General features: G+C 39.9%; 2 protein-coding genes across 3 annotated transcripts; one reads left to right on the plus strand and one right to left on the minus strand.

The window, feature by feature from the left end:
- The first annotated feature begins 346 nt into the window (after window positions 1–346).
- Window positions 347–19767, plus strand: CPAP (centrosome assembly and centriole elongation protein). Of its 2 annotated transcripts, XM_080612884.1 has the most exons (19): window positions 347–361; window positions 918–1012; window positions 1436–1940; window positions 2986–3109; window positions 3892–4188; window positions 5336–5483; window positions 7020–7125; window positions 7441–9061; window positions 10848–10980; window positions 11819–11984; window positions 14682–14921; window positions 15592–15691; window positions 16248–16348; window positions 17021–17119; window positions 17226–17366; window positions 17479–17563; window positions 17679–17799; window positions 18400–18525; window positions 19640–19767. In XM_080612884.1, the coding sequence occupies exons 3-19, from the start codon at window positions 1518–1520 to the stop codon at window positions 19755–19757; spliced, it is 4149 nt and encodes a 1382-aa protein (XP_080469010.1). In that variant the 5' UTR covers window positions 347–361; window positions 918–1012; window positions 1436–1517; the 3' UTR covers window positions 19758–19767. The 2 variants fall into 2 exon arrangements, with proteins under 2 accessions (XP_080469010.1, XP_080469011.1); XM_080612885.1 differs by lacking the exons at window positions 347–361; window positions 19640–19767 and having other exon boundaries at window positions 809–1012; window positions 18400–18729.
- Window positions 19768–23520: 3753 nt separating this feature from the next.
- Window positions 23521–73086, minus strand: RNF17 (ring finger protein 17; the record flags this gene model as incomplete). The annotated part of the gene is made up of 34 exons (XM_080613565.1): window positions 23521–23619; window positions 24001–24190; window positions 25455–25650; window positions 26482–26755; window positions 28783–28890; window positions 33367–33492; window positions 34197–34277; window positions 35393–35512; window positions 36387–36550; window positions 37755–38062; window positions 38696–38811; window positions 39514–39604; window positions 40381–40499; window positions 41526–41676; window positions 42645–42866; window positions 45657–45774; window positions 46441–46561; window positions 48719–48834; window positions 49533–49686; window positions 50158–50296; window positions 51259–51449; window positions 52785–52950; window positions 53418–53607; window positions 54189–54347; window positions 58779–59053; window positions 61108–61184; window positions 62565–62736; window positions 63539–63639; window positions 66601–66681; window positions 68936–69026; window positions 70748–70803; window positions 71544–71602; window positions 72317–72408; window positions 73037–73086. 34 exons carry the CDS (start codon window positions 73084–73086, stop codon window positions 23521–23523), a joined length of 4773 nt encoding a protein of 1590 aa, XP_080469691.1.
- Window positions 73087–144179: the final 71093 nt, after the last annotated feature.

A 144179-nucleotide genomic window follows, 5' to 3' on the forward strand; every position in this document is an offset into this window, starting at 1 on the left:
GACAAGAACCCTCAGCTCCCAAAGAGACCATCAGCAGGGAGGACCCGGGAGCAGTCTCCACCTGCGGGCCGTGCCCAGGAGCGACGCCCAGGCCCAGCAGCCTGAAAATTCCCCGCCGCTGTTCCCGCCCCACACAGCCGGGCAGGACCGGGGCGGTGGCGACTCCGGACGCGGAGCTGTGCTGCTGACGCCCAGCAACGGCTATTTCGCCGCGGAGGCTCTCGGGAGCTGTAGTCCGAGCGCCGATGTACCGCCTTGCGGCTGTGCCGGAAGGTGGTGGCTCAGGACTACAAATCCCAGCTTGCTCAGCGCTGGGGCGGTGTTCAGCCTATGGCGCCGGGAGGCCGTGCGATGGCGGCAGGTTTGTAGTAGAAGAAGGAGGGTGCAGACAGCGCGGAGTCGGGTTGTTGTTTGAGGAGCGGCATTAGTGCCTCCGCCCCAGAGCCTGTGAGGGGCCGCGGATCGAAGCTGTCGCGGTGCGGGTGCTGTGGGACTGGGAGAGCGGCGGGCTCTGGCGGCGTCCTTGGGACATCGTCTGCGAGGGGTTTGCGGTGCCGTGCGCTGGGGCAGTGTCAGTGCTCGTGTCCGGGTCCGCGGGGGAAGGAGATCGCCGGGCCTGGCCTCTCGGCTGGGCTGAGGAACACGGCTGTGCTCCTCTGCCTGCCTTCGTCTCGCCTGGCCTTGCCGGCTCGGCTCCAGCCCTGCCAGCTGTTTCGGGAGGCGGTAAGGAGCTTCAGGGGAGCTTTTAACTGTCATCTGCCTCGAAAGGGTCTGCTAAAGGTGACAGAAAAAATCGCCCTGTGGGCTCGTTCGCCTGAGCAGGAATTTGTTCCTCGCTCGGAAACTTCTAGTGGCGTCTCGTAAACAGAAGTCAGTAGAAAAGCATTTTCCTAAGGATATTTTGCTGTTTCTCTTAGTCATAGTCACTGTTTCAAACAAGCCTTTTTACAGCGGGAAGAAGCTAACAGGCAGCATGGTTGTAGAGTTCCCATGAGAAACTGTTACGAAAATGGTAAGTGCTGCATTGAAATATGTGCATTAAAATGTTTGTATTTAGATGGACGTATTTGAAACTTGGCATTAATACGAAGGTTCTGTGCAGGAAGTCTCTCAGCTCCTCAAATCAGCTCTCTTTTTTTGTTTCAGGCATTTAAAAAAAATTCTGAATCCCTCTCAGTACTACTGAAGAGGGTATTATACTTTGTAGTATTTGAGATATTGAGTGCAGTTAATGTTAAGTCTAAAAGTTGGATTATGTTGATTTTCTGTATGGAAGGTGTTTGTTACTTGTCCAAATTGTTTCTGTTACCAACAAAAAAGTAGATTGTGACTTATTTTTGTAAATAAACTAGGTTGGTTATAAGAGAGTAAGTTTTTTTTGCTGGTAATCTGTTACTTGTAGATTCATTATTCTGTTCATCTGTTTAATTTTTAGGTGCTAAAAGTAGGTAACCATCCATACCAAATACCTGGGACTTTGAAGATGATATTCTGCTAACCCTACATAACATATTGTTATGTTAATGCTACACCAGCAAATAACTTGGGATACAGTTTACAAGATGCCAACTATTGAAGATCTGAGTAGTGAACAAAACTTCATTGCGCGTTGGATGTCTGATAGTTCCCGTGCTGGAGTCTTATTAGATCCTAGTTTTACTGGATTGAAAATCAGCAAAGAAAACTTGTTATCTGGACCTGAAAATATCACAGCTTTCCCTGCTGAAAGGTTGCATATTTCAGAGAGCTGTTCTGTAAGTGATGACTCCTTGTGTGAAGACTCTGTCAGCTCTTGTGCACGTCAGCAGTATACCACTGAAACATCTTCTCCAGCAGCAGCATGTAACACTGAAACTTTTAAACCAGACTTTGTCCATGGTGAAATGGATGGTCAGAATAAATCTGATCACAGCGATCCGCTCTTACAAAAGCTTGAACAGGTAAAAGGCTTGATTTCTTGATGTGTATCATTAAGATTTATTTTGTTCTTGCATATGATTTGTCATACCTGGAAGTAAGCAAACTCTCTGCAACATACAGAATATAGCTTAAAGAGCAGTCCTAAGTCCCAGTTATGCATGCATAAAAGTTGGTGTCCTCCCCACTGATGTGCAGTTACTGAAAGTCTACTTTCTGTTGTTTCCAGCTGCACAGGTTCCAGTTTAAAATGAAATTGCATTCAGTGGCAATGTGCTTGTTCTTAAAATCTTTTTACTTGCGAAGGTGCACACAGTTTTATGACAGGTGTGGTCCAATTGTTGGTCTGTGGAAGGATTTAAGTAGGGCTTCTGTCTCTCCTTTGAAGGAACTGGAAGCAGCACATATGTATGTGTTGGAGATAGAGATGGACACAGAGGCCCACCACCATTGTGGTTGGTAGGGTACAGAATGCCCTGGCCCTGCATAAGCCTTGAGACAGGGCCAGGGACTTTGCTACACAAGGAAATGAAGACTGGAGTACTGAATTTAATCAGTATTTTAGATTTTTTTTTTTTTTTTTTTTTTTTTTTCAGGCAGCTTCATGGGTCTTAATGTTCTCTGATGATCTTTTTCCTCCTCTCTTGGCCTTCTGTGTCAGTACTGTTCACTATGACTGAAATCTTGGAGACGGGGGGAAAAAGCCCCATTGTACTTTCTCTAAAGCTTTAATTATTATGAAGTATTTCACATTTGAATAAAACCACAGCTTCGTAGAAGTTAATGTTAAAAGAGCAGAATTTGAATACTTTTCCTATGCAGCAGAAATGAGTGTTCTTATTCCTGTTGTTTGCAGATTGGTCAATTAAAGACTGGTGGAACTGTTAACTGGACAAACTGGAAATAGCAGGTGTATTCATAGATAGGAAAATTCTTAATTTCCTTCATGTTACACTTATACTTACCTGGAACATGTTTAAAAAAGACCTGTTGTCTCCATGACACTAATCCTGTGGTACATTCTAAGTAAACTTAACCTGAATACATTTATATTTTTTGCTTGAAAAGCTGAAGGAATTGCAACAACAGAAACAGGAGCAGCTAAAGAAACAACAGATGGAGCAACTTCAAAGGCTAATGGAAGAGCAGCAGAAGTTACTTAGCATGGTATCTGGCCAGACAGCGATTCTTGGTAAGTTAAGAAAGAAACTGTATGACGTACTTTGAGTAAACTGAAGAATTTTCCAGTTAAAACCTGAAAGCATATTCAGTGTTTTTCACCTTAAGACTACTTGAGTTATCAAAAGATAAATGCTGCATTGGTCCAGTGCCTGAAAGTTAAGTGTAGAATGAAGACTGTCTTGTTTTTATAAAATGCCAGCTGTGATTGTAACTTGATCATATGTAACTTGATCATATGAAGAACATATTTCAAATATAAGTTACAGTGTGGAACAAACAGCTGCTTTCGTTTCTGATGAACTGTTTCTCACAATATTTTTGATTGCTTTAAGCTGTCAGTGTAGCCAAATTAAGTGTTCTCTCCTTGCATGTGCTCTCACAGCACAAATTTCTTCTGATGATGCACTGAAGGATCTGTATATAAAAACAAACACTTGTAACCTGTATTGGTTTTCCAGTCTCATTTGCTGTGTGCAACAGAAGGGGACAGTGCTGGACTGGGAAAAGCTTTGAGAGCTGAGCAGGGGTATTTTCTCCTGTTGGCAGTATAAATCCAACCTATCCTAAATGATTATTTTTCTTTCACTCTGCCTGCCTGAGAAAATGAACTTGGGGCTTAGTTTAGGAGAATAAAACCCCAGATTGCCTAATTGCTTATTCATGATCATTAAGATAAGGATGGAGCTGGGTGGTCAGTCTTGCCTTTCAGTGTGGTTTCTTTTCTCCTGTGGAACAGTGGTGGTGTAATACACATATAATGACACAGACTTTCTTTTTTCTATTAATTTCAAGGCTATCCTCTAATGGCTGAAAGTCAAAAGCTGAGACCTGGGCATTCAGTGGGCTCAACTACTTTACACCAGTTGCCATCATCTGGGTATCAGAACATCTTTGAAGATAGAGCTTATGCCCCAATTGGTTCTCCACATGCACAAACCAGTGATATTTTACTAAAGTTAAACAGCAAAGAATGCACCTCATCTTTGAAGAACAGCCCTTCAAGAGTGCCTGCCTGTGAGAAACAAGATCTGGGTGTGCCTATGAAAATGCAGAATTGTTTGAAAAATGAGGAAGACAAACACATTACTGGTTAGTCATTTATAGAAGATAACTTGGTGTGTGGTGGGTTATTTTTCCCAATGTAGTTACTGAAATTTTCTATTACTTATTGTGAAGATTTTATACAAGTGTTGGTTTACTTGATTTGTGGTTTGGTTTACTGACAGCTTACAGATCTCAGACTGCTCCTGCTGATGTCCATGTGGCTTTTATTAAAAGCAACATGAGGCAAAAATCAAGTTTTTCTGTCTGTATGAATTGCTTGTCTGTTTTAGGAAAAACTTAAAACCATTACTGCTAAAGCTTACATATGATAAAGACTGAAAATAGCAAATAATGACATATACTGGATAGCTGAATTGTTTAGGCTGAACTGTACACACATTTTCCTGAGGAAAATGAAAATAACAATCTATTCAGGGATGCAGACACCTCTATTGTGTGGATTAGTGACCGAACTGGAACTGGGAATCAAGATGAGTTTATGGGGTACCACCATATGACTAAAAATTCTTCGTATGTCAGGAGCAGTGCAAAGGGGTTCTTTCTTTCCTGCTCTTCTCAATTTTACCATTGGCACTGAATGATTAGTCTGCTGCTATGACTGGAAGAGTGGTTTTGGTTTGAATCTAGCAATTTAATAAGGTTAAACCTTATTAACCTGGAGAGATTATAGGGGAAAAGGTACGGCATTGCATTTCATTATACTTCATACCAGCTCTAAAACTTTTAATCAGAGGGCTTGGTTTAAGAGTATGTGAAAGAATAAATTGAACCTATTTTATACCTATATACATGGGAAACAAAAGCTTGGTAAGAGAGCTCTTCAGTATAGCAGACATCCAAATTTGTTCATTTATTTTATTTTTAAGCCATAAATTAAAAATACCAAAGAAGATGAACAATCAGAATGGGTTATTTAAGGTCTTTGGAAAAGTTTTAATGCATAATTTGAAGTGTCTTAAAAAAAAAAAAAAAAAAAAAAACAAAAAACCAACCTCAAATTCAAGTAAGAATTAATTTGGGCAAATTTTAGGACTATTTCATGTAGGAGTTCAGGCAGACTAAATTACCATAAAGCTCCCTCCTGGTTTTAATCTGACCTGAATGTTGCTTAAAGTGTGAGCTGAAAACTGATCTGTTAGTGGCAAGAAAAAAAAATCTATTAATTTCATAGGAAAAAACATGTGGTGTCCAGAACAAAAGAAAATGGAAATATTAATGGAGAGTGAAGATGATCACATTGATCCTTTATGTGTGGAAAGCGCGGATCTCTCTGAAAATTCAAGCAGAGGAAAACATTTGTGGACTAATACAGAGGAAAGGTAAATCAGACAATTCGTATGCAGCTTGTATCAAATAACTTGAGTTTGGTTGAGTTCTGAGTCCTGATTGAAAGGGTCTGATAGTCTCAATCTGTGTAGTTTTCTCAACCAGGAATTGCATTTCGCTAGGTACTGTGGGGACCTGTAGTAAGAGAGGCTATGGCTTGAAATTGATTATGCTGTGAAAGATGTACTGTTGTGTATTGGCTGAAGAGGTGTGTGCAGCCTAAGGTAATGGTAGTTTAGAAGCACAGTTTAATATATAAGCAGTTATAATTACTGTTCCCAATTTGATTTGTTACAACCTCCTTTCCACTGGTGAAAGTAGTAACACGAAGGAGGAGTGTAAGGCTGTGACTGTTTAGTTTGTTACCAGGACTTACATTTGTTTAAAAATCTGCCTATGGCTAAGAAGTATTAATAGTGCTTGTGGCAGAAGCCTTCTCATGTATTGATAGAAGCTTTGTTTATGGAGCTGATAGAGTAACAGTAGTGGTTGGCATTGTTTGAAACCTCTGCTGTGTCTGACAGGTCATTGCTAGAACAAAAAATACTTGTTCTAAGCTATGGTGGGTTGGGCCCAGCCAGAAACTAAGCACTCACTGAGCTGCCCACTCAGTCTGTCCCCCAGAGCAGAATTGGAGAGGGTATCTGAGGAGCCAACTTGAGGAAACTTGTGGGTTGAGATGAAAACAGTTTAATAAGGAAAGAGGGAGGGGAAGGACCCCAAGTGATGCATAAACAGTCACCCTCCACCTCCCACAAGCAGAGTGATGCTCATTTGGTCTCTGAGCAACAGCTACTTTGAGAAGACCAAGCCCCAGTTATTACTGCTGGACATGACATTATATTGCATGGAATGGCTCTTTGGTCAATCTGGGTCAGCTGTTCTGGCTGTGTCCCCTTTAAGTGTCTTGCCCACCCCCAGCCTACTTCTTGGGGGCAGGGAGCAGCACGAAAAACCAAAGCAAGCTTTGATGCCATGCAAGCAGTGTTCAGTAATACCTAAAACATTCATGTTTATTAACACAGCTGTAGTCACAAATCCAAACCACAGCACCATATGGATTGCTGTGAAGAAAGTTCACTCAGTCGCAGCCAGACCTGGTACTGCTGTGGAGGTGGAGGACTATCAAAGGCGGAGGTAAGGAACACAATCTCAGTAGCATCACTGAACTGAGTAGGTGATACTGTAGAAATTGGCAGTATGACTAAAATATGAGTGAAAGTTTGGTGATCTGGGCAGAAGAGTTATTGAGAAAAACAATGAAAGAAGAAAGAGCAAACCCTGCCTACAGTATCTTTTAGATATGTATATTAATGATATCAAGGATTTCATAAGATATTTCTTAAAAGATGAACAGCTAGTGTTACAATGCATTTCTCAGATTGGTCATTAAGTATCAAAGTATCTCATAATTTGTCATGTTTTATGTAATTACACCTTAGGTCTTTGAACAGCAGTGACTTTAAACACAGTAATTTTGCATAGAAATGTAAGACTTGCTTTTTCTCTACATATTTTCTTTACACTAGACCTATTAAAGCTGTGATTCAGGAGAAGAAACAGACATTTGAAGAATACTTGGAAGAACAGATACAACTAGAAGAGCAGCGTCTGGAGCAAACCCAGAAGTTACAGGTTAGTTACAGGTTGTTTTTTTTTTTTTTAAATCTTTATAGTGCTTTATATATTGTGCCAAGATCCTGCAGCTGCTTTAAAAATGTACAAGGAAGATTCTAGCATCAAAAGCTGACACCAAATGCAGTATTCACATTATTAAAATAAAACAATAAGGCCCAAATATTTCACTTGTTTAAGATGTCTTTAGAAACGTACTATACAAATTCCTACTCATATGTGGGGTTTATTTGAAGAAATCTTTAAACTGTATAAGGGGCTTTTTAACATTTGGTGTTTTACTTTTCCTCATCTTTACTTTTCCTTTTTCTTCAGGAGACAAATGGATCAGCCATTCACAAACCAGTGATCAAACGACCTTTCCTGAAAAGAGGAGAAGGATTAACAAGATTCACTAACGCCAAACCTAAAATTACAAAACCTGGAGAAAGTGCCCTAAAACTCCACCAGAAGTGTTCAGATGACGGAAATGTCATTAAATTGGACAGATCACAAATACAGAAGAAGACTCTGCCTCCTGGCAAAGAACTGGTTCCTGGGAACCCTGTTGCACCATGTAAAAAGTATAATCACCCCAATAAAGCCAAACATTGTCCTATTCCAAAGACCCTCGTACTCAGGAATCACAACAGAAAAAATACCTTGCCATTAGAAACAAGAATGCAACCAGGAAAAAATCATGATGTACAGATGAAAGATGTTTTCCCATCAGAAATGAACAACGAAATAGAAAATAAAGAGAATATAGTAGAATTTACTAAGTCTAACACCAGCAAGATCGGAAACAAATTACCTGGCACAGAAAAGCCTCAGTTGTCTTATGAGCTGTCAAGTGCCTTTTCTAATTCTAAATGTCCTGTAGGTAATCCTGTGAAAGATTCAGAACTGTCTTTTGAAGTTTCATTTCAGAATAAGCTGGAAAACTGGGAAAAGGAAAAAGAAAAAGAGAATCTAGAATTAGATGAATTTTTGTTTCTAGAACAAGCTGCAGATGAAATATCTTTCTCAAGTAATTCCTCATTTGTGCAGAGGATCTTGGATCAAGATCAGCAAACTTTAAAAGACCGCAGAATGTCTTCTACCCCTATCAAGGCAAAACAGCAGCAAGTCAAGGCACTGGCTGTTGAACTTGTAAATAAGATAAATAAAAAGGCAAATGGTATGACACAGGGAAATATGAATGATAGAGCACATATGCATACAGCCTCACATTCAGGAACAGCTCTTAGGATGAAGGATCCATTGAATAAAATGGATGGTGTGGTATTTTCAGCTTCTTCCATGGCTGCAGCTCCTGATTTAAAAAGTAATCAGTGGATTGTAAATGAAGATAAGGTTGAGGGCAGTGATAATACTACTATAGATTCAGAGAGTGAATTAGAGTCCACATTAAAGGATGAAAATGAAGATGCTCAGACATCCTTTATGAGCCATAGAGAAAGTGATCCAGAATTTTTTGATTATGGAGATTCTGTTACAGACCTCCGCAAAGAAAGCAAAAATGGAGATGCTGACCTTGGCATATCAGACAAAGATTGCACTGCACTGTCAAAGCAGATTAGAAAAGCTTCAGACCATCAGAGAAGCGTGTCTTGTATAAGCAGGAGTGAGTTTGAGTTTGATGATGAAAGAACATGGAGTGATCTTGATGAAAATTACGTTAACAGTGATTTACCTGAAAAATATACTAAAACACCTTTACATATGGACTTTTCCAGTAAGAACGATACAGTTGTCCCAGAGAAAGCAATAAAGAGAAAAGTTGCCTCAAAGAGAGGAGAAGAAATGTCCAAAGAGTCTGCATTGGACAGTGATTCAAATGGACCTCCTGTATCAAACCTCATGAAGAAACTCTTTCCTTCACTGAAACCGAAACAGAAGGCAGGACGTCATTCAGAGCATGAAATCAAATCAAATGTGGAACAGGAATCAGGAGGTGAGAGAACAGTAAGTGGTAGGAAATGTTGAAGACAACCTATTACAAGTTTTTCCTTCTAACACTTTAGCTGAAACCTGACATTACACCAAAGGGTATAAGTACAGGCTTCTACTGCAAGGAATGGCTCTATTCTCACTTTTCATCTCCTCTCCTGGTTGAGTGTCTGATGTCAGATCTAACAAATGTGCAGCTTGCAGAATGAGGATGAGCAGTGCAACCTGGGTTTTTTTTTTAAGGTGTTTTTCTTCCCCCTGGAGGCTAGTTTTCTGTCAGAGCAGCTTATTGAACTAACTTGATCTGGAGCTGCTTGATCACTGTTCCCAAATCAAGGGAAGTATCAAATGCATGCCAAAAATTAAGTGGTACCTCCCTTTCCACTACTGTGCATGTCTGCACTACAGTAGGGTAATGCTGTGCACTGTTAGGTTGGCTTATTCACCTTGTAAGGATGTGGCTGCTTTGTCCGTGTTTTCTGACATTAGTATAATATATAAAGAATTCATGTGGAATGTGGGAAATGTGGATTAATTTTCTGTCTTACTCAAGTTGATTTCAATTGTGGTTATATTCTGGGGAAGGACTGCCTCTAAAGGCTCCTGTTGAAGCTGTTGCATTTAAGTGAGATCATTAAAAATCAGTTGTTTGATGAAAGCATGATGGCATAGCCTAGCATTTAAATCTCTTATCTGTAAGGTGGTGAGATCTTGGTTTCATACTCCACTCCAGCAAATATTTAGGATTTTGGTTAGGTTTTTGAGAAGTTCATAACAAAGCTGCTACTTCTGCTTATTGTTTTGTGGAGAACTGATCTTGTAGGATTGTTTAAGGATGCCTGTTAGATGTTGTTTGTGGGAAGAGAGGTAGGGGTTTTTTACTGAGTCTCGAAGCATTTAAGGGTAAACGAGGTAACTGCCTACCTAGACTGCAGCATCAGTGTCTAGGCTTTTCTGTTGCATACTCAGAATCATAGAATCATAGAATAGTTAGGGTTGGAAAGGACCTTAAGATCATCTAGTTCCAACCCACCTGCCATGGGCAGGGACACCCCACACTAAACCATGTCACCCAAGGCCTCATCCAACCTGGCCTTGAACACTGCCAAGGATGGAGCATTCACAACCTCCCTGGGCAACCCATTCCAGTGCTTCGCCACCCTCTCAGTAAAGAATTTCTTCCTTAGATCCAATCTAAACTTTCCCTGTTTAAGTTTGAACCCGTTACCCCTTGTCATGTCACTACAGTCCCTGATGAATAGTGGACTATTAAAACCCTGAGAGTGTTAGATAGTGAATGAACAGGAAATGGCATGGCAAAAAAGCCCGCAAATCCTGTTGTTGGCCTCTGCAATTGATCACACAGTGATGATGAGTGTGAGCAGATTTTGTTGTGAATAAAACTTGGAAAAACTTAAAACCATGAACTTTCCTGTTTGATGCTTGGCCGTTATACCTTCATCTAATTTCTTTGGATTGACGTGAAGCCCTTCACATTCCATTTGCTAATATATATTTAGTTCTACAAAGATGATAGATGTATTCCGTATTTGAGGTATTTGAGTAAATAGCATCAAGTGCTTTGAAATGTCACTTCAGTGTTAGCTGAACAGTAGAAATGTTTCACAATACTAGCACTACCTCTAAAGTTGTACCACTTGATTTTTAAATTGATTTATTTTTTAATTTTTTTTTTTAACTGATGTGTAATAATGGTTTACTTCAGCCAATATGGATGGCTTTGATATGGATGCTGCTTTGATAACTTGTACCTGGCTGTTCTTTGGCAGGAAACACTGTCCCATCCCAGGTACTGAGAGAAAGACTCATCGAACTGGAAAATGAAATAGCGAGATTCAGAGCTGAAAACACAAGTCTGTCTAAACTCCGTGAAGAAAGAGAGCATGCCTTGGCAAATATCAGGTAATTGTTAATGGGAACAGTTCAGGCTAACATAGTATGTTCCAGACTATCCTAATGTCCAGTTAGCAACAGCACAGGTAGATAATCGGTGTGTATCAGTTACAGTGGAGATACAGGTCAAGAAACTTATTGTTGCTCTATGTATGTATTAAACTGTAATTATTACTCGCACACAAATGATAATAGTAAGAACCCCTTCTAGTTTAATATAATATCCTTAAAGGTTATACTTGGGACAGTTTGTATACTTTTGTTCTGAGTGGCAACATAGTCCTAAACTGGTCTTGTAAAACAGATCTTCATACTAACATGACTGATGCTCTTTCTTTAGATAAGATGTTTGTGTGTAAAAACAGACTATTTTCATTTGAACTGGGGGACATACAAGTAGCATACAGAGTAGAATAATTATCTCTGGTGACCTAAATGTGGCACACCTATTCCTACCAAAGTCACTTTCGTTTTGTTTGGAAAAAGCGCCATGTTTTTGGCTGATTTGTGACCTCCTGCTGTTAGCAGATTCTTTTTCCAAGGTACTTTTGGGGGAATAGTGTTCTACTGCTTTGAAAAATGCTGGAAGATTTTAGCCAAAGCTTTGTTGAGTTAGGATAACTTTTGTGACTAGAAGATATAAAAATAGAAATTGTTGGACTTCAAACACTAAGTGACAGTTCTGACTCCTTAAATATATAATACCATTTAAAGCTTCAGTCTTCCTTGGCGTAACATGCTGTATTAGAATCAATGACCACAAAATTCAGTGTCTTCATTTTCTTCCCTAAAATCCAGATGTGAAGTAGTTTTGGGCTAAAACATATACTTTGTTTCATAATTACAGGAAAGAAATTGCAGGCTTCCAACAGCAGAAAGCCCAAGAACTGGCTGAAATAGAAGAGTATAAAAAAAAGGAAATGAAAAAACTGCAAAAGGAGCGTAAAGTTTTTGAAAAATATATGACAGAAGCAAGAGCAATTCCAGATAAAAAAGAACGTGATGAAATCCAGGTATAAAAATATATTATTCTTCTAGTCTATGCAGAAATGTGTAAATTCATTTAAAGGCAGTCAAGAGCTAATTGTAACTTAATTGAAAGGTTGCAAGTGATTTAAAGAATCATAGAATCATAGAATAGCTAGGGTTGGAAAGGACCTTAAGATCATCTAGTTCCAACCCACCTGCCATGGGCAGGGACACCTCACACTAAAGCATGTCACCCAAGGCCTCATCCAACCTGGCCTTGAACACCGCCAAGGATGGAGCACTCACAACCTCCCTGGGCAACCCATTCCAGTGCCTCACCACCCTCTCAGTAAAGAATTTCTTCCTTATATCCAATGTGAACTTCCCCTGTTTAAGTTTGAACCCGTTACCCCTTGTCCTGTCACTACAGTCCCTGATGAACAGTCCATCCCCAGCATCCTTGTAGGTCCCCTTCAGATACTGGAAGGCTGCTATGAGGTCTCCACGCAGCCTTCTCTTCTCCAGGCTGAACAACCCCAACTTTCTCAGCCTGTCTCCATACGGGAGGTGCTCCAGTCCCCTGATCATCCTTGTGGCCCTCCTCTGGACTTGTTCCAACAGTTCCATGTCCTTTTTATGTTGAGCACACCAGAACTGCACACAATACTCCAAGTGAGGTCTCACAAGAGCAGAGTAGAGGGGCAGGATCACCTCCTTCAACCTGCTGGTCACGCTCCTCTTGATGCAGCCCAGGATACAGTTGGCTTTCTGGGCTGCGAGCGCACACTGAAGCCGGCTCATGTTCATTTTCTCATCAACCAACACCCCCAAGTGCTTCTCTGCAGAGCTGCTCTGAATCTCTTCTCTGCCCAACCTATAGCTGTGCCTGGGATTGCTCTGACCCAGGTGTAAGACCTTGCACTTGGCATGGTTAAACTTCCTGAGGTTGGCATCAGCCCACCTCACAAGTGTGTCGAGGTCCCTCTGGATGGCATCCCTTCCCTCCAGCGTATCAACCGAACCACACAGCTTGGTGTCATCGGCAAACTTGCTGAGGGCGCACTCAATCCCACTGTCCATGTCACTGACAAAGATGTTGAACAAGACTGGTCCCAACACCGATCCCTGAGGGACACCTCTCGTTACTGGTCTCCAGCCGGACATCGAGCCATTGACCACAACTCTTTGTGTGCGGCCATCCAGCCAGTTCTTTATCCACCGAGTGGTCCACCCATCAAATTGATGTCTCTCCAATTTAGAGACAAGGATGTCATGTGGGACAGTGTCGAACGCTTTGCACAAGTCCAGGTAGATGACATCAACTGCTCTGCCCCTGTCCATCAGTTCTGTAGCCCCATCATAGAATGCCACCAAATTGGTCAGGCAGGATTTCCCCTTAGTGAAGCCATGCTGGCTGTCACCAACCATCTTGTTTTTCATGTGCCTTAGCATGTCTTCCAGGAGAATCTGCTCCAGGATTTTGCCAGGCACAGAGGTGAGACTGACTGGTCTGTAATGCCCAGGGTCATCCATTTTCCCCTTCTTGAAAATGGGGGTTATATTTCCCTTTTTCCAGTCGTTGGGAACTTCACCTGACTGCCATGATTTTTGAAATATGATGGCCAGTGGCTTAGCAACTTCATTCGCCAGCTCCTTCAGGACCCATGGAGTTGTGTACATTTAGGTTTTTAAGATGGTCTCGAACCAGATCCTCTCCTACAGTGGGCCTAGGGTCTTCATTCTCACAGTCCCTGCGTCTGCCTTCCAAGAGTTGGGTGGTGTGGTCAGAGCCTTTGCCAGTGAAGTGAACTGTTAGTGGACATATTTGGTGGTGGACTTGGCAGGGCTGAGTTAACAGCGTCTTGATCACCTTAAGGTCTTTTCCAACCTAAATGATTCTGTGATTCTCTGGTTCTAATTGAAGAAGGGAACTACAGCCTTAGCAGTTTTGTTTGATGGCTTTAAGGCAAAACTCCCTGATGAGCAAATCTTTTTGTCATGTTTCCATTCTGAAAACTGCCCATTACTATGGTAGAATTATCTTCAACTTTGATATAAAATTACTGTAGTTAATATTAAGTTGTAAGTTTTTATTCATAGTAGTGGATCAAAATGCAAACTAGAACTGCACTTGAGTTTTATTCTGTCTATAAGTGTTGTACAGTAAATATAGTAATCTATGATTTAAGAAGTTACATTTTGTTATTACTTCTAGGTACTTCTAGGTATCAGAGATGTAAGAAACAGAATCTTTTTGTTCCTTCATTGTCAGGATATGTGGTATGACATGTACAGACAAGTCATATTAATTACCACACATGAATCTCCCTCCTCCTTCTCTGCAAATTTTCCTTATTTCAACAAATTGAAGTAGTATTTCCTAAACTGGTCAGGCAGATTCACATGTGTTATGTGATTGTGTCCTCCCTGCTTTCCTGCGCCAAGATTTTTGAAGAGTCCTCTCAGGGGTAGCCCTAAAGATTACATGTTTGTGTCTCAAGTGTATTTGTACTGGCCAATCTATGAAGTGCAAAGGATGTCAGGAGGACAATAAAGATGCTTCCTGTGACTGAAGTTTAGCTTATAAAGTTGATAGTCTGAAGTAAATAATATCTCTTTCAGGGAAGAGAACTTTTTCTACTTTTCACCCTTTGCCCCATTAAGCTGACATTTTTTTTCTTTTTTTTTGTGTGTGTCTTGTATTAAAAAAATGAAAATTTATAAACATGCATTTTTCTAAGGCTTTAAAACAGCAGATTGCAGAGTTACAGGAAGATTTAAAACGAAAAGAAGCAAAATGGTCAACCACCCATCGACGTCTGAAAGATCAAATAGAAGCTTTAGTAAATGAGAATATGGAGCTGAAAGAGGAAGTAAAAATTATGGAGAGGTTTCGTTTAGAAGCCTGGAAGAAAGTAGAAGCTGCTGGAAACAAGAAGAAAGTAGAAAATCTTGGGATAAATCTAAAAAGGGCAGAATCTGTAAGTTATTAATCTTGGTGTTTTAAATTCATCTGTGTGGATAATCTTGAGTTTTGGATCATAAACGTGCAATCCAGTAGCTACAACTTTGATGTTTACTTTTAATTAACTAATCTTGGAACTCCACTAGTGGTGACAGAAGCAGAATTTTGTTGCTGTCACATTCTCTCCAGATGCTAATGTTCACAATGTGCAGTGTCCATTCTGTTGAGGAACTCCTCTTAGAAATTCAAAATGATGCAATTATAAGAGAAAAATCATAGATGGGAATCTAACCTGTGAACATCTGCAGCTTAAGGACCAGCCAGGCAAGCCCAGCAGTTCACCACTGTCTAAAGCATTTAGATTTCGTATATATATATATATATATATATATATAACTATATACATATATATATGTACATATATATATATATATATAACACTTATTCTGGATTGCATGCACCAAATCAATGTTCTGCATTTGTCTCTAGTGAGGCAGCAGACAAGAGTTCGGTAGTATAGGTTGGGCTACATCACACAAGCCCTCTGTTGACCAAGTCTCAAAAATGTACAGTTTGTGAGGAAGGCTTCCAGTAAATTTTGTGTCACGTGGTGTACAAATTTTGTTGCTGTATGAACAGTTATGAAGAAATCTCACATTAGCCACAAATAATTTCCTTCCTTTTAGTGTCTTCCAAACAGAGGCCCAAAGAGCCAAACTGTATCTCCGCTTCTTCCAGTTCAGAAGTGCACCAAGATAAATGGCAAAAGTTATTCTCAGACAAAAGGTATGTTTGTGTATCAGAGAATTTAAAAGTCTTTAAAATAAAACTAATGTGGATTTTTGCTTGTACTAAAAAGAATGCATCATCACCTCAGAAGTAGGCAAGAGAATACTTGTAATGGACTTGAGAATCTGGGTAAATACCTTGCAGGGCAGGGTTCTGGAGAAAATGGTGATGAGACCATTCTCAGAGGAAAAATGCTTCTGGTCATGTTTGGTGGTCTGGAGCATACCAGAAGCTGTGTTCTGTAATCCCAAATGGCATTCATCATGTGTTGGGTGCCCTGGAGCTGAACTGCAGGTATGGTCTCATGAGGGTGAAGCAGAGGGGCAAATTACCCTCCCTTGACCTGCTGGTGATGCTCCTTTTAATGCAGCCCAGCATAGGGTTGGTTTCTGGGCTGCAAGTGCATACTGCTGGCTCATGCTGAGCTTGAATTCCTGTTTCTGCTGCACTTATGAAATGTAGGTGTCCTATACAGTTTCACCTTATATAGTAACACTTAAACTGTACCTTAATTTCACTGTACAAATTAACTGTATTATGTGTATCTGGGCAGGAAAGCTTTCTAGAACACCTGCATCAGGACCAGCTGCTAGCGACAGAAGTAACTCTGAGACAATGACAGCACCAGAAGATTCTTCTAGGACTTCAATGATAGTAAGTCCTGTATCTTGAGTTGTTTTTTAAGGGGGGGGGAAGCTTAAGATAATAGTTACTTGTACTTAAACGAGTATCTGGAGTGTGAGTGGTGAAGCTGTTGACTCACCTTACGTTCAACTGCAATTTTATTGTCGTACCAGAAAATGGTTGTGCTGTAGTCAGCGCTTTTTTATGTGTGTGTTTTACCTGTGTCTTGGAGTTGATCAGTCTTTGGCTGAGGAAATAAAAATCTTGCACTCCCTTGAATTTTGCAAAATATTTTACCTTTTGAGAGAGGAGAAAAAGATGGATGTTTGTATGTGCCATGCAGGACAACCATGCAAGAGTCTTGTGAATAGCTGAATTAATTCTTACATTAGTTGCTGCAGGTAGCATTCAGGCTTTATGAAACTTCATCAGTTGTTTCATACCTTGGCATGGGCAGCTTCAGGCAGATAAGCACCATGCTACAACACCCTACTGAATTCCACTTTAGTCCAGACTACAACGAACCAATTATTGCTGAGTCTGTCTTAGCACTTCAACTAACTAGGAGTTGCATGAAACCCAGATTGTGTTTATGCCTTCCTGATCATCCTTGTTCCTGAAATACCTGTCAGCTTAGGACAAAAAAGATGTTTAAAGACAAAGCTTGATTTGGAGTTCACGCTTAGATTGTTGTCATTTTAGGATGTTTCTCCTAATGAAGCTCATATGTCACTACCATTTGGACCTGCATATACAGACAGTGAAGAGATACAGAAAGAAACTGCTTATCCTGATGGAAAGGTAAAATGAGAGCTCAGCTATTTGAAATCCAGGAAGCTATCTGTTGTGAAAGATGTATGAGAACGTGCCTGTGATGGCTCAATACTGACCTTTATGTATTCACTAGGTTGAAAAGGTTTTGAAAAATGGCTGTCACCTCATATATTTCCCCAATGGAACATGGAAAAAAGTGGGTTCTGATGGGAAGACCGTAACTATAACCTTCTTCAATGGGGATGTGAAGCAGGTTATGCCTGATCAAACAGTGGTATGTACCCGAAATCTTCTGCATTTTTCTAGAAATACTGATTTACATGCATGTGTGCACACACGTACAAAATTTCTCACTAGTTACATTAAATCCAAAATGTTTTCTGCAGATTTATTATTATGCTGATGCTAAGACTACACATACTACATACTCCGACGGCTTAGAGGTCTTGCAGTTTTCAAATGGACAAATAGGTAAAGAAATCACTCTCAAAATTGCTGCCCATATATCTATCTATCTATATCAATGTGTGTGTGTACATACACACACATATCCATACCTGTATTTATGTCTCAAAATACATTTCAGAGAAGCATTATCCTGATGGCAAGAAAGAAATTACCTTCCCTGATCAAACTATTAAAAACTTATTTATGGATGGGCAGGAAGAAAGTATCTTCCCAGATGGTACCATTGTTCGCGTTCAGCGGTAAGCTTCACCTTTCAGGTACCCCCAGCCTGTAGATGGGGAAGGAACCACAGGGCTCACTACCACAGGCAGTATTTGTTTATGCCACAGGCATAAACAAGTTCACATATGAATATACAGTACTGTGAACATATATTTACTGCTAGAAATCTTGGGTTTTCTTTGGTAGCTTGGAGGAGGCACAAAGACAATGTGTGTATACTATCTCATTCCCTAACTTGAGAGATTTTCCCAATTTGTGCATAATTCTAATTCTAGAGAACATGCAAGAACCTAGCTCATGGAGCAAGCAGCTCTGATAGCTGATAACAGATAGCTTTAAAAGTTAATGTTTTGAGCACTTTCTTGGACTGTTGCAGCAATAAGATTTAGTGCAGAGAAAGTGCAGTTCTACTGCACAAATATTGCAAAACCAGGTTTTTTGAGTACCAACCAGCTGCTATGGTATTTAACAGGCTTTTTGGAAATACTCTTATTTCTTAAGTTCTTCCTTCATTTAGGTTTGCATATTTAATGTTTGTTCCAAAATAAACTTAAGCCTCTGTACAGTCCAATGTTATTAAAAAAACCCCCAAACTTGTATACATTTATTTAATGCAGAGATGGAAGCAAAACCATAGAGTTCAATAATGGCCAGAGAGAACTACACACAGCACAGTTCAAGAGACGGGAGTATCCAGATGGTACTGTCAAGACTGTGTACATAAATGGACAGCAGGAAACAAAGTATGTCTCTGGGAGAGTAAGAGTAAAGGACAAGGATGGTAATATTATCATGGACACCAAGTTGTAGGTAATGTTGAAATATTAGCATGGCAGCAAAAATAACGTACATTCCTGTAACCAGGAAGCAAACTCCTTTCAAGCTTGTTGTGTGTATATATTGTTTATAATTTTCCTGAAATAAATTTATTTTTTTGTGTTACTGTATCAGAGCTTCTTCTAATGTTTTTCCTATTTCTACTTTAAGAAGCAGTTTATTCTGTCATGTGTGGTTTAAAGGGTGGTTTTTTTCTTTTAAATGGGCTGTCAAAGAAAAATCACAAAACTGCTGTAAATTACCTTATTTTAGACATCTGAGAGAAAATTTCTCAATCCAAGGTAAAAAGCTGTGGTGTTGGAACCCTTGCTGTGGAAAAATACAGCAGGTGGCCAAGATTCTGGGTATCAGTTTGCTTACTGCTTGACTCATCACGGCTTTACTTTGCGAACGAAGATCCCACGCTTACTACAAGTGTGCTGATGCCTAAAAAGGCCAATGTGGGATAGGCAAATCTGCTTGCAAAAAGCACAGTGAAAGGTCTCCTTGGGTGGTATAGGCGGGGCGCAATTCTTTCTATGTTGTTTTTTCTCCTTGAGACTAATTCTGCCTGTGCTCTCAAAGGAGACAACAGCATTATGTACGGTGTGTCTCCAAGTCTCCCGATTGGAGGCCAAGGTGGACCACTGGTGGTAATCAATATGGCCAAGGCTGAGGTATTGTTTCAGGGAGTCCTTACATCTCTTCTTTGGGGCACTTCTCTTGCAGTAACCGGTGGCGAGTTCACCGTAAAACAGTCTTAGGGAGGCAGTGATCCTTCATCCTAGAGATGTGCCCTGCCCAGCGCAGCTGTGATTGCAGCAATAAGGCCTCAATACTGGTGACCCCTGCCTGTTCAAGGACAGTAACATTTGACACACAGTCAGTCAAATAGATGTTTAGAATTGTACGGAGGCAACGCTGATGGAAGCGTTCAAGGAGTCGCAGGTGATGGTGGTAGATAACCCGGAATTCAGACCCATATGAAAGAGTAGACAGTACAATGGCTCTATAGACACTAATCTTTCTACTTTTCTTCAGGTGTTTATTGCACCAGCCTCTTTTATGGAGTTTTCTGAAGGCTCTATACGCCTTTGCTATTCTGTTGTCTATTTCTTTGTCGACCGTGGCATCCGAGGAAATAATGCTTCCCAGATAGCTGAACTGACTTAAGCTCTGACTTGCCAATGGTAATGTGGGGATGATGATAGTCTTCTTGTGGTGTGGGTTGGTAGAGAACTTCTGTCTTCTTCAAGCTGCTGCCAGCCCAAAAAGCTCAGCCACCTCTGCAAAGCAAGATGTGTTAAGCACTGCAGAGCTGCTTCTGTGTGGGCAACAAGGGCAGCATCATTAGCAAAAAGCAGTTCACGGACAAGATGATTTAAGTTCTTCGTGTGGGCCTTCAGTCGCCTTAGATTGAATAGGCTCCCATTGGTAAGATATCTGATATAAATGCCGTTTTGTTCATTGAGGTTGTCGTGGTTTAAGCCCAGGCCGTAAATTAGAACCATGCAGTCTACTTCCCCCCACCCTTTCTTCCCCCCACTCCTGGAGGGATGGGAAGGAGAATTGAAAGAATGCAACTCCCACGGGTTAAGATAAGAACAGTTTAGTAACTAAGATATAACACAAATCACTACTGCTACCACCAATAATAATGATAAAGGAAATAACAAGGGAAGAGAATACACCCGCTCACTAACCGGTACCTCGCCCCCACCCCACCCAGTTCCAGCCCTTCCGTGTGACTCTCAGTTATGTCCTGGGCATGACGTGCTGTGGTATGGAATACCTCTTTGGCTAGTTTGGGTCAGGTGTCTTGTCCCTGCTTCCTCCCTGCTTCCCCTCCTACCTGGCAGAGCATGAGACTCACAAAGTCCTTGGTCAGTCTAAACATTCTGACCAGCAACTGAAAATACCGGTTTTATCAGTATTATCCCCAGGCCGAAAGTGAAAAACACAGCACTGCACCAGCTACTAAAAAGGAGAAAAAAATGACTGCTACTGCTAAAGCAGGACAGAGGTCTACCCTAGCCCTTTGGAGCATCATGCTGAAGAAGATTGTGAATAAAGTTGGTGTGAGAATGCACCCTTGTTTCACCCCATTGTTTTTTGGGAAGGGCTCAGAGAGTGCATCGCCATATCTGACTTGGCCTTGCTGATCCTCATGTGACAGAATAATCATTTTGAGGAACTTGGGGAGACAACCTAATCGTTCCAATATCAGCCACAGGCCTTTTCTGCTCACAGTGTCAAAAGCTTTGGTGAGGTCAATGAAAGTTACATAGAGTCCCTTATTCTGTTCTCTATACTTTTTTTCTTGCAGTTGTCTGAGAACAAATACCATGTCTGTGGTACTTCTATTAGCTCTAAAACCACACTGACTTTCAGCTAGAAGTTCTTCTGCGATAGCGGGTACTAATCTGTTCAAAAGTATTCTTGCAAGAATTTTTCCAGCAACGGAGAGCAGAGTTATACCTCGGTAGCTTGAGCAGTCTGACTTTACACCTTTTTTCTTATACAAAGTGATTGCGTCACGAAAATCTGATGGTAGTTTACCTTGTTCCCAACAGCGCACAACTAGCTTGTGAAATTTAGCATGAAGTGCTTGGCCTCCATGCTTCCAGATTTTGGGTGGGATTCTGTCGACCCCAGCTGCCTTGCCTATTTTCACCTGCTGTATAGCCTTAAGAGTCTCTCCCATGGTAGGGGCTATATCCAATTCATTTTTCACCAGATGTTGTAAAATGTGTTGGATTCCTTCGCCTTGGACTACACGGTTAGCACTAAAGAGTGTTTGAAAATGTTCAAACCAATGATTCAGGATGGAAATTTTATCTGTAAGAAGCGTTTGGCCATCTGCACTAAGAGTAAATAAATGGCAGTATTCCTCATGGTTGATTAAAGAAAAAGATGGGTGTCTTTTTTTTTTTTCATAAATGCAAATAAAAAACACATTTTGAAGATGAGCATATGACAGCTCTATAGGGTATTGCAACCCTGTACAGCACGTCTGCTTCATACTAGAGTATGTACTAGAGCTGTGAAATGGGCATTTGATCAATGGGTACAACTATCTGGAGGGAGGGTGTCAAGAGGATGGGGCCAGACTCTTCTTTGTGGTGCCAAGGGACAGTACAAGAGGCAATGGGTACAAACCTCTGATTGTGAGGGAAGACATATAGAATCATAGAATAGTTAGGGTTGGAAAGAACCTAAAGATCATCTAGTTCTAACCCCTCTGCCATGGGCAAGGAACACCTCCCACTAAACCATGTCACCCAAGGCCTCATCCAACCTGGCCTTGACCACCACCAGGGATGGAGCATTCACAACTTCCCTGGGCAACCCATTCCAGTGCCTCACCACCCTTACAGTAAAGAACTTCTTCCTTATATCCGATCTAAACTTCCCCTGTTTAAGTTTTAACCTGTTACCCCTTGTCCTATCACTACAGTCCCTAATGAATAGTCCATCCCCAGCATCCCTATAGCCCCTCTTCAGATACTGGAAGGCTGCTATGAGGACTCCACGCAGCCTTCTCTTCTCCAGGCTGAACAGCCCCAACTTTCTCAGCCTAGATATGCGTAAGTGTATGTGTGTATGGGCTCAAACTGAAACACAGGAGGTTCCCTCTGAACATCAAGAAACACATTTTCACTGTGTAGGTGACTGAGCATTCAAATTACTTGCCCTGAGAGGTTGTGGAGTCTTCACTGTGCATGTTTCTTTGATGATCCAGACAGAATTACCCATGAGGAGACTGAAAGGCGCTGAGCTTTAAACGTAAAGGATATATTACACTAGTACAACAAAGATGTGAGGTTTCTTTTTATACTATAGCAGTAAAGGAAAACAAGCTTTCAGATGCATGCTGAGCAAGCTCCTGTTTATTCCAACACTTTCAAATGCATGCTGCAGTTTCAGGCATAGGAAGGAGGTTCAAGGACACCCGAAACACTGATCTCATCATGACAGAAAACAAAGCCCCAATGCAAACATGTTCCAGAACAAAGATGATGACACTCCCCCACCCTAAACTGTTCACTATCTCAAAGTCATACTGGAGAAGTCTGTCACCAAATATGCCTGAAACATAAACAAGAGTTACATCACAGTAACAGAACTATCATCTTCCCTCAAAAACGTCTAACAAGACACTAGAACAAGTGTGCCCAGCAAAACTTTTAATCTATTTCTTTACAACTATACACCAATGGCATCTACTTTTAAGAAAAAGGGTATCACTGAACAATACTTAAGGCTCTAAGGTTGAAAGAAGTAACTGAGTTGTGAACAGCTTCAGTATTTCAAGATTTAGAACTGTTGGGAACATTAACTGCATCAATTAGAAAATGCTTATTGAATAGGAGGGAAAAAGGCTACTTAACAGAGCTGGCCAAGGAATTTGAAAATCTAAGTCTCAGTATTCACTGTAGACAACAAATACTGTAAAGCTTTTAATTAATTTTTCATTAATTCCATGTTTGTCTAGATGTATGGACATCCATGTGGTGGTACCCTGGATCTATTTGAGAACCACTGGCACTGGACATTGAGGTCAAATGCTGAAAATGAAGAGAAACAATTAATTTTGATTGTTTGGACAGAGTACACTGCCACACATCAACTTACCTTGCTCAGTTAGTTACTGGCAGCAAAAGCTCTTTCTGTTTTATTGCCTTAGGGCTTTTTTGTTTCAGTACCTCTTAGTTCTTAAAGCTACATTATGGGCTTCAGTAAGGGGTACATAAAGAAATTCTATTTTTTTAAACAGCTTTTTATTTTATCGAAAGAGTGGAAATGTAGACAGGTTTTTTTTAAACGAATTCTAATTATCAACATTACTGACAGTTCAGATGTCTGAACTCACACTTTTGCAATGGTATCAGTATGCAGTTCATATTTGCTGTACTTACACATCACTCATCCAAATCTGCAAGTCCCATTTCTATCAGTTTCATATGAACTAGATTTTTGTCATCTTCATACAAAGAAATGGTGACCTCTGGTGCAAGAGCCTGAAAACCAGAAGTTCACAAAGTACTGACAGTTAACATATTTGAATCTCCAGCTAATCAACAGCACAAGTTACTGTACTGTTTGTACTGTATTGGCTATACTCCCCACCTAAATGGAACTGTGAACATACAAAGAATATTTCTGGTTTTAAGTAAAGCAAACTGGTTTCAAGCCAACAGGAATGCTCAGAAACCTCTTGACTGCAGGATTAAGAGCACCACAGGATTTTCTTTCTTTGTCAGCATTCCTTCATGGTAAATGGTTCACAATTCCAAATTATGAGGTTTCACAGTAAAACAAGTAATTCAGAAATTAAGAGTGCTAGTGAGAATTTTAGGCTAAGCAAGAATTAGGAGGGGAAAAAAAGAAAGTGTTCTCACAACTATGGAAGCAGAGAGCTGTTTTCCTTCAATGCATTCTATCATAGCCCGCAAAGCTTCCATGCTCCATTCTGGGGAATAAGGAATTCTTTCCACGTTTCTGTCATATAAGGCAGGCTTAAATCCAGCCAACAGAGCTCGCACTGCCTGAACAGGATACTTCAGCAGGTGATAAGGTATGTGACGCAATCTAAAACAAAAATGGAATGTGTTTGCTTGCAACAATCCACCTGTGAAGCTAAACCACCAGTATAGACAAAGGGGTAGCTTAATGGTTCATGCAGTAGGTTTATGATGTAGAATCCGGGACTAGAGCCCCTGCTCTACAATAATATGCTGGTGTCAGAATGAAAAATTCACCAGGTGGGGCTAGGCCCTCTGAAGATGCTCAGCACAGCAAGAAGCAGGTCAGTATCACACAGACCCCACAGCCCACCAGGCACCCTGGCTCCCCATTACAATGCTCATGGAGGAGTCTCAGGTGCCTGACACAGATCTGAGCACAGGAATGCAAGAGTAAGGCACCACACTGCAGGCTTCAAACCTGGTGCATCTGGAAAATGACACCTTCTCTGTGGTCCAAAGTGCTTCATGCCCGGATATGCTTTAGACACACTGCTGGAAACAGGTACCTTAGTTCTATATTATCATCTTCACATTCTTCTGTCTATCTCAGACACAAGGGAATGGGGAAGCTGAGCAGGAAAGTGCAACCCTGAAATAAAACACTCTTTTGCATGACCCTATAGTCTGTGAAGCAGGGAATCTGTTAAAATCTCCATTTTGCCTCATCTTCAGCAAGGATCTGTAGGTTCCTCAATGAGCTCAAGAGCAAGTCAAGGTGATTAAGCAGTATATATAAAATTGGAAAGTGTTTCCAGACAGAAAGTTCAGACAAGCTTAAAGGACCCCCAAAGCCCGGGGTGTTTGAGACACTTAGCTGACATCTGTGTGTCAGCACCAGGCAGAACAGGGATTTGAACTTTCATTTTCCACACAAGCAGAGCCAGTTGTGCCCCACTCACACACACCCTTATCTTATTGCCCAGCTGTCTTCTGAGTGGACTGCAAGTTGCATAGGATCAGAGGATTTGTTTGTACACCTGGAAGGCTCAGTCCCTATTTTGTTTAAGCTTCTTGGGTGCAAAAGTAGATATAAACCTGAGCCTACCTTGCAGGTTATGTGACCTGCAAATGATGGATAAATCTGATATTATAATAGGCTTCTCAGAACAACCTGAGAAAGAACAGCAGGTGCACAACCCCATACCCTGCAGACAGAAATTATTTAAATAGCCAACCAACTTTCTCTCCAACTGAAATTTAATGCTAAATTATTACATCTGTAGTTATATAAAAATACAAAGTAATAAACATAAACCATATTTTATAATATAAATGTATACACATATACATACATAGATTTTACAAGCAATTTTTCCTTATGTATTTACCTGCTGCTTGGGACAACTGAAAAACTACCGTAGTCAACAAACTGAACCAGGATCTTAACAGGGTCAGATTTCATAACAGAGAGGAGCTTTCCTCTATACCATAAACCATCCTGGTATTCTACAAGGCAAGGCATTTCTGTAAAAAGAAAAAAAAAACCAACAACAATAAACCAACCACAAAACACCATAAAACATACTCACAGTGCAAAACAAACCGACAGAGCTTGAAACTCCATTTTACTTTGTGACCAAGTTTAAGTTTTTGCTTCTCTAATTCCTGCTACTATTTTGTTCTAGGTATTCTCCAATTCTCCCTGGACTCCACAATCATTAGTATGGAGTTTAAGTCAAGTGTCTCTACCTCACAGGGAAATTATGAGAATTAACAGAAAACTGCCTGGTAAAGATAGTGATCCAAACTGTTTAACATTTATACCTTTCAACTTCAACTCATTTGTATTTTTCAGTTAGTAAGCAGATTGATCTGTAAGAGAAGAGACAACAGTTTGGAAGAAACAAGGCAGATGCTGCCTGAAACTTCAACTGGAATTTTACTAGCTGGTAGAACACCAGGTAGTAGCAATAAGTGGTTTCTTCACAGAGTTTTAGACCCACATACTTCACATTATTTCAGGCACAACAACTGTGGACAAGAGAATGAAAGCCTATCTTTTCCCTAAATGGAAAAGAATTAAAGCGAAGTGATGCTCTTTAGGGTTACCTAATTTCTAGCTCTTGGTAACATGGTTTTCTGTACATAACTTGTGTCTTTTGAATATTTAATAGCAAGATTTTCAGTTACAGCTTCAATGACAGCCACCTTAAGGGAGAAGTTTCATTACTGCTGTACGCAATCTGAACTCAGTTAATCCACTTTAACACTGTCAGAAGTGTGAGCTCTTTCCACCATTTTCCAGTGGAGCAGAATGACAAAGAAGTCTCAATTTCATGAAAAGTAAAAAAAAAAAAAAAAAACAACCCATGAATATAGTCTATCTTATTACTATAATGTAGGGTTACTCCTTACTCTCCAGAAGTTTTAAAGATTCATAGAAATACAGAGTTATTCTTATTCTTAAAAAAGAATTCCAGGCTTTTTGCACACCCAAATGAAACAACAGTGAAAATAAATACACTAACATACCTGTTTGGAAGTGTGTTAAAAGAGGAAAAGAGTTCACACTTTTATTGCACCACTTCAGGGCTTCGTCAAGGCTCTCCAACCCCGAGTCACAGTTGGCATCTCCTCCTGCAGCAGGCTGCTTCATAAGGTTCTTTGAAGGATCAAAGCAAATATATACCTACCCAAATAAAAGGCTCTCATATTACAGGTTTTTCAGATGACTCAAAACCTTCAAATTTCATCTGTAGTCAAGGATTATTAGAAGATTACTGGTTCCCATCTTTATAAGGATCAGCACATCCCTGGTCCTCTTTCTTCTTCCCTCAATTTATGAATGATTTCATACTTACAGATATTTTTTCCAATAGCAGAAGACAGTCACAAATTATTAATGTCACATTTCAATATTAGAAAGTCACATTTCAATGTTAGAAAGTAAGAATGAAAGGCACACACATACTGGAGAACATGCCCATGTAAGATTTCACAGCTGCGTCTCATTAGGATTCCTCCCTCCTGCTACTTGGTAAATACTCTCACTTTGTAATATCAAAACAAAGATTAATGAAAAAAGAACTTTTGAAATGACATTTTGTTTAATATGCAAAGACATTCTGTTCACCTAATTTATAACTGGGTCATCAGTACAATGCTGTAGATTAGGAAAGGAAAGTTCAAACAACATGCATAGGCAAATTAAAATCTATACAACAGCTTCTAACTGAAATGCCTTTTTTACTTTTAAACAGAGCCATTTCAGAACATGATGATATTCTACTGGTAGACCAAACAAATTAAAGAGTAGGCTATTATTTTTTCTAAACTCAGCATTATAATTCGCTGGCCAGGAAGAAAACTGTCATTTTCTAATTTGTACACAATATAAAAAAAACAATATAAACTCCATCATGCAACTGCTACTTAAATCTACAGGAGTCCAAAGCAGCATCCAGTGTTCACAATTATATATCATGATCAAAAGTAAGAGTGATAGTAAGATTCATTTTTGTGCAAATAAATCACTTGCACAAAAGGAACCAGAAAAATATTCATTATAATGTTTCTCCTGTAGAAGAGGAAGCATGATACACAACTTAGAAAATTTTCTAAGATACCCAAACACTTCCATCTTGTATTTAGTCAAAATAGTTGTATGTTATAGAATCACAGAATCGTTCAGGTTGGAAAAGACCTTTAAGATCATGGAGTCCAACTGTTAACCCAGCACTGACAAGTCCACTGCTAAACTATGTCCCTTAAGCACCACATCTACAAGTCTTTTAAATACCTCCAGGGATGGTGACTCCACCACTTCCCTGGGCAGCCTGTTCCAATGCTTGACAAGCCTTTTGGTGAAGAAATTCTTCCTAATATCCAATCTAAACCTCTTCAGCATAACTTAAGGCCATTTCTTATTGTCCTATAGCTTGTAACTTGGGAGAAGAGACCGATATCTATCTCGTTACAATGTCCTTTCAGGTAATTGTAGTTTTATAGTACTTTGGTACTATAAAACCTGTTATTTGGTTTACAGATTTACCAAAACAATGAACACACACACACCCACACACACCCACACCCACCCACCCCCAAGAAACCATTAAGAGTGTGTTAGATTTTGTAACACCATCAGCTGCTCACCACTTCCTTCTCTCCTATTTCATAATTCAGCATTTAAAGTCCACACAGGAATCTTTTATCTGATCAATGAACATTACACGCTGCCTTTTGCTTAGGAAACTACTTAGAAGGAAGCCGTTTGTGGGTTTGCACAAAAATCAATGATCAATCATTGATCAAAGACAGTAAAATACAACTGTAGCAGCCAGAAAACGTTCACATTACTATATGTTCCAGTAATTCAGTTTTTGGACAAAAAGAGATATATTGTTATTGTTCCACCAAGTTAAAATCCAATGACCTGTCTGCTTACTATACAAGGTAAGTACCAACTTGCAGTATGCATAATTCTAAATATCCATTTTTTAGAGAAACAGCCAGTATTTCTTTTTCTGCCCCTGTCCAAAAGGATATTTCAAGTAAGAGTTTATTCAGCTAGCTGCTTTGCACAACCATCTGCATCAGTAACTCAGTAGCATTTTGCAACCTTACTAATACTTTTTGATGTCACCAGAATTGTTAGACATGATTTCCTTTTACCTGCATGATGTAATTGCAACATATGTAAGATCTTACAAAATGTACCTCCTTAGGGTTCACCAAGTGGGTAACTCTGACAGGGAAGGTACCTCCTGGAAGAGGTAGCGATGGTAACTTGTATGAAGGTGTAACAGCAACATCTTCAAGTAGCTCCTAAACCAAGATAACACTTTAATCAAGCATCACATTTAATAACAGAATGGAAACTAGCTTTGGTATGCTTATCAGTTCAAAGGAGTTACCTAATAATGTAAACAGTGTGCCCTTGACGCAAGAAATATTAATCAACATTTCCTTTCAATACTGATTATGTTTTTAAAAAAGCCTCAGTGAAAAGAAACCAGAACTAGTTAACACTTTTAAATATAGAAAGGACATATCTTTGAAATGACCCTAGTGTACTGACTTGCTACTGTGACTGTTGTTAATTCAAATATGCATTAAATATGGAATTCCCTTTAAAGGGAGAAAATTATTGAGAGAGAAAAACTAAAATAATCACAGCTAAGTGGCACAGATTAATCTGAATGCCATGCCCAATGTTTACTGCAGTTCACCAGAGCAAGTTATCCCTTAAGAGAAAGGCAAAGGATAATTAACCCCTTAGCCATCAAAATTACCACTCCTTCAAAAAGGTAACAGATTTTGTAAAGTACAGATACACATTGTTTCAGTACTGCAGCATGCTCCAGTGTGTCCTCTTCTAGAAACACGTATTTTTATAGTTTGAATTTTGTATGCCATTAACTCATTTGCTTCATGACAAAATAAACCTTAACGCATTAAATTATGCCTTTATAAGGATGCATAGCATGTAGGTTGGCTGGATTGTGGGTCAGGAATACAGCTCCTATTCTGGCTTGTACTTCAACCGTGCAGTACCATTTCTCTAAAATACTTTCTATTTTTACACATATACTTGGTGAACAATTTTTCCTATGGCTAGAACAAGAGAAGTGGAAGCAACCAGATATATGTAACTGCAAAATGAAACAGTAAATTCTGACCCCTTCATCCCCCTGCATGATCTGGTATAGAATACAGTACAAAAAAAATCATTACGTTCCTCAGACTTAAGAAGGAAAACACAGTGTTTCCACTGAAAATACGTACTCGTGAGATTAAGAAAAAAAAAATTCTTGATAAAGAGTAGTAAAGAAATGATGCCTAGCTACATCATAGATACATACGCACTAAATGCCAGATTCCTGCAAAACTATCAGGAACACTGTGACAGGCCACCTCATTATGACTGGGTTTAAACTGAACTTAAATTCCAGCTCATTCCCAACTGACCACTACGCATAGCTGAGCCAGGTATCTAAGCTAGCTCTCGCGCATGTCTTTGAAATAAAAACTGTATTTGCATTTTTGTTGTTACAGACTTTCCTTATTGTCAGATTGGCTACTGCTAGGTCTACCACACTTAGTCACAGACAGTCCAGTTGTAAATACTGATACTAAAAAGATGTTCTACCAAGCCATCTCTAGGAGTTACCTATTTCAAGCAGTTATCACTCATCCTTTCTGACTTTGCATCCATTGCTTAAAAACCTAAAAATGGCTAACATTCCTTATAACATTTTTAAAGCCACAGCAGAAATGATGTATTCTTAATATACAATTTACACATCACATAATGCCATATACTTAATAAGGCAACACAAGAGTGCTTCTCAGCAGGAAGCATTTAATCCAAACTAGGTAAATGGTTAGCTGCAGTGCAGTGTGTTATATTGTACTTCCTTCTCTACCACATGCAAAGCTTTGTTTATGAACGGCTATATGAGACCACCCTGTAGTGTGAGGCATTAAACACATCTTCAGGATGATGAAGACCAAACTGATAGCCTGGCAAGTCTCAGATTCTGTTTCCCCTGAAACACACAAGGTATCTTAGACTTTACTCTCATATTGACAAAAGGAAAGCAGAAAGGGCTTTCTATCTAGGTGTTTGCAGAATGCTTTTCCACTAGTCTTGTTGCAAACATCAGTGACAGAACAGGTCTTCCTGGTGTCAGGGATGGTGGGACATATGACCCATATGGCTGCCCTTCAATGCACGTCTACAGTCATCCGACAACCCTGTCCTTTATCCAGATAAATCCTGATAAATTCTTAACAAGGAAACATCAGCTTAGGATATCTGGTAGGTCTTTCAGTCATACAGATCCTTGGTTTTAGAGGAAATTAACTGCCTCTTTAAAAGTGAGGAATGGGAACAGGAGGAGTAAGCCTTCCTCCAAGCTGAAGTGCCAAACCACACAGCAATCTCTGCACTAGAATTTCCAATGATGCATGCAGTAGGGCAACACAAGATGCAGCATCTGCTCTCATCTACCATGAAAGCCCATGCAGAATCAAGAGGTGGAATTAGCCCTTTGTACACTGTTGTTTCTGCCTGAAGATTTGCCTCTCTGCCTGAAAAGACAATGATCCCTAAAATTGCTGCTGAACAGCTCCTGGTGATGCTGAAAGCATTCAGTTGACAAGTCAGTAACGTCAAAAATAGCTTCGCATGAAGTCTTTGCAGCATTGTCTGTTTTTGCAGATTATGAATTTAAAATCTGCAGACTTCAAGTACCTTACTGTAATGGGTCTGATATGCAATGCAGTTAGATAAATAAATAAAAAGTTGTCTGCAGAACGGATTTTTGAACTGATTTTGGTTTAGATGGTTGGAAATCATGTGTAGTCAACTGCTGTAGAAAAAATAAATCTAAAAACCTTTTAGTTTAGCTGTAGCTCAGAATGAAGAGATTAAAAACCTGTGTGTTAAATGAAGCAAGGTCACAGTCCCTCCATGCCTGATTCCACGAGCACAAGGCAGTACCTGACTACTCGGATATGACTCACAGTGTCAGAAACAAAAATAACCAACCAAACCCCATCTCCCAAAAAGCCAAATAAAAAAACCCCAAAAAACCCCACGGTATAATGGTCTTGTATATACAGGTAAGTATGCAAATATGTATGCTGTGTGTGTGCACACAAACACACATATGTACACATACACCCAGAATGAAATTCACTGCTGCAAGCTCACCACACTTGGGGTTCTGGTGTACTTCCCAGTGTCCTACTGCCTACCAGGGAATTTTCTGGCTAATGTCTAAGCTAGGATTGTTGTCATATGGTAACAAAGACCAGCTCCTAAACTCACCTGTGCAGCTTAACACAAGTGCATCTCAAAGAGAATACTAGACTCTGCAGCAAGACACAGGTATAGTAGGCTCTGCTTAAGCAGCTTATTACCACTACTAATAGAGATACAAGACTCACATAGTCCTTATCAGATTACTTACCTGAATTAAATGAAGCTATAAAATAATAAAATATATAATGGCTATACTATACATAATAATAGTATCCTTTAGTCAATGCAGCGTACCAGTTGGCTTCTGAAGATGGCTGCTTAACATCCACAGCTAAGTCCAGAGCTGATTATGTTTGAATGTTCTGACAGCTGCTTGCTTCCCCCCCTTCTGCTATTCCTGAGGTCCTGCTCCTGAAACCAGCTTGAGCTCCAGATGCCTTGTTCCTTTTACAGTCCACAACCAAACACCTTTGATCTTAATTTTCGTACAAATTGTTCTGAACCACTTATTCCTGGAATGTATCTGCTTAATGCTATTATTCCTTGTAGAAAGCATTCCAGGCTTTACAAATGTTTCTTGCTTACAACCTTCTTACATGGTTTTATTTTTGTTTTCCAAATTTCATTTTTATTTTAAGGGTACAACCTCAGTTTAAGATCCACATTTAGTTTGGTGAAAGTTCTGTGTCATATGGTGACTTTATGAAAATGCAGCAAGAGACATTTACAATTAGGTTTTCCACAGTTCTTAAGTTTTGATACACAGACAGATTTTTCTAACTGCATCTCAAGCCCACTGGGTACGTGCCAAGACTTATTTCAGCACTGATAGCAGCACACTCTGTACTGTAAAATGATTTTCTGAAGCAGAAACTCATGTTGGAAAGAAAAAGGCTTAAACAGAATTAAGAGAAAAGCACAAGTCCTTAGTAATTTAAATAAACCTGATCAAGGGTTTTTTCAAGGGGGAAAAAAAAATTACAGAGAAACTACTTTTTTTTTTTGTATGTGTGTTAAGACATTGAAGTTTGATGAAAATTTCAATCCTCCTCTAAAGAACACCAAATGGATGTCCCAGACACTTGGAATGAAAAACTTAGGTAACTCCCTTAGGTATTACTAAGTTTATGCTGGAATACTTGATTCACTTTTTATTCTTTATCACTTTTGAGTATCTCCATCCTTGGATATATTTCTATGATTAACTAATCCCTTCAAGTGATAAAAATATTACCCTATTCCTAACACAAGATGTAATGGGACTTTAAACAAAAATGCAAAAATCTTTCAGTAGGGAGTCCAAGAACATACTCTATGCTATTCCACACAATCTTGTAAACACATCGTATGTACACTTACGCTACAGAGCTGTGTACTCAGCCTTACTGCTGTTTACATCACAAATCTCTACAGAATTATAAAAAGAAACAACGAATCATCAAGGTCACCGCAAACAACTGAATAATCTTTTTAATGTCAGAACAGCAACAGCAAAAGACACACTAACATAAAACCACACAGATAAATCTCACCTGCTCTTTCATGTCCTGACAATCTTCAGTAACACAAAACTTCTGGTATGCCATGAAGGAAGAAAGCGACACTCCTCCAAAATAGAGGCTGATGGACAATTTGCCCCATGGGTTATCTGGTAATTCCTACTTACACAAGATAAAATAAAGATTATAACAGGAATAGCGTGACTGAGGTTACAGAAGTAGTGACCAGGAAATTCAAATCTCTCCTTCCTACATGCACCATACCCATTCATCGAAGATACAAAACCAGTAAGGATGGCTATTAACATGACACAAATGGGAATATATCTATTACTGGAATGGCAGCACTGACAACTCACTCCCAACAGTGAAACATTATCCAACATTTGCTCGCCCAGCAGTAAAACCTTCCCTTTTACAGCTTATCATTAGAAATTAAGCTATAGGAAATCATGGGGTTTCAGACAATACAGAGTATGTGTTTCTCTGTAGTGTTAATGTATTTATTTAAGCATGTCCATACTTAATTATGCTAAATGTTAATAACTTAAAATCAAATTTAGAAGAATTTATGTTACTGGTTGGTAGGCTGCTTGCAAGACTGACAACACATAATACAAACAAGGATTAAAAGATATTAATACTTCTAAAGGACACATTTAAGGCCTGAGAACTGTAATAAAGTAATTGGAGAAACAATTTTAGTTCTGAGGTTTTGTTTTGTCTAAGAAATATATTTACTGCTATACTACTTCACCTATTACTCCTAACGTAAGTTAAAAAAAGAAGAAAAAAATCCCAAAAACCTAGAGAGAACAAAAAACCTTGTTCCACATCTACCATCTATGAATAAATTGAGCTACCTGAACATGTATTTCAACCTCTTCATTTGTAAGTAGTCCTTGAAGGCAATCTACTGCATCCTGCTGCCAAAAATTTCCAATCTGTTTGGTGAAAAGCAAGAAGCCCCCACACATTAAGATGCTGTCAAGTAATACTCTTACCATTCTTAACACAGAGAGAGGAAAATACATGACCATCATTGAAAAACTTATTTGAAAACACACATCATTAGTTTTGTCTACAACAGTTTAAACATCATGTACTATCTGGTACACTAAAACTAACTGTGACAAAACTGAGCAGCAATTTTTAGGTCTTGAAGTGGCTTACAATGAGATGCTGCTTGCCAAATGTAACCTTTACTATATACATAACAACGTATGTGTGCACAATTACCTAAAGCATAACCCAAAGAGATAGAATTACCCCTGAAGATAAAACTTAACAAACAGAAAACACAGGATACTTTAAATATTTCTTTTATTCTCTGCAATATCTTGTCTGTTCCCCAACCTGTAGGCTTATAAGCCCACCTTTCTTAGTCTATCAGTTGAACAGTTTCCAGCAATAAAAAGGTTTTCTTTAAAATAAGTTTAAAAGGAAGCTAGTCATTTCACAGAATTGCAGACTGGTTGAGGTTGGAGAAGGGACCCACCAGGGGTCACCCAGTCCAACTTCCCTGCTCAAGCAGGGTCACCTACAGCATTTACTAAATGCACCATTCAAGCTTGAGTAAGATGTGATGATATGTGAAGATGTTCTTTACATACCAATTACTAACAACCTCCCCTAAAATAATTCACATATATTATTTAGACTAAGAGTTTCCCACACAGCTAAGTTCCGAATGATAGAAACACTTTTGCAGGACTTGTAGATTCACAATTTTCTGGCCATTTTGCATTAAATCCAGGCCTTACTTCTTGTTGCTGCCATTGTAAAATGAAATGCCACTTCAGAGTATCATCCTGCCAACTACTGCAGTGTCCTGTCTCACAAAGACTTAATTCCAGTGACAGCTGGAACGGTCACTTCATAAAGCAATCTAGAAGCTCCCGATAACTGGCTCCCTGGCTGACATGATCCTCACTAGATATTCTGTGAATCCTCATTGGCAAGAAAAAATACTAGGAACTAGTCTCAACCTTTATATGACTAAACAGTGTATTGATTTGAGTAACTACCTACTAAACCCTCTGAGTTTACCCTTACTTACTGGTATTGTCTTGTAGAGCTGACATGGTATGCAAAATGGAGGAATATCAGTATACAATGTAGTTGGATACAGATGGCACTGAGGAATCCTCTCTATCCAACCATGGTCTATGTACTGTACCTATATGAAAAGAAAAACTTTCCTGAAATAATTCCTGTTTTTTAAGTCAAGTTTTATAGGAGAAAGCAGTTATTTACAGCATTCACTTCTCTAGAGGAATAAAAAATGGTTTGCTAGTAAGCAGGTGATGTGACAAAATAGAAATGAAGGATTTTGGCAGGGGGGTTGGAACTAGATGATATTAAGGTCCTTTCCAACCCTAACTATTCTATGATTGTATGATTCTATGACTAAAAAACTGGTATGGCAGGTAAATTCAGTCTCTAAACTTGTCTGGCAAGATACCTTAACTGTTGTGTAATAACCTACAACAGTTTAAAACTGAAAGAACTAAAATATGTGTAAACTAGGATAGTATCAGACATGTGAACCTGCATTCAAAAAGCATGAGCAGACTCAAGAGTTTAGATAAATTTAACTCCTAGTTAGAAAAAGTAGCTCTATATTTGTGCAGCAAAAAGAATTAAAACCAGGCAGTCACTACTTTTTGGGTGGGGGGAAGCTAAACGTGTTTTCAAAGCCTTCCACATATGCTAACAACAAAAGGAAAAAACTAAAAGGGATTACTTCCAGGTGATCAAGGGTAGTTTTTAACTTAAGAACATTTATCATCACCACAAAAACTATGGGAAACAGTGTTACAACTGAAATAAGTAGATAGAATTCATCTTTAAACTAAATACAAAAACCATGACACTCATCACACTTGATGAGCAGAATGAGCATCTGGACAAGCAAGTCAGCTGCATGAAAGAAGGTGCGATCATAAATTTATTTCAGTCTTATTTGCCCTTTTTTCTAAAGATACATGTGCACATGTTTACCATGTTCATGCATACACAATTCCTCGCTTCCCCCATATACTTGAACTTACCTGGAGTTTACTGCCACAGAGTTCTACAATTTTACCTCGATACCACATGGTATCTGATCCTCTTACAACACAAGCTTCTCCCTTCTTCCAGCAGTAGGGTTCCAGAAGTCCAAGGCATTTGAATTTACTTTGTATTTCAGTCATCAGTTTACTTAGTTCAATTTCTGGGCAGTGGGGGGAGAATGAAAAAAAAAAAAATATTGTGCAACTTATTAGTGCAAACTGTTTCAGTCACTAAACCCAGTAGATTCAAATGAAGATGTATATGAACATAAAATGTATTTGCTGCTTAAAACGTATTTTCTAACATTGACAAAATATGTATGTTCAATGTCTAGCATATGCAAACAAGTTTCTACTTAAAACAAGCAGTAAACTGCACTTCCAATTGTGAAACCATTAGTAATTCTGGACTACAATTTCAGGGAGAAGAGGGGTCTGTAAGTTTTGCAACTGACACCTTGGCAGCACTAACACAAAAGCCTCTCCATGAACTAGACAAAAGATTCCCAGAGACAGTGGCAGGACATCATAGAAGAATACAAACCAAACACGTGTTCAGAAGACCCTCTTCTGCTGTAGGTCAGTCTACAGAAACAACTGCAAGAACAATACAAATTGGCAGATGGGGCTACTGTATTTTGAATGTCAGAGTTTTATGATATGAACTAATAGTTAAATGGACTTGTGGAGTTAACAAAAAAAAAAAAGTTCTCATATGTCAGATGAAAAATGTACCTTTTTCAACCAGTACAAACAGAAAAATATTGAGATACAGAATTTAACACAGCACAAATAAAGAGCCCAAGGAAACTGGGTACTTAGCTCACACTGAAGGAAAAAAACCAAACAACCCAGTAATATTTAAGAACCAGGCTAATTTCCAAGAATCTTTACGACTGCATCTTCATTACTCTTGTTAAAATGTATCACAATGTCAACATTATATATATAAAAAAAAAGCAAAACCAAACCAAAACCATTTGCTGCTTTACCCAATCCTGCCTAGAGAAGAAAGCCAAGTAACCCGCCCACCCAAGAGCTTAGGGTTTTTTGATTTCTTGGGAGACTGGAAAGAGAGGAGAGCTGGTTTTGTTGGCTTTAAGGACAGGGCACTGTCTTCTGGGGATCTGGGTTATCTGCTGGACCTCTCCCCACCGCTGCAGACCAAAGGGTGCACAGCCATGTACCCCTCACCTCCATGCCAAATGCCTTATCACCCCCCAACAGCAATACGCCCAACAGGAATCTTCCAGAACTGCGTTCTGATACAGGATACATGTACTAGAACACATATCTGGTATACTCTGATGTACCAAAGGTATCAGATTAAGAGACATGAATGTATTTTCTTCTATGCAATCTTACCAGATGATTTGGGTATTATATAAATAGTTCCATCATATCCAACAGAGCTTACTATAGCTTGAAAAATTTTTGTTTCAGGTATAACAGGGGATTTATATACTTCATCAATTCCTGAATGAAGCAATGAGTTGTATGTTTTGCATGGTATTTGTTCAAGCTTCGAAACAGTGATGCTTTTCTCTGAAGCAGGGCTGTTTCTTGCACATACAGTTTTGGAATCGCAGCTATCCAGTCGTGTGTTTTCTTGCTTCAAATGTACTTTAAGATGTTCCTTGGAGACTGAGCAAGCCACATCAGCTTTATCAGTTCTAGCAGATTCAAACAAATCATACCAACAAATTAACTGACACAGAACTTGAAAAGTGAAAAAGAATGAAATAATACAAGTGGATGCTGGAGAGGGACTCTTCATTAGAGACTGTAGTGACAGGACAAGGGGTAACCAGTTCAAACTTAAACAGGCGAAGTTTAGATTGGATATAAGGAGGAAGTTCTTTACTGTTAGGGTGGTAATGCACTGGAATGGGTTGCTCAAGGAAGTTGTAAATGCTCCATCCCTGGCTGTGTTCAAGGCCAGGCTGGACAAAGCCTCGAGTGGCATGGTTTAGTGTGAGGTGTCCCTGCCCATGGCAGGGGGGTTGGAACTAGATGATCTTAAGGTCTTTTCCAACCCAAACTATTCTATGATTCTATGACGCTAAAAAACATACAAAGATGGCAAATGCTTCTTAAAATACTATCAAACATCTCATCTACCAACCTGGAGAACAGAAACATGTAATGGATACAATTAATAGTGTTATACTCAAGTAAGTTCACTAAACATGGAATTCAGTTGCTAAACATTCTGTAGAAGACAATCCAAATTTTTGTTTTACTTATTAGCTTATCACAATGTGTCTATAGGAGTCTGAAAGAACATAAAAGAAAAGCATTCAAACCTTCTGTTTCTAGAAGCCAAACCCTTTTTAATAAGGTGTTCTGAAATATCAACCAATTCTCCTGTTTCATCCTTGCAAAGAATTTTCACAGGCAATGTACAAGCCCCATTAGTTTCCTGAAAAAAATGAGGACAACATACTACAATATGCATTTCGTCTAAACTACAGGTATATTTTTTATTTTATTGGTACTAACTGCAAATCGGGTGTCGCTGAACAACTGATGCTCACATCAGAAGACACAAAATTTACTTAATCCATGTCACAGTTCCCATCGTTTTACCAACTGTTCTAAAGATGACATTAAAAAAAGTAACAGAATAAAACCCTGCTTTTTCCCTTAGCTGTTTTATTAGAATGAGCTGCCATCAGACACCAAATAAATCAAACCTGCATAATAATAAATTTTTTTTAACCATTACAAGAAATCAGATAACCAATGATGTTTGTATACCATCGTATTCATTCTTTCAGTTTGAGGCTTAAAAACTAATATAGTAGCTGCTGAAATCACTCTCATCAAGAACACAGCATCTCTCTCTTCTGTCCACAGAAGCTCTCAGCATGCAGTGATCCCAAAGATATAAATATTATTCTTCAGTAACTAAATACATGTAAGACTGTTCTTTCCATACTGTGCAGCCAAACTGCTCTAATACTTCAGTGAACAACAAAAGCAGAAAAAGCATCTTTTCCTGCAAAGCAAACAGCAATCTATGCCAGTTCCACTCAATTTTTCGAACAGTGAAATATCTAGGGGGAAAAAAAAAAAAAAAAAGAAAAAATTACATCCTGACAGAAATCCTACAAATACAAACCTGTATAATAATTTTTACTTCTGCCCCAGTTAGGTAATAGGATAGACATTCACACACTGTTGCAGTCCACTGTGTGCTTCCACCTGTTGGTCTAACAGAGAACAAATTATAATCTCCATTAGTACATGAGAAATTGGCATCTCCGGAGCTTAACCACAAAGACTTCCCTTAACTGAGATCTGCATTTTTTGTGTTTTTAACTACCTGAAATGTCACGGAAAAGATGACAATCTCTGTTACAGTCAACAGTAAAAAGAAATGGTTACTCATCTCTGGATCTGACAGGAAGAACTGAAAAAACACAACTCCAAAACTTCAAAATGAGGACTGTGAGTTCCAGAAGTATACCTGCCTTAATAGAATGAAAGAAAATCCATACTTCATCTAGAAATTAGGCTTTTTACAGTCAGTCAGGGGATGGGTATCACAAACATGGTTAGTTTTCCTTCACCAGTACAGAAGGCACACAAACTAATGCATGGGAGAATATCCCAGTTCTCTTTTCTACAGTCTAAGAAAGTCCTGTTCATTTTCATGAGATCTGATTCATCTCAAATTCAAAGCCAAGGAAAAAAGCATCCAGTGAAACAAGAAAAATCTTTACCACTGGCCCAGGATTTTATAATTAATCCTATGAATATTCTTTCTATTTGTAGCATGACTTCTGCTTTACTGGTATGTAGCATAACCCTTAGAAAAAAAACTTCAACCTTTTATTAAATTAATCACAGCCACCATCTTATTTCTTCTTTATTAAAAAAGCAAACTACTTAGATAATCTCAGATAATCAGTGCTAACACAGGAAAATACTAAGTTATGTCATTATTTGTTTCTAATACTGCTACTCAGTATAAGAGAAAAGCTACCTTATATCTGCCAAGGAACATTCAATTGCTAATGTCCTAATTATCTTCATACTTTCCTCAAGTTTTCTTAGACAGTGGATATCGACTGTTTTTTCAGCTCCAGAATCGTAAAGCATTACCTGTTTCAGACAAGAAACACAATGAAACAGAAAAAAGCCCCTCTTAGAGCTATCTGCAGCAGTGGTAAATTGAAGCATGCCTGAACAGGTAAACAAAATTCAAATATTACCAGCATTCAACGAATGGCCTTTACACTGAAGTCCTTCATCACACAACACAAATAACCACCACAGTGTACTGAGAGGACAAAACACACAAATATGCTCAAACGACAACAACTTTACAGATGCTCTTACTTGAATAAGAAAATTTATTTTCCTGTGCTTCAGTTATGCACAGTTCATATCTGTAGACCTAGGAACACTGAAATAGCTCCCCTCCACCAACTGCTTTTTAGTCTGACACAGTTCAGTAGCTCTTTGAGGGCTCTTAGCCTTAAAAAGCAGATGAGGCAAAGCAGAAATATAAAAAGTCCCATTTCTGCTTCCTACATTTGAGGTAAGTAGTTGTGATCTACTCCCAAAATGCCTCTTCTGATGCTCCTTTTTCTTTCCAAATGAGTGCAACAAAATGCATGTTTAAAGCAGTACTGTGTGAAAAGTGACTGTGGAAAGTGTTAAACCTAAGCGCACAGTGCATCACCATCTGTTTGGGGCCCAAGCAACAGTCTGACTACATGTGTTCCTGTAGTGGTGCACTCGGTTCAACTGGCTCCATCTTCTAGCAAGTATCATTAAGTCTGAATTCATGACAACCCTCAGGTTTATACAGCTTCTGGAACCTAAGCTAAACTGTTAGGTTACAGCATGGGAATCTGCACCATGCTTCAAAGTGTAGCGTAAACATACACAAAATCAACCTCATGAGCCTTCCCTTCCTCAGCTCCCAGATTCTCTCCTAAAGGCATGCAACAGTACCTTATTTGCAGCAACACACAATGTAACTTAAACCCTTGGTAAAAGCAAAAGGCTCTGAGAAAATATTAACACGGAAATAAGAAGTAAGGATTTGACATTATTTTAATCAATGAAAGCTTACAAACTTTAGAAATCCAACTTTGAACCCTGTTATGATACAAGGTTTACCTCTGCACTTGTTTCAGAGACAATCCTGCTTATTTGACCTCTTTGCCACTGTTTCAAATCATGTACATAAACAGCACAGTGCATTCCACTTTCCCACTTCACGACTTGGGGCTGGAATTCTTTGTAGATAGCAGCCATTTTCTCCTGTAAACTAACATTCAAAAAAACTACTTTTCTAGTGGTATAATTTTATCCAGTGAATAAATGGTTTATTTAGTCAATCACTGTTCAACTAGCATACAGTGAAGTTTTATTAACTGTTTAGTATTTTATTGCAGTTTTTCTTCATGACATGTTAGAAAAACATTAAATGGAGCTTCAAGACACATGCAATCTGATTAAAATTCTGTAAAGCTATCATGTTTTCTTAAACAATGGATTTAATCTGAGTGATCCTGACTGTTCTATATAGCGCTATTTGAAAGATGCACTATTTTCTCTCAACAGCTTGAAAAGTATCATGACACTAAACGAGTGTCATGACAAATTCAATGGGACTTTAGGTAGCTACAAGCAAGAAAGTAAAAAAATAAAATAAACTAGAAGAGGTATGAAGTAAGCAATTTGCACTAAGCAATGACATTTTAATTTCACTATCTTCAAACCCTATTACTTAAAGGTTACCTAAATATTTACCAAAGGAAGGCTGATACACTATGTCTAGAAATTGCCTTCAAACTTTCCTAGCAGCATATTAGAATTGTGTGGAAAGAAATACTTGACTGGAATTCTATGACTTAGTGTTGTGGTTTAAGCCCATTAATACCAGTATTATTTAACAAGATTTCTAATGAAGGAATGGGGAGGAGAAAGAAAGCAGAGAGACTTAATTATTTTGGATAGTGCTGCATTTATCAGGCCCCAATACTTACTACATTTAAGCTGATTTGAAATAGGAGTCAGATCATTTATTTAATTTGAAATCACATGTATTTAATAAACCACAACATAGTGCCCATCTGTCTTTTGTTCCTATACTTTGCTCAATGAAGCCATATAAAGTCAACAGCATTTAAGAGTACCCCGTACCAAATGCAACCCTAATCAGAGTTTGTTCTAGCTATACTTCACCAGTTTGTAATTCAAATGCCTTGAGAAAAGTTCTTTGAATTTTAGTACCTTTTCAGTATACGTTCTGATGACAGCCATTGTATAAAAATTTTACTAGGAGACACAACATGACTAATTCTCACTTGTAGCTGTTTATTACAAAGTAATCTGACATCTGCTTCATCCATGGATTCCATGTCTATGGGATTTAAAGCTTCTAAGGTTTTAGGAATTTCTTCTATAGGAACATTCCATATTTCATTAGGCCCAACAGCAGTACGTTCAACATACCTGTAAAAAACATAAAATACTTAGAACGGAAAGTTTAAACACATTTTAAACAAAGTGAAAAAAGACCTCAATAATCCCACTTCAACATGACAGGAATCATTCAACATTAAGAGGGCTGAATGAAGAGTAACTCAGAAAAACATTCCCTCTCCCCCCAGCAAAAGACAAAATCAGTTCTAAATGCTATTTCTGAAACACTCATGGTAGTAACATTTTTATTCTTCTTCAGAAAGTATCCTTGCAGATTCTACTATCAGATGAAAGCACTATGCAATATGGCCCATCAGCAGAAAAGCAAGCCTGACACATACGGGCTGCTGAACATTAACATCTGTGTCTGGCTTAAAAGAATTAATAATATCATGCTTCTGGAAAGCAGTGTTGCCTCTGAGTAAAAGCTGCAACATTCAACTTCTGTGATGTGTAAATATACCTTTCGGAAATAAAGAATATTAACTTTAGTTAAACACAGAACTGTTGGAACAAGTCCAGAGGAGGGCCATGAGGATGATCACCCTGCTCTTGCAGCGGGGTTGGACTAGATGATCTTTTGAGGTCCCTTCCAACCCTTGGGATTCTGTGATTCTGTCATCAGGGGGCTGGAGCACCTCCCATATGAAGACAGGCTGAGAAAGTTGGGGCTGTTCAGCCTGGAGAAGGCAAGGCTGCATAGAGACATCATAGCAGCCTTCCAGTATCTGAAGGGGGCCTATAAGGAATGCTGGGGAGAGACTCTTCATTAGGGACTGTAGCGATAGGACAAGGGGTAATGGGTTTAAACTTGAACAGGAGAAGTTCAGGTTAGATATAAGGAAGAAGTTCTTTACTGTGAGGGTGGTGAGGCACTGGAACACCTGCGAATGCTCTAACCCTGAAGTGTTCAAGGTCAGGCTGGAGAGAGCCTTAACTACCTGATCTACTAGAAGGTGTCTCTACCCGTAGCAGATGATTGGAACTAGATGATCTTAAGGTCCTTTCCAACCCAAACCATTTTATGATTTTATGATTTATCTCTCTAGCATTCCCTGAGAAAACAAATGCAATGCAACTGGTCTAACAGCTAAGCAGAGTACTGACTAAAGCATAGTTGTGGTATTATCTTGATGAAAATGTGTTGAAGTGTGTGAACTGGACAGAATAAATCCCAGCAGCAACCAAGAGTTGGCTGGTACGTACTTTGAGCCACAGCCCAGCTTAGTACAAGTCTCTGTGAATTTTGACAACTGGAGATGCCAGAGACTGCAGCTTGCAAAAGCACCTGTTTATACAGAAGAACTGGTTTCTTGTAAAAATCAACGACTAAAGGAAACAGCAAGCCTCAGTTTAACTGCTGGCCATTTCTGGGCCTCTGGAAGAAACTTCTTCCAGTTTTCAGAGATCTATCACCGGTCTTTTCCTTCCATAAAAGAAACAAACTGCTTTGCCTTAGAGAAAATTCCACAGTGCCAAAGTATTGAATCATCCACTACATACTGCTACAAAATTATTTATGTGAACCTTCCTGATGCAGGTATTTGGGAAGTGATGGTTAAAACAGCTAATTCGCAGAACCAGGAAAGAAACGAACACCATAGCTCGTAAAAGCACGCATCTTGCCGACAACTAGTCTAAACTATGAAAAGGACAGAGGTGATCAGCCAGTGAGAGCTCTTCCAAGTGAAACACATTACGTCTTACTACCACCCCTCTAGTAAGTCCAGTATAGCATTATCATTGCAAATACATCAGAAAAAACTAATTAATTTAGAATGAACTTCAGACTCCAAGGTTTCTTCCTGGAATTCTGTATGGCCTACTTCCTATGCCAATGTAAGAGTAAGGTTACTGACATTTGCTTGTCAGCAAGTCAGCTTCAATGGAGCATTGTGCCCTCCTGCTTGTATTGTCTTGTACTAGTTTGTTACTTAAGTTTGCACTTGTTTGCAGACCACAAGCAGACATCTAAGTATAGTTGCAACACAACAGAATATCCTAGTGACAGTAACAATCAACATTTCAATTTAAATAAAGTTGCTTAACTTTACAAAAATCTTAGTTAAAATTAAAGCCAGTAAAAGGAAACTGTTACTAGGATTTAGTAGTATTTCTGGCTAAGAAATGAAAATGCACTTATTTGCCTCCTCCTGAGAAAAGCAAATTCATGGATTCCCTTCGGGAATAAACCATTTCTATTTAACAATTTTTTTATTTTTCTCAGTATTCAAAAATAATGAATGAAACCAAGATTATTGATTTTCATTAATACAACCCATGAGTTATCTTTTTAAAAAGCCAATAAATTAAATGCAGCAGTGCTATCTGCTTATCAGTCTCATCTCCCCCAGCAGGCTTCCCAACAATTCTGGCTGTTGCTGTCATGGCTGATTAGAGAGAGTATTTGTTTTCTAGTAGCAGACCTTCCAAAGAGATGACTTACCTCAGGTGCAAGTTAAACACACAAAACTGCTATTTCTTGTCTTACTACAAGGGAATGGGAACATTAATGATAAGCAGTTCAGGAAGATCTGACACTTAAGTACACTGCAAATATGATACAAACATTTAATCTCCAGTTTTTGAATCAATTACGATTTCAATACATTATGATCGGCAAGATTTAGTTTGAGAATTCAACTATGCCAAACTGCAGAGTTATGCTCTGTAACGTATGTCAGTTGATGAATGTGATTTGTAATGAACTTATCACAAATGTGCCAAATTCCAGCCACTCGGGTGACATACTAAAGCGAGTAATTTTGTTACATAAATTCACTATTTCCAAATACTTTCAGTTATGCACAGTGTATTTACCCAGGTATGCTGGATGCTAGGTCTTCTTTAACTAGCTGGCAGTTAATACTAAATCTTCTTCCATGAACAGCAGAGGAGTAAAAAAGTTCAACAGATAAGATGTTGTCATCTAAAATTTCTGTGAATGAGTAATATAATTAGTGCTGATCAGTGACAATAAAAAGATGATTCATGTTTTTGAAGGCATGGCAAGTGGTACTAAAAGACAGAATTTTTAAGATTACATTTGATTTATAAAAGAATTGTTTCTTAGCATCAACAATATGTAGTGGCTTAGCTTGCCCTGTATCTGTTAGATTAACTTAAAGTACACCAATAATATGGTTTCCAAACCACCATTCCACAGGCACTGAAAAATAACTAGCTGCATATTAACAATAAATGGTACTGTAAAAAATACTGAAAAATCCTGCTAAGACATGTATGTATCATCTGAAATCCCTCCCTCGCCATGTTTTAGAGCAGCAGCGATCACACTCCCAGCTACCAATATTTAAGAAGAGTCAAGGACAGCTAGTGCTTTTGGAAACAAGCCCATCTTGATAACCAGGATACTTTTATCACTTAATGCTGGTGTGGACTGTAAGAGAAGACATAAACAGAGCTTTTGTCAGTTTTATCTGTCATGTCTCTTCCAATCAGTTCATGTTTAGATATTCTCACTCCAGGCTACCTGTTGCAAATATGAACATAAGCATTTCAAGTAAATACTATTTAGAAGTCCATGTTTCTATATTTGAGCCATTTTAATAATAAACAAATTAAGACACACTTGATAACTTACCAGCAACTGAACACACTGTAAGTTTATCTTCAATCATTTCTTCAAATCTTTCCTTGGCTTCTCTGCTCCACTCATTTGCCCCTTTATAAGGCTCAATGTAAGCCAGCCTGCACCTGATTGCCTAAAGAATAACTCAAATTATGTATCTACCATCACATATCAAGACCATCTCACTACAGCCAAATCACAGCCTTTGCTTTGCACTCATGCAGGACAACAAGACAGCATGACAAGGTTCTACATTACCAAGGATCAATTTCAGATGACAACCCCCATCACTTGAGCATGAACCTCGAATTCAGATACATTCTTGCTGAAATAGAAAGGCCTTACTTCTCCTTGCCTCCCTTTATGGTTAGGCATAGAGCTGGTGCAGAGACCAGCAAAGATTACTACAGAGTGATAAAGAAAGCCTTCATCCTGCTTTGCTTATGATGCAATAATCTTGACTGCAGCATCTAGTATCATAGAATCATAGAATAGTGAGGGTTGGAAAGGACCTTAAGATCATCTAGTTCCAACCCCCCTGCCATGGGCACCTCACACTAAACCATGTCACCCAAGGCCTCATCCAACCTGGCCTTGAACACCGCCAAGGATGGAGCATTCACAACCTCCCTGGGCAACCCATTCCAGTGCCTCACCACCCTCTCAGTAAAGAATTTCTTCCTTAGATCCAATCTAAACTTCATTAAACTATTGTAGAAGTCTGAACCACCAAACACAGAGACACCATAGTTCCTATATCACAGAATTCCTGCCAGATTTTTGAGAGGTGTTAATTAGGAGACATAAAAAAGAAAAAGAGACACAAAGGAAGCCAGACGAGATGAAGTACTTTGATTAGAATTTTTGTTTAGCATCTTTATTGCAAACTATGGTAGCTACACTATGACTTTATTTTAAATTAACTGTGAATATCATTGTTTCCTCCTTCTTGTTTATTGCGCTGAAGGAGAGTAACACAGGTGAGGGGAAAAAAAGAGAGAAAATAAAGACAATAGAAATACGAATGTTTTGTGCAGATATTCTTAGGTCACACGCAGTCAAATATGAAAATAAGACTGACAAGTTAAATAACCATTAAAAGGAAGAGCTGTGGATGACAAAACCAACACTACATTAAGCATTGCTTATGCCAGGCTTGGCCAAGATTTCTGCACCATCCAAGTCCATTAAAATGCCTGCAAACTGTGTTAATGGGGTGAAGAAAGTTCAGCTTCTTCTGTAACTTCCCAATTCAAGTCTCTTAAACAAACAACTTATATTTAAGGCAACGTTCTTTAGACTTTTCTCCTTTATTTTCAAAGTGAAGAGGCTTAGTAGCATGTGCTCAAGACCTGACAAACTCTCAGCAGACTTTTTTGAGGACTTATATTTGGTTAATAACAAGCAGTCATTTGGAATAATGGGATTAACATGGCAAAAATCCCAACACCCTTATTCAATCCATTAGCTGCTCTGATCTGAAGCATTAAGAATCTGCAAAAGCAAGAACATTCTGCCATTTTCAGAATGTTTCCTCTTCCTTGCTGTCAAAAAAGGCTCTATTATTTTGGCTGAAACTTTCTCCAGTTATTGCTCAAAATATAAACAACTAAATCCTATTTTCAGTAGATACTGGCCAACGTTAGATATAACCATCACTACTTTGGTGGCCTACACAACTGGTTAAATCCCCTCTATAGAATACAGGAAGTTTTAAAGTTTAGTATAATTATGACTGGTAACCAGAACCAACAAATAAACAGTTGAAGAAAAATAATTGCTTCCTACTAAAGTGTTTTTTTTATTTGACAGAATACTTTGCAATTGCCTTCCCCACTAATTTTTTCTCCTTGTCAAAAGAGGGAAATTCTAAACCTAAAAAACCTAAAGTTAGGAAAACACCAATCTATAAGTGCCATAAACCAAACAAAAACATTTTGTGCTTGTTTTTGTTTATTTTTTTTATTTTTTTATTTTATTTTTAAGACCATCATTAGATTATCGTTTGAAAGTGAAAGAATGTAAAAATTACTTTGGCTTTTGGAGTAAAAGAAGGTATCCGAATTAAGAACACACACACACACAATGTATATATACACCTCCCCGCCACAAGCTAACATTAGATTTCATTTAAAACTGAATTACATAATGTGCACCCAAACCATGTTAGATTAGTCACACTTGCTTAACCTTTTATTTACTTCAGAATGTTAACAATCCTCTCCTTCCCCTTTCATGCATTGAGATTCTATTAATTCCAAGTATTTAATCTGGGCAAGCACTAATTTACCTTTTCTGGAAAGCTCAGAAACTCCTTTTTTACTCTACGTATGTCTTTACGAGTTAAGTTAGCAACACTGCCGTAGTCAACATACTTCACTGTAACTTCTGGATAACTCGGCAGCCCTTCAAGGAAAACAACCCAAGTTATTAAACCAAAAAATGGAGTACCTGATGCAGATTAAAGCACCAGAATTTCAGAGCAAAAATCCATATTTACACCATATAATCGTAAAATACCACATTTTCAGATGTTCTATAATCCAATTAAAAATCTATATCCTTTAAGAGCCAGCTCTTTTGGGTTCCTGAAATGACAGCTGGCACTTTGATGCCCCCTTCTAATGACTGCATGAGACACTGGCACACTAAATAAAGGCCAAGTAAACACGGGAAGATACAGGCATGCTACACTGCCCATACAGACAACAGAGAGGTCAGCACAAGTACATTCTCCCTCCTGTTCAAAATTACTATGGAGAATTATTAACCTGCATTAGTTACAATAGAGGTTGGCTATAACAGATAACCTATACTTTAAATTAGATGAAACATTATTTAATGATATAAAGAATTTCAATAATACATAGAAAATTAAGTATACTGCTTCTCATTTGAAAAAAATGAAAGAAGTATAAACCACTCAATTAACAGCAATATAACATGAATTACTACTACCAACTTTATGCATTTACCTGGTAGTCTATGAATGCCTAGTAAAAATAACAGCTGTTTGCCACTATTCATATCCAGTGTGTGACTCTGATCTAGTACCACATCTGATTTTGCAACCTAGCATTAGAGTGAAAGAATCAGTACTTCACCAATAATCTGTGCTCTGTACCAATTCCCATCTTCCTGTTTTGCAACACAGGCTTGTCCTTCAACTGGGCGGGCAATTTGCATGTTTTTCCCATAGTCACATTTATATACCTCCTGAATTTTCTTTGAAAGAGCTAAAAAATCTGGACTCTCTCTCTAAAATAAGAAAAACAAAACATACATAGACACCAGATGTTGTGTTTTGGTTTTTTTGGTTAAGGGTATCTGCTCTTTTAAGGGACACTTTTTCTAGTAGTGTACTTTCTAGTCTTTTTCCCAGATTAAACAGTGGTTATGAATATGTGAATTAAAAAGCCTAAGAAACATTGAATATTGCCCTGTTCAATCACCACTGAACAGCAGAACACTACATACCCATATAGGAATTAACTGTGTAACATAAGACAAATGTTATCTTCCTGGAATTTTACGAATTTATGCAAATAATCTAGGATTAATTAGGATTGTAGGAATTAATCTGATCTATTAATTCTACGAATCCAAAAACTGGTAACAAGTGACAGAAGTTAATGGAAATTGTAGCTTATTTAATGTAGAGTACAAGTAATTCAACATTAAAATATTTGTTCAGAATTTTATTTAAATAGACCTTGTTTCTAAACTTACCAACTGGAGATAGAAATCACCGGGACTATTAATGTGACAAACTATGACATAGATGCCTTTGCTTTCTTGTGGAAGCTTAGGTGGACTGTACTTCAAGACAGCATTATTTTCTAACTGATTGGGAAGCTGCGATCTATACCTAAAGTAAAAAAAATTAAATTCTGAATAAATTATGTCAAAATTAGCTGAGAAGGAACCTTTTTACACTCAAATGTCAAGTTTTTTTCCCATAAACAAAAACTCCGCAAAATGGTCTTATAAAAATAGCTGATTCATATTTGTATGAATAGCTTCCTTTCCTTCTCAAACCTGGTGCAGCCAATTCTTTGTAATGCTTCTTCTCTCACACAAAACTTATGAAGAATGCTATAAGTAAAATGCTAGACTCCGCTAGCAAAACACTTTTTTCAGATTTCCTTTGCCTCACTTATGAGAAGTAATTACCTGAGAAATAGAGATTCAGTAAAAAAAAATCATCTCCCACTGTTCTCACCACCATAATTAGTTATTCTCAAATATAAACTAAGACCTTGGTGTGCAGCAAAATGAACTATAATTTCCTACAGATTTGCATGCTGTACCCCTGTACCCAAACACCGAAACACTCATGTTGTTCTCCATTTCCTGCCTCTTCCACCATCCCCTCCAAAGCAGCTCTCCTCTGTCCTTATGCCCTACGGCTGTTTCTCATATTTGTTGTGCTACATGCATCACATCACATGGCTGGTTCTGATGTGGTGACTAACCTGTCACTGCCAACCATCCAAATCAAACATATACAAGGCTGATTTCTGAATGTTTTTCTGTCCATGGTAGACAGTAAGGGCTTCTCCTTTTACCCCCCTGTTATTCAAACTTGTACAGAAATTGAAATATTATTTTCTAAAATAAGGTTCATAATCTAAATAAAACCCTGACTAGTGCACAAGATTATATCACAGTGCTTACTAGTGCAGGTGAAAAAAGGAAATCAGCAAGTATTCCTGAAGATTAATACATTAATATATCAGAAACCCAAAACCAACTTGCCTGGTAAACTTCACAAGTAATATGCTGTTATAATTTATGGCATAAAAGTATAAACTAAAGAAAAACACATACCTTGCCAAATCTAAAAAAACTAATGCATCCTTGAGAGACAATGGCATGTTACTGCATATGTTATTAAATGGAGGTTTTTTCAAATCCACAATGAGAACACCATCTTCTTCTCTAAATATGGTCATTAAAACTGTTTTGTTATTTACCATTCCTAAAAATGTTGTTTTTTCTTTCTCTCCCCAACCTTTACTCTGTGTTAGGAAGAAATAAAAAGTTACTGAAGATGTCAGAGAACGTTAGAAGAAAAAAATACAAAGAGAAATAAAAAGTACACAAGAAGGAGAGCACAGACATGTAAGCAGCTGAAATACTGAGCACAGTTAAGACTGTCTAGTCCATAGCCCGGACAACAATAAACACTGTTCTTCCATAATGGATTTAAGTTTTTTTAACTGTACAGAACTGAGTCAGATCCAAAGGGTGCAGTTTTCACCACATTTCTTTTGAAGTTTCAAAATTTCATCCCCTCTGATTGTTCTGATACATAAAACAGAATTGTCATAGGCTGTTTAATGTCATACTTACATTTCTGCTCTCCCAATTTGTTTAAAAATCTATTCTTATCTTTTTGTGTCTTTCTACAAATGCATAACATAGTTTGGTCAATTAACACATTTTTCCTCTCCACAATATCCTCCTCCACATTTAATCTACCTTGAGAAAGCCTGTCAGAATTTATTTCTTTTGGATCAAGTTAATGCACTTCTCACTTGATACTGCAAGTCTGTGCTTTTTAGGCATAACAGCACACAGAAGGAAGGATTTTTACCTACACCTGTAAAAGCTGTTTCTGATCCTTTCTATTTAAAGCTATTTCAGACAACATCAGACTGGTAAAGAAAACCCACAAAACCAACCAGCAGTTACACAGTCAGAAATGCACAGCTGCTTTGGGCATAATTAATTCCCATGTGAATGTGGCAAAAATAAAGACAGCCTAATAGATAAATGAATACTGAAGAAAATAATGCTGCAAAATATGTCACTTTTCTAAGGGAATAAAGGCTCACAGGACTTCATTTGTTGCTATACTGAAAGAAAACAAGCAACTTTTCAATAGTGGCAAAAAAAAAAAATTAAGTTACAAAGGACAATCCCTGAAAAGATTCCCTTAAAAAATCTGAAGCCATTTCTTCTGTTTGGATGGTTTTTAAAAGTTACTACTTACATAAAGTTATCGGGCAACCATGAAATACCAGCTCTTTAATTTGTTTTTAAATTTGACAAGAGAACATGTCTAGAGTAAGAGCAGTGATATTTAAGCCTGAAGTATATATTTGTAAACCCAAAGGCTTTTAAAGACAGACTGCTATAAGCTCATTTCCTTTCAATGAAAGTACGCAACCCATCTTTTTTACAAGAGATTATTTAACTTCTTCTTTTAAAGAAAATATACCCTGTACTCTTGAATTTCCTTCTGTTTATACTGGAACAAGATCGATGTAAATTATGTATTTAAGTTCTTCAGTATAAATCTTACGAGAAAGAAAAAATATCCTGAAATAGTACAAACAGCTTTTACTTACTGCATTTTTGGGAACAACATCCTTCAATGAACACCGTACCGCTAACGGAGGAACAGCTGCAAGTTCTGACTCAATATTCTGATCAGGCTTTCTTATAAACAAGCTAATGTCATCTGTTTCAATAGTTTGGAGAGCAGCAGGTTTAGGCCTTTCAGCAGGAACACATCTATCGTCAAAAGGAATAGAAGCAGAGCTAGCTTGAAAGTAAAAAAAACCAACAACCCAAAAAAGCAAAAACCAAAGCCCAACACCAAAAACCACGCCAAACCAAACCCCAGACTTAAAACAGAGGTCATTATTACAGTAATTGGCATAATGTCATGTCACTGAAGCAAAATTAAGAGTCTCAACAAAATGCCTTTTTTTTTTTTTTTAACATTGAAGACTCAGGTTCTCTTTTTCAGTGCAAGTCTAAGTTAGATATTTTAACATGTGAAGGCTTGTACAGTTGTGTACTTACATACGTTGCCACATTCCTGTGGGAAATACGTATGTACAGAATGTTAAGTGTCATTTGGATATCTGATTATCTGCTTGTGTGAGGCTGATGGAGGACTTCTTAGTAATGATCCTCCTGATTAACAACAGTCAAGGACAACAACTGGGGACAAGAAACTGTCTCTGTAAACATACCCTGAGAAAATTAGAACTATAGAGCTCCCAAAATCAAGCAGGAATACTTCCAGCAGTGCAACATCACAAACTTTGCATCTTATTGGACCACAAGGCTCCCTCTCATTTTCACTTTCTAGGGGAATTAGATCAGTGATGGTTCCACGGCACCACATTCCGGTTTCCTTACTCTTAATAAAAGCTCTAGCACCTATACAGAAGCAAATAAAAAAAAAAGAAAGACAAAATTCAGTATTTGAAGATATGTCATACTGGAACTATTATTGCTGTTCTGCATAATGTTCCATTGTTGCCCCTCTTCCACAGAGAGAGTAAATGGGCTACTGCTAAAACCAGAAGTTTTCTCCTCACATTCATTTACACAGTATCTGTAAAGCTAGGAGGTGTTTGCCTTGTATTAAGAGTAATTTCTGGGAAACTTTGTGTACCTTTTAGTAATGGTGAAAACCCACTGAAGTTCAGAGCTATCACATACTTCCTATCAGATTTCTAAACACCTTCTAGAAGCGAGTAACAGTCAACATGTGGGCTAGAAGACAATTTTAATGATTTAGCAATATATTACAGTCTTTGATTTTTACTTTGAGAATAGTTTCTATCCAGCTAGTGAACTTCAAGGGAATGTTGCTTGCATGAGAGAAAGCTAATTTACTGAAGTAAGGAAAGAATCCCCCCATGGCAAGGGGGTTTGAACTAGATAAAGTTTAGGAACCCTTTCAATCCAAACCATTTTACAATTCTAATGTAGCCCTTTAGAAATTAGTAATTTACCTAGTTCCAAAACATCTGAAGGCAAGATAGATGAACTCTTGTCACAGTAGTTTTTCAATTTCTTCTCCAAAATCCCTGCCTCACTCTTCTGTGAGTATCTCTGAACATAGAAGTGGCATGGATTTATAACATGGGTTACAAACACTAGTTCTGTCAAACCTGAGTAAGACAGAAAACAGGTAACTGAACACTCCAAGTGACTCCAACAGATATTATTAGACATGAATTAGGTTTATGTTGCATTAATCATGATAACATTAGCTCAAAGAGCTCTTAATCTGACAAGTTTGCTCACACGTGTTTCAAACTAGATACCATGTTTGTTTTCTGACTACATCTGCTTTTTTAAACTACCTCCCTTATGCTACACTGCAAAAAAAACCACTCTGCAAGCAGGCTACCACTGCTTGCAAAGTGGTAGCCTGAATTTAAGTAGGAAATTCAGAGTTCACATTCCATCTATTCAACAGAGAAATAAGAAGCTTCTAGAAAGCAAATTTGAAAGATTAAGACACCTACGTTTAAGAACAGGTATGCCAGGCACTTTTGTATAGTTATTCAGTGGAACTCATGAAGACCTAAAGCTAGCCAAGAGACAACCCTGTATAAAAAACTCAGTACTTCTTACTAAGCATCCAAACCCTTTGTACTGCAGGTACCTTCCTTAATTTTAGATCCAAAACGCAGGTTTCTCATTCTACCCACCCAAGCTGCTGAATAGGTCAGATGGTTTTAGAAGCCCAGCAACTCAATTCCTACAAGAGTATTCTACACCACAAAACCTCCTGCAAAGACTGAAAGCATCATCTAGATCCAATGCCATCTTCATGACTGATCAGGGCACATCAGACAGATTTGCAGCATTCTAGAGCTCTGCCATCTCTGTGCCTATCTCTTGAGCTACAGCTAATTGTGGCCAGAAGATGGTACAAAGAACCTGGCATCTGAAACATTCTGACCATGCACACAGGACTGTGGTTGGAAGTTCAGGAAATGCAGCATCCAAAACAGATGTAAGATTACTCTTCAGCATTTCCAGTGGACAATATGGTATCTCAGTAAAATGTCTGAATGACTTGAAAGCTTTCACTAACAGGTACACTAACTCTTCTGTATCACTCCTGGTCACCATCTCCAATGATGTGATGACTCAGCTAGTGTAAGTAGACCTGGAAAAGCATGTATTGACAGGCACTTCACTAGATCAAGCAGAGGCTGATACCTCCAGCCAAAAAAAGTGTCAGGAACTAGGCACGTTCTGGGTCACTGAAAGCTTTTAAGCTGTTTGAGCATGTTCCTTAAACTAAATGCAAACAAAAAAAACCCCAACAAACCACGGCTGCCCAAAAAGGATTTGAAAATTTTATCAAATATTTATTATGTTTGATAACTAACCCTACTACCAGGACAGAATGAAAACCTCATTATATCAAACTTCAAATTATGCTTCCCATAATCCAAAAAAATCCAGTATTGCACACAATATTTATTGTAACATATTACAGATAAAACCAATCAGGCAACTCTGTGATCATTTAATCTCTTAAAATTTTATTCTCCTAAAATATACGTGAGAAATAGTCTAACTTAAATGCCTGGTAAGGCTCAAACATCACACAACCATGATAGCTGTGAGGTGTTTCTCCATGTTAGTTCTTTGATGTCTAATACAGGGTGAGCATATACCACATTAACTTCAGTATGGGCACTGGGAGAATTTCTCTGCTAACACCTTATTTCCAAAGAATTTGTTATGGACTTAAACTGCTCAACTTCCCTAACACTGTCAAACAAGTCCCACTAAGAGAAGCCAGTGAATTCTCAAGTTATCGGACCAGAAACTGTCACGGGAAAAGCATATTTACATGACTTTGAGGTTAAAAACCCCCCAAACTAATAAACAAATAATAATAAAAACCAGTTTCTTTTATCTTTTTTATTCACTACAACTATTTTATGTCCTAGATTAAGGCACATCTTTCCCCAGCTGTTCTTCTATGTCAACTTCTTAGGTCAGTTTCTTCTTCCCCAATACTGCAACCTCTACTCTTCCACTTTCATTACTATTTACACTCAACTATCAGCAAAGCTTGGAGCACCACATGAACTGCGCCTGCAGAATTTTTGAATGAAGTAACTTATTTCCTCAGTTTCTCTGTTTCACTCATAATTCAGAAAACCAAACACAGACAGAGGGAGAACAAGACAACAGTTCAAAATTCAGTATATGAACTATCAACCTAAGAAATGGGTCCCACTGTTCACAGCTGGCACTGCTATCATTATGTCAAGTATCTGCCAGGTATTGAGAAGCACTGCCAGTGTTGAGGTCCTCAAAGTTGCTTGGTACTTCCTGTACTGCATCTTCCAACTAAGTGGTTTCATAGTAAATCTTAAGACAGTATTGTCTTTACATAAGCAAGGAAAGCAGATCAGGGAGTGCTTTTGCAAAGGAAAACTGCTTGTGCTAAGAATAACATTTGTACTGCAAGCACCTCCCACACTAGTTTTAACTGTAATGGAATCATGTACTCAAACTCTGCTCTTACATGTGAGCAAATATATGCTAACTAGGGATGGGCAGATCTGCTTCCTAGTACATTCTTGATCGCTAATGTATGTGCCCAACTCTTCAACAAATTCCAGTATCTGCTCTCACTACTTAGATGATGGGTCCCTTCTATTAAACTAAACCATTTACCAGACAGGAAAGCCACTAACCAGCTTTGTGTTGAAAAGGCGTTTCTTTCTCAAAGATTTTCTTCCTCTGTTCATCAGCGTGACATTCTGTGGGAAATGCTGTTTATTATTTTAGAAGAAAGGCACAAATGCACTTATACATAGGTAGTAATGCAGCAGATACAGTACAGAGACATTGCATGTATTGTAAGGATACTCCAACAGCAAAAATTCTATCTGATGTGATTGAACAGATACACACACAGTGACTATGTGCACATGGCCAGCCTGCATGCTAATTCCCAGATTACAGAACCACCATTAAAAGTTTCCGATTAAAGACACACAAAACTCATACAATACTGCAGTTTGAAGGAATTTTGTTCCAGTAAGAGGTATGTGAAGGCCACTGGGATTCTGAAATACACTGGTTTAGACAGTTGTGCCCAGGCTCTGAAATTCACTTCACTCTGATCACAGCTGTATGTTACCACAATTACTCTCACCACCCCTATCCTCTCTCTCATCCTCCTCAAGCATTACTAATGATACACATTTTCTAGGTATGTTGTGAGCACAGAATGCTCTGAAGTTAAGCATCTTAATTATACTGTGAGACATATCTATATATTCCTCCCCATGCCATTATCTCATTGGCATTTCCATATTCCAATTTGCTCCTAATGCCTTTAGCTCTATCCCTGAGTACCTCCTGGGCATCAGCTTAGTGGGCTCTGCTCCAATATAACAGTGATTTTCAGTACCGCAGGGTCCAAAACTGGGCACAGTACTCCACATTAAGTACACAGTACTCCACTACTCACAATAGCCTAACAGAGGGAAGAATCAGTTCCTGGACCTGTTAGCTACATTCTTACTCATACAGTCCAGGGAGTATCTGACAAACTGAAGAACCGTATCCTGGGCTGCATCAAAAGGAAGCGTGACCAGCAGGTCAAAGGAGGTGATCCTGCCCCTCTACTCTGCTCTCGTGAGACCTCACTTGGAGTATTGTGTGCAGTTCTGGTGTCCTCAACATAAAAAGGACATGGAACTGTTGGAACAAGTCCAGAGGAGGGCCACGAGGATGATCAGGGGACTGGAGCACCTCCCGTATGGAGACAGGCTGAGAAAGTTGGGGCTGTTCAGCCTGGAGAAGAGAAGGCTGCGTGGAGACCTCATAGCAGCCTTCCAGTATCTGAAGGGGGCCTACAAGGATGCTGGGGAGGGACTCTTCATCAGGGACTGTAGTGACAGGACAAGGGGTAATGGGTTCAAACTTAAATAGGGGAAGTTTAGATTGGATATAAGGAAGAAATTCTTTACTGAGAGGGTGGTGAGGCACTGGAATGGGTTGCCCAGGGAGGTTGTGAGTGCTCCATCCTTGGCAGTGTTCAAGGCCAGGTTGGATGAGGCCTTGGGTGACATGGTTTAGTGTGGGGTGTCTCTGCCCATGGCAGGGGGGTTGGAACTAGATGATCTCAAGGTCCTTTCCAACCCTAACTATTCTATGATTCTATGATGCTAAGTTATTGACAGTTCAAGTAGAACAGCGCCCTAGGAGAAGATTCAGGAAGCCCAAAGAACTACCAGAAGAGCATTCTCCAGCCAGTGTCAGAAAACTCTGAGATGAACAGTAACAATTAAGAGTCAAAGAGAATCATCCAGGCAAACACAGGAATTCATGACCCCTCTTTGAGCAAACTCGTGAGAGAGTTTTCGCTAAGCTAAGCTGAAAGAGGACAAAAAAGAAATTCTACTAACTCAAAGGATGATAAAGTGAAACACAGGCACCATTAAAAAATTCATACAAGCCAAGTATAACTACAAACACACAACATCATATAAACCACATAAATAACATCAGGCTCAAGAATGGAACATTGAATGCATCCAGTATTAGAAACTTACTTTCCAGGTCATCTTCAAATATTTCTTCTATTATGACATCAGGGCTGGATGGAGCCTTGGGTAGAGCAGGAATACTCTGCTCATGTATCATAGCAAGTGTTTCTTCTACTTGAGTATTTCCCACTTCTTTGTGAACACTGAGTTTATTTCCAAGATCCTTTATTTTACTTTTTCTGTTACATGCTGGAAAAATATTCTGTACAGAGGACTGACTATCACAGTCTGGTGTTTCTTCTTTATTATCAAGGATATGAGTGTGTTGTCCATTATCTTCACTGTTTTTGGGAAACATTTATTTGGAGACAAATTAGTAAAATCCACTTTGTTTTCCCAAAAGCATACAAGTCAAAGCAGAAGTTTTATTAAGAACACATCACCATGCTAAGAAAACACCTCGTAAGTGCTAGCTGAAATAAACTGTGTTAAATATTTGAATACCAAGACAAGAAAACCAGTAATATGATTCTGAAACCTAAGGATCGGTACAGAAATGACACATTCTTGGGCACAGCTCAATACCCCTGCTTAAATGATCAGAGAACACAGGCACAAATACAAACTATTTGCAAGAAATGTTAATGTGACAGATAGTTCACATTAAAACCAAAAGGGATGGCAGGTGCTTTTGTACAGTTACTCTTCACTGTAATTGACAGGATTTTCAAACATTATAGTATGCAAATAAGCTTTTTTTAACATAACTAGTGCTAACTACAACAGCCCTAACTGCAGCTCCATTCTAGTTTCTCAAGTTCCAGTTTCTTTAGTTTAAAGACTCCAGGAAAAAAAAGTGACTAATAGTTGTAATTTTTAAACGACAGCTTAAGTAAATTTTTTTGGAATTCGACAAAAATCAGTATTTAGATTGTAAAGTGGAAAGACTAAACCTCAGTATTTTGTTTATTTTAGAGAGCTATTTACACTGACATGAAGTAATTTTCATATGCTGAAATGATAAACATCTCTAGTAAATGTACTATGATTATGCAGACAGGGTGCTCAGGGACACGGTTAAGCGGTGGACTTGGCAGTGTTATGTTTATGGTTGGACCCAATGATCTTAAAGGTTTTTTCCAAACTAAAGAATTCTATGATTGTACCATTCAACGCCAGCCAAAGCTGAAAAGCATACAGCGTAACAAGATTTTGATAACTTAAGTGATACAGTGAAATGTGGTTGGGTGAACCACAAGTAAAACTTGTCAGAACTGAAACACTGAGTTAAATGGAATGCTGAAAAAGAAAAGCAACTGAAATTTTGCTTTGTTTCATCACATTCTTAGAAACCCATAAACATACACAGATTTTGTTTTAATCTCCAATAAATATTTAACCACCACAAGAATTGAAAAATTACTGTATATATATTATTAAAAACATACTTACTGCCCTACTGTTCCCCATTCAATCCTGCCCAAATTTTTTATCAAAGATGTAATCTCATCAGTGTTCAGGAAGAATCTCAAAAGAAGAAACATTACAGAAGATGAAATGAATACCTAAATCACTCTGACAGTTTTCGATGTATGGTATTTTTCAGCACACTATTAATGGAAAAGTAAAACAACAGATAAATTACCTACTCCATTTTAATTTTTTCACTCCTATTAACAACAGATTTAGTTGCTCATTTATCTTCACATTCATACTTACAACACTCTTGCCTTTTGCTTTCTCTCTCTCAAATGCAAAGTACTCCAACATTCACTTACTGAGTTTTCACACCTACACTCAGTTAAGCTCAATAAACAGTTAACTGAAGTCCAAAATGTATGTTCTTTTTGTTCCACTTACTGTTACACTAATAAACAGCTATTTCATTAATGAAAGTATGTTTGAGCCTAACAGACTTTTTAGGCTATCAGAACTTTAAGTATCAAATTCTTAGCTTTGCTGTCCAGTTGTAACAAGCAATTTGTGAAAACTGAAGTGTAAGTAGTCCCAAAAGAAGCATTTAAGTCTTTCCTGAAGGTGAGAAACAGATTTTTTTTTTTTTAAAATCAAGCCATTATTGCCCCAATTTATTTCTACTTATAAGGGAAAGGAGTGGAAGTTTAAAAGTAGCAGAAATATGTCCAGAATTTTATAAATGCATATGTATGTTTACATAGCAGAAAACCACAAGTGCTTTTTCCCCAATGCCTCAGATGAGGGCTACTCCATATTGTTAGTGATGAGTTTATGTTCATTTGAACAAGTAGTTTTTCAGTAAAAGGTAACTGAAGCAGTTTGATTTCTGCAGCTTAACTGTTACACTAACAGTTTCTGCAATTGAGATAACAAGTACATCCATTTACCTCCCAGTTTACCTCCCATTCCAGTTATTTACCTTGGAGATATTTTTTCCTCCAGGCTATTCACTATTGAAAGCTCATCCTCGACTGGCAACTTTAAATTATAAATAACCTGAAATTAAGACGTACAGTCTTAGCTTCTATTATACAAAAAACACATTATACAGGCACCTATTATCAACAACATAACAAAGCCAGAGTATAACATCTTTAATTTTACAGAAAAAAACCCAAGAGTTTCCTCATTAACAACAAATAGCCAGGTCTCAATTATGTCTTCTTACATTGCTAAGACCTAACGGCTAGCGATTTTGTAATATTAGCATGTAAGTAGAAGTCAGATTTTCCTTTTGTATGAAAAGCTGCTGAGAAGGTGATTTTAAGTAAGAAGGCAGTGGTGTCCTCTTAAGTAAGAGGACAGCAGTGGGTGTCAGCTCCCAAAAGTCAAACTGGGCAAGACAGAGGAAAAATGGCAGAAAAAAGGAGGGATTAAACTTTTTTTCTGGGTCAGATGAGAAAGACTATGTTTCTTCATATGCAATGTGACAACCAGATGCAGGGAACAAGAACAGCCTAAACCCCACACTACAAAAAATTACGAGACCAGTTTCTCATTATCTTTCCCAACACAAAGACTACAAAGGCTGCAAATGAAATAACTGGGTAGCACGTTTAGAAAAAAATTAAGCTAATACATATACACCTCATTTTAAATATTAAAATGTGCAACTCACTGCCACTGCATAGGAATACATACATATAATGCAAACATGTACACACACAGGCACACTGCCACAAGCATTATCAAGACATTCAAGGAAGTGTTACATAAGCTTATACAGAATGAGGCAATGTTTATTTAGCATAACGAACCTGATGTATCCTACCAATTATAAAATCCTTAACCTTCAGCTTCCTGTACTCACTGAATACTTCTTCCTCTAAGCACCTTTTCCTCTTTCATCAGAGACAGGAGACTTCACAGGATGTATCTTTGGTCTGATAAAGCATGTGAGGTAGTGTGGGTTTCTATGGGCAGCAGGTATTATTGGGGTGAAGAACAGAAGTAAAGGTCTGGGATCACGAGGATCAGAAGAGTGTGGCTATTAATTCTGGAGTAGTTCAGTGAGAAGGTTGGAAAACCCTGGAACAGGAAAGGCTTGAAAGACTCTTAAAGCAATGAGAACAGTGCCCTTCCACTGATCAGTATCGTGTCACAGTTTTCCTGTCCTCCCACTCCATTTGCTGTTTCAGACAGCAAACTCTTCAAGGCAGGGACGATCTCTTTTGTTTCACATCAGTCACCAGACCCTAATTTGTGACTGAGACTAAATATAAACTCTGTGTGTGTGTGTATGTGTAGAGGTGGGATAAGAACACACTACTGCTACAGTGCTGAAGTCAGTGAAGTTGTAAAACGCATCACAGAACTGTTCAATCCAAACTTGAATATATTCATTAAATCTTTTTCACAGTGCAAGAAGGTAACTACCTGAGCGAGATCACAATAGGCTCTTACAGAAGGTGTAACTTTCAGCTCCTTTGCAATCCTAACAACACCAATCAAGCACTTTTTCTTCTCTTCAATGACTTCCTTAGCTTTTGCAATAACAGCACTGTAGTTGTTGATGCTCTTCACTAATTCTGCACGTAATTTTTTTTTCCTGTATTAAAAACACGATTTTTCAGAATTTTAATACGTCCGCAGCTGTACAAACTTCACCTGAACACACAATTGCCAGTTATACCACAATACCACAAAGTGGATACATCTCACACAGAAATAAAATTTTTCTCAAACCATGAAAAGTGGGAAGTATGGAAAACTCGATATTCAGAGGAGCAACAAAAGTTAACAATTGACAGTGAAAAGCCAATTGGAGAAACATTTCTGGTTTTATTCAACATTTAAGCATTCTTCCATTCAAGTCTCCTGATACTTTCATACACACCCAATTGAAAACAGCTGGCTTTTACAATTCAGCTTATTAAGATACCCAACTCTCAGAGGCTTTTCTGTTATCATAAGCTTTGACACCCCTCTACCCCTTAAATCTTCATTTTTGAAATGAAGAAATGAAGCGTCACTAGGCTTCTATCAGCTTTAAAATTTGCTGAAATTAAATATATATATATATATAAAAAAAGAAGTTATTCTTGCTGATCCCCCACCAGATCAAAACCGTCCAAAAAGGAGCCATTTTGGAAAACCAACATCATCACGACAAATTATTTTCATTTTTTAAAGAGCAGAGGTTGCATAAACTAGCCTTTTTCTAGCCATGCAAACCAGCTCTGAGATTCCAATATGGAAGGGCAAAAATACTGCACAAAAATTAGACAGGTGTTATGACATACCCCTATGATGAATATAATTTTATTTAGAATTCTTTTATCTGAACTAGAAACAACTTCTTGATAAAAGTAACTGACCAATCCATCCTACAAACCAGATTACTACACTACCTTGAGAGCAGAGAAGCAATAAGTTCATCAATTTTTCTATCTGCAGCTTCTGCAACTTTGTCTCCATCCTGCTGCACTTTCAATTCCAAATCTTTCAGCACCTGTTTTGTTCAGTATTGAATAAACATGCATTTATTATTTTATTCTTGATTTTTTTTTTTTAATTCAGAAGAGAAGCAATAAAGAGTAAAACAGTAATCAACACCCTCAGCAGACAGAGGGACACCAAACCACCTAAGACACTTAGGAGTGTCATTTAAACCATTAATCCCTTTCCTCATCTGTTTGCACAGTCTGAAGCCTCATATCAACTGAAGCCCTTAGATCTATGAGGCAAGAAACCTCAGATCTTGAGTCCCCTGCTTCACTTTCACTACCTAACATTCTAATACAGCACCATACATAGATAGCACACTAAGAGTTCTACTGGGTTTTTTTAAACTCATTGTGAGCATAAAAATAAGCTTTTTCCCCTGGTAAGCATCAGTTTTGTTACTATAGTTACATTTAATGAAAAGACTATGGGGAAAAGGAAAGATCTCAGTAATGCAGAACTGCTTTGGCAATTCCCTGTCTTTGCTGAAAAGCTGTTGGAAGACCCCAGTTGCACGCATGCATGAGTTATTTTATTAGAGCCGCTGAAGTGGTAGGTTTCTATAAGACACTGTTAGTGTATGAATTAGGTATTCAACATAATGAAGACCCGAGGCCCACTGTAGGAGAGGATCTGGTTCGAGACCATCTTAAGAACCTAAACATACAACAAGTCCATGGGACCTGACAACATCCATCCGCGGGTCCTGAAGCAGCTGGCAAATGAAGTTGCTAAGCCACTGGCCATCATATTTGAAAAATCATGGCAGTCACGCGAAGTTCCCAATGACTGGAAAAAGGGAAATATAACCCCCATTTTCAAGAAGGGGAAAATGGATGACCCAGGGAATTACAGACCAGTCAGTCTCACCTCTGTGCCTGGCAAAATCCTGGAGCAGATTCTCCTGGAAGGCATGCTAAGGCACATGAAAAACAACAAGGTGCTTGGTGACAGTCAGCATGGCTTCACTAAGGGGAAATCCTGCCTGACCAATTTGGTGGCCTTGTATGATGGGGCTACGAAAATGATGGACAGGGGCAGAGCAGTTGACGTCATCTACCCGGATTGTGCAAAGCATTCGACACTATCCCACAAGACATCCTTGTCTCTAAATTGGAGAGACATCAATTTGATGGGTGGACCACTCGGTGGATAAAGAACTGGCTGGATGGCCGCACGCAAAGAGTTGTGGTCAATGGCTCGATGTCCGGCTGGAGACCAGTAATGAGTGGTGTCCCTCAGCGATCGGTGTTGGGACCAGTCTTGTTCAACATCTTTGTCGGTGACATGGACAGTGGGATTGAGTGCACCCTCAGCAAGTTTGCCAATGACACCAAGCTGTGTGGTTCGGTTGATATGCCTGAAGGAAGGGATGCCATCTAGAGAGACCTTGACATGCTTGTGAGGTGGGCTGATGCCAATCTCATGAAGTTTAATCATGACAAGTGCAAGGTCCTACACCTGTGTCAGAGCAATCCCAGGCACAGCTACAGGTTGGGCAAAGAAGAGATTCAGAGCAGCCTGCAGAGAAGCACTTGGGGGTGTTGGTCAATGAGAAAATGAACATGAGCCAGCTTCAGTGTGCGCTCACAGCCCAGAAAGACAACCCTATCCTGGGCTGCATCAAAAGGAGCGTGACCAGCAGGTCGAAGGAGGTGATCCTGCCCCCCTACTCTGCTCTTGTGAGACCTCACTTGGAGTATTGTGTGCAGTTCTGGTGTCCTCAACATAAAAAGGACATGGAACTGTTGGAACAAGTCCAGAGGAGGGCCACGAGGATGATCAGGGGACTGGAGCACCTCCCGTATGGAGACAGGCTGAGAAAGTTGGGGCTGTTCAGCCTGGAGAAGAGAAGGCTGCGTGGAGACCTCATAGCAGCCTTCCAGTATCTGAAGGGGGCCTACAAGGATGCTGGGGATGGACTGTTAATCAGGAACAGACCGGACAAAGGGTAATGGGTTCAAACTTAAACAGGGGAAGTTTAGACTGGATATAAGGAAGAAATTCTTTACTGAGAGGGTGGTGAGGCACTGGAATGGGTTGCCCAGGGAGGTTGTGAATGCTCCATCCCTTCTGGTGTTCAAGGCCAGGTTGGATGAGGCCTTGGGTGGCATGGTTTAGTATGAGATGTCCCTGCCCACAGCAGGGGGGTTGGAACTAGATGATCTTAAGATCCTTTCCAACCCTAACTATTCTATAACTTTAACTGGCAGATTGGCCACTGCAACAAAACAAGAAAGGGAATGGAATACAGGCTTTAAGTACATGTCATGCCACACTTACTAGTCTGAATTTGATTTAAGCTTTTGGATCATTAAACACCTCTGTGTCTTGGTATCTTAGAATACTTGTAAAAAAAATGGCAAAGACAGAACTGTAAGCTTTTCCACAGTGCATTTAGTAAGAGTTAAGTTTAAATAAAATATCATTGGTGTATTATAGGTTACTGAGTAAAACCTTTTAACAGCACCATCCAGCACTTTAGGATTCTTCCTATATTTTATAATGTGCATAAAAATATATTACTAGATTTACACATTTTGCATATTGTGTCTGTCAAAATTATTACTTCTGTGGTCCATATAATTTCTTTTCCACTTTAACTCCAGGAAGAGGCACAAGAAACTAAAAAGTCAGCACAGCTGCTACTGCAAAAACAAGTGCTTAATTTTACCCTGAATCAATTAAACAAGAGCTTAGTACTTAATGACCAACATATGATTCTGCTAAATACATGGAATACCCTATTGACTTTAAATTAGAGAGAGGCTCATGTACTTCTTTTACAGACTACTACAGCCTGGAGTTTAAAGCTGTATGTTCACAGAAATAGCACAAACAGTTGAAGGACAAAAGAGATCAAAATGAAGGCAGTAAAAGCATATTTAAATAGCATATTAATGCATGACTACTCACAACAAAAAGCTTCAAAGACAGAATTTAGTAATTAATGATTTATTTCACCCACCTCATTTGCATCATGTAAGTGGTTGAGATTACAAATAGCTATGCCCAAAGCTTCATCAATATCTTCCATAATTTTGCTGTCCTGGGGAAAGATTTGCCAATAAATATGAAGTTGCCTGTATGACTAGAAGACATAGGCTAGAAATGGGCTAGACACATTTGCCATTTTGACTAACAGGCATTTGATGTGGTTGATTATCTGTGTAAGGCTCCGAGCAGCTCTATACCTGCAAACAGGCCAAAAATACTGACCTCACCTGAATTACACTGAACACATTTACATTGTAGTATTTCTGAAACATGGTTCTAAATTTTTGTTTGTTAAATACATGCGATTTATTTGCACACCTGCATACACACAAAACCCCCAAATAGTACATGAAGGAAAAAAAAGATAGCATATGAAGGAAAGCAAAATAAAGTTACTAATAGAGAGCAAAGAAAACAGGCAAGATTCAAGAACGGGAAAACTGCAGCCTAGAAAAAAAAGAAAATATTTAGGAATGTCATTTGGAGAAAACCAACAAAAATCCAAACATAATAAACTCCCCGTGTTATGTTGATGAGAGAAAAGACAATAAAATACTTGCGTATGAATTGGCACAAAAGCAAATGCGCATACAGAAATGTCTTTATTTTGTCACTGGCACTACTAAAGCCAGTGTTAAAGAGTGCTGGTTATTTTGCTAAAAGCAAAATGTTATCATGAGCTGGGAATGCACCAAATAGTCAGGGATGGTGCTGTGTAAGTCTGTCACCATCAGGCAACCAGATCACCTTGCCAAAAGGCAAGGTAACTAAAGTACAAACATCTCTAATTTGTATACAGCTCCTCACTAGTGTTAAAGAGAACAAACACACACTAGAGAGAAATCCAGGCTTAGAGTTCAAAAACCTGAAACAGTTCTGCATTTGACCAGATACTGGTGTAAGTGAAAGGATGTGCTACCCACAGTTTGAGAGAGCCCTGTTGGTCACACACATCATTATGGAGTTCAATAAAGATATCTTATCACTTTCATCTTTAGAACAGCTTTCCCATTAATGTATCTGCATATATCAGACCAATTATGTCTCCTTCCTAGGAGAGGAAGAAAACCCTCTTCCTACACTGATTTGGATGTTAACCGTATCAGGAACCTTCCCTGTGGCAACTATTCCCACTCTATTTTGAGCAGATGCAAGGAGACATAACAGGTAAAAACATCATGGAGTTACACTGCTCCCTCTCTGTGGTTCCCATTATGATCAATGATGCAGAAATAAAAATCACTCTAAAACTTGAAAGACATGGATATACTCAGTAATGTAAGAAATGATACTGCCAAAGATCTAGTAATCATCAACCACTCCCCAGGGAGTCTGGGGGCTAAAAAAAAAAAAAAAAACCACAATCAACTAACCAACCAAAAAGTAAGTAGCAGCTAGATTAGTATCTGAATAAATGTGGATTTTCACATGAGCTCATTCTCAATAACTTCCTCAAAAAAAAAAAAAAAAAGTATTTTGTCAAAATAAGAGGTGACTACCATCAAAATATTACTTACAACCTCAGACTTAAGATGCTTCATAGATAACCTCACGGTATTTCCTTTAATACTTTGTCAATAGTAATATATTGCATTTAAGATAAAATGATAGAGCTTTATTTCAAATAGACTTCTCAAAAAAATGTTAAGAAAACCACTTTCAAACTCTGATGGGCACTATAGTAAAATCACTTAAGGCACCAAGACAAGACACCTGCAAGCTACAATTCTTTCAAGGTAACTGTGCAGGACAATGTCCTTAGAAGCAAACAGGACTGGCATAGGACATATCATTCATTTCAGTTTGTTCTGTCATTTTAAAATAACCACAACACTAGTTCATCTGGCCTAAAACTTGCACAAACCTCATTCAGAAAGATCAAGTAAGAAACTTTAAAAGAATGTTTCAAGAGAGATCCATTTCTCCAACAACCCTGCTGCCCTGAATGACTTTAAGGATATGTTGCATGAGCCTTGCAGCTACCTCAAATTTAAAAGAAATCAAAAATCCCTAAACCCAAAGATTATGAAGCTTCTGGTATTTTTTAAGAAAAATTCAAAATACATAGTTGCACAGCCAGCTGAATATACTAGCCCTTGTCAGCTATGATCTGGTTGGGCGTGACCTGCACTCACTTTGCCAAGTTATTTCATTCACACTATAGGTGCACATCAGTTCTATGAGAAGATGAGAATGATAGCACGCAACTATTAAGGATGCAGGCTTTTGTTTTTGAAAGTGCATTGTTAACTATGCATATACCAAAATAACAAGTGAGAATATAAGGAAATTTCATATTAACACACCATGTCGCCTGATGGAGTTACAGCCGGTTTATCCCTCAGCCCACCATTTGAAGAAACTGGATGTGTTGTGCCCATACTGTGACTCAAGGGCCTGTAAAACAAAACTTCAAGGAAAAAATCTACGTATTTTAGCTAAAATATCAATCTTCCCACATATGCTTTAGACACAATTTGAGTATTTCAAAATCTGTCATTAAATGCATACACACATATGCCTATTCCTGAAAAAGAAGAAATTCACATTGTGACATACTGTGAGATACCTCATTTTCAAGAAGTTTCCTTTCTGTCAGCATCATCCTAAAATTTGTATTTAGGAACATTTTTACAGTTTTAGCAAGGCTTACCAAAACCTTAGCAGGTGCTCATCATTTTATCTTTAGTGAGAATAAAACGCATGACTATTAACATTGCAGGATTAACTTTTCATTTCTTGCCCAAATATTTTTTAGGCTGTTGTCCTGGGTTCAGCAGCTAGCTGTTAAAATGCTTAGACTACATGGTAAATTATACTAAAGCCACCTACTGATAACCAGTTTAAAGTCTCTTAAATGCTGCTGTATGGCCATCCAAACCTGCTCTTCTGCAAAGTACACATGGATGCGAACATGCGTCAAGACTCTCACTTTAAAAAGCCTGTGTAAACCAGCCTTATAACACGAAGGAAGCACCGTGGCGTTCTTCCTGTGCTTGGTTTGCTATTTCTGATGGACTCTGAAAGGACTTGGAGAACACTGCTGCAGAGCCTGACAGCCATACATGAAATCGTAGAATAGTTAGGGTTGGCAAGCACCACCATTATAGGCTCCCTATAAGGATGCTGGGGAGGGACTCTTTGTTAGGGACTGTAGTGGTAGGACAAGGGGTAATGGGTTAAAACTTAAACAGGGGAAATTTAGATTGGATATAAGGAGGGTGGTGAGGCACTGGAATGAGTTGCCCAGGGAAGCTGTGAATGCTCCATCCCTGGCGGTGTTCAAGGCCAGGTTGGACGGAGCCTTGAGTGACATGGTTTAGTGGGAGGTGTCTCTGTCCATGGCACAGGGGTTGGAACTAGATGATCCTTAGGTCCTTTCCAACCAACTTAGGTCCTTTCCTACTCTACAGGCCCCCTTCAGATACTGGAGCTTCCATTTCATTCTGGACAAGGTTTGTGATGCACATTACATTCACCAATTCCAGAAGACAGATTTCCTCTATCTCCCTTATGCAACATATCTAATTATCTGGGCCTATTCTCATTTTTGTCAACATAAATCACCACAGCTATGGCAGTGGAGGGAAAGACACCCACTTTAAGACTTCAGGTTCACACAGGCTAGAGAAATAAGCAAGTGACTGTAGCTTAAGATTATGATAATACACCACAGAACATTGCTAGCATCTAATCTTTATAGCTGTGAACTGGTTATCTAAGCAGAAGATGCAATGGAAGCAGCAGGGGGGTGGAGAGAAGGAGGTGCTTCAATGATACAGTCCTTCCTGGCGCAGGCCTGGCATTTCAGTAACTCTCCCTCTGACCCTTTATCAGGGAGTTACCACAGTGCTTAAGACTTACAGTTCCAAACATTTTCAAGCCAAATTAATCTGCTTCTTGCTGCCTTTCAATGAAATGTTATTTGCACAAGCGTCAAGCAAGCTGTTCCCACAGTACTAGACATCCATACTGAGAAGACATTAAAGAAGTTTAAAGAACGTATTATTAAGAAGAAATCAGAGCAAGAAAACCAGCTGGAAACGCTTGCTTGGTCAAGTCTTCCCCCACTGAGGCATCTAAATACATAAACCCCATCTGAGTTAATAAAGGTTTACCTTGCTAGCTTTTCTGAGTTGTCACTGCACAGCCCAAGTTCAAAATCACTTTTGTTCTAAATTCAGAGGAAAAGAGTAAAGCAAGTTCAAATGCAGGGTTAAATCCAATCCAACTTAAGAAAACAAACAAAATTTCTATCACCTCTCCCCCCACCCCATTTCAGTGAGACTAAGCTTCAAAGTATGTACTGTGGAACTGAGTGAGAAGTAGTTTAAAAAACAGCTCCCATGCTGAAACTCTGCAGACAACAGTGTATCTTTATGGTAAATGAAAAGTGTTTCCAGTAAAAGGAATGCTGATTTCTTTTTTGAAATACATTAATAAGTTACAAAATATTGTGCAAAGTGAAGCTAGGTTTTGTTTCTTTTTTCTTTTTTTGTTGATTTGTTGTTGTTGTTTTTTAAAACTTTTAAGTCCTTTTATTTGGGAGCTGACAGAGAAAGAATATTTTGTTTTCTTTAACTTGCATATGCGCCAGTTATTTTCTTGCACATTTTGTGCAAACAAGAGGGTGGAATGGAACTGACAACATGAGGCATTAATGAGGACTACAAAAATAAACCTTCCTAAAACCATACCTCAGGCATCAGATGCACTCTACATAGCTACATTGCATAAGGATTAGCACTAGCAAAGACCTGCTGGGGAGCAGGTGGTTATGAAATGCAGGCTCTTAACTCACATGGGACCTGATCTTGCTTTAATCACTTTCAATGAAAACGTAAAAGCTCCTGTAACATCACTATTTCAGACTACCACAGTGACTACCAAACAGAAACCTTTAAATCAACTTACTTCTGCAGAAGAGAGACCAAAAAATATGGTTTCTTCATCCCTCACATAATCATGCAAGGCTGTAAAAACAAGCATAGGAAACACTTGACTATCAATGTTGTTAACTTCAAGGCATCTTAACCAATAAAACAAACAGGAACGACAACCAGAGTAGTCTTATAGGCAGTATCCAACAAGTCAACAGGAATTTGTACATCAACTTTTGCAATGACAGAATTTTAAAGCTAGAAATATAATTCCAGATAAACAGCTCTGGTAGTTACCTTAGAATTACAAAAAAAAAAAACAACAACACCACATCCAACTTATTTGCATTTAATATTTACTGTATTATCTGCATGATTAGCTATATTACATTACTTCTACATCCAGGACACGATAAACTCATGAAAGGGAAGGCAAAAAGGCAAAAGAAAACATATATTCAAAATCTGTATCTATAGTAGAGGAAAAAAAAAAAAAAAAGTGTTTTGTAAAGCATCCATAAGTTTTATGTACTGACCAGGATTTTGCAACTCTCGGAAAAAAGCTACTCAAGCAAAAAATCCCAGAAAAATGAGGCTTTTTTTTAAACCAAACTTTTCAGTAGCTTTGTCAATAACAGCGAAAGAAAAAGGTATTGATCATTCTTGCTAAGTGCTGGAAATATAGTAAATAAACAATGCATTAATGAAATCTGGCAGCCCATCTGTTGTCTTAAACAGACCAAATATAAATTAATAGTTAACACCGCACACCACAAAGTTGTTGGAAATAAGATCCAAAAGCTTTACCTTTCACACTCATAGCTTTTGACATATGACAGAAAGCCCTGTTTTTCCAGTTTGGTTCTATTAAATCCTCTTCTAGTATCTTAAGACATTGCCTTCAAAAATGGAAGTAAAGGTTTAGGATCATTAGGGATATCAACCAAACACAAATTCTGACTTGCAACTCTCTTAGAACTACATCTGCCTACTTTTTACCAAGTGACTTTATGAAGAAGGTGCAGCTAATTAAATGCATATAAAAAATGTGTTACCCTCTTAACTGGAAAAGTGGTTTACTCCTATGATGCCAAATTCATTGTCCATGAAGGTGGTACTAGAGCTTTTAGACATGCACCATTTAAGATAACTAGAACCAGCATTAATAAACTGTTAAGTAGTCAGTTCTAATGACATTCATTCTACAGTTAACTAAAACTATATTGAATAAATCAAAAGTTATTTACTCACTTATATACATACAGATCAGTATGCTATAGTAGTAGCCTATTAACCCAGTATTTGAACGATGCATTTAAAATGGCTTTTCTCTGAACCTACTCCAAGTGCTAGAACTTTCCACAAATAACATTTTTACACCCACACATCAGACAAAAAAATGGACTCAATGCAACACTGCAGAATACAAACATTATTTTCTACATTCCTTCAATAGTATTTCTTGATAATTATACCGTCTTAACTTCAAACTATTAAAGCCACTACAGTAATCCCATCTTCACATACCTCACAGCTTTCATTTTTCTTCTAGGAAGTTCTTCATTACCATCAGCCATCAAGAATTCTTTCCTTCTACTCACGATAGTATCTGGCTTTAAAAAACTGATAAATTTTCTAAGACATACACATTTCAACACTTGAACCAACACTACAGTTAACATTCAAATGAAAAAGCCAAAACAAATAAACCACATAAAGGTGTTTTTCCCATGAAAATCCTACCTAATGCAACAAAACACTGGCCCACTCTGCACTATCCAGCTGCTTCACTTCACTACTCTACCCCTAAACCTTACCACTGCCAGACACAGCGGGAGACAACACTACTGATCCTCAGGCCTCCTTCCTCATCGTATCTCAGCATGATTGTTTCTTTATTTCTGCAGCATCTCAGTACAGCAGGCTTGAACCCTGTTTTGTGATCCACCATGTACACTGATCCCCTCCTTTCCCAACAAGCTGTTCTATGGCGAGTTTTTCCTTTAATTACTCAGCGGGAGGAGTGCTTTTTCCTCTCAGCCAGTGCCCGGTGCAGCACTACTGGTATAGGTGCCACAAAACGGCCGCTGCACAGGCCGGACCAGGGACATACCGGGACCGGCGGTGACCGGACGCGCTCCCCCTCGGCTGGCAGAACAAGGCGCAACCCCACAACTAAAAGCGTCTGGGAGCTCTCAGGGCGCGAAAATAACCCCTCCACCCAGCAATCACCGAGCGCCTCGCCCAGCCTCCTTCCCGTCGCAGCCAATCACTGCGAGGCGGGGGGGGGGGGGGGGGGGAGGGGAGGGGAGGGGAGGGGAGGGGAGGGGAGGGGAGGGGAGGGGAGGGGAGGGGTGGGGAGAGAGCGAGAGATTGGTGGGTGTTATGGCGCGCGCGCGTTGTGTTTGCTTCCGTTTTGGGGTTTTGACTCGTGGTGGGGCTGTGGAGTCCAGTGGGGCGCTGCCCGGGCTCCTCCGTTCGCGCCACTCTGCTGCGCCTTCAGGGTCCCCTCTTTGGAGATGGGGGGTTTCCTGCCCTAGAAGCAATTAAGTCAATGCTCTGAGGTTACTTCTAGTCTACGTGCACTCTCATTACTTTTAGAACAAGAGATGGTTTTGCAGCATTTTACCACTTTTGCTTTGGCCATCATAAATGTATCGTGATGTTTCCCAGATTTGCTTGTATCTCCTCTAGTAAAATTACTAAACCAGTTATGTTTTAAAATTAAATGTACACTGGCTTTCCCCTGCAACTTCTAGACACTTGACAAATCATGAACTAGGCCAACTTTCCAAGAGGCAATTTTGCTAACAAAACCTAGGTGGTTCATATTTTTGCACTGTTCACCCAGTAAAACTTAGTTCCATCCTTCATATTTCATTTTACATATACTAAGTAAGTGTGTTTGAGGCTGGGGTTTTGACTTGGGTAACAAGGCAGAGATTGAAAGGTCACACAAACTACTCCAGTTTTTCTTAATGTTAGGGAGTATGTCAGGGGTGTGACCAACGGAAGCAGTAACTGTTGAGAAAAGTGCCAAAGGAGAAGACTACAGTCCTGTCTGCTAAAAGGGCAGAAGAAGGATTTCAGGAGTAATGGGGGGAAAAGTGTGAAAGAAAGGAGCAGTAGAACTCAAAAATTAGCCGATTCTATGGAGCTAGGTCACTCACTTTTTGCTGGAACACCCAAATCAGGCAAGCTTGCATTGGTTTTTTTTGTCTACGCTTGAATGAGCATGATTTGTTTGTGAAGGGCAGAACATCCCAGAAGATACTCTCAAATGCCTTGTAAATGCCTCAGAAGCCCTCACTATTAACCAGGACCTGATAAGACTCTACTTCGTATAAAATCCTTGCAGAGATGAGTTGTCAAGTTTTACAGCTGTGGTTTGGACACAGTCTGGTTCTCTTTGGCATGGTTTGCCTACAGAATGTTTGCAGAAAACATATACAGTGTAACTTCCTGTTTACCAGTAGTGTGTTTTTCAGAAGTAAACTACAAATAAGTCCTACAAAATACTATCAAAAGAGAAGCCCGGGACCTGAAATTCTTATTTCTCCTTGACATGAAAATTTATACTCAAGTTAGATATTGGTTCTGTGGCACGTGATTATATTATGGGCCCATCTTCAGCTAGCCCATGCTTCACAGGCAAAAAGTAGCCATCTGTCTTTCTGTCCCGTAAGAGCTAAACCCTCTTTGGTTCTGTAAATATCAGTTGTCTTTTCTCTCAGATTCTCCAGTTTTTGCAATGAATTTAAAATCTCAGTTTTCTCAACTTGCATTTAGCTTTTAAAATTGCTTGCTCTATTTCAAAGGTAAGGAAAGGCTTGTTATACCTAGAATTTTGTGTTTATCTTCTGTGTTCTGTGTGTGATTCTGGGAGGAGAGTCAAAAGAATGTAACTCACACGGATTGAGATAAGAACAGTCCAGTAACTAAGGTATAACACAAATCACTGATGCTACCACCAATAATAATAATGATAAGTGAGATAACAAGGGAAGAGACTACAACTGCTCACCACCCACTGACCAATACCCAGCCCGACCTGGCCAGTGATCTAGCCCTCCCAAGTAACTGCCCTCATGTATGGAATACCCCTTTGGCTAGTTTGGGTCAGGTGTCCTGTCTCTGCTTCCTTCCAGCTTCCCCTCCTCCCTGGCAGAGCATGAGATTCACAAAGTCCTTGGTCAGAGTAAACATGACTTAGCAACAACTAAAAACATTGGTGTTATCAGCGCTGTTCCCAGACTGAAAGTCAAAAGCACAGCACTGCGCCAGCTACTAAGAAGGAGAAAACTGACTGCTACTGCTGAACCCAGGACAGTATCCACCCCTTATTCCGTAACATTCACATCATGCTCAGATCCCACATTTTCAATATACCATCACTCTTATCTCATATATACATATATGTACATCCACACAGAGAGAGAGAGAGATCATTCCTTAATGCATGGACCAATCCCTATAAAACTCCTGAGTCCGTTCATTCCATGATGTTGGGCTCCATCTCTTGTAACAGTCTTTCAGAGCAGGAAAGAGAGTGTGATGTAGTCAATCTGCCAGGCCTCCCCATATTTGTACTTCAGCTGTCGTCCTCCATACCAGAGAGGCTTTAACCATTTGGCTTGCTTAATTGCAGCACGTTTCACTCTCGTGAATAACCTGGGCAATAGTGTCCATTGTTAAGTCCACCCCTTGATCATGAGTCCATCTCTATGTTGCATCTCTGCCCTGATGGCCTGAAGTGTCATGGGCCCACCATGCTCAAAATAATTCACCCTCCCCTTCAGCAGTTTCTGCTACTTGTTGTCGGGGACTGCATACAGCTGCCTTCCATCTCCAACGCTTCCAAAGCACTGGAGGGGCCCAGTGGACTCGATACTTGCCCATACTGTCTCACACACCCTGCCACTCATGACTGTCCAGCCTTGGGGAAAATCTCCTGGTCTTCCTATATCGTCGTCTAACCCTAGACAAGATGCAAACACGACTCCACTTAACTTTTAAGGTCAGACGAAATGGTTGTGGGTAAAACACACTCTGTGTGCCAACATGGTGGTGTCCACCACAATCAGCAATCATCAAGGGTACCCAAAGGCCATTCAAAACCTTCAGAACTCTCAAACGATGCTCCTGTACTTGTCACTGCGGCTGGTGTAGCTGCTGTGCTTGGAGCTGGAGTAGCTGCGCTGTCTGCTGCGGTTGGAGTTTGAGTAGCTGCTGTTCTTGTCGCTGGGGTTGGTGTAGCTGCTGTGCTTGGAGTTGGAGTAGCTGCATTATCTGTTGTAGTCAGAGTTTGAGTAGCTGCTGTACTTGTCACTAGGGTGTGTGGGAATGTCTCCGCCATAGGCTGACCACCCGAGGAGGGGGAAAAAAGTGTGTAATTGCTATACACTTCTGTTATATACCTCCCAAAGTATACAGGTGGTGACCACACTGGGAAGGCAAGCCAGATCAGTTTCATGGTCAATGATTCTATTGTATTACAAGTCATTACCATAAAGTACAGTGAAACAAGAACCTTAGCCCAAGGCCCTCAGCTGATAAACACTAAACCAGCAAATACTGGCTGTAAGTAAGGTATGACATGCTGAAACTGTGAGATCAAGAGCAACAACTTTGAGAGCCAATAAATCAGCGTTGTGACGAGTGACTATTAATCTGAAACAATGAATGCTTATCACAAATATGATTAGACACACTCTGGTCAGATCTGTCATTGTCTCAACCCTTTGAGCCCCATGTTGGGCACCAAAAAGAACTGTTGTGGTTTAAGCCCAGAAGTAAATCAGAACCACGCAGTCTCTGTCTCACTCCCCCTCCTCCCCCCCCCCCCCCCCCCCCCCCGGAGGGATGGGGAGGAAAATTGAAAGGATGTAATTGCCACAGGTTGAGATAAGAGCAGTCCAGTAACTAAGGAGTAACACAAATCACTACTGCTACCACAAATAACAATAATGATAAGGGAAATAAGAAGGGAAGAGAATACAACTGCTCACCACCCACCGACCGATACCCAGCCTGACCCAAGCAGTGATCTAGCCCTCCCGAGTAACTGCCCCCAGTTCTATATCCTGGGCATGACGTGCTGTGGTATGGAATACCTCTTTGGCTAGTTTGGGTCAGCTGCCCTGTCTCTGCTTCCTCCCGGCTTCCCCTCCTCCCTGGCAGAGCATGAGACTCCCAAAGCCCTTGGTCAGAGTAAGCATTACTGAGCATAACTAAAAACATTGGTGTTATCAGCACTGTTCCCAGGCCGAAAGTCAAAAGCACAGCACTGCTCCAGCTACTAAGAAGGAGAAAAATGACCGCTACTGCTGAACCCAGGACACTGTGTTAATTCCCACTTAAAAATTAATTCATGAATATTACTTAAGAGCATAGTGGATAACAGCTGACGGGTCAAATGTGGAGTGGGTGATGGCAGACTTTTTGTGGTTGTAGCAGATAAAGGCAAATGATAGGAATGACTGCGTTTGTTAAAAGTCTGAATGCAATTTTAAACCAGCAGTGTACAGGATTGTCTAAAAAGTAGCCTAACTAGCTCTTTGATGAGAAGCCTAATTAAGCCTGATTAGCTTTTTTTTGTTTTAAGACAGCTTATCCTTGCTTATATTTCAACTTCAGTTCCTTTTAATAAGTGAAAATTTACAAGTGTTATAATTTTCTGCTTCTGAATTTGTCAAAAATTGATAAAAATAATAGCTGCACATTCTGTTCTCTATGCCTTTAGAAAGAATTATGAAAGAGAAACATACATAGTTATGTAACATATCCTGCAATTTGTTTATTGCTCTGTCAGCTTATACAGGAAACAAAGCTGTACTGCACCCCTTCATTTTTGCGCTCATACCACTCCAAAAATCTGAAGATAAAACTGGCAACTTGGTTGATTACTTCTGAAAAGATAATAGTAATTTTCGAGAGAAGAAACACCTTCTATCTCTACCTTTAGCCATTCAGAGGGCATTACTGTAGTAGTTAAAATGCAGGCGATGTGAAAGTCAGTGTTTCTAGTGCGGATAGCCACAAGATGGCAGCGTGCGTTAACCCTGGGTGAGCTCCCTCGTCTTCTCCTTACCCACACGGGATCTCAGCAGCGCACTAGTTTTGTCTATGGTGGAAAGTCGCTGTATGAGCAAGATGATACTGAACAGACGGGTTTCTTTGGTGTGAGCAGTGTGGCTGGATTTAAAAATCGTAATCACATGCAGCTTGAAAACATATATATTGTTTTGGTCATCTTTCCAGCAAGTTGTTACTTCTTCAAATGCATCCGTCTTTCACATCATCTGTATCTTACCCTTTCCTAGCACTAATTTCTGCTTTCAAAATGTAATGACTAAATGCACTAAAAATGGCCAGTATTTGTTTGTTTGTTTGTCTGCTTGTTTTCATTTAGGTGCTATATTCTGCAAATGCGTACCTTGGTTATTTGGTATGTAATCACTATTGTTTTTCTTTCTCTATTATGGCTATGTGATTACATGGTAAGTAGAAAAGTAGATGTGAGGAGCTACATGTGTGTTTGGAGGCACACTGCTGCAGACAGAACAAAATGTAATTATTCAGAAAAGTTTGTAGATGGGGGGTATGCAGGTGTATTGGAAGTATGAGTCAATGAATGAAACGCTAATTACATAGCATTACAAATGGAATTATCTGGTTTTTAAAGTTTACATGTTAGAAAAGTAATTTCAGAATGTGATGGTGGTCTCAGACATTGATACCTGAGGGAAATGTTGTACTTCATCACAGTTCCTCACCCGCAGATTTTGGCTCATAATATTTAGAATCATCTTTCTGAAGTATTCCAGTTTTAGATTACTTATACTATGAAAGGGATTAAATTTTTTAAGATTGTCAGGTTTTTTATTAGCCAGGATGTAAATGTTAGTGATTGGGTAACATGTTAGTCACCCAGTGTGCATAATTTGTGCTTTAACACTACAGTTGCTATTTTCTTCAGTGAAGTTTATCATTAGGAATAGTTGATGTTTACAACTGTAGTATCTGGCAACAGCCATTCAAGTAAAAGTTATTGTTTACTCAATCTTCAGTTAACACCTTGCTTTTATCACTGTGCCTAAAATCACAGAATCATAGAATAGTTAGGGTTGGAAAGGAGCTTAAGATCATCTAGTTCCAACCCCCCTGCCATGGGCAGAGACACCCCACACTAAACCATGCCACCCAAGGCCTCATCCAACCTGGCCTTGAACACCAGCAGGGATGGAGCATTCACAACCTCCCTGGGCAACTCATTCCAGTGCCTCACCACCCTCTCAGTAAAGAATTTCGTCCTTATATCCAATCTAAACTTCCCCTGTTTAAGTTTGAACCCATTACCCCTTGTCCTGTCACTAAAGTCCCTGATGAACAGTCCATCCCCAGCATCCTTGTAGGCCCCCTTCAGATACTGGAAGGCTGCTATGAGGTTTCCACGCAGCCTTCTCTTCTCCAGGCTGAACAGCCCCAACTTTCTCAGCCTGTCTCCATACGGGAGGTGCTCCAGTCCCCTGATCATCCTCGTGGCCCTCCTCTGGACTTGTTCCAACAGTTCCATGTCCTTTTTATGTTGAGGACACCAGAACTGCACACAATACTCCAAGTGAGGTCTCACGAGAGCAGAGTAGAGGAGCAGGATCACCTCCTTCGACCTGCTGGTCATGCTCCTTTTGATGCAGCCCAGGATAGGGTTGGCTTTCTGGGCTGTGAGCGCACTGAAGCCGGCTCATGTTCATTTTCTCATCGACCAATACCCCCAAGTGCTTCTCTGCAGGCTGCTCTGAATCTCTTCTCTGCCCAACCTGTAGCTGTGCCTGGGATTGCTCTGACCCAGGTGTAGGACCTTGCACTTGTCATGGTTAAACTTCATCAGGTTGGCATCAGCCCACCTCACAAGTGTGTCGAGGTCCCTCTGGATGGCATCCCTTCCCTCCGGCGTATCAACCGAACCACACAGCTTGGTGTCATCGGCAAACTTGCTGAGGGCGCACTCAATCCCACTGTCCATGTCACTGACAAAGATGTTGAACAAGACTGGTCCCAACACCGATCGCTGAGGGACACCACTCGTTACTGGTCTCCAGCCGGACATCGAGCCATTGACCACAACTCTTTGCATGTGGCCATCCAGCCAGTTCTTTATCCACCGAGTGGTCCACCCATCAAATTGAAGTCTCTCCAATTTAGAGACAAGGATGTCATGTGGGACAGTGTCGAACGCTTTGCACAAGTCCAGGTAGATGACGTCAACTGCTCTACCCTTGTCCATCAGTTCTGTAGCCCCATCATAGAAGGCCACCAAATTGGTCAGGCAGGATTTCCCCTTAGTGAAGCCATGCTGGCTGTCACCAAGCACCTTGTTGTTTTTCATGTGCCTTAGCATGCCTTCCAGGAGAATCTGCTCCAGGATTTTGCCAGGCACAGAGGTGAGACTGACTGGTCTGTAATTCCCCGGGTCATCCATTTTCCCCTTCTTGAAAATGGGGGTTATATTTCCCTTTTTCCAGTCGTCGGGAACTTCACCTGACTGCCATGATTTTTCAAATACGATGGCCAGTGGCTTAGCAACTTCATTCTCCAGCTCCTTCAGGACCCGTGGATGAATTTCATCAGGTCCCATGGACTTGTGGATGTTCAGGTTCTTAAGATGGTCTCGAACCAGATCCTCTCCTACACTGGGCCTAGGGTCTTCATTCTCACAGTCCCTGTGTTCGCCTTCCAAGACTTGGGTGGTGTGGTCAGAGCATTTGCCAGTGAAGACCGAGGCAAAATGACTTTTTATGATGAGTTAAGATTGATCTAAAGCTGTGGTGTTGCTGAAAAGGAAGGTTGTGCATTTTTCTGGTTTCAGGTGTGTGTTCACCCTTCTTTTACGTTACCACTACTGTTTCTTGAGCCATACGGTGAGCTGGTTCTATAGATTGCTGTTGGGTAACCATTTAATTCCCTAATTCATACAGAGAGCCTTGGATCCTTGCATTTAATAATGCAGTCAGTGGTTGTTCTTACATGGACATGTCCTCATAGTAGTGGTTATTGGGTCTTTTATTCAATAACTATTATTTTTCTAATTTTCTATGAATGAAATTACTTGCAAACTATGCCAGATACTTTTTTCTCATCCACCCTTTTGGCTAGCACCAACAAACTATCTGTAAATATAATGGTGGACAGTTTGGTTGTAGGTACTTCTGTGGCATCGGTGCTGAACTCACACTTCTTTCTTTTCTCTACAGATTTTTTTCTTTCTGAAGCACAGTGTAAGAAATTTTCTGAGTCTGTCTTCAGGTATATTAATGTAAAAATATGACCTAAAAATTCAGAGATATAAAAGCTTTTAAGATGTGATTTTTGTAAGCTTTCATCTGTTAAAATTCCTCTTAAAAGCTGTTTACTGTGAGCATGACACAGTACTTTTTGTTTAAGTTCTATCTTTTTTTACCATTTATGGAAACAGCAGCCAGAGGTTGGATTATAAGTTAGCTTTGCCTGTTGTGCTCAGCTGCTGAATTTGGGTGCCTGACACAGGTAAGGCTGTTGCAGTTTTATCTTCCCAGGTCCAGCCAGTAGTGAGGCTAAGCATGTTTTCCCAATTTTAATTTACAATTGAAAAGACTACAATGCACCTCGACCACATAGTATAAATACGGATTTATGGAAATAAAGACTTGTTTACCAAGCAGACCTTCAGACTTTAGTTTTCAACCACTGAAACTCAATATGTCTGTAACGAGGCCCTAATGCATAAATAATTACTAAAGAGAGAGACTGCAGTATCCTGTGGGGTGTGGCTAAAGGCCCTGCGTAGGCACTGAAGTAGGTTTGGGGGAACCTTCAAATGTATATCTGTGTATGGAGATGCAAAGATACTAGAATCTTTCTGAAATGCATGTTGCAAATCAGCTACTGTTAGGCTCACTGAAGATGAAAATCTGTCTCTAGGCAAATGAAGCTTTCTGTTCTTAAAATCTTTAAGAAACTTGGCTTCACAGCAAAAAATCCATCTGAAATATTTCATGAAACATTCTCTCTAGTCCAAAGTTTTGGAGCATAAATTATTGTTTAGTTAGTACAACAGAGGGAAAAAAAGGCTAGTTTTTTAGGGTCTAAACATATAGCTGAGAGGAGCATGCTGGCGAGCGGGCTTTTTATTTGGTTTTATCCTGTCATATAATGTAAGTTTAAGCTCATCCTTTATTGGTTAGGCGATTTTAAACCACAAAAATACAAAACCTTCAAAAATACTAGCAGTACATGGAGCCTTCAGGAGATTTTATTGGAGCCTAAGGAATAGCAATATTTGGTTAACATGTGAACCCAACACTGACAACTGCTAAGCAGTGATTTTTGGAAGAAATATTTCAGCTGCATATGTATGTGGTTGTGTAGTCCAGAATTCCTACAGCCTCTCCAGGAAAAAAACCAGAATGGCTCTCTGTGCCACTGCCTTCAGAAACTAAATGAGATTATAGTCTGTGGAATATAACATTGCAGAAGATAGCATAATACAGTGTGCTGAATAGCTGCATGTAGTTTTGACTGAAGTATTTCTGCTTATGCATAGAAAGGACAACTCCAGCTATGTTTTTTGGAGCTTTTTTGCAAGCGAGTGAAGATGTGGTAACCTGGGCAACCAGACTCCCTTGTAAACTTTACAGTGCACACTGAGGCTTGCAGTTGTCTTCCTTTCATGTATTGCTCTCTGAAGTAACTGAATCCAAGGTTCTGATGGTTATAAGCTGGGATATTGAAACTGATGACAGTTTAGTGCCATAATCTTTCACTAACTCTTTGTATGACCTTGAGCTAGTTAGTGGGTAGGTAATCAATTTGCCTTGAAATGTTTTAGTTGTTCTGTGATGTTTTGTCCAAAACTGCAGAAACAGGAGTTGGAGAGCTATTATACCCATGAGAAATATCACGTACCATTGGCTCTGAATTCTGTTGCTTTACCAATAAAAGTGATGTTTAAAATGGACGGGATTGCCACCCCATGGTGCACCCATTCTAATTCCTGGCATTGTATTTACTATCAAAGTAATTCTGCCTATTTTAGGAAATATACTTATTTTCCTAGAAGGCACTCTATGTCTTACAGGTTTTTTTTTGTTATTCATGCTTAAAGGAATGTAATCAATAACAAATGGAGAATCTGAATTTAAAGACACTGCAAAACCAGTGGGGCACATTCTCAAGACTGAGAGTATTTTAATTTGAAATCTGTCACCCTCTACACAACGTTTAGTACTAAAAATTCATGAAACACGGTATTTGTGTTCCCAGAGAAAGCTATGACTGAATGCCTCTTGTACCTACTGTTCCCAGAAGTGATCTTTGTATGGTTCATTTTTTTTTGGGTGCGTATCTGCTATTTGAGGAAGTGTAAAGTGTTGTTTCTGTGTATACAGCATATGAGAATTAATATACCCAGAGCTTTTGTTGAATCCCAAAAAAGATCTGTAGTTTGAGTATTGCTTCCTTTGAAAATACAAGCAAATATCATGGGCAGAAAGTCTTTTTGTTTACCTTGGCTGGTATGGCTGTCTGCTTCATCTTTCATGTACTTACCCATCTTTCTGACTTTTTCCTGGAATAATAATTGAAATATGTGGTTAATAACTTCTGTTGGTGAAAAAGCTATTTTTAAGTACATTCATATAGTGCTGAGCATAAAACTGAAATTGATAATAACATATAAGGAAAATTTACTCAAGATCAGATACAGGACTATACACTTTTGTTCTTTGCATTTGAAGGCAGAGATAAAATCACTGTGAATAAGTAGAAATATGCAGAGATTTCCAGAGGAAAAGGCTTACATGGACTAATACTCTTAGCATGTTGCTGAAGAACAGAGTAGAGATACAGTTTTCTGTAAGAATGTGGACAGACTAAATTCCTTGTAAGTAACATAAGAACCAGAAGGCACCTAATGAAATTATAAAGTGACAGACTTAAATAAAGCGAGAAGTACTTCTGAAAACAATCCATAATTTAATAATAAAAATTACTTCCTACAGGAATACAAAATATGTAATTTGTAATGTAAAACTGTAAAATATGATCAGTCTATTTTATGGTCCATAAATTAGACCAGAAGAGCTGCTAAAAAGGGTGGTACACACATGGTCTGTTGCAGCTCTGTTAGTCTCTCAGTGCTCACAGCAAGGGAATCTACTAAGGGAAGTGCCATTCCACACTGGCCTATTTTTCTGTTTGCTCAAAACATCCACTTATGGGCACCGTAAGAGATAAGGCCACTTTTCTCAAATCGTCTCTGGGTGTGGACCAGTATATTTCTGCTTTTATTTCCATGCTAATAGATTCTGACCCCAAGAATCTAGTAAAGATCTAACACAAAATTAGTATTGTAGAGTAATACTGTGATATAGTGCCTCTCTTTTTTGAGAACTAAATTAAACCTTGGCAACAAGATGATTCAGTATGCGTACAATAAAAATTTTACATGCATATGCTTATTTCAGGTGTGTCCTTAGCTCTTTAATATATGGTTTAAATCCATTTATGATACCAGTGAGGAAGTATTTATGCATCATCTATTTGATAGCATCACCAAAAATACGTTTTGAGTTTTAGTGTGTTCCTGGGTGGGTAAACATCCCAGTCAACGTTTTGGCTTATACATTACCTTTAACAAAGATGGCACTGTTTGAGTTGGGAATAGGAAAAACATTCTTTCACAGGAAGATATATTCCTTCCAATAAAGGCTGACAGCTTGCTGATGGAATGCAATGGGCAATCGTGAAGAGCAGTTAAAGCACAGGCTTGCATTTCCTATGATCGGCGTTCTGGCACCTTCTTTAATTCAACCAAGAGCTTGTTTGTGAATATTTAACAATGTGTCTCAAGTTTGTAGCATTTCAGAGAATATGTAATGAAAATTGATGACATATATTAATCAAGGCACAAAATAACTCAATTTTCCAGTGTGTGTTTGTCTGCAGGGAAGGAAAGGCTTTGCTGGATTTTCTCTCCATGTTGCTTTCTCTATTTCTTCCCTCACACTTGTCAGGCTGAAATAATGTGTGGAAGCTCTTTCTTTTAAATTGCATATATTCCAGGAATCACTGGAGTTTTAAATGGAAAATGTGAAACCTGTTCTTCTGAACTGAGCAATATAGACAGCCAGATTGGAGTGGTAGAGCAGTGGCTGGAACAAGGAGGAAAACAAATCCAAATTTTTCAAGCAGACTTCGCAATTAGAATATTGAAAAATAATAGGGTAGAATAAAAAATGCTAGAAATTTCTCAGAGTATATTTCCATGTGTTTACAAAGGGGAGTTCAGTCACATTCCAGGCAAAGTCGATCAGTGCATCCCTGGCCAGTTTGTTTTCAGTCTTTCCAAGCAGGTCATAAGTCCAAGAGTCCTGGTCACGTGTTTAGAAACCCAAATCAACTTGGAGTTGCTAATGAGTCCAGGAAAGAGCCTAAAAATTAGTTTGAAAGTGTATGGGGGTTTTTGTTTGTTTGCTGGTGTTTTTGTTTATTTTTTCCAAGTGTTTTTAGTGCTTTCAAAAAGCATCCATCTCAGATGGGATTCTGTATAGAGATTGCAGTTGAGGAATGTCATTAAATAATACAGGTTGATTCAGCAGCTTCTGGATGTGGACTTGAAGGCAGATTATTTGAAAGTGTAGAAGAGCTATGGTGTTTGTGAAAGTGTAGATGGAAATGGAGGACTTAAGGAGAGAAAGCTTGATGAAAGTGTATTCATCCTTGCACAAAACAAACTGCTGAAAATTTTACCTCAGTCCTTGCAAGGTTTTATTTACCTTGGTTTTTGTTTTCTGCAGATGTAGAAGTAGAAGCTCTTCTTAGGACTGATAAGAGCCCTTAACTTCTAGTAATTCTTGAGGCTAACAAGAGTATTGTGTTTTCCAGGTTTCCTCTAGTATTAAAAAGGTCAGCTTCAAAAGGAGTACCAAGCTTAGACAGAATACTGTTAAGCTCTGTTGCACTGTGCTATGTTATCTCAGTGAGGCTGGGTAGAAATGAAGATGGCACAACAGCTTTATGGCTTCACTGGATTCTTCCTTCAAGATTCTCGAAGACATCACAAGAAAAGCTTTTAAAACATGTTATGCCTGACTAACTTATTCTTCAACCTTCTGTCACCCAGCAGACACACTCTAAAGAAAACCAGGGCCAGAAGAATTCTGAATAGAAATGACTGTGCAGAATAAAATTTTACAGATAGGGCTGGTTCCCTGCACACACTCTATGAGTGCAGTTTCAGCCCTTATTTAGCCCTACTTGTGAATAACCTGACTTGCCTAACCATTACTTGCGAATAAGCTGACAAATATGACGTGGGACTGTCGTGGTTTAAACCCTGTCGTCAAGTTAGCCATGCAGTCCACTCCTCCCCCCCCGCCCTTTCTTCCCCCCTCCTGCTCCCGGAGGGACGGGGAGGAGAATCAGAAGAATGTAACTCCCACGGGTTGAGATAAGAGTCGCCCAGTAACTAAGGTATAACACAAACCACTACTGCTACCACCAGTAATAATAATGATAAGGGAAATAACAAGGGAAGAGAATACAACACCACCCGTTGAAAACCAGCCCAACTGAGCAGTGATCCAGCCCTTCTGGGTAACTCCCAGTTACATCCTGGGCATGACGTGCTGTGGTATGGAATACCTCTTTGGCTAGTTTGGGTCAGGTGTCCTGTCTCTGCTTCTCCTCTTCCCTGGCAGAGCATGAGACTCAGAAAGACCTTGGTCAGACTAAACATTTGAGCGGTAACTAAAAACATCGGTGTTATCAGCGCTGTTCCCAGGCCGAAAGTCAAAACCACAGCGCTGCACCAGCTACTAAGAAGGAGAAAAAAAGACTGCTACTGCTGAACCCAGGACAGGGACACAGAAATGGAGAATACCAGGTCTCAGCAATTTGTGATAAAGAGCTATGGTTGTGTCTGCAACCATGATAGGCATTTGCTATGTCACCTCAAGGGTCAGTTTATAAGCATGTGGATTCCTAGATCATTGCAGCTTTGATATGATTCATCTAACCACCCTCTTGTAATTAGTGAAGAGGAACAGGCGCTTTTAGAATACCAGTCTTTACATTCTCAAGGAGATGTTTAAAGCAAACCAAATGAATCACACTTACAATTGCTTATTTTTCTCTGCTGACATAAAGGGACCTTGGACTAGCTGAGCTCAGGACACCTACATTACAACTTTTCACTGGGATTAATTCCACCCAAATGATTCTGATATCTAATAAGGTGTATGGAAGGGTTTTCTCTTCAACCTATACAAGTGCTCTTGCATTCTGTACATGCACGTTAGCCATTTACTGGGTTTGGGGTTTATTAATGCTTTCAAGCATGACTGAGAGGAGACCAAAATACAGTTGCTGCCTACAAGACTTACAAACTCTGAAGAAGTGTGCAGAAGTTCCAAGTGTGCCTGACACCTCAGTCCCTAGGGAAAAAAAGAAAGGTTTCACCTGAAGTAATGTGCTTTTATCCACTCTGATGGCAAGCTCCTGAATTGTTCTGGTATGAGAATTTACTAACTTTTTTTTTTTTTTTTAAAGAGTCACATAGTATTTTATGTAACAAAAAAAAGAAAATAGAAAGGATGATGATGCTATTACTGGTTTTTCTCCATCCAGTTTAAAAACTAGGGCCTACATTGTGAATTTATTTGCAAATTGCCATAAATTTAATTGATATAACTGCAGTTCTATAGGCATTCAATTAAATTAATAACCTTACCTGAAATTAGCCTTTTGCCAGGTTTTGCAAAGATGGTACAGATTAGCTCAGTCAGCTTGGCTTTTACTTATTTTTCTTTTTTTTTTCTCTGTTTTATTGTAATTTCTGTTTGCAATTATTACTGTAATTCATTGATAAAGGTTTATAGCAAACAATTAAAAAGCCATTGACAAGAAGAACTTGTTTGTGTTTTTCTAATAAGATACAGCATTTACTTTCTGATGATTCAAGTGGCAGGTTATGTAAACATTTCTATTTCTGATCCTTCTTAGGCTTTTGTCTCCTGTCTGTGAAGTGTTTGTGGGGGAAAGCATGATCGTCAAGTCGGCAATCTGCCTAGGATTTCAGAATGGCATGAAAATAAATAATTACACACGATGAAAACATTTAGGATATTACATTGCGATCATTTCATATCACTGGCAGATGCATTTCAGGAAGGAAAACAACATTACATAAAGTCTAGTGGTTCAGTAAACAAGGGGATTTAAAGACTGATGGATATTGCTGTCTGTTCTGTCACTAGGAAAAAGTATCAACTGTAATGCTTTAAATTAGGTTTTCCTTTTTTTGTTTGTTTGGTTTTTTTGTTCACAACAGAGAAATCTGCAGGTGGCTGATAATAAATAGTAAGACTTTGGCAGTCTGTAACAGCTCTTAGTGGAAAGAGTAAACTAGAGGGAATGAAGAACCTAATTTCGTAGAAGGACTTCCCTCCAAAAGCACCTGAATTTGTGAACATCTTAACCTTGGTCAACTACCTAATCATTAGGAGGAACAGAGCTACTCAGTTCCAGCCTGAACAGTATAGTGGCTTTGTAATATTCATAATTCCCTTCAGAATTCAAATGTAGCCAATATTCCTCTTTGTTTCCTTCATCCTTGCTCTGAATAGAATGCTAATACTCATCTGAGCTTCTGCTCAGAAGGAAAGTTTGAGTTACGAGCTGCATCAAAGGAGGAAGTGAAAATGATCACTGAAAGACAGGTGACCTAATTTAATGTAATTAATCTACCGTGTTAAAAATAGCTTAGACGTATCTGGTTTTCAGAAGTGCTACACTTCCAGAAGGCTGGTAGAAGACAGCAACATTCATACTTTCATAAAACAATTTCTATGCCCGTATGCATGTGGGAACAGCTTCTATGGAGCTTTATCTATATTTTTAAATATTTATCCTGCTCTCTGGTCTCATAAACTGGATCCCCTTAATAAAAAAAAGCAACTTGAAAACCTTTTTAAACAAAGGTCAAGATATGTTGTACATCCTTGATTCTTGTCAGCTATTGTGCTTGAAGCCCTTGAAGTAAGAAGTGCCACTTCCACGCATTTTCTTTTAGTGTGAACACACTTTTGTATCAAAGGGGCCCTTTGGCTTCTCCCATTTGGGAAGCTATGTGATCCCTGCATAATACAGGGTTTGTGATTCACATTGCTCTTAGCCTGAATTAGTGGGAATTTGTGTCAGAGAAAGTAGAACGATTGAACGCATTCTGTCTTTGAAGAAACAAAGGAACTGCCTCATCAGTAGGAAGTCCTGAAAAAAGCAGGTTATATGTAATGAGAAGTTGTTTGCAAATTTGTGACAAACACGTGAGGACATACAGGTTTTATTTACAGGGGTGCCTCTTGCAGGCTTTATCTTCAGTAATAACACAGAAGATAATAGGTGTTATATACACTATATTCATGCAAGGTAATGCAGTTAAATTCATTTCAAAGAAAGGCAAGAGCCTTTGGAATTGGTTGCTTGATGATGCTCTAAGTTTATGAAAAAAAGAAATGCTTTATTGTGTACAAGTTGCACATCCTGTCCTGCCTTTGCCATATCTTCTCTGTGAATTCTAACCTATCAGTTCTCTGAATGGCAGCCTTTTTCAGATGTTGTTGGAAGGGAAGGTTGTGTCCCAAGACCATTAGTGCCACTTTCTTCCATCAGATGTTGCTTTGTGGATGTCCTTTACTAAAATGTAAACTGAGTGTGTGTATGTTCTATGAAAGGATTTTGGAATTACGTAGTCACAAAGTAAGTAGGAATTCATAATGGTATGTTATTGTAAACAAGGCAAGTGGCATCTGAAAGATACTTGTGTACATTTTCTGTTTGGCAGGCCTCACTTTTCTGTCTATGCCAGTTTTGAGGAAGCACATCAAGAAAAAGGTAGACCGGCTGGATTGAGTCCCAGGACCAGCAGCCAGACTTGTCAGGACAGAGGAAAGCACAGCCAGTGAAAATAAAATTAAGAGAATGTGAATAACAGTAGCTTGCCTTGGAATATATAAAAGGTATTAGAAAAGAAGAGGTCAATACACTGGCCCTCCATGTTCACTGGAGAAGGCACAGAAGTTCCTTCTGGGAGCTTTAGTTGAACAAAGGAAGCAAAGACTGATTAGACTAAATACTACAGAAAAGCACTCAAATGTTAAGAAGAGATAAACACTTAGTGAGATAACAAAACTTCTCTCAGGAACAGTATTTTACCCTGGCTTAGAGTAATGTGTTGGGCCATGACCTTACACTGTTCCTTCTCTACCTATTGCCTGTGATTTTATGGTTAACTACCTACAATATTGACCTTGAAAAAGTACTGGGTTTGGCTGGGATAGAGTCAAATTTCTCCACAGTATCTAGTAAGGTGCTGTGTTTTGAATTTGTCCTGAAAACAGTGTTGATAACACAGGGATGTTTTAGTTACTGCTGAGCAGTGCTTACACAGAGTCAAGGCCTATTCTTCTCACCCCACTCCACCAGCAGTGGGATGGAGGAGTGCCTCCTTGACGTTGAGAGGGGGCACAGCTGGGACAGCTGATCCCAACTGTCCCAAGGAATGTTCCATACCATGTGGTGTTGTGCTCAGCAATAAAACTAGGGGGAGGTTGGCAAGACAGCAGCTTTACAGGATCAGACCAAAGATTGCACTAAGCCACTAAATCAGCATGACCAAACAGCCATCTGGAGTTCCTGTATGCTGGTGCATCCTGCATGAGGACCAAACAGGAGGAGTTACAGGTCTGTATGTAGCTGCAGGGTTACAGTCTCACTGTGATCACAGCAACATGGAAGGATTGCTGCAGTGAATTGGAAACACAGGCTGAAGAGTCAAGGAGAATGAGACATACTGGAACAAGTCCACAAAAGGCCATAGAGATGATTAAGGGCTTGAAGCATGTTCCATATGAGGAGAGCTGGGACTGTGTATTCTGGAGTGGACTCAGCAGTCCTTATCAGTGTTTATAGATAACTGATGGGAGGGAACAAAGAAGATGAAGCCAAAGGCTTCTCAGTGGTTCCCAGTGACAGGACAAAAGGCTATCTGCACAAACAGAAAAATGGTGAGTTCTGTTTGAAAATAAGAAAAAGCTTTCCTGCTGTAAAGGTGGTCAAACATTGGAAAATTTTGCCCAGAGAGGCTGTAGAGTCCTCCTTGAAGATACTAAAAACCTAGCTGTGGACATCCTGTTCTAAGTGACCCTGCTGTGAGTAGAGGTGTTGGAACAGATGGTCTTCAGAAATCTCTTCCAACCTTAGTGAATCTGGAATTCTATCAGGTAGTGATGAATAGTCAATGCATACAAAACCAGTAGAGGTACAGATTGCTCCTTCTCCTGGTTTGTCCTTCTAGCTTCTGGAGTCAATAGGTTAAATATTAATCATGTTCAATAGGCATTGATAGATCTTCTCTTCATAAATATGTTTAATTATTTTAAAGCTATTTGTGCATATAATTTCCCTGGTGTGTTGTGATAATGAATGTCACAGTTTGATTAGGCATAACGTAGTTCATGTGGCCTGAACTATAAAATCAGGCCAGTGAATTTTCCAGATCACAAAGATCTTAGACGTTGACATTGTTAGGGAGGTTGCATGGGGATTGGAGGGAGAACATGACTTTCTGTGGGAATTAAACACTTAGGTCCTTATGATATATTTAGTGCCTCTTGTTTACAAAGTCGCTAAGAAATCACTAGGAAATCTGGTCCTCTCTCGGCTGCTGCTGTATTTTGTTCACTTTTCTCTCTCTGCTCCTTCTTTCCCTTTCATCCTTGAAAGGTTTCTGTCCTGTTTTTGTAACATGTTCCTCCATGGTGCAACTTTCAGCTTCTAACAGAGCTGTTTGCACTCCAGTGTCTACCCTATCTGAACCACCAATGACACCAAAGACAATATGACTGTCTTATAATATAGATTCTGGTTGACATTTACCTGGTTTAAAGCAGGTAGTCCAGTAGAGGAGGATTTATAAATGTGTACTGAGGTAGATAATGTTGGATGAACTTGCTTCATGCTTGTAAGGGTCCCTGTAACCATGAGAGAGGCTAACGTGTAAAAAAAGGTGATAGGTAGGTATCTAGAGATTTTTATATACTTGTATCTATGGTGATGTAAGCATTTAGATTACGCCATCTCACACATTTGAAAGCCTTTCTGTAAAGCCATATGAATTTAAAAAAATGTGTGCAAAGACAATAGAATATGTTTATACTTCAACACCACCATCTAATTAATATATTGAGTTACAATCTTAGAGAACTATTCTTAAAGATTTCCTCAAACAATACAAAATGTGAATCTTCTGGTTCTACTTGCCTTGAAGCCAATGGAAATAAAGGCTGAAGGGCCTGTCTGCCTGTCTGTGTGAGAAGGTTACTCTAGAATAAGATGGAGCATATGTTTCAAAGACTGCAGTTCAACATGAATACAGTCCACGCAGGAAAATAGCGTGTCCGTAGAGGCAGCTTTGGGGAAAGAGGTTTAACTATCATAAACTACAGAATCAGGGGAACTGGGACTAGGAGTATTTCCTGTGCAAGTCTTTCTCTGCATTGCATTGGGAAGGGAGTGAGGTACATGCACAACCACCAGAACCAAACACAGAGATGGCAACCCAACATCAGAGCATTACCTCCACACCCCTTTGTGCTCCCCCTGCCTCTTTGTGAGTCTGCTGAGCTGTAAATTAGAAAGATGAAAAGTGTGCAGGCAGCATAGCTTTCCCATGTGTGATATAATTCAAGCAGATGGATATTTCCAGCATGCAGGACATGGGAGGGCTGGAGTAACTATCCTGCTGTGTCTATATAGAAAAGGTCAGAAAGCATCTCTCAGCATCTCTACCATCACAGCCTTCTGTGTGAGAGATCTGCTGCTTGGACTGAGCATGAAGGCTAGCCTGCTGTGCTGGGGAGCAGGGGAGAGCACGCACAGGTCGAACAACATGCTAGCACCTGCTGTCAGAGCTGATAGGGCTTGCATAGGAGATATCCAGTATGTGCTTATAGTTCAAGATGGTGTACTGCGTACCCTAAGAGTACTACTGTGAACAAGGCCTGGACAGACCCTTGTGAAGGGAAGACTTTTTAGGCTAACTGGGAGGTAGAATAGGTTACAAGGGACCAGCACTGAGACTTAACCCACTCTTTTTGTCTTTAATAGATTTATTAAAACTAACCAACCAAACTCACCAAAAGCTATGTAAAGAAGGCATTCCACTATCTTTGTGGAGAAAAAAGTCAGAAGCTTCTGACCAATTGCCCCTTTGACAGCCATTCCTCTGGGAGTTAGTTTAAGCACTGTTGTGTTGCTGTGGCACTATGGCAGAGGGCTTGCAGCACTTAACTCATTGCAGGAAAAGGAACCAGTGCACAGGGAGATGGGTTTTTATAAATGCATTCTCTCATACATATATATATATATAACTATAGCAGCTAGCAAAATCTAATATAAACTATTCTAATATTTTACATTGCTTTTTCATTTTATAAAAAGGAAAAAAATTACTTTTCCTGTGTCAACATCAAGCATGCAAGGATGGACTGAGAAGGAGAAGACCGCTGTTATTGCCAAAAAGTTTTGGATTAATTTTTCTTGTTCTTCTAAGTGATTTCTTATATTTTATTCTCTATGATATCTATCTTTTGTCATCTTACATAGCTCATGTGAAACTTTTATTCATGGTAAAAAATGAACACAGGGCTGAGAGACAGGGAAGAAAAATAAATAAACAGAAGATTCAGTATAAATCCATGTAATGTCAGGCAGGCAACCTTAAGTAATAACTGTAGAAGCATAAAGAAATTAATTCCAAATTGAGTAGCATACTTTTTACTGTGTGAAGGTAAAAAAGTTCTTGAAACTTTGTGTCTGCCAGAGTCACTCAGGAACTAACAACTGTCCTTTAGAAAAATATGCACAAATGCACAACGAAATGTTGTCAGGTAAAGGTTGTAGTGAAGACAATCCACTGGGAAGAGAGTGTCCTTCTGTTGAAATAAAATTGCCTCTCTGTAAGCCAGCAGGGGATTTGCCTCCAGCACTTTAACAATAGCTGTCCCCAGGAGATTTGTGAAGAGCACTGAATTCGTGTGCTTAGTTAGAGATCTTATAGCAGCCTTCTCAGTGGGCTACTGTCTGTATTCTCACTACTCTTGCAATCTTAATAGGTAACATAGAATCATAGAATAGTTAGGGTTGGAAAGGACTTTAAGATCATCAAGTTACATTCTGAAAGCATTCCCCATACACTTGAGGATTTAGAACAAAATCTTGTATCTAATTGATAAATTTGGTAATGAGCTGGTTGGGAGTTAATAGCCACGATGAAGAGAGTGTAAACAAGTGAATGTTCCTGAGTGCATATGCAACTGTGCAAAGCTAAGCAATGATAAGTGGCCACATTAGCAAGAGCTCACTGTTAGCTGTGCAGTAGTCAAACACTAGACTGGATCTGCAGTTTTACCATTTGGTATGAGAGACAGTGCAGGGTGCTGGAGAAGATAATATAAAAATTATGAGAGATTTATACAGTGTGGAATATCAAAAAGGCATGGGGAAGAAAATAATCTTTATGCACAGCTGTTCTCTTCATCATTTAAAATGTTTAGAAATCTGTGCTTGGAAGGCATTGTATGTTCCTGTCTCTTCTTTTTACCAACAAGTGATGAAGAAGGGGTTTCTGAAAAGGATGCTAGAACTGTATGAGGATGCAGACCTGCCAGTGATCCAAATGCTTCAAAATAATGCTATTAAGATCTAAATGGCTGTTATAAAATTATTTTTTTTATAAATATTGCACTTTATCAGTTCTTTGTATTCTTATTTCTGTGTTCATCACTCTATGCTGAATTGCAGATATCAGTAACCTAATTTTTAAAATAAAGTCAAAGATTCTGATATTATACAAGGTAAAGAACAGGTAATGCTTACATCTTGATATGCTAATATAATGGCATCATCTGTCAGAACTGCCATTTGTTCCAAGCAGAACTAATTTGAACGGATCATGCTCATTGTATAAGAGAAATGATGGAAGCAAAGAGAAATAAGGAAGTAAACAGTTACTGCCCACAGTTTTTACTTTTCTGGTGGTGAGATCTAAGTGTGCCTGAACTTTAATGTCTGTGCATCCTGCTGAGCTGTGTTCAGCTGCTGTATAGTTGAGGTTTTGTATCAGACCAGGATTAACTTGGTTGTATTTTCTTCCTCTTCTTATTTGATCCGTTGCCTCACCTGAAAATGGACATTTTCTTCTTGCTTGTTCTTTGTAGAGAATGTGACTATTTACATTTTGTTGCTAACAGTTAACATCAACAGAGAAGTTTGAGAAGTTGTGTAGGGGACATACACTTGGAACGTGTGATTAAATGGTGAGAAGCCACTGGCTTTGGGAGAGCAGTCAACTGGATGTCAAACTGTCCCAAGCATGTTCTAGTCAGCGTATTTAACCATAATACTGTGTTTTTTTAATGTTTTGCAATAATTTTTGTCTTGCAAATTTTGTTTCCAGTTACAGTAGCCATGATTTAAACATATGCAGAATTAAAGAAGCTATTTATAAAAAAATAACTCTTACCATTCTTCACTGTTTTTTGTGCTAGCTGTTAATTGTTGTATTAATTCCTTCAGAACTGCATCTAGTTTTGCTTTAAAGACTGTAAATTAAAGAAACTTCATCACATTTATAAGATGGTTAAATTCCTTGTGAACTGTTTCCACCTTTTTTAGGCCAAAGTCTTCAGTTTCCATATCTACATATTGAATTTCATGTCTTTCCTCTGCTAAAGGAAGAAATCTACATCCATCTACTTTTAGGAATTTCTCTGCTGTGTAGGTAGAAACTGATCAAACTCTGTGTTCACCTTCTGTTAGAGAAACTGCATAGACTATGCTTTTAATTCTTCAATAACAAAGCTGTATCTGGATGTGCCACTCTCATTTTAAGAGCTTTCTGAACCTTTGTCTGTGTGACATGAGGACCAGACAAAAAATTTGCTATGCACCAGGTGATTACGACTTCACCACTTCTGCTGCATAGTGCTTGTTAATGCACTGTAAGGTGGTGTTTTTGGTCTCAGCTAAAATTAATTCACTCTCAGCTCGCATTCAGCTGGTTACCCTGACACACCCTTGGCATTTTCTCAGTTTTCTAAAGTGATGCTTCTCATCTGCTAAATTACACTTTTTTTTCACTCAAGTTTGTAGACACATGAGTTTGTCAAAGCTATGTACATATGTATGTATTTTTTTATACCTTTGAAAAAGTACTTAAAGGAAAAATACCATTATAAGAGCATGAACATTGTTATGAGAGTATGGGAGAAATCAAGCAGAGATGTAAAATTTAAGAACTACAGGTTATGAATCTAATAATGTGCTAAAGACAGAGTTAAGCAGCCAGGGATTGTGTTAGCTTCACTGAGAGGTTTTGCTCTGTACTAAAAAGTAATATGGCAGATGGTCTAAGCAGTATAGCTCTTCTAACTGTCCATGTGCCCATATCTGTCAAATACTCTCAATCAAGTATCTCTGGCAAAAAGACTAAAGTTTCTGGATTGATTGTGCTGAAGGGTATGCATCAATATTTGGGGGTTGATTCTTTCTTTTTGGTTTGCTATTTTGATTTTCTGCTTACCAGTTTTTAACTGTCCTTCTGCAAGTCTAGTTCAAATTTTCAGGGTCATTTACAGAGGTACCAAACACCAGGGAAAGTGTCAGTTTTAGTTTACATCTGAGAGAAGCCCCTGAGATTGTACTGTCTGAAGTATTAGTGAATGGCTGAGTTGATTTCCTCCTAAAATGTAATCATCTTTACAGCTCTTACAATGTCCAAGATACCTTACTCAGGGAAATGTTCCCCACAGACATTCAGAAATCATTATTGTCTCCATCTCTCTGCTGTATTCCTCTTTTTACTTTTTTTTTTTTTTAATTATTTTACAATTCTGTTAATGGAAGTGAAGTCAAACCGGTGTAAAACTGATGTGAGGGAATGTAAGGCTGCATCCTCTCTGAGTGCACTGATGTATTGTGACTGGAGAATTCCATTCTGACATTTAGAGAAGATAATGTAACTGTGAAAATGTCATGTTCTTTATCAAGATCTGAATGTCATCATCCTTTGACCACAGAGTTCTGTAAAGATTGGTAACTATAAAAAAAGAAAAAAAGAAAAAAAAAAGCTGGTGTGTTTTCCTTCCCCATTTGTCTTCTGAGTAGGGTTTCTGCTGCTTTGTGAACAGTGCTGGCATTTATTTGAGAACTTAGTGGCAGGCACAAAATCACATCCTGAAAACAAACATATAGAAACTTATTGAGACATGCTGGCAGCTAGATACTTTCAACTGTGCTGCTTTCCAGATCTCTGTAGGCAGATGTTTTGTAGAAAGCTGGAGTCACAGAAGAGATGTGAGCAATATGGATAATACTGACTTCTTGATGCTCATGAAATTCTTGACTTGTGATAGATTCTGCTCTGAGCCGAGGCAGGAGTGAATGTGAGAAAGATGATGAGTTTTTTATATGGTAGCTTGTCTGGCAAGTGACAGATTTGTACAACCTATAGAAAAAAATGCTGGATTGCAAATGCTAATGTAGTCTGTGACCTTTGCATAATAAGAACATTGATAATGGATTTTCCAATGGTGAACTCATTAATAAAGCGTAAGGAATGGGGTTGGTATGACGGGTGTGAGGCAGATAGAATTTGTATCTTTAATCATCTCTTCTTAATGACTGAACTGCTTCACACACATTTATCTTGGAGGCATGGACTGGAATTATATACATCAGACCTCTACAACCTCATCAATATCCAAGTAAAGATTAATATGCTTTTCAAGATGATGATAGACCCTTTCTACCTGGCTTGTTGTCTGAGAGGCCATAGTGCTGAAGTCTAATACAGATAGGATATACTTATTAGGGGTATGCAGTTTTCTGTGAGGATGAAGGGTTATGCCTTACAGAGTGCTTTCTAGGATGGTGTCCAGTTTTAGAAATCACTGGCAACAAAGTCCACTTCAAGCAGGACATGAATTAATTAATTTTCATTGAAGTGTTCTGCCAACGATCTGCTAATTTGTACTGAATCTTCCCAACAAGAAGCAGAATATTGACTCTTCACCTAGCAAAGAAGCCACTCTGCTGCTGCGTGCTTACCAGGAAAAAGTAAAATATGCTTCTATAGGAATGTGGGAGACAGCATGCATTTAGGCAGGACTTAGAAGCATTAATGGTATATTAGTACTGTATATACTGTGTACAACAGAATCCTTCCCTGGCTGAGTTAACCTGGAGGGAAGCATTAGGCCATGCCATGTTTCAGAAGGATCCAAAATATAAGGCAGTAAATGAATGAAACACATTCTGTGATCATCATACGCAATTATCCTTCATATAGATGAGAATGAGAGCATCACAAGAGGCATTGTAAATCCCACTGGTATTGTAGAAGTAGCCTAAGAAAGTAAATATTAATCTGTAGAGTATTGAAGAGGCCATTTATTCCAACTATATAAATGTGCGAGAAAGCTGAACTCAGCCACACTGCTTTCGTTAAAAGATACTTTATGCTGTTTTTGAAATGTGGATCACAGATCTTTGGTAGAGAGTTCTCTGGTCTCATAGTCACTTCATTTCTTATTTCACTACAGACTTATTTTGTTGTCTCTTTAATAGTACAAGACTTTACATATGAATGACTACTCATGTTTCTTGGAAGAGATTAGTTTTAGACTGAACTTAAGTTCAGGAGTGGGTTGAGTAATTAGCTGAGGCTGGGGATGTTAATAGCGGTCTATTTGTTTACAGTGTGGAAAGATGTAATTATTATTTTTTGAATTCATTTAGATACTGTCAATATGTTACCACTGTGGCATATGCAGTATGTTTTAATGAAATAAATGTTGCCAGGGACACTTATTTAAAATATGTATTACCTGTCAACCCTCTAAAGACTGAAATACAATCTGTAATGAGGCAAAAGGTCCAAAGTAAAGAACAAAGAACTGCACAAGGTATTTCAGATGGTGAGGAATCTGCTCTGAGTTTCTCCAAGTAACACCTATTACTTCAGCTTCATGTTTCAATTAGCTTTAAGAGAGAGAGAAGTAAGATTGCTCAAGATCTGTATTTTTTAAAAAATAAAACTGTCAAAAGGAAAATGTGTAAAATGATAACAAGTCTGTTTTCCACTAACTGTATCAGTTATGTGCTCCTATTGTTCCATTCCCTGAGCGGCCATCCCAGCGCCTTGAGCTGGGAGTGTACTTGGAAACATTGTGAGCTGTTTACTTTGAACACCAGATCCAAAACACCCAGGCTTGCCCTTCATCTTGTGTATGAATGTGTATTCATCCAGTATGTATGTATGGCACATCTCCTTGCTCTGACACTGTAGTAAGATGTCTGAGTTGGAGTTGCCACATGGCCCAGATCTGCCTAGTGACTAGCCAGATTGGAGCCTAGAATGGCCCCAGAACGTTCCCAGAACGTTTGGATAGCCTTTGCCAATACTATGCGTATTTAGATGTAGTAGGTTGGTCTTTCAGCTTCTGTTGTATATAGTTGCAACTAGTGAGTGTTTAGTCTTTTGCCCCTTGCTCATCAGATACCAGAAGTTGTCCTAGCCAGCTACAGCATTGCAAAGAGGCACCGGCATCAGCCTCACCCTGTGTACATGTACAAACATCCCAATAGCATACCAGGAAGAGGAGCCAGAGGAACTGTCTCCCTCTGGACCCAGAGTTCTTATGCTTCCCCACTGCTGCAGCCATGCCACCTCTTCTGCTACCTGAATCACATTTCCACATGCTGCTGAAGGAAAGGAGAGTGCATAGCCCCACGTTACACATCTAGCTCGTTTTGAGGTCCTAGTCTGTGGCCTGGCACCTCTTGTTGTGGTGTGTAAGTATTCAGTAGGAATCCAGAACGGTGTGCCCTGGACTGCCATGAGTCATCCTTGGGGATGGACAGTGCAGGAATCAGGACTGCCAGAGCCAGTCCACCTCACTTCATTGCTGGTAACAGTACTAAATCCTGGGTCCATTTACATTACACTTGGGTTCCTGTGTAGAAGGTAGAGAAAAAGCCTGTCCTGGGTTCTTCAGATCAACACCTTAAAGAGATGGGAAGTCACATTACTCCTGCCATGTTGTTCTTGAGGGAAATAGAACTATTAAGTTTTTTGTGGGCACCTAATCAGATTTATAATTGAATAAAAAAAGTCCTTCCAAACCAAAGACTTTGTACCTCTGAAGCCAGCTACAGTCCTGAGAAGGCTTTGGGACTTGCATCTTGCAGGTAGTGCCTGGGCAATGGTAGCCGCTGGGAACCAGCCCAGTCTCCTTGGGGAGGATATGGGAATGCTGTTTCATGTTGAAGTTTTGAGTTTATAGGGTGCTGGCCTTCCTTTTTCTGCCCAGTTGGCTGAGTTGCCAGGGTAGACACTCCTTTGTCTGGATTTTGGCAAGCAGCTTTTTGGTCATATCTGTGCTTTATGAAGTCTATGAGAGGATCCTGAAGGGTATGATATGGAAGGTGGCAGCCTTCCCTCCATGAGGCAGCGTTTGCAGTGGGACTTGACAGATGTGTCTAAAAGAGAAGATAATGAAATCAAGGAAGCCAGCTGGCCATTTAAAATTTTTATACACTTACCACTGGCACCCACACTTTCCTTCTGTCATTAAACATATTTCAATTCTCCCTAGCATGACTGTAAGGACATAAACCAGTCTCCCCTCCAGTGCAACTTTCAGGCAATAGCATTTCTCACAGAAACCCTCTAATAAGTATGTAGCACCTACTGGTTCTTTGGTACATCTTGCATGAAGACTTCCTGAAGTGTTAAGGAAATACAAGCTGGAAGACTCATTAATCCTGCAGGCAGACTCCCTTCTCCCTCAAGAAAGTCAGTTGCTTCACCTGAAATAACCTGAAAGCGCTTACCTCTGCAATACCTCTGTGGTCCTCTTGTGGTCCTCTCTGTCCTTATGGTTCTCTGAAGCATTGAGCCTACAGTATTTGGAGCATCCTGTCTTGTTAGCAGCCTGTCCAATGAATCTATATGAATCACAATTTTGTGTGCTTGTTTTGTGGTAAAGAGGAAATGTATTTAGTCACCTCATATTCTTGCATCTTTTGGTGAAGGTTTACTTGTGGCGTCCCAAAGTGTCAAATTAAGGTACTGCTTTGCATTAGAGAGAAACAAAAGAAAATCATACAGTTCATTATTTAACATTCTAACTCGAGGAGCGTGACCAGCAGGTTGAAGGAGGTGATCCTGCTCCTCTACTCTGCTCTCGTGAGACCTCACTTGGAGTACTGTGTGCAGTTCTGGTGTCCTCAACATAAAAAGGACATGGAAGTGTTGGAACAAGTCCAGAGGAGGGCCACGAGGATGATCAGGGGACTGGAGCACCTCCCGTATGAAGACAGGCTGAGAAAGTTGGGGCTGTTCAGCCTGGAGAAGAGAAGGCTGCGTGGAGACCTCATAGCAGCCTTCCAGTATCTGAAGGGGGTCTACAAGGATGCTGGGGAGGAACTATTCATCAGGGACTGTAGTGACAGGACAAGGGGTAATGGGTTCAAACTTAAACAGGGGAAGTTTAGATTGGATATAAGGAAGAAATTCTTTACTGAGAGGGTGGTGAGGCACTGGAATGGGTTGCCCAGGGAGGTTGTGAATGCTCCATCCTTGGCGGTGTTCAAGGCCAGGTTGGATGAGGCCTTGGGTGACATGGTTTAGTGTGGGGTGTCCCTGCCCTTGGCAGGGGGGTTGGAACTAGATGATCTTAAGGTCCTTTCCAACCCTAACTATTCTATGATTCTATGATTTACGAGAAATCACACTGTTCGGAATGAGACCACCTAATTATTTGTGGCATAATACAATATACTGTGTTCCAGGGGACTGAATGGTCTGATTGCAGCTCTGTTACATAGTGTGCTGAAAAACAGTTGCTCTTACTTCATTTTTTTTCTAAAGCGTTTAGAGTTCTTCTTCCACTTGCATGTACAGGCATCTGTCTTTATTTGAAGAAGGGCCATTCCCATTTATTCAAAAGGAAATTTTGCTTAAGTTAAGATTGCAGTTTCAGAATGAGTGTACATAATTCTTACAAATGTCTTTACCATGCACAGGGATTGGAAATTGCAGTGACACAACCTCAGGGAAATGACATCAGCTATATTAACCATAAAAATGTCTCTTAGGAGTTAGACAGTAGGAAAAAAACCCCCAAAACAGTGAGAAACTGTACTGTCAGAAGCAAATGTGATTTGGCATAAAAACAAATAGTATCATGCATCTTCCTTTCTAAATTCTACTATTACATTTGTTCAATCTTGTATATACACAAAAAGCTCTGTTAGGTTGAAAGGATTTGTGGCAAGACTGAAATCACTATCTCACCAGTCTGGAAGTGGTGAGATAGGACTGGAAGTGTTCCTGTTACACTGCTTACTGGATTTGAAGTGATATATTGCAACAGTAGGAAGAACAAATTTTCTTTGACATAGAAACTGTAAGATATAAAAGAATAAAAATCATATTCTTTTGATCATAGTAGGCTCATAAAGCCCTGCTAACCCTAAGAGGGGTCAACAGCAGATGCTTAGATAAAAATGTAAGAAATGAGCAGCATTTACTGATGCTATTTCCTACCATTTTGGTATGGAGGAGTAACAATTTCCCATTTATTGAAGATGTATTTGAAAATATAGTTGCCTGTGCAGTGACTTGTGATACTTTTCTGTCTTCCAGTACTTTCAAAATAATGCATTTCTTACAATGTTATAAAGTTATTTCATGGAATTACCCAAGGCCTCGTTTGTGAGTGGCAATTGTCAATGATAAACATGCAATTATGATTTTCCTCCTTTGTATCATTTTAGATTTGCCGCTACCAAACTTAATCTGTAATCTTCTCTTTCAGTCAATTAGTGATAAAACTCTTCTGCATTTCTGCAGCCAGCTGGCAACTCTAATAGCTTGGTATTGTTAGCAAACATTGACAACCGTTATGCGTATTATCTATCTCTTTATAGATATGGTGAACAGTGTGGCCCTAAGCAGAGATTCATAGTGACCTCCCACAACATGAAAACTGAGTAAGTATTTTTACTCTTTGTTTTCTAGCCATGTAGCCATGTGAGGACATTTCCTCTTTTCCACTTTAGTTTGCTTCTTTAAGAGTGTCTCACAGTAAGCCTTGCCAGATGTATTTTAGAAATGGAATTAGATTATATCAAATGCATCTTCTTTGTCCACACGTTTATTAGAAGTATAATCAAATCATTCCAGCAGATTTGTGATGCTTGACATCTGTGTAGGCTGTGTTGATCTTCCCCATTTTGTACCTGTCAATTATATGCCTTAGAAGAGTTGCTACCAGTTTCCCCAGGGTAGAGGTTGAGGTTATTTGCTTGTAGTTCCTCAAACCTCTTTTGAAAGCCTTTGTAAAAACTTGCTGTTTTTCTGGTCATGAGGCAGTTTTAAGGGATTTAGTGGTTTGGCTTTTTTATCCTTGAGAGTACCTTTAGAAATCATGATTTCCTACCATCTTTTCCCATTCAGTTGTTACTGCTTTTTCCTTTTTTTTTTTACTCCATTACTACTTCTGTTGACACTTCGAGTTGAGACAGATCTTCCATGTGCTTACCACAAAAAGTGTTCTGATGGGTACCAGCATATCCTCCCCACTCCTCGCCTGCCCCAGCAAATGCAGTTAGAAAACAGACTTGGTTCTTCTGCTATGGCTTCTTTTTTTCTGAGACTTTCTGTTGTAACTTCACCTTTTATTATCTCCACTGAGTCTGTAACATATTTTTTGCTCTTACTGTGTTTGAAAATTTATGATGCTTTTATTCCTTACCATGTCTCAGTTCCAGTTATTTGGCTGTTTCTCTCTACTTATCTGAATTCTGACGAAACATTGCAGCTATCATCACAAGAACTGTTGTTTGTAGAACTGTCTGGATTTGATTCTTTTCTCATTTACAAGAGGTGAAGCTAAGAACAACACTAAAACAGCAGAGTTAGTCAATGATCTTTTTAAAGGAAAAGAAGAGTTATAAACCTTGAATTTGCCAATGCGTTTCTGTGACCTCTGCATCCAGGAATCCCAGATCTGTTGGTCTAGCAACCCCAGGATGTGGTCTGATCTCAGTCTCTATTAATAAAGAAATAATGATACATAAAATTGCAGCCTAATGCCCTTTCAGATCCCCATTCAGAGCTTAACGAAAGTCTGACACATGTTCAGACATGGGTCACAGATGAAATAATTTAAATGAGGAAAATATAAGAATATTATATACACTCTGGATATAAACAGAATTTAGAAATAAAATTTATGAAACTTCCCAGACTCTTAAATTTATCACTTGCAAAATTTACAATTAGTGAGACAAGCCAAGCCAAACTGTACATCTTTTGCAAAGAGAAAAAGCAGATTGGTTTTGAGTGGATTGGTTCCCAGATTGTCTCAGATGAGTGACAGTGAGCTCTGATGTCTGAACTACAGTGAAGGAAATTAAAAGAAACCCTCTTCCCCCTCCAATTTTTTAAACTAATTTGGGAAAATTTTCTGCCTCCTCTCTATGGAAAGAAAGTGGATGTGAGAGATAAGTAGAGGATACCTGTCATATGGCTTTATTAAAACGTAATAATCATATTATCAATTTGTAGGAACAGTAATTGTCATACATAATGGTACTAATGTGGTATCTGCTTATAAGATATATTTGCCTTTGATTAAATTTTTCATGCCTTTGAAAGAGGCAGAAGGTGATGTATTTAATCTCAGTCCCAAGGAGATGCATCTTTGCTGCTTTGGGTGTTTTGGAGATATGTTATCTCAGCTGTATACCTAGGAGTCTGGCTTTGTTCCCACTTTTTTCTCTGTTTCTTCTTCACCAAAACACAACGCAGACCTTTCCTGTTTCCTTTGCTTAGCTGACAAGTACAGGGATATCTCATTCCCTGAAGGAATCTGATTGTGACCTTGGGCTGTGTAGCTTGCTGGAGTCTTCTCTTTATGCAGCATACGTTATTTTCTCACTAAAAGAAAAAACTGTTAAATCAGAAGTACTCAGAACAGTTGGGATGCTGTTCATGAGGGGTGAGTTGGTTCCCACTATGAAAAAGAAAGGCTCCATTACTAGTGTAGCTCCACACTGTAACCTTGTTAACAATTCTGGAGAAGTAACTGCGGAGCCACTGTCTTATCAATTTTGACAAAGATGGAAAGGCTACAGCTTTCCCTTCTCAGAGTCAGTTATATAATATAGAACTATAGAATGGTTAGAGTTGGAAAGGACCTTAAGATCATCTAGTTCCACCCCCCTGGCCATGGGCAGGGATGCTTCACCCTAGACCATGTTGCCCAAAGCTCTCTCCAGCCTGGCCTTGAACACTGCCAGGGATGGAGCAATTGCCGCTTCTTTGGGCAACCTGTTCCAGTGCTTCACCACTCTCTCAGTAAAGAATTTCTTCCTTATATCCAATCTAAACTTCCCCTGTTTAAGTTTGAACCCGTTACCCCTTGTCCTGTCACTACAGTCCCTAATGAAGAGTTCCTCCCCAGCATCCTTGTAGGCCCCCTTCAGATACTGGAAGGCTGCTATGAGGTCTCCACGCAGCCTTCTCTTCTCCAGGCTAAACAGCCCCAACTTTCTTAGCCTGTCTTCATATGGGAGGTGCTCCAGCCCCCATATAATCCTTCTCTGGGCTCATATACATGTATATATAGAATACTCAGAGGTTCTCTGAACTAAGCAACAACTGATAACAAGGGTCATCCTAAATGCTCACATAATATGAAGAAATGGTTTGTGGGAATGAGAACTGTTAGGTTACAGAATCAATTCTGAAAGGAAACAGGAGGAACGCTGAGACCTGCATTATTTATAATTCTCAGGTTATAAAATGTACTGAAACTGTAAATAAGGTAATGTAAACACAATCATGTAGTTCTAAGGAGTCAGACTTCATTGTCCGCTTCATGTTCTTCCTCTCTGACTTCAGCGATTCTTGCCTAAGTTATTACTCTTCCTATTATTAATGACCTCAGGATTCATTCAGAATCTAAAACCAGATCATGTCAAGACAGAGGATGAGGAGAAATTAATGGCAATATGAGGACAAGTATTTTTTCTTTTTTAAAGTAGGTAAATCTTGCTCTGGTCTTACTTGGCTGTTAGCAGATGGTAATGCACTCCTATTCTTGCCAAATTATTTTAGCAGACTCTCTGAGCAAATGCCTATGGGGGCAGAAGTTATGATGCAGTTCTAAAGTCGAAAAATAACTCATAATTCAAGCTTTATATATTTAAGCTATTATGAGCAGCTGTGAAAACACATATTTTGACTATTTGCGTTAGCTTCAAAATTTGTAATTGGAATGAGAAATCACAGGGTGTTCCCTTTCTATTTCCTTTTTAAGGATTTGTGTACAGGGCTTCTTTATACCTGTGGATTCCAGAGCTGTAAGTAATGCAATAAAAGTCTGATCCAAATCTCACTGAAATTGGCAAGTGGCTTTCCATGGGCTTTATGGGGCTTTCTGATGGACGTTCTCTAGCTTTGGAGCAAGCTGGATGCTTTACTGCTTTCACTTCTACATGAAAAACTTGGCCTAGTTTGAGGGTCTTGTTTAAAAGCTGGGGCAAGACTTACCTCCTTTTCAGGCTCTCACATGCCTGAGAAAGTTGCACATCTGCAACCTTACAGAGTTGCAACTCTGTCTACTGGGCTTTAAACTTAAGTAGAAATGATAGTATGAGTGGCCTAATATCTGGCCTGAAATAGGTTTTAGGAAGATGCTGGGCTCTTGGACTGGGCTGCTCTGAGCATGCATCTAAACACAGGGTGCCAAGAGAACTTGCAGTCCCACCCATCAAACTGAGGAGTTTTGGCAGTAATAGACTAGAGTGTTCTAACTTGGTTCTTGGATTGGGAGACATAAGCTTCCTCCATGATCCCAGTGAGAACATTTCTACATCTTGCTATTTTTGTATTTCTACCATCTGATTTGTAGTCTACCATCTGCTTCACCTCCTTTGTTTAGCAACTGAATGAAAGAGTTGTTTTAAAATCCAAAGTGGGACTGTAGAGTGTTTCATGACCAGGTATAAAAGGAATAACTCATTCTTGACTCATTTGAGAGTTTGTTTAAATTTTAAGAGTACCTTTCCAGAAAGTACAGGAACCTTCAAGTTCAGATAATCAGAAGAAATTTGTACCATAAACCCCAAGGAATCATAGATTAAAATGTAATGCTAAGTGGATCCATGTAACTGACTTCATCATCTACAAATGAAAAAAGGACAGTTGTGTTCTGCCACGATTTTCTGGGACCTTAAAGAGAGCACTGTGGAGTGAAAGCCAATAGATGGGTCTGCTTGGAAAAACGGGCTGTTGCTGGAGTGATTGACCCTTCTAGTGGTATGGGGTTTCCCAATGAGTGCTTAACAACTTCAGGCTTCACTCATTTTTTCTGGTCCCTTTCATGGGTAGGAGGATCTTTAAGAGAGAAACTGTGGTATCCATGACTATGAGATGCTAATCTCTGTAATTATAAACCACTGTGAACCACTATGTACATCTTGCCACTCAATAGGAGAGAGTTTATATTGCTTAGCTATGGCTGCTGAGATTAAATCTTCTCCATACAGTGACTAAGGAACTCTGGAGAGTGTTGATTATATCCACACTGTGCTTACTTAAAGCTCATTAAGTTACAATTAAAGTGTATCTGTAAAGCTTATTGAAAAATTAAATTGCTCTTAAGGTTTCTATGGGCTGTTCTGAAATCATTAAGTTTGCTGTGTAAGGTATAGTCTCTGGTTTGAAGAAAGCATATGTTTTAAAACCATTGAAAATTAGTGTGATAACAGAGTGTTATTCTTTACTTCACTAGTAATGACAACCCCAAGCTGTGTGGTGCAGTTGACACACTGGAGGGAAGGGATGCCATCCAGAGGCACCTTGACACTTTGGAGAGGTGAGCCGGTGGAAGTCTCATGAAGTTCAACAAGGCCAAGTGCAAGGTCATGCACCTGGGTCAGAGCAATCCCAGGCACAGCTACAGTCTGGGCAGAGAATGAATTGAGAGCAGCGCTGAGGAGAAGCACTTGAGGTGCTGGCTGATGAGAAGCCCAGCATGAGCTGGCTTCAGTGTGCACTCGCAGCCCAGAAACCAACCGTGTCCTGGACTGAATTAAAAGGAGCGTGACCAGCAGGTCGAGGAGGTGATTCTCTGACTCTACTGAGCTCTAGTGAGACCCTACCTGCAGTTCTGAGCTCAGCTCTGAGGTCCCCAACAAAAGAGAGACATGGAGCTGTTGGAGTGAGCCCAGAGGAGTTCCACGAAGATGCCCAGGGGGCTGCAGCACCTCTGCTATGGAGACTGAGAAAGTTGGGCTTGTTCAGCCTGGAGAGGAGAAAGCTCAGGGGAAACCTTGGAGCAGCTTCCAGTGCCTAAAGGGGCCTCAAGAAATCTGGAGAGGGACTTTTGACAAGGGCATGTAGAGACAGGACAAGGGGGAACGGCTTTAAGCAGCAAGAGGGTAGATTTAGATTAGATATTAGGAAAAAATTCTTTACTATGAGGGTGATGAGGGGCTGGAACACATTGCCCAGAAAAGTTGTGGATGCCCTATCCCTGGAAGCATTAAAGGTCTACACCTTTCCTAGATGAAGTTCCCACTTGCTTTGAGAGAGGGATGAGACAGGAACCAAAGGGATCTTCTCCCACAGAGAAGTGTGTTCCACATACCTTGTAGGATGACCCCACTACTTGGAAGGGGTGGAGGTTGTCTCCACCATGTATTTTTCTCTGGTCTGATCTTAAAGGTATTAGCCTGCAACAATATCTGTGAATTCAAGACTGGGGAGGCATACATTTCAGCCTTATCATTCTTCAGTTGTGCTCTAAATTCTTTGTCTGTTCAGAAAACCCCACAACTTCTTGATTTGTTGTCTTCTTTTCCTTCACTGACTCTCTTCATTGCTCTCCTCTCTATCCTCATCAGCATTTGTCCCTGAATGAGGTTTTTGGAGTCTTAAATGGTAAGTGGAAGCTGGCAGCCATGGAGAAGGCCTGAGTGAGGCACCTGCACAGTTGGCTGCTGGTACGCCTGGGCTTTTGTATGGTTCACTTCTGCTCTCTTCTTGTTTGGTGCCGAATTATGCAGAATGGTGTGTAGGATTCTCGCAAAACCAATGTTGAAATGCCTCACTTATCTGCCTATGGTCCCTCTTTGTAATATGTCTCGACCTCCCCATTTATGTATGGAAAGCCTTAGGGAGTGGAGGAAACTTTTGGGAGGTCTGTAGACTTACTAAACAAATCAACCTCCCTATGAGTAGAGGTGCTAGTGTGAATTGCTGGTAATAATGGGACTTGATGCTATGTCTCCTGTTGCACATCTGTGGGTGTGCATAATCATGTGCCTGAACCTGGCTGCTTTGAGAGTTGGATTGTCATGCTCGTTTGCTCTGTCAGACATTTATTTGTATTGCATTTTATGTAATTCTGTAATGAAAACAACCTTCTGGAGAAATACATTGATTCACATTGTCAGTGGTAAAAATTTAACGTGCAAGAATTTTTAGGCTTTTAGAATTTGTTTTTTGATGTGGACATCAAAAAGTCTGCATGTGACTAAGTTGTTCCCTATTTTTATTCATCAGCATCACTGAATACTATGAATTCCCTTTCCAGAAGTATCTTGAACTAGGCATTTTTACCGCTTGCAAAACAATTTCCCATATATTTTCTTTACAATTTTCACTTATTTGTTATTTTTAATAATTCGGATCTTAAGTATTTTGTTTTGTCTAAACTGCTTCATGTGTGGCAGTGAAATGCCACATGGATGCACAATTACTTTTTCATATGTGTAAGAGTCCACAGGTATCTCAGATTTGTATCATCATTTTGTTAGTATGTTGTTGATGTATCAAAATCAATTTTGAGCATTAAGTTCACAGACATCATTGATTTTGCTGTTTGTGGAGCTTAAGTTTCTCTTTCGATACAATAAAATACAATACAACACAGAGATTGAACTGCCATTGTCAACATTGTCACAGAACTCTTTCATCTAAAATGATAAACACAACACAGTAGAGTCTGATGTCATATCTGAGTGGGTTCATTCGTTTTTAGCTGTATCCTGCTGCATATTTTGATGCATACAATACTTTTAAACATAAATCTTCAAGAATGACATAGCAGAAGACAATATAGTTTCTTTCATGTAGTCCTTGTCAAACGGGAACCTTCCATATTGAACAATAGAACATGCCACCTAATAGTCTGTTAAATAATAGACTCAGTTTTAGTTCTTGTTGATGTGCATCCCATTGAAATGTATTAGGATCTTTGGAGAGAATTACAAGTTAATTAAAAGAATAAACTCATCCTTCTTCTCAAAATGCTGTAATATCACATGACTTCAAACATGTTATTTCCTAGGCATGCTCCTCAAGTAGTAAGAATTTTGTTTTCTTCCACTTTGAAAACCATTGTTTTGTGATGCCTTTCAAAGTGGCATTTAACAATAAACGTTCTACAAAATCTTTTCCGTTTAATAATATTTTGCTCTTTCATTTGATCACTATGTGCTTGAGTATAATTTTTGAGAACATCTACCAGCACTTTCTTTTACTTTCTTCCATCTAGACTTCACCGTTATGAAGCCAAACAACTTCAGAGTCATGGTGTATGTATATAACACTGCAAAATTTGTAACCTTTTTTATGCACTTTTAACTGCATTGTCAATTTACTTTTCCAGAATTTAAATAATAATATCAATTGAATTGAGAGAGTTATCAGTTTGCTTCTAGATTGGGATGCAAATAGGACTCGGCACTAACTCCCACGGAGAAATACCCTCTGGGTTATGCCATACCACCAATCTTCATTCCTTCTCTTCAGAAAGTTTGCATGTAGGAAGTCTTTGAATAGGTGTGTTATGAAATAAATCTTTTTAAAATCAGGTGTACTGTAGACATTATTTCTGGTTCCCACCCATATCTCTCACAGTGCCAGTGGTGCTGGTGTGTCGTTACTACTGGCCTAGATGTCTGCTGCAGAGGGTGAGTCCTTGGGCTTTTGTAGCACTGAAGTGAGGTGTGTGAAGAAGATAAACAGAAGGTACCCTGTTCTGTCTGGTTTCTTTCACTTCATAGGCCATTTGGTTTTCCTCTCATTGTTTTCCATTTAGTTTCTGGGGATGTTTGTTCCATCTTTTGAACACTTCTCACCTCTGCCACTTTTGTTGTCATTGTAGGTCTGCAGTCCTCTTGCCCAATTATCTTTACCTCTCTCAGAATAAACTCTCCAGATCATTTCAGTAAAACATTGCTGACAGCTGTATTTTTTATTTGTTGATCTTTATAAAACTAAAGTCTTCAAATAAATGTGTAAAGATAAATTAGAATGTGATTAAATACAGATTGAGCAAATGACAGTTCTTGGAATTAAATATATTGTACTGAACTTGCAGATAATGATCCTACAAGTTTTTGGGGCATTACACTGGTGTAATTCTAACTAAATTCCCCAACTTTAAATAATGAATGATATAAATCAAACTAACCAGCATCAGGAATTCCTCAGAGCTGATGTCAGCAAGGGACTTTCAGTAATTTCAGAGGCAAGATATTTGTAAGCTGAAAAAACATTTTTATTATGTTTACTATTAGGATTAAGATAGACCTATTATCCTAAAGCCTTTTAAAAAATGTATTTGCACAGTATTAAGACAAAACTGAAGGAAACTTCTGTGAAGTAACAGAAACTCCAAATATATTCTTGTCCAGAGACAAATTTGACTCTGATGTCTAAAGCAAAACTTCCTTGGACTGTTTTCTGTGATAGCAGAAGAACATTTCTTATTCTTACATCATGAAGTACACAGATGGCCTGTGTCAATGCAGTCACCTTTGTTGCTTAACAGAGAAGAGAACAGATGATCAAAGTTAAATTAGAAATGTGAAAGTGCTAAGTAAGAAAGTGCTAGAGAGAGATCTGTTCATTTCTCTCATCTCCAAGTCCATGTACAAAATGTGGAGGCCTGTGGTCTACAGGGTCACAAGAGGTGAATGCTGGAGCAGCTGGAGGCTGTGAAAAGGCAAGCTGGAAGGCACTGACTTCAAACAGATCTTTATATGTCAAACAGGAAGAAGAGGAGTCTTCGGAAGTGCAGTAATAGAAATAAAGTAAAATAAAATAAAATTAAAATAAAATAAAAAGGCAAGAAGTGTGGGACCTTGTAGTTGGGAGGTAACATAAAAATTTCTTCTGCAGTAACGTAGGAATTCATCACTAAGAAAGACCTGACCAGAAAAAAAGAGCTGAGTTATTAAGAGCTGGATGCAATTAGCAACAATCATGGGACCAGAATGATCAACAACTGTGTTACGGATGTGAAATACACAAATATGTTCCCATGATAAACAAGGCAAGATGTTTCCATTGATATAAACTCATCAACAAGTGCTGCCCTGGAGTGTTGCTCTCTGCTGTGGCTGTGAATGCTCAAGGAAGAGTTAACTGAAGAGGAGTGGATACAGGGAAGGGTTTTTTGTGTGATGGAGGAAATAGAGAGGATATTTGTTGAGAGAAATAAAAAGAGTTTGGTTTCTTCTTATGAACTGAAGTTAACTAGTGGACATTATTGCTCTCTATAATTTAACTGGAGGTGTCAGAAAGGAGAGGACCAGGAGGAAATGAAAGAGTGACATAAATGCTGAAGAAGAAACAATATGATTTGAACACTATTGACAAATTTGGCACAAGACCTAGTCCTGCCTTGAAAATTCTCACTCACACAGACAACATATTATTCTGCTGGAAGTAGAGTCCTTCAGGCAGTAATTCAGCTTTTCAGTAATGGCAGAATATATGCCACAGAGGAGCAGGAAAGGTTGGGCACTGGGAGACCTCAGGGGAGGCATTGGGGTCCTGTGGTGGGTCAGGGAGAGTCCAGGAAGGTGAAGGAGGGCTGGCCACTTCATGTGTGGCTGTGGGAGGCAGGGCTAAAAAAAGAATTAGGAGAAGCTTTCAGTCAGGTCGTAGGCCAGTATCTCTCTAGGGTTGTTAAGCTGGGTTACTGGGAGGGATAGTCATAGCTTGACAGGGAACTCTGGATATAGGTAAGGTGATGGCAGACATCAGTTTCTGTGTGCTGTGGAAGACTCTGTGTGTAGGTGAGGAGGTTTTTGCTGTTTTCCTCCTGTGCTTTTCAGGAGAAAGAAAAACAGCCCACCTCACTGCCAAGGTTCAACAGAGCCTTTCATGGGAAATGAGAAGAATATTTTTTGCCATCATGGAAAAGAGGCTATGGAACAAGAACAGTGTAAACAAAATACGTAACAATTTTAAAGGTGAAACTTGTTCACCTCAGGAATGTCTTTATGGAACTTTTACTGCAGAGCAAGGCAAGACCCAGTGACCCTGGACATCCATTATAGACCTGTATTTCTATGAAAAAACTACTCTTAAGTTCTGTCTTCTGTTGCCTGAAATGTTTTATGCTCAATGAAAGCACTGTTCATGTCTACACACATCAGTGGTTTCTACAGGAAAAATCACAAGGCATGGGCAGCCAAAGGGGTGCCCTGGAAATTAAAGTGCTGTTATGAGAATATCTGACCCACTCTGTGACTCTCTCTTTTCTCTTGCTTTACTACAGATCTGCATTATAGCATGCTAAACAAACTCCTTCTCCATAGGTTTAAGCAGGAACAGAGGAGCAAAACTGAATAAAGTGATGCTACCTTGAGGTAGGTTTTCTGTCCGTACTGCAGCAAAGGATCAAAGGGCCAACTTTCACCAAATCACTTTTGCTTTTCACCAGATCATAATAAAATATCACTTTGATTGTATTCCCTTTCAGATGAAGAGATATTGAAGAAACCCCTTTAAATTAAAATCTCAGTAACTTTCATTACACAAAAAGTGTGAAGGAGGATGCAGGGTGATTTTATCCTTGAAGATAAGTATTAACAGCATGAAACTGAACAACTATCAGCCAAGTTGGTCATCTTTATCTGCACCATTAATGAAAATGTTTTTTGTCAGAAAAAAGGCTTTGGCTGAGTAGTCATGATAAAAGCTTTTGACATCTATTCTGATGAATAGCTTCCCTGAATTTTCAAGAGACAGCTCTTTTCTCCTGTCAGACATACTTCTTCCAGAAACAACAAATATGCTTTGAGTATATATTGTGGAGGGAGGTCAGCTGTGATGTGAAATAGCAAACTCTGCTAATGCTGGACTTACTTTCCCTCTGTCATGCCAAAAATAGAGGTTTATCATCTGCAACCTTCAGAAGACTCCCAGAAAGAGGCCTTAGGGTTGTTTTCATAAAAAGGTTTTCTGCTATTCCCTGGTAAGATCTCCCACCCCATTTAAAATACGTGCCCAAGTGTAGATTAAACATCTTTTTAAGAAAGAAAAGGAAAAGCTGTGATGGGTGTTGAAGCATTCAGTGCTTCCTCAGCCAGAAAGCTTTCCACAAGGCAATTGGTGTTGGCAAGAAGTGCAACCTCCACCCCAAAGCTATTCCTTGCACAGTTAAACAAGCTGTTGGACTCCTTTCTACGCAGCATATAAGGTTTCACTTGGAAAGAGAAAATCAAGGTGAATCCATGAAGACCATGAACAATCAGTAGTGGATTTTGCAGCAAGGAGATGGTCTGTGTGGTTATAGTGCAGTACCCCAACCCATAAACCTTGCCCAGCTGAGGTCAATCGAATTATTTTGCCTTCTTTTTTTTTTAAATGAAGAGGGCAGATAAAGGTCATGCTGAAATCCCAGCTCTTACTTCTTGTTTATGAATGCAATCAATAGATCTGCTTTAAATTAAGGAACCAGTCCTGCCTTTCTGCTGTCAAGGATTAATGTCAGCTTTAATGAGGCCAAGCTTCTCTTTGGAAGAGAAAGTCTCTCCCGGATCAACAACTGAGATCTGAATCAAACTCACGAGTACTTTGAACTTGAGTGACATTCTTTACCTTTCTTTCTTTGAACACTGGAAAAAACAATCTGATTATGTGCTACACTCAAGAAACACATATTCAGATGCAAATAGAGATGTTGTGTGGCCAGTATGGGACTGGTTTTCAAAAGGGTAGAGCATTCATAGCACAGATTCAGGTCTGTGAAACAATAATGCTCAACACCGCTGAAGAAACTAAGGCCAAGGTATTTCAAACTGAGCTTCTTTCTACATGAATGAGGTTCATGAAAACTAGTGGTTAGCTTGAAAATGTGTATGCCAGTGATTTCCTCATAAACACATTGAACCTAATAACATATTTGAAGTGCCAGAAGAAATTTAGTCAGTCTAGCATTTCTTTCTAGTGGTTCTTTCTCCTTGTCTTTATTTTTCTCTCTGTCTCTCATGGGCGCAATGTTTATGAGAAAAATATAATCATAAGGGCAGTGCCATGAAGGTATTTTTGCTTTCAAGGAGTCTTTATACATATTAGCAGGGGACATACTGAGTAGTTGCTTAAGCATTACGTCAGCATAGCACATGTATACACTCACATGAGAACTGCCAGCCCTGCACAAGGTTTTCCTGCTGAACAGTAGAGATTAAATTTGAATTGCTAAAGGAAAAATTACCGCACACAACACAAGTAGCATCCAGCATCAAGGAATGATATATGAAAATTAGCCTTTGAAAGAGAAGGTCAACCACCTTCTGTTTTCTCATGTTGCAAGGAGCACAGCAATAGGATGGAGCTAGGTGCTCCTCTGTCCTGCAAAAAGTGTTTAGATTAAGGGGGAACAAGTAAACAAGCCTGGAACAGCTGCTTGTGCTGCTATGTAACAGTGTCCACTGTTGTCTGTGTGTGGGTGGACAGTAAGAGCAAAAAGATACCTGTTTGAGTAACTGCAGAAATGCTAAAATACAACCATGAAAGCATCCTTTACCTTTCTGGACAGGAAAGACTATTTCAAAGACCTTCTTGTTATGTGACACCAGATCTTCCCATGAACCTTGCTTCCAACCTGTGCTCTTTCCTGTGGTTATGAGAAATTAGTGCGGAGCACTGCAGGAGCCACAGCTGCAGTCAGTAATGTGTACTGGTCTTTCATACTCAGGGAAATCATCTGCACCTGAATTTCAGCCACTGGGATGGCTGCACTGGTGCAAAGTCTTGATGTAGACACAACTTGCAGTACTGTACAAGTCAGTTAGAGGTGGTGTGGACCATGCTTACCTGGGAGAATTGCATCGGCACAGTTAACACCAGTGACAGATGCGCCTCCAGACAAGAGGTAGGTTACAGACATGAGTGACCTGCACTCATGCAGCTGCCTGCTTTCAAAAGCCAGGTTTTGGGCTGGCTGGGACATCTGCAGTGTGTGCTTCCTGCACATTGCATGTTCATACCCCATCAGACAGCATTAGTCTCCTTATCTTAAGAAATGTAGGTGTCTGTGGGTACGTTGAAGCAATCATGTGGCAAAGCCTGTTGTGTGTACCCCCTCCTGCTCTTTGCTCATTCTGCCATCCTTGATGAGCCATTCCCCCATCTCGGCTGGCAGCCTTCCAATCACTGTGTGCCCTGCTTTCTGGGGCTGCGGCTGCTCTCACATAACTGCGTAGGCATCTTGATCTGGCACAGTGTGCTGTGAAGCTCATTTTACATTAACTTGCACCATGCTCCCTCAATCAGCAGTATGTAAGACAAAGAAACATATGGGCCTTTATCGTTGTCATTACTGTAATGATGATTACCCAGGGAAAAAGGGAAGATAGTTAAGAGCAGAATCTAAATGACAAGACTCTTATATTAACATGCCATTCTAATCAAGTAATCTGTTTTAAGTAATTACGTTATGATTACTCAAAAGGTATTAATTTTAAGATTCAGAAATCTAAGTTTATGTAAGGCCAAAGCCCTGTAGCATCTGTGTTATTACTGCACTGCATATGTTATTGTCTGGATTAGAGATGGAAAGACTGTTTCTAGAACATTTGCTTTGCAGTGAAAGTAGGTTTCTTTACTGCATATAAACACCTTAAATTAATCACTTCTAAAATAAGAATTCGCCTTTTTTCTTTTGAGATTTTAGACGGGTGTATTTAAATATCTGTGGTTAATTTCTCTAATTTCTGCTATGTTAAAAAGAGGACAGGAACAGCTTCTATATGAATGTGCAACAGTTCATGATGATCAATATTTTGCCTAATGTACTTATATCTATGTAAATTGTAAAGATTAGTTAAGGCATTTTTCTTTTATGCTTAGATGATATGTAATGTTGCACAATAGCTGAATAAACCTAACTTAGTGTTGCTATGCTGTTTTTGAAATACCTACTTACTAGCAGTTTGTCATGTATTTCTAATGACAGTCACGGTAAACTTAGACTGTTTTGTTCCGTTATTATCTCATCTAATTAGTTAAGCATATGGTAAAGAACAGAATCTACAGTTCATAGTGGACCTAAATGCAGTTATGGGTTCACAGCTGCATAATTAATTTCATTTATTGCTGCAAAAATGCATGTATTTATCTTTCTGTATTAGTTTATTAGATGGATTAATTGAAAAGTTCTTTCCCTTTAATATTGCTGTGCTTCGTCTGAAACCTTGTTCTCAAGTATGTCCAGCCAGTTCGATCTGCTGAGAGCTTCAGGGCAGCCCTCATTCCCAGTGAAATACCTTTCAAGAAGCATTTAGTATGAAGTCAGACCATAGGTTTGGGCTACTGCTAAACTTACATGAACCTTTTCCCTTGTTTGTTTGCAGAAGCTCTTCTTTAGCCATTGTCCTTCTGACTATGATCCTTTGTGGTGGCTGCCTTCAAGAATACCTGCATCTATTTGCCTTCTACTCTCCGGTTCTTTAGTGGTCTCTTTTACTTCTCTGATGCTGCTATTTTCTCCTGTAGCTTTGTATTTACTTCTGTAAAGCCTTTTGGATGCATTTTACATATAAAATGTTAGACAAAATAAGAACATATTGCATGAAGTTTGGACTTACTCTGCATCCACAGCTGGTAGTAATAGAAAACCTGAAACATTATCAAGTTGATTGGGATATTGCTTGAACAAAAAGCTGTGATTTCATACAGAGTCTCAATTTATTTTTTTTTTTAATAGAAAGCTCTAACATGTCTGTGCAATTTCATTAAAAAAGCACATGCGTCAGTTTTGTTTGGCAGGAAACAATGGGCACTAACAGCCCAATGACCAGCATTTGGCAAGTACCCTGCCCAGAAACACATATTTGCTGCGTAAACAAGTTATATGGAGTTAGGAAACTGCTGATTTGATGGTGCAAAGACTGTGAATATCTTCTCATGTAGAAAGCATGTGGTGCCTTTCTCATAAACCCTACAGGTAGAGTATGTGTCATTCTTTAACACTGCTATGGGGAAAATTGCAAAATGGAAAAAATACTAATAAGCTTTTCCAGATGGCAATATAAAAACATTATTGCTTCTGCTACTATGTCTGCTATTTATTATATCTCCTGTTACCCAAGCATGGCTTAACTTTATCATAAGTTTCTCTTGGTTCAGTTCTGTTGGAAATGCCTAGGACAGAAACATGAAAGTCTTCTGCTGAAGGTAGCTTAACGGTATACTTCATTTTCATATTTTTGTATTAAAATAATAGGGATTTTTGAGGCAGCTTATCTCATTCTGAGATTTACACCTAATATTTTTAGTGGGGTTCTAAATTCTTCCAGTTTTCACACCAGCTATATGGAAGGGAAGGGAAGGCCACAAAACATCAAGATATAGAGACATTTTTAAAGTCATGGCTTAAACTGTTAGGCTCAAGTCTTTTTTGTTTGCATGACAGTAGGTGATGCCATTATGTATGCTGTGAGCCAGCAGTGCATAAATGCTCTGGAAAACAGTTTCTCAATGCCCAGTCAGAGATAACTGTAAGGGAAAAGGCACTTTCCCTGGAAGTCACATTGAAAACCATTGCAGAAGAAGGACTGATGCCCAGAAGGTGCCTGGTGAGGGACTGAAGAGGAAATAGAGGCCTCCAGGCAGTCTGTAGGTTGGATCTAACCTTCAGGAAGAATCTTTCCCATCACCAGAAGCCTGCAGCCTCCTGCTAGCTTTCCTGTTAGCCACTCAGCCACATCTTTTCCAGTACCTGGAAGTATATTCACTACGCGATGTGCCCTGCTGCATGTAGGTCCTCATGCACATCCATATTAAGGGCTGTGAAGATATTACAACTGTAAATAGTGGCCTAACTGGGCTAATGATTGCTCCCATAATGAGACACTGACCCCAGACCAGTACTCTCCAGAGAAGGGACATCAGTCTGCTGGAAACCGTAATCAATGAAATTGATTGTTGGGTAAAGTCAGTGGAATTCCATAGAGACATTCTGGATTCACACCAAGGAATTAAGCTTGAATTGCTTTTTCCTAGAGTCTTCTTATCTCTGGGAGAAGGATTTTCTTGACAGGTATTGGAATAAGACCAGCTAAGCAAGTGCTAAATATATGGTAACTCGGTACTGTTTCAGAAATCAAGGTTAAAATCAGAGCTATCACTTGGCCATGCAAGAGGCTTATAATGTGAATAGCCTATGAGACTGGATACAATTTTCTGTTATGGCCTCTTCTGCTAAGTGGGCTCTTCCTCCAGAAGAAAATGGTGTGAAGGCTCTGAGGAGTCAAAGACTAAGGCCATGCAGCTCCCCAGGAGGGATGAAGTTTTTGCTCACACACTGCATGGAATGAACAAGACCATGCTGGCTGAAATTAATAGTATCACTAAGGAAGGATTTCTGGCTAGCAAAAGGGCATTTACCTGAAGGTGTTAAAGTCCTGTAATCTGCGAGATCAATGGTTCAAGCATCCACCTCTTATGGAGTATCCGTTACACATTAGTAGAAATGATACCCTGAGCAAGGTTTGTATGTTTTTCTCCCCTCTGGTATCAGTGAATATATTTCATTACAAAAACTGCCTGGAATTCTTCTCCCCAGATTTATGGGAATTTGCTTTTCCCAACAATGTGCTGATGTTACATGTATTTGGCACTAACGCTTTTGAAATGAGTCATTACAAAGTCTGAGAGTTGGCTCATCTGCATGTTGCTGGCTTGCTCTCTCTTAGACTTAATGAATTGCTGGGTTGGATTTTGAGAGAGTTTCTAGAACAGCTTCTAGAAAATCCAGTCCTTGATCTGTCCTAGGGTAGGTGAATGTCTGTCATCTCTAACAACCCTCTTCCCTTTAGTGACTTGAAATCTGTGTGCTCCTAGGTCAGCTCAGTTGCCTCTGTTGTCTCCTGCTTGCAGCAATCACATAATCCTCTGAGACAGCCATCAGATGGTGTAATGGCATCTCTAATACAGAGAAGGTAGATAGTGATATCTAGCAATCTATTAATTGAAGAGTTGAGATGAAAATAAAGATACCTTTTATTTGCTGTGGGGGAAGGAAATTAAGCTGGCAATGATATGTGGCATTTGTGTCCATCCACGTAAAGGAAACTGGAAGCAAGTGGTCAGCCACTGCTGAACAGTCTGAATTAGTCCCTCTTCAGCTGAAATGGTAAAAAACTTTGAAGAGATATTGTTAAGGTTGAATATGAAAATGCACCTCACCACTTCTCAGCAGAAATACCTGGGTTAGCAAGAGACTTAAGTGAGGTTTTCTGTGTCTATAAAGCCCAGACCATTTTCCTACTCACCCTCCAAGATGCAGGTTACAAGCTGCTTTGGGCTAGGACCTTGATAGTGTTGGGTAAAGTCTTTGACATTTTCTTTCTTTGTTTGCTTAGAAAAATTAAGCCTGTTTAAATAGATTTTCTTTCCCACACTATGCACCCTGTCTGAAATGCTGAAGGACTTTCTCTTAACCTGCATGAGGACTGTCATAAAAAACTAGCACTTTAGAGAAACAAAGAGAAGGTGACTTTGAAGATCTGTTTAGCTCATCTTTCCTCCCTCAGCCACGTTTAACTTGTGTCTCGGTAATGAATGACTCCTAATTCATAGAATAATAGAATATTTAGGGCTGGAAAGGAAATAAGATCATCTAGTTCCAACCCCCCTGCCATGGGCAGGGACACCCCACACTAAACCATGCCACCCAAGGCCTCATCCAACCTGACCTTGAACACCACCAAGGATGGAGCATTCACAGGTTCCCTGGGCACCCCATTCCAGTGCCTCACCACCCTCACAGTAAAGAAATTCTTCCTTATATCCAATTTAAACCTCCCCTGTTTAAGTTTTAACCTGTTACCCTTGTCCTATCACTACGGTCCCTAAGGAAGTGTCCCTCCCCAGCATCCCTATAGCCCCTCTTCAGATACTGGAAGGCTGCTATGAGGTTTCCACGCAGCCTTCTCTTCTCCAGGCTGAACAGCCCCAACTTTCTCAGCCTGTCTCCATACGGGAGGTGCTCCAGTCCCCTGATCATCCTCGTGGCCCTCCTCTGGACTTGTTCCAACAGTTCCATGTCCTTTTTATGTTGAGGCCACCAGAACTGCACACAATACTCCAAGTGAGGTCTCACGAGAGCAGAGTAGAGGGGCAGGATCACCTCCTTCGACCTGCTGGTCACTCTCCTTTTGATGCAGCCCAGGATACGGTTGGCTTTCTGGGCTGCAAGCGCACACTGAAGCCGGCTCATGTTCATTTTCTCATCAGCCAACACCCCCAAGTCCTTCTCTGCAGGCTGCTCTGAATCTCTTCTTTGCCCAACCTGTACCCATGCCTGGGATTGCTCTGACTCAGGTGTAGGACCTTGCACTTGGCATGGTTAAACTTCATCAGGTTGGCATCTGCCCACCTCACAAGTGTGTCGAGGTCCCTCTGAATGGCATCCCTTCCCTCCGGCATATCAACCGAACCACACAGCTTGGTGTCATTGGCAAACTTGCTGAGGGCACACTCAATCCCACTGTCCATGTCACCGACAAAGATGTTGAACAAGACCGGTCCCAACACCGATCCCTGAGGGACACCTCTCGTTACTGGTCTCCAGCCGGACATCGAGCCATTGACCACAACTCTTTGCATGCGGCCATCCAGCCAGTTCTTTATCCACCGAGTGGTCCACCCATCAAACTGATGTCTCTCCAATTTAGAGACAAGGATGTCATGTGGGACAGTGTTGAACGCTTTGCACAAGTCCAGGTAGATGACGTCAACTGCTTTGCCCCTGTCCATCTGTTCTGTAGCCCCATTATAGAAGGCCACCAAATTGGTCAGGCAGGATTTCCCCTTAGTGAAGCCATGCTGGCTGTCACCAACCACCTCCTTGTTGTTTTTCATGTGCCTTAGCATGCCTTCCAGGAGAATCTGCTCCAGGATTTTGCCAGGCACAGAGGTGAGACTGACTGGTCTGTAATGCCCCGGGTCATCCATTTTCCCCTTCTTGAAAATGGGGGTTATATTTCCCTTTTTCCAGTCATCGGGAACTTCACCTGACTGCCATGATTTTTCAAATATGATGGCCAGTGGCTTAGCAACTTCATTCTCCAGCTCCTTCAGGACCCGTGGATGGATTTCATCAGGTCTCATGGACTTGTGGACGTTCAGGTTCTTAAGATGGTCTCGAACCAGATCCTCTCCTACACTGGGCCTAGGGTCTTCATTCTCACAGTCCCTGCGTTCGCCTTCCAAGACTTGGGTGGTGCAGTCAGAGCCTCTGCCAGTGAAGACCGAGGCAAAGAAGTCATTAAGAACCTCAGCCTTCTCCAAATCCTGGGTAGCCAGTTCTCCCAATATCTTCCGAAGGGGGCCTACGTTGTCCCTAGTCTGTCTTTTACTCACTATGTACCTATAGAATCCCTTCCCGTTATCCTTAACATCCCTAGCCAAGTTCAATTCTAACTGGGCCTTAGCCTTCCTCACCTGGTCCCTAGCTTCCCGGCCAACATCCCTGTATTCTTCCCAGGCCGCCTGTCCCTGCTTCCACCTTCTATAAGCCTCTTTTTTCCTTCAAAGTTTCCTCAGCACCTCCTTATCCATCCAAGGAGGTCTTCTGGCCCTCCTGCTGCACTTCTTTCTAGTTGGGATGCAACACTCCTGAGCTTGGAGCAGGTGATCCTTGAATAACAACCAACAGTCTTGGGCCCCCTGCCCTCTAGGGCTATATCCCATGGAACCTTACTAAGCAGGTTCCTGAAGAGGCCAAAGTCTGCTCTCTTGAAGTCCAGGGCAGTGAGCTTGCTGCACGCTCTTCTCACTGTCCTGAGGATCTCAAATTTGACCATCTCATGATCGCTGCAACCAAGGCTGCCCTGGAGCGTCACATTTCCAACCAGCCCTTCCCTGTTGGCGAGCACGAGGTCAAGCACGGCACCTCTCCTTGTTGGCTCCTCTATTACTTGCAGAAGGAAGTTGTCTTCCACACAATCAAGGAACCTCCTGGATTGCTTGTGTCGGGCCTTACTGTCCTTCCAACAGATAACAGGATGGTTGAAGTCCCCCATGAGGACAAGGGCCTGCGAGCTTGAGGCTGTTCCTATCTGTCTATAGAGTGCTTCATCCACAGATTCCTCTTGATCAGACAGTTTGCAACAGATCCCCACAGTAATGTCTCCCATCGCCGTTCTCCCTTTAACCCTGACCCACAAACTCTCTGTTGACTGCTCACCTGTCCCCAGACACAGTTCCATATTCTCCAGCCTATCCCTAACATAAATAGCAACTCCTCCTCCCCGTCTCCCAGGCCTGTCTTTTCTAAAGGGCCTGTGACTTTCCATTCCAACGCTCCAGTCACAGGAGCCATCCCACCATGTTTCTGTGATACCTATCATACCCCCATAGACGTGCACACATCTCTAATTCCTCTTGTTTGTTCCCCATGGTACCGGCGTTTGTATAGAGGCATCTGAGCCAAGCTCCAAATGAAGCCGGCTCATTGGCTGGAGCAGCTGGAATATCTCTACATTGCTCTGAGCATTTATTGTAGGTGCTGGCAACTGACTGGGTGTGTTGGGATGGAATGATGCCTCCCTCCCTCAACACATCTAGTTTAAAGCATCCTTGACCAGTCTGGCAAGCCTCCTACCAAAACAGCTCTTCCCCTTTGTTGTCAGACCAGCTCCACCCGCCCCCAGTAGACCTGTCCTACTAAATTGAGTCCCATAGAATCATAGAATAGTTAGGGTTGGAAAGGCCCTCAAGATCATCTAGTTCCACACCTCCCACTAAACCAGGTAACATTCTAGATACCCAAACCCCTGACTATGGCACCACTGTTCTAACCATTTATTAACCTGGTCAATCCTTCTAGCCTTTTTAAGGTCCTCCCCTTTATCCTGGAGAATAGATGAAAATCTATCTGAGCTCCAGAGCCCCTAACCACCTTCCCCAGGGCTCTGTCGTCCTCTGTGTTCTTCGGGCTACTGCTATCTGTATCACTAGCACCCACATGGATCACCAGAAGTGGGTAAGTCAGTGGGACTCACTAGAGCAGGCAGCCTCTCTGCAACATCCCTGATTCGAGCCCCTGGTAGGCAACACATCTCCTTTGAGACTGGGTCAGGCCGACAGATGGGTGCCTCTGTGCCTTTCAAAGTACAGTCCCCTACCACTATGACCCGCCTCTTTTTCCTGGCAGCACCAGTAGTGATCTTCTTTACCAGTGCATCAGCTGGTTGGTCCTGGTGTGAGTTTCCTCATCAGTCCCCTGCAGGACAGCAAAGCGGTTCTTGGTGGGGACAACAGATTTAAGAGGAAGCCCCTTGTTTTTAATTGTCCTTTTCCTCCTTGTTTTTGTTGGTTTTCTTTGTTACTGTTTCCCAGCTTCCTGGGTTAACAGCCTCTTTCTTTCCTCCATGAGCTACGGGGGACGCTTGAGGCCCCTGCACAGCTTGGGCCTGGAGCAAGCAGTGCTGCTTCCTCTCAGCTTCCCTGACATCTTGCAGCCTATTGACAGTGTCCCGCAGCTCAGCCCCTGCTGCAGGAGGACCTGCACCAGGGCGCACCGAGTGCAGCCCTGCCCATTGTGCACCCTCCCCTCACAAGAGCAGTGCAGACACTCTCTACACTCCGAGCTCTGCGCTGCACCCTCCCCTCTCATCGGCTCTGTCTGGTGCCGATGCTGCCACCGCCGGGGCAGCCAGAGCAGAGCTCCCAGACAGCGCCCTGGTTAAGAAGCGAGCCCGCCCCCGCCCCCGCCCCTCGCGCTGATGACGCCAACTGCCTCACCGGATCCCTGATCGCTCACGCTCCCTGGAGCAGGTTTTCACCCAGTCAGGGCTGGCGCTGCTCCTGGCTCCGCCCCCTGTGAGTCCCTGCTCACCTCAGCGGAGCTGCCGGCTCCTGGGCAAGTCCTGTCGATGACTTGAGGCTCCCTCGGTGGCTCTCGCTGCTCTCAGTTGAGGCTCCTGGACGCCGAGCTTCCCCCCGCTCTGGGGTTGAAGGCATCCTTTCTCGAGCTGCTCACCTCAGCAACTGACCCGCAATTAACCCAGCAATTATCCAACATTTTCTTAAAAGCTCTGATTGTAGGGACCAGACAGTCTTCTCAGCTGACCTCCTCCAGTGCCTCACTGTGCCTGTAAAGTAAATAGGAGTTTCTTCCAGACCGCTCCTTTCTGAGCTCCCAGTGATGAGTGTTTCTTCATGTACAGTGCACAGGCCTGGACATGGTGCTCCAATCAGAGTTGCACTAAAACTCTTGATAATTGCAAATTACAGTTCCTGTGACTTGCAAAATATGCCCTTACTTAGGACTTGCTAGTAAGTTTTTTAACTTTTCTGTTATCACAGATACCTTGGCTGCTGAAGTAACACAAAATATTGCTGCTGTCTAGTTAGAAAAACTTGTCTGGCTGCTTTTTTGTAATATAAAGTGGTATCATCAGGGGTTAGGTGAGATCAAATGCTAGAGCCCATACCATGATTAAGGGTCAGTGTCAGCAAATGGAGAACTAGGGCAAAGAGGCAGGTTGGGCATCCCTACAGAAGTATGCAAGACCAGTGCTTTCTATGCAGCTTTCCGTGCCTGTGCCTGTGCCTCTGCCTCCCTGCCCAGCTCTGGCAGAGTGTTGATCTGTGCAATGTGGAGTTGCTGGTGGAAAGGGAAGTGTCGTGACTCCTCATAATGTAGCACTGTGATGTTAACAGCAGGAAAAGGGAGGTGAAGTCAAAGATGAGGAGGAAAAAGTGCCATCATTCTCTTCCATACCAGTCTGTCTTGTCCCTTGCAGTGGATGTAAACTAGCACACTGCTGTGAACCTGCCATTAATTTGGCTGGGTTTGCCCCCTGTGTCTTCATAAGGTACTGGGAAGTTGCTTATACTATTTCTGCCAGTGAGCTGATGTATTTGTTCTGGTAAAAGCATTTTTAAAAAAACCACAATTAGAATACATAAACCACTCATAAATGTTAATCCCAAAAGGAATAAATTTAAAGACAATGTTACAGTGTTAGAGCCAAGTATTTTGATGGTAAAACTGGTATACTCAGTTTTTCAAAGATGCTCATTCTGAGTAGAGTTTATTTGCAGGAAAGTTGGTGTTCTGCCATGGTCTTGGGTACAGAGAAGTTCAGTCACAAACAAAAAGGTTTATCTGTTTGTGTAATCCTTCTTCCTTGTTTAGCTGTTGAGGTCATTGCAGATGGATGACTGTGCTATGGCCCCAACAAAAAGAAATACTTCTGAGACAGGGTAACCAAAAATAGACAAAAGGTTAAAGTGATTAAAAAAAAAAGTAATTATAGGAAGTAACATACAATATAACTTTTTATCCAGTTTTAATTTCCACTGACATTAAATCACCTATTTCTTTTGCTTTCTGCCATATCTTCTTTTCAAGCAGGCAAAACTTTAAGAAGTAATTGAAATTAAGAAGTTTGGGAAGTTTGAAAACTGGAAAACAAGTTGCTTTTTACTTGCTTTCCTATGTCCGCATGGCTGCTGAGAAAGCAACAGCAGCGGGCAGATGCAAGGCAACCCTTGAGATAAATAACTAAGCGGCTGTTCATGCTCCTAGGGAAGGACTTGAGCATTTCTTGCTTTGCCTTTTCATAATAAGCTGCTGGTGTGGTCCTTGGTGAGACCTCGCTTGAGCTATGACAGCTGTGCTCTGCAGGTTGACTTCTACGTCTTTCCAGATGCTTTATTCAAATTATTTGCCACAAAGAAACTGCCTCAGTACCAGCTGTCACTACTACTGTCCTGCTGGCCTTCCTAGATGCTGGTTTGTACCATGGCAACAGTAATGTCTCTATCGCTTTCAACCTTTTCATATTCTTGCTGTGCTTTCTTTTGATTTTCTGACATTCTGACACTTGGCAATAATAAAGCTGTCAATGGTATCAACAACTGATCATTTAATATGGGATCAAGAAGTCTGACAAGAGCAAAGGGGATGCCAGATTTCCATTGGCAGGCTAATTTATTCCAAGAACTTTAAAAATTATTTCCCTTCTTGTTGATGATGTCCAGCAAGGCCAGTGCCTGCAGGATGGGATGCAGGCTGCAGAAGGATTCAGCATGAAGGAATTCTGATGAGTAAATTATTTAGCTACAAGCCAAGCTAATAGCTAAAACCTGTTTGCTAAATATCCTGAGGCAGACCCTGTAGGAATGAGTTGGAATTGCTATTTATTTGAATAGGCTTTGAATCAAATTTTCAATTCCTGATCCGTATTTCTAGGTGGTCTCAGCAAATAGATAAGCTATTTCAGAAGAGCTCAGCTCAGCAGCAGGCAATCCCAGGAAGACTCATTTCCAGAGTGTCGTGGTTTAAGCCCAGGCCGTAAATCAGAACCACGCAGTCTACTTCCCCCCCCCCCACTCCCCAGAGGGATGGGGAGGAGAATCGAAAGAATGTAACTCCCACGGGTTGAGATAAGAACAGTCCAGTAACTAAGGTATAACACAAATCACTACTGCTGCCACCAATAATAATAATGATAAGAGAAATAACAAGGGAAGAAAATATGATACCGCTCGCCGGAAAAGAGCCCGACCGAAAAGAGGACGTGCCCTTCCGGGTAGCTCCCAGTTACATCCCCGGGCATGACGTGCTGTGGTATGGAATACCTCTTTGGCTAGTTTGGGTCAGGCGTCCTGTCCCTGCTTCCTCCCGGCCCCTCCTCCTCCCTGGCAGAGCATGAGACTCACAAAGTCCTTGGTCAGTCTAAACATCAGTGTTATCAGCTTTGTTCCGAGGCTGAAAGTCAAAAACACAGTGCTGCAACAGCTACTAAGAAGGAGAAAAACTGACTGCTACTGCTGAACCCAGGACACAGAGGATGCTGAGTGCTGCTTTGTGCGGAAGCATACAACACTGCTTGTTTTAAGGAATATTTTTCAGGTCTGCTACAAGCAAATCTGTTAGTACTCAATCCCCAGGAAATTATTTTGCTTTGATACATTAGAATTGTAGCTGTAATTTTTGCTGTTATTTTTGGTGATGGTGTCCTGATTTTATGGTTTGGTTTTGTTGTTGGTTTTTTTTTTTTTTTTTTTTTTTTAATAGTAATTTTAAGTATGTTTTTTATGTTCAGCAAGCGCATTCAGAACCTAGTTTACAGACGGAAGAGTTTGTCTCTTTCCAAAGGATATCTTTAGAGATCTCCAAATTGCGGCAATGAAATCCACTAGTCACTTGAAATACCTAGGAAAGCTTATGAGATGCAACACGATTTGAAAACATTGTATATATCACTTGAAGATTAACAAGAGATTGTTCCTGAGACTGGATTGCAGTCATCAGAAATAGTTATCTGTGATTTTCAGAGAAAGAGATGAGTGGCCCTCATTGATATTTTAACATCCTTTTGCCAAGTTTTCTTTGTCACCAAGGAGAGCAAATACAATGGACAGCAGCGGTTTTCAACTGACGTGAAAAGCAACACGTAGCTTATATTTTGAAAAATACTAGATTTTGTTTATTTCTGTAAATTTTCTTAGAGCCAAGAGGGTACACAAGCAAATTGGATGAATAAAAATGTTAGTAATGTTAATGCTTCAATGCATAGGCCAGTGACAGGGCATAGGAAGACTAAGTATTTCATCATTTCATTTCCTCTAGAGCATCAGGTAATTAATTAAATTGGACTGATTTGTTCCACTGTGTCAATCTCTATGTTCATGAGACAGATGAAGACTGTGCATAGCAAATTATTCATTTAAAAATCAACGTGATGATTTAAAAGAATTTATTTTCACCTTTTAATCTCTTCTACCCTCTTGTGACACTCTGAATATCATCCTAAACAATGTCAAGCACTTCCCAGGATTTTCTCCATGACCTAGTCCTTCCAAGGTATGTTTTGGAGTCTTGGCTAAGGTCAATGGCAGGATGGGCCGTGTCTCGGGAGCGCAGCTGGAGATCAGGCACTACGGCAGCATTGGTGAATCTGGCTTCAGCTCTGCTTATCCTGACCTTTCTTAATGCTGTATCATAACAAGATCCTTTCTGATTCCTATTAGTGCCTTTTGACATTCAGAGGATGGTGGGTAGAGTACACAGCAGCAGAGCTCAGACTATGCTGTCTGACCCTGTACTTTTCATATGTGCTTTTCCCATCTACCCAACCTACTGTTCCACATGCCTTAGCTCTTATCCTACCAGATCCCAGCTGACATTGATTTGCATGCCTGCTGGCAGGGACATGGTTATTTTTGTTCTGTTTACAACAATGAACAATTCTGTGTTTGATTACATTGTTTTTTGAGTATACTCACAATTAATTTCTCTTTTCACTTTAGGTATTCCTTAGGCTGAAAGCTGAGTTAAATCAGTAGTACAAGGAGAAGATGCAGATCCATGCCCTTGTGTCCTCTTCTACCAGGGGAAACATTCTAGCTGGTAATGCACCTTCTCCTGGAGGCCTGACATTGTTTTACTTCTCTGAACTTATTAGTTCAGTTTTAGACAAACCATTTATTTTGTAAGTCCTGTAACTTCTGACTGGTCACAATGTGGTATTGTAAGCTGACAGTTCTTCTCTGCACCCTTTCTGCTTCTGTTGTCAAAATCTTCCCATGTGCAATCCATGGGACCATATCAATGCTTTTTTTTTTTTTTTTTTCCCCACCAGGAGTTAAAAAGAAGAGATAAAAAAAATCCCCAAACCACCAAAAGTTCAGATTTTCTAAGGGGATTTACAAAACTGTAATCTAAACCTTCCTGAAAGGTCCATAACGGTCTAGGACTGCTGAAGGTCAAGGACTTTGAATTTTGACCGATTTTAGAAAACTGTGTGCATCATGACTATAAGGGAACACGATCAGACAGCTCTTTTGCTACTAGAAATATTTTTTGTTTTGTGGTTAGCCATATTTTTGTTTTTCGAACTGATAGATGACAGTGCCAGAACAAGTCCTCTAAACAAATACGAAGATCACTGAAGTCACATAGTCAAATAATCATGGAAGGCAATAATGTTGTTCAGTTAGATAAGGAGTTAAAGGGTTTTAGTTGGTAGATATTACAATCTTATCACCAGTACTGTGTTGTTCAAAGCACACATATTAAAATCTACTAAATTCAGTAATAATTCCCAATGCCACAATATGACAGACAGAAATTTATAGTGAAGCTGTGGTGATCTGTTTGGGTTCTTCTGATGATATCCAGAGACAATGACAAGACAACACTTTCAGAAAAGATGGAGAGTAGCAGAGAAAGGTGGGGCTTCTGGGAATTGGTATTTAATTTGTTTCTTCAGATCAGACTTGATGCCATATATGAGCAAAGTGCTATTTAATAAAAATAATCTCTAATTACAGTGTCTTATTAAACTTCAATGAAAAACGATGCTTTATTTATCTGTTCCTATGAAGTTTGTACTGCATTCATTCAAAGTAATTTTCCTATTGCCTTCTTTATCTGGGAAAAGATCTCTCCAAAATAGCAGGATAGTTAATCTGAAAGAGAAATTATCAACGCATGTATTTTAATTGCTTTGAACGGACATGAGAAAACAGTGAAGTCTGTTCTTCCTCTTCCTTATTAATCTGTAATTTTAAGGATTTTTGTTCACTGTTTTTTCAGCTGATACGAGCCTGCAAATCCAGCTCATAATTATATTAATTGCTGGCAACCATTATGAGGAGAATACGCCTCTGTATTGCACACAAACTGTTGGGCTTATCTCTGCTGCCATCTAGCCATCCAAAAGATATGATATGGTTTAAGCTAGTCATCAAGGTTTTCTCATTCCCTAGAAAGAAGTGGGCACCTCCAAGAAGTGAATCATTTCATTGTAAGACAGGCCTTTGATTTTACTTGCTCTTGTTTTAATTTGGTTTTCCACAAAATGTAATGGCACTTCAGCACATGTATCAGGTTGGATTGGCTGTTAATTCAAAATACAGGAGGCTGTGGTAGGATCAGGGACCCCAGTTTCCTGGGATTCTATATCAGAGTCTGTATTTGGTACAAGACAGACGAACTGTTGAGAATTTAGAATCATAGAATCATAGAATAGTTAGGGTTGGAAAGGACCTTAAGATCATCTAGTTCCAACCCCCCTGCCAAGGGCAGGGACACCCCACACTAAACCATGCCACCCAAGGCCTCATCCAACCTGGCCTTGAACACCACCAAGGATGGAGCATTCACAACCTCCCTGGGCAACCCATTCCAGTGCCTCACCACCCTCTCAGTAAAGAATTTCTTCCTTATATCCAATCTAAACTTCCCCTGTTTAAGTTTGAACCCGTTACCCTTGTCCTGTCACTACAGTCCCTGATGAATAGTCAGTCCATCCCCAGCATCCCTATAACCCCACTTCAGATACTGGAAGGCTGCTATGAGGTCTCCACACAGCCTTCTCTTCTCCAGGCTGAACAGCCCCAACTTTCTCAGCCTGTCTTCATACGGGAGGTGCTCCAGTCCCCTGATCATCCTCGTGGCCCTCCTCTGGACTTGTTCCAACAGTTCCATGTCCTTTTTATGTTGAGGCCACCAGAACTGCACACAATACTCCAAGTGAGGTCTCACGAGAGCAGAGTAGAGGAGCAGGATCACCTCCTTCGACCTGCTGGTCATGCTCCTTTTGATGCAGCCCAGGATAGGGTTGGCTTTCTGGGCTGTGAGCGCACACTGAAGCCGGCTCATGTTCATTTTTTCGACCAACACCCCCAAGTCCTTCTCTGCAGAGCTGCTCTGAATCTCTTCTCTGCCCAACCTGTACCCATGCCTGGGATTGCTCTGACCCAGGTGTAGGACCTTGCACTTGTCATGGTTAAACTTCATAAGGTTGGCATCTGCCCACCTCACAAGCATGTCGAAGTACTTCTGGATGGCATCCCTTCCCTCCGGCATATCAACCGAACCACACAGCTTGGTGTCATTGGCAAACTTGCTGAGGGCGCACTCAATCCCACTGTCCATGTCACCGACAAAGATGTTGAACAAGACCGGTCCCAACACCGATCCCTGAGGGACACCACTCATTACTGGTCTCCAGCCGGACATCGAGCCATTGACCACAACTCTTTGCATGCGGCCATCCAGCCAGTTCTTTATCCACCGAGTGGTCCACCCATCAAACTGATGTCTCTCCAATTTAGAGACAAGGATGTCATGTGGGACAGTGTTGAACGCTTTGCACAAGTCCAGGTAGATGACGTCAACTGCTTTGCCCCTGTCCATCTGTTCTGTAGCCCCATTATAGAAGGCCACCAAATTGGTCAGGCAGGATTTCCCCTTAGTGAAGCCATGCTGGCTGTCACCAACCACCTCCTTGTTGTTTTTCATGTGCCTTAGCATGCCTTCCAGGAGAATCTGCTCCAGGATTTTGCCAGGCACAGAGGTGAGACTGACTGGTCTGTAATTCCCGGGTCATCCATTTTCCCCTTCTTGAAAATGGGGGTTATATTTCCCTTTTTCCAGTCATCGGGAACTTCACCTGACTGCCATGATTTTTCAAATATGATGGCCAGTGGCTTAGCAACTTCATTCTCCAGCTCCTTCAGGACCCGTGGATGGATTTCATCAGGTCTCATGGACTTGTGGACGTTCAGGTTCTTAAGATGGTCTCGAACCAGATCCTCTCCTACACTGGGCCTAGGGTCTTCATTCTCACAGTCCCTGCGTTCGCCTTCCAAGACTTGGGTGGTGCAGTCAGAGCCTCTGCCAGTGAAGACCGAGGCAAAGAAGTCATTAAGAACCTCAGCCTTCTCCAAATCCTGGGTAGCCAGTTCTCCCAATATCTTCCGAAGGGGGCCTACGTTGTCCCTAGTCTGTCTTTTACTCACTATGTACCTATAGAATCCCTTCCCGTTATCCTTAACATCCCTAGCCAAGTTCAATTCTAACTGGGCCTTAGCCTTCCTCACCTGGTCCCTAGCTTCCCGGCCAACATCCCTGTATTCTTCCCAGGCCGCCTGTCCCTGCTTCCACCTTCTATAAGCCTCTTTTTTCCTTCAAAGTTTCCTCAGCACCTCCTTATCCATCCAAGGAGGTCTTCTGGCCCTCCTGCTGCACTTCTTTCTAGTTGGGATGCAACACTCCTGAGCTTGGAGCAGGTGATCCTTGAATAACAACCAACAGTCTTGGGCCCCCTGCCCTCTAGGGCTATATCCCATGGAACCTTACTAAGCAGGTTCCTGAAGAGGCCAAAGTCTGCTCTCTTGAAGTCCAGGGCAGTGAGCTTGCTGCACGCTCTTCTCACTGTCCTGAGGATCTCAGATTCGACCATCTCATGAGAACAAGGGCCTGTGAGCGCGAGGCTGTTCCTATCTGCCTATAGAGTACTTCATCCACAGATTCCTCTTGATCAGGCGGTCTCTATCAGATCCCCACAGTAATGTCCCCAGTTGCTGCTCTCCCTTTAACCTTGACCCACAAACTCTCTGTCGACTGCTCACCTGTTCCCAGACAGAGTTCCATACCCTCCAGCCTATCCCTAACATGAATAGCAACTCCCCCTCCCCACCTGCCGGGCCTGTCTTTTCTAAAGAGCCTATTTAGAAGCCTTTAGAGCCTATTTAGCTTCTAAAGAGACTAATTTAGAGAGATTTCTAACTGGTTTCCACTGGAACAGCTAAAATCCAGCCATCTTTAGGGATTTCATTTCAACACAGTGACAAAATCTGAAGAAAATTGTTCTACCAGGACTTTTTAATGTTTAGCTTTAATTACATGAGTGGATTGTGATTCAGAAGATTTGGATTCATCTTTGAGCTTTGTGGCTGTGAGACTGAAAGAGTAATATCACCTCTGTGTTTTGCTGATCCTTCTGTTCTTTATCTGTGTTGCACTCTCTTTGGTGGCCTTGTCATGGTACCTGCATGAAGTACCATCACAGGAAAACCGGTAGTAATATGCCAATCTGCTTCTACAATTCATCATTTGTTATTGAGACTGATACCTTTCCATTTCACGCTCAGTGAAGTATTAATTTAAAATCAACTTCATTGTAATTCAGTACATTGTTTCTTCATTAAAGAAAAGCTGTACTTTTTATCCTGTCAGCATTAATGATTAATTACTTAGTCTGAACTTGCTTTTCCTATAGTAACATGTGCATTTGCATGAGCAACATTACAATATGTTAAAATATAGCCGGACCCTAAAGCAGTGTTGTAGGTGCTGATGAGATAAGTAGAACTTTATCTACCTATTAACACAGACAAAGCATTAACCTGGTGGCCACCTGGGTGGAAAGCAGTGTGGCAGAGAACCTGACTGGGAATGGACCTGACCAACCTGCTGCAGGTAACCCTGCTTTGAGTGTGGGCTTGGACTAGGTGATCTACAGGCGTACCTTCTAACCTCAGCTATTCTGTGATTGTGTTACTAGTAGGATCTCATCCGCTGTAAATATAGTAGAAAAAGGGTACATAAGTATTATTACATGGTTATTCTGTTCACCTGTTTTACCTAAACCTAGTCATAAGAATCCTAAAATATCTACCTACCTTGGTTTTAGCTCAGTAAGAGCCATAATAGAACACTTTTCAAAAGAAGTTTTTATTTGGAGGTTTTTCTCCAGGGTAAGGGTCCATAACAACCCAAAATGAATAGGCAGAAGAAAACAAGCCTGTGAAGCAAATGAAAGCCCAATTAGAGGTAGAATTTTCCAACTACAGGAGAAGCCATTAAACATAACCTCTAACTGTAAAAATAGATGCCAATGTTAGCACACTGCCTTGGAGATAATAATTATTTTAAATTATTTTTCATATATTTCATTTGCCTTGTACATGGATCTCATTGTTTTCTCCTGCTACTTCACACTGGAATAATTCCACTGCTAATATGGATTCACTCTCACTTTGCACTACATATAAAAAAGGAAAGATAGGCCCCCTTTCTGAACATCAAGCAATACTCATGAAAATCTTATTCTCTTCAGCTTCAAGAGATATTTTATTTCTCTTCAGGAGTCAAAACCTGTGCTTTGTTCCGTATGTGCAGCTCTCACTGCAATGACAGGGCTTTTAGTCACATAAAATTTAGCCCAAGGTGTATTCTGCCACAAGGAGATGAGAGGTCTTTTCATTTTCACAATAATGTGCATCCTGTTGCAAGATGAAATACTTCAGAGACTTTTCTTAGAATCACAGAATCATAGAATTGTTTAGGTTGGAAAAGATCTTTAAGATCGTTGAGTCCGACCATTAATCAGCACTGCCAAGTCCACCACTAAACCATGCCCCTAAGTGCCACATCTACATGTCTTTTAAATACCTCCAGGGATGGTGACTCCTTCTTGTAGATGGGCATCACAATTATTAGCATCCAGTCAAGTGAGACTGCTGATAATGATTGGAAGTGGCTGGTGAGCAATTCCACGAGCCTCCTCAGTACTTCTGAATGAAGCAAAGATATATCTTGAATTCTGTTCAGCACTGGACTCAGCATTTCTTGTACCCATTGAGGTTCCCAAATAAGCTGAAAGAATGAGTAGGTTTTGCATAGCTTTGGGCACAAGGGTGTATTTTATGCAATCTGACAGTCCTCTAACTCAGCTTTGTCCCTGGATCATTCCTGTGCACTAGCAGAAATGACTTTTCTTCATGTTTTTATGAGAATCCTCCCTGTTAATATCATTACCTGCCTCACAGGTGAGGAGGTGCCCTTTTGACACTGTCTTTGTTAATATTCCTTTAATGATCTGTTTGTGTAAAAATGCATGTATGTATCTGCATGTATATTTTAGAACTTCAGAATTTCAAGACAGACCCATAGTTCTGTTGCAAAGTAAAGGAAGGTAAAACTGATGTCACTACTAATTTCTGTGTTCTAATCCAACTCATTTCATTTCTGTGTGAAAGTGTCTCTGCCCTCCTGGAGAGCCATGTGGACAGCAGGGATTCTGTGCAGACACGTGAAGCTGGGTGATGTGTCTGTGCCTTTGCTTGCTGGAACTAATAGCAATGCAGCAAACCTGATGATCAGGACAGATAGATTCTCAGTTGCTTAATCTTGCCTTCACTGAAGCCAGAATCAAAATTCATTTCAATACAAATGACTTTTCCCTTATCTGTGTTTCTGCCTATGGACCCACATACACTGTTCAGATTTACCCAGGCAAAAACTCTGACACCAACAATATATAAATTAAAGGCAGAAGGGGCCATCTTCTAGTCTGACCTTTTCCTGCTCTAAGTCAGGATTTTGCTGACATCATGTATATCTATCTAAAGCAGCATTTTTGGAAAAGCAATCAATCCCAATTTTCAAGTATGCATAGAGGATTTCACTGTAACCCCTAGAGAGCTATTCCTATGGGTAATTGCTCATGCATTTCACTTAAGCTTCCACCTACTGGATACTCATTACTTGTAGGGTTTTTTCAGTATAATAGAAAAAGTAGAAGGAACTGTCAAAGAACCTCACTATGATGTGTTCTGAGGTATTAAAAAATGATCATCAAATCTCTCTAAAATATGCTTCTTTGAAAACTGAGAGATTATGCTTTTATCAGTCTGGCAGCTTTTAGTCCACATCATGCCATGTTGATATTGTGTGGTTATATTTTGTTTAAAATGTCATGCAGTCTGAAGTCAACTTGTTTACGTAACTCTGCTGTTACTACATCAACACCAGTCTTTTTATCATCTAAATATATAAACCTATAAAAAAATTTCACTCAGCTGCTTCATCAAATCTGTTTTCTATAAATCCACATTGATATCCAAAGGTTGCATTAACTTCTGTCATTTTGTATTAACTGAGTGGATGTTACATGCATTCTTATTTTTGTAGGGATCAATGTCAAGCTAACAAGCTTGTAAGTGCAGAGGTCACACAAGCTCAACAGTATTTCTCCAAATGTCAAGAACTTTTAAAAGACCCTAGTCATTTTAATGTCCACATTTCTTAAGGACTGAATTAAAAACCTCAGCATGAACAATCCAGAAAACTCCTAGGATGTCTCCTTCAAAGCTGCACATGCAGTTTAGGCAGATATGCTTAAATAAATGTTTAACAACTGGTGATTGACGTTGTCACTTGTTGCTCTGTTGAAACAAAAGTACTTTGTCATCATTTGATATCAATACATTTTCTTTACCCGAAGAAGAATGGAAACATTTCTTGAACACTTTTGCCTACTTTTCATAATTACCCAAGACTAACACTTACATACAGCACAGGAATTTAATTATTTATGTAGTTTGTGTTATACCTGAGATGTGCAAACCCTAACATATTACTTATAAGTCTGAAGCTCATGGAAGTGTCTTTGTGGCTTTTCTTCCTTTTTTATTTTTTTTTTAATTCCTCCTTTTTTAATGCAAATGTGCTTATTTGCACTGCTGCAATTATCCCTGCTTTAATTTTTAAGCCAGGCTGATTTGCTATCAGCCAGGACTTATTTTTCATTATGACACTGGCCATTTGGGAACCTAGGGAAGTGTTCTAACCTTTCTGTGGTCATTCATGTCTTTTTACTGGAATTCATTCTCAGTAACTGACTTAGTGCATAACAATCTTTGGCTTTGTGAAACTAGCCCTTTCAAGATGCCAAGTTTAGTGAAGACATCTGCTATATGAATTGTAATCAGTGCACCAACCGCTTTTTCTGGAGCAGCCACTCCAATTGGAGCAACCTTTCCTGAAATCAGCTTTATTTTTCTGTGTCAAGATGAAGCCAAATATAGGTCTTTTATTTTCACATTTTCCATCAGGAAAGTCAGATGCAAATTTTCAGAAATTTTAGGCATCATTTAGTACTGGCAGCATAAAAAAATGAGCACATATCACTCAAAGGGACTATTAGAACACTTTTATTCCCACTGTATGAATTGTAATATTTTTAAGGAGCTGCTATGTAGCAGATATCAGCTATTGTCTTCTTATATATGCTTTATATAGTAGAATATGAATTTCTAATTGAAAATTATTTGCTTCTGAGCCATGGCAACTACAAGGCCAGGTAGTGTCATTTTTGACATAAGGGTGGAATTTATGCGACCACATATAATATTTCCCTCTAGATGTTTGCATCTGCTCTAGTTATTGACATCTTGCCTCTTTTACGACCAGCAAGCAGGCACATTCAGGCCACACTCTTCATCCTAAATCTGAAGCTGTGTCTCTGTCCTTGGCCACCAAAGGAGCTGAATTCAGCAGAGAGGAATTTCACCAAGAGCATCATTCCCTGTTCAGGGAGCTCAGCCCTTCCCACTGAACCATGGCAGCTTTTTGTTTACAATGCAGGTGCTTACCATGGAAATATAGTGATATAACTGAGCCATATCAGGAAGGATTTTTGCTACTTTGTCAAGTTAGCTGGAGCACCAGCTTCTGCACATGCACTGAAGATTTGGCAAGTTGTACTTCGGCACATGATGAAGTCCAGGCTTCTCTCAACACTGTAACTGACTACAGTTATGACCTGCTATTTGCAGGAGTTTTAGCTACTCAAGTTTTAGGCTATGTCTGCATTGTAAAATAAGATGACCTTTGCTTTAGAAAATGTTAATGAACAAGGACAGAATGCCATTATACAGGTGAATCCTCAGCCCCTAACCTTCTTTCTGGGAAAAGAGCTGTTTTTAAGCAGAATTAATTAACTATTTGAAATTTCTGTGAAAGGAAGGCAGTTTGCAGTTTTTACTGGCTAATCAGGTTGAGACAGGGAGTTAGCCTCTTCTAATTATCTTCCATGGTAAAAAATAATTGTTTCATTAGGAGAGGGTCTCTGTGTGCAGCTGGTTTGCAGAGCAGAGGGTGGGATCTGTCTGCTCTCTCTGCTAGAAAAAAGTGACAAGGAGATGTCACTGCCATTGGGAAAAACAATGGTATGGATATTAAGTGCCAGTAATCTCTATTACTGATACAGAATCTTTTCAGATTAATGGAAAGTTAATCACTCATTTGCATGGGCTTTATCATCAACAGTTGATAAGCATTGTAGAGTTTGAAAGGCCCCCAGAATCTGTAGCTTGACTTCTTATTAAGAGGTTTTGAGTGAGTTTCTCTTCTCTGTATCTGAGTAAATCTAAGTCTACCCACAGACACACTGAATGTTTTACGCAATGCTCCATTTGTTGTGGTTACTTTCGTTCTGCTGAATTTGCTATCCAAAGGTACAGTGCTGTGTTTTTACTTCCTGAGTCACTCCAGCCTTTTCTTTGCTCAAAAGGCATTTTCCTTTACTAATCCTTTTGTGCATGGTTCTTTTCAATGCATTGCGTGGTTCTCTGTATTATTCACACTCCAAAGCACACAAGCCTGGTGGAACAACCCTGCTGTTAATTGTTAAAAACAAAGTTACAGTTAATCTTAATATTTCAGCTTCCCATATTGGCTGTTATCAGACAGTAAAATCCCTCTTGTTCCTTTCACCTACTCTGACAAAGAGGGCTTTCATGTAACACCCAAAGCAGTAAATGGGTTAGACTTGCCTTCCAAAATCCGGAGCTCTGTAGGTGAATCCTTTCTAAAGTCTTTGATCTTTGTGGAGCAGCACTATGAGGTGGTACACTCTGTTTCTTACAAACTATTTGTCATAATAAAATTCAAGGACAGCTCAGGGCCTACAGCTATACCAACTTTCCACATTCCACTGAAATCAGTGAGGCTGCTGACTGGAGGAAAGTTTGCTTCCTTTGGCAGACCATAGTGGCTTTGAATTGATGAAGGGTTGCATCCTCCGGACTGTATTTCTCCATATCCCCTGCCATGCTTATGGCCTCCATTTCCAGCTGTCTTCTCCCAGTCTGGATCCTTTGTACTATGTCCCTCATTCCCTGTGCTGTAATTGCTGCCTTATTTCTTTTTCTTTCTCTCCAGCATCTTCTTGCCCCATAACCTGAGTTTTCCTGCTGGAGCCCTTGCTGCGATGGTCAGCCAGGTACCTGCCTCTCCTTGCCTTGTGCCAGAAACCTGTGACTGTGATATAGAAATGGGGCTGGGGGGCGGGGGGTTGGGGGGGGAGGAGGAAAGAAAGGACTGAAGCAAAAAAAAAAAATATCTAAGCTGTAAGCGTGTGACTTACAGAACTGGACCCAGCAGGTAAATGTTGCACTCAGCAGCTGTGTATGCCCAAGAAAAGCATGGCACTCTGCAGTGCACGAGGAGCCAAAGAGAGCAAACCATTCATCTCACTGCTTGCTTGTATCTATGAAGTTGAAATGGTGGTGAGTGACAGAGGTTGATGTACAAAAATTACTCATTGGGTTGTTCCTGAGAACAGACTTACATGGCCGATCCAGCCATTTTGCTGATAAAATTATTTTTTACCTGCTTTCATGGTCACTTTGGCAGCAACTGCTGGTGTTGGCTCAAGAAACCCATGAAGATTGAATCACAAATTTGCTGTGGATGAATAATAACTTACTAATGTCTAGTTATAATTTTCTTTCTTCTTAGTTTGAAAGTGGTTTACAGGAATGGTTACTTAAATCCTTTTACAGAGAAGAGGTCCAAGATATGGGGGAGTGAAGCCAATTCTGTTGAGCCCCCAAGCTGTCCTAGAGGAAACCCGCATCTCAGCCCAGCATTCTGCTTATATTGCTCTCTACCTTGAAGCCCATTTTTATTTATCTGATAATCTTAGCAGATCTTTAACCATTTTCTTTTACATTGCCAGAAAGGCTGGGCTTTTTCTTACCTTTTCTTTTTTGTTGCCTGTGCTGCTTTGGAATCCAATTAAAACAGAGTTGAAAGCGGTTTCTTCTGGCTTTCTAGATCATTGTCATCCCAAACAGGGAACTGAAGAAAATGCTTTAGATGTCCTATTCTTAGCAGCTATTGAAAAATGTCGGGAACACCACTGAGCTGTCTATGATAACAGGCTTCTTACACCAGCCCACGTACAGAGACATTTTCAGTACTGTGATTTCTGTAAGAGTATAGCTGTTCAAGCAAATATCATCTCAGCTGTGTGAAACTAACCTGGCCTGTGCAAAATGTCATTTAACAAAGGTAATAGCTCAAGCTATAACTTTGGTAATATTTCAGCTGAAAGCCTTCATTTTCATAGAATTGAAGGTTGATGCAGCTAGACAGATAAATTAATAACCTTTCTTTTCATGAACAAGGAACCTATTCTTAATGCAGGTGTATTTGTTGTTTACCAGTACTTGGATTTAAAGAAAATTGTCAGTATTTAGTAAATATAACATTAACACACATGCCATTGCCACTGACAGGCAAGGCATAGTAAGAAAAGCATTTGTTTGTTTCTTTAATGAATTCACTTTTGGGATGGAGCTCTCCTGTTGCAACTAGTGCATCATAGTTTAAGATAGGAAATGAAAATAAGGAAATTATAGGTATATGTAGGGAGGATTCAAGCCGCATAATTACACTGATTTGAGTTTGAAATCAGCCAAGCATTGCCTTGCTTTGCCTTGCCTTGCCTTCTTTATATGTTATGCTAATTTCTCAACAGCACAGCACCTTCCAGGAGTGAGTTCTTTGACATGACTAATATGTAATATGCTTTTTCTGCTTCTTTCAGTGGAAGAAAATTTAACAGATGGTGTTTTAAGTTTTAATGTCTGAAGAAGATATATCCATATGCATACGTGTGGCTTTTTTGGTTGAGACAGAGTCAAAGAAATGTGCTCTGCCCTGCGAATATCAGGCAGAGAGGCTGGGGACTGTCTTTAGTTTCAATGCAAGTGCCCCTCAATGTTTATACTGTCCCCTGAGGAAGTTTGGGTTTGTTGGTTTTTATTTTCCCTTATACAGAGAAGTTCTTATTCTTACTTTAGTAAGTTTTATTGTGCTGATGACATGAAGTAACAGCTGGAGACTGTCGCGGAATAGACTCAGCCGGAGATCAATGTGATCAGACAAAAGCCATTTATTATAGAAAACTAACTCTTTATATACTATTTCTTAAAGTTGTTTACACTAACTTGGCCCATTGTGATTGGATACATATCTTTAAGGCCCTTAACAACTAACATATAATTGGTTAAGCACAGGTGTGAGAACCTGACCTTCAAAGTTTTCCAACAGTCCTCAATTTAGCAACTCAGTAAATTCCAGCTCCTTCTTATCTTGCTGGGATTCTCACTCCCAGTGCCTCACTCCCATCCTCCTTCACCTTTAGTTGTCCCTCGGTTCATGTCGAACTCCACGTAGGCACTTGCTGATCTGGGTATGTGGCCGTTCTTTGCCAGAAAATCATCCACAGGAGACTTCGTCTAGAAGTAGGTGCAGTCTGCAGTGTGCCTTAGAGACCTGTCTGGGATCTTGATTTCAGATTCATTACTCAGGGGAAGCTTAGGAGAGGCAGTGTGGGAAAGTGAGGGCAGTTTGATTTGTTTCTGAGAGCTAGCGTGGATGAGGATATCTCAGACATGAACCTTGTGTGCTAACTGGAGTCTTCCAAGTCCTGAAAGCCCCATCCAGCGTATTGCTTATTTGACACAGCTCATCGACTATACTGCTGGCATTGTTACTATTATATCACAGTCCAACAAGGAGGTAACAAAGCTGTGAACACAATGGCCAGACCATAGAATGTAGGGAACAAAATCTTCTAACCAACCACAGAAAATTAAGTGATGTGGGGCCTCTGATGCTTTCTTGTTTTCAGGAGGTAAAGTTTTCATTTCTTGCAGCACAATATGATCATATTGAGTTTCTGAAAAATTGAGAGTGAATATATTGTAAATTTAGCAGGGAATTTACTATTGACAACACATGGTTTTCACCATAGAAACTGGAAAATATGAACTAGATGAAACAAAAAAAAAACATCCTTATATTTCAACATGGGAATACTTTATGTATATCAAATAATTCTCCTATTTAGATGGTATTAAATAACTGCTTAAGAGAAGTGTTAGTAGAAAGCACAAATCTAGAACAGCCATCTTGAAACAAGTGCTACATTTGCAGTGCATGGTAGGACTGGAGAATCTGGCACGGACTTTATGTACCTGAAAGAGTGTATGTGGAAACATGCTGCAGAGAGCAAAGAAGTGTCAAGCAACACACTTTGGTTCACTTTAAAGACTTTGCATTTGCAATTACTGCGGTGACTTCGAACCTCAAAGCTGAAAATATTGCTTATACAGTGCTCAGAATCATTTCCTCTGGAAGATGAAAAGCAGCGCTCAGGTTTGGGAAATCTCTTGAATTAGCGTAAGTAGTTTTGAAATCTGAAATTATGAAATTCCAGGAAGGCTCTCCAGCAGTTATATCAAGTTCAGTCTTCTTGATAAAACTTAACATCTAATTTTCCCTGAGAAGGGCAGATA

This window comes from Psittacula echo, assembly GCF_963264785.1.
Source record: "Psittacula echo genome assembly, chromosome: 3".
Classification (NCBI taxonomy): domain Eukaryota; kingdom Metazoa; phylum Chordata; class Aves; order Psittaciformes; family Psittacidae; genus Psittacula; species Psittacula echo.

What these genes read in the sequence shown, in the direction of transcription:
- CPAP (XM_080612884.1), top strand. Translation starts at nt 1,518, where the DNA reads ATGTTAATGCTACACCAGCAAATAACTTGGGATACAGTTTACAAGATG. An exon ending in GGAAGACAAACACATTACTG is followed by an intron (nt 4,189 to 5,335) that starts GTTAGTCATTTA and finishes TTAATTTCATAG; the next exon opens with GAAAAAACATGTGGTGTCCA. An exon ending in CATGCCTTGGCAAATATCAG is followed by an intron (nt 10,981 to 11,818) that starts GTAATTGTTAAT and finishes TCATAATTACAG; the next exon opens with GAAAGAAATTGCAGGCTTCC.